The sequence below is a fragment of the Cygnus atratus genome, chromosome 5, assembly GCF_013377495.2.
Source record: "Cygnus atratus isolate AKBS03 ecotype Queensland, Australia chromosome 5, CAtr_DNAZoo_HiC_assembly, whole genome shotgun sequence".
Lineage (NCBI taxonomy): Eukaryota > Metazoa > Chordata > Aves > Anseriformes > Anatidae > Cygnus > Cygnus atratus.
The window spans coordinates 49,164,280-49,278,487 of NC_066366.1; the positions used below are offsets into that span (position 1 = coordinate 49,164,280).

The 114,208-nt window shown below is 44.2% G+C and overlaps 3 protein-coding genes and 1 long non-coding RNA gene across 10 annotated transcripts in view; 2 read left to right on the top strand and 2 right to left on the bottom strand.

Annotated features, from left to right (window-relative positions):
• The first annotated feature begins 1,042 nt into the window (after positions 1-1,042).
• RIN3 (Ras and Rab interactor 3) lies at positions 1,043-70,363 on the top strand. The gene is given in 11 exon segments (XM_035539785.2): positions 1,043-2,537; positions 21,235-21,421; positions 25,158-25,272; positions 42,731-42,803; positions 45,688-45,779; positions 50,616-50,938; positions 50,941-52,102; positions 54,511-54,819; positions 63,526-63,657; positions 66,925-67,088; positions 69,066-70,363. Coding segments are annotated over 11 exon segments (2,913 nt in total). The 5' UTR covers positions 1,043-2,490; the 3' UTR covers positions 69,375-70,363.
• On the bottom strand, positions 49,721-51,100 carry LOC118244667 (uncharacterized). The gene is made up of 2 exons (XR_004777619.2): positions 50,956-51,100; positions 49,721-50,011 (listed from the first exon to the last, which is right to left on the bottom strand). It is a non-coding gene; the product is annotated as an uncharacterized LOC118244667 (long non-coding RNA).
• A 5,585-nt stretch (positions 70,364-75,948) lies between the features above and the next one.
• Positions 75,949-101,848, bottom strand: LGMN (legumain). Of its 5 annotated transcripts, none has more exons than XM_050711103.1 (16): positions 101,686-101,713; positions 100,066-100,153; positions 98,713-99,106; positions 96,170-96,351; positions 88,375-88,472; positions 87,416-87,497; positions 86,279-86,364; positions 84,353-84,428; positions 83,895-83,957; positions 82,925-82,991; positions 81,112-81,230; positions 80,343-80,432; positions 79,512-79,709; positions 78,658-78,828; positions 77,467-77,534; positions 75,949-76,703 (listed from the first exon to the last, which is right to left on the bottom strand). In XM_050711103.1, the coding sequence occupies exons 4-16, from the start codon at positions 96,305-96,307 to the stop codon at positions 76,664-76,666; spliced, it is 1,296 nt and encodes a 431-aa protein (XP_050567060.1). In that variant the 5' UTR covers positions 96,308-96,351; positions 98,713-99,106; positions 100,066-100,153; positions 101,686-101,713; the 3' UTR covers positions 75,949-76,663. The 5 variants fall into 5 exon arrangements, with proteins under 5 accessions (XP_050567060.1, XP_035395681.1, XP_050567061.1 ...); XM_035539788.2 differs by having other exon boundaries at positions 100,005-100,153; positions 101,686-101,712; XM_050711104.1 differs by having other exon boundaries at positions 99,984-100,153; positions 101,686-101,709.
• Positions 101,849-113,132: 11,284 nt separating this feature from the next.
• GOLGA5 (golgin A5) overlaps positions 113,133-114,208 on the top strand; it is a 17,694-nt gene continuing 16,618 nt past the window's right edge. Inside the window, exons 1-2 of one of the 3 annotated variants that reach the window (XM_035539669.2) lie at positions 113,133-113,251; positions 113,758-114,208. The exon at positions 113,758-114,208 is cut by the window's right edge and continues 165 nt beyond it. In XM_035539669.2, the coding sequence (XP_035395562.1) occupies positions 113,809-114,208 (400 nt within the window). In that variant the 5' untranslated portion in view covers positions 113,133-113,251; positions 113,758-113,808. The remainder of the gene's footprint in view (positions 113,252-113,757) is intronic. The other 2 variants (XM_035539670.2, XM_050711015.1) reach the window with 2 other exon arrangements.

Genomic DNA, 114,208 nt, shown 5'->3' on the forward strand with positions numbered 1-114,208 from the left:
AACTAACTTCTGAAAATTGAAATCTGAATGTAGAAAGTACCCATTCTTTTAATCCCCCACACATTTGACCTCATGACCCATCGTGATCTGTTATGTAATAGGCTCTATGAAAGGGACATCATGTATGGGTTGGTGACACAATAGGCATGACAATTCCTACAGGAATATACCATATTATTGATGCGGTCGTGTCCTACTGTGTGGAAAGTGGAACTGCTGTATAACCTGTGAATGTGCTGAAAGCACTTTATTAAAACCAAAGTGCTTGTTGCACTTAGGGCCTTCCATCATAAACCATTTTTAAACCTTCCCAACTCAGCTGCATAAAAATAATAATAGGAAAAGAAAAGGGCTGCAGAATGGTGTGGTTTAAGATGGATAGGGTGAATCAGTCCTAGAAAAGCCAAGAATACCCCCCCTGCCCCTACCACAGACTGAAATTGTAGCAATTTTTAGGCTGAAAATTAGCTTCATAAGTACATTGCATCTAAATATCCCAAATTATTGAAAAATTCAATTCTTTCTCTAAAACCTGTTTGGCTTGAACGAATCACAGAGAAGTGGTGTTTTGTGGTGTCTGAGCATTACATTGTCAATTAGCTTTTGTGTAATTGTATACTTCCACAGCCTGATCACACAACACAATGTCAGACTCCAAACCGGAGTCTGCCGGATCTCTGGCTTAAGAAAAACACTCAGCAAAGCTCTGACAAAGTCTCTTACATAAAAACTTGTCTTCATTTTCATACTTTGAATATTCTACAGAAATGCTTAAGTGTATTGCAAAGATACTAAATATTTTGCAGGGGGAAAAAAAAAAGAGACTTTGAAAATAACTTTTGCCCAATATCTTTAACACAAGTAATTTCAAAACTTTAAACTTCTGAAAGTGTACATTCTTTAAATTGCAAATTGTGTGAAAGATTTCACAAGAAACAAAAAAATGAGCTCCCAAATCGAGTGAAACTGAAACACAACAACAATTCTGGATTTTTCATATTCTGTCATTTTCTTTTTTTTTTTCCTGTGTGTTTTTAATAGTTCTTGCCCAACAACATCTTGGAAATGCCTAACACTTGCTGAAAACTGGTATTCTGCTGCAAAATCTTAGCTCTTTTCCATCATGCAGCCTTCCAGTCAGGCTTTTGGACTTTCTAAGAGAAACCCTTCTAAAAGCTAGAAGATACACCTTCTAACGCCAACGGGTTTGATTGAAAAACCCTTGAGAAGAGTTCATCTTGAGATGCACAGGTGCGTCTTGATGATAGTAATGGTCCCTCGGACTCCCCCTAGCTCAGTGCCAGCAGAACTGGCTCTGTGCTGTACACTGAGGTCTAGTCGCCCTCAGACTGATATGCTGACAGCTGCCTGGCATTTCCATTTCCAGTGTGGGCTGCATGGCACAGCCTGCTTGCTGGACAATATCTTCAAAAGCTGAGAAATTCCTTTTGAAAATAAAAGGAGCAAAAAGGTCTCCCTCTCCGTTCCATGAATTGCTTTTCTCGGCCTCTGCTTCATATTTCTGCTGTATTCTTTTCCATAATGCATTCTCCCAGCATCCAGTATTTCCTGAATGACAGAGCTGCCAAATAGGAGTGCCACCAGCCCCGTCTGACAGCACATCTGTCAGTCCCCAGCCTCCACAGCTGGTCTATATTTAGTTGGGTTTCCAGTACGGCACACACCACTCAACCACTTCAGTAACTCCAGGTCAAATGTGCTCCGAGGCTGTCTGGAGCTTCACGGCATGGATAGCTACTCGTTTACCAGCAGTCTTACAGCCTTACCATTACCTTTTGCTTTAACTAGGAACTTTTTTGCATAACTGTCCTCTGTCTGTGTTAGACATTTCACTTTCTCAGGTCCTGTGTAAATATAAAGGTTTCCAAGCTCCATCTGGTTCCAGTTACTCAAGCAATAGAAATACACATGCTTCAGGAATTTGCAGACGGTGACTTACTGCCTTGCTGCTTATAAAATCCTTTACAAAGTTCACCATGCTCTGTTGCCTACTGACATACCTGTAGTCTGTAAAACAATTTCCTGCAAATTTACTTACGTTAGAGAAACAAACTGGAAGCTGACAGTCTCGGGCCCTTCTCTCTAATAAGGCTAACCTGCCTTCACTACTAAATATGGCTTTATAATACACACGCGCACGCACACACACACACACCCTTGACCACCAAAGACTGCCTCTTCCTGAAATCCCCCGTTCATATAAATACAGGAAGTAGAAATAAGAGAGGCTAAAATCAGACCTTCTTGGCAGTTTGCTTTCATTTCAGTGCTTGTTTAGTTGTCTGCCCTCCGATACTACCGAGCCTGAAGCTGGTTTCACACATCCTCCCCCTGCAGTCCCTTGAAATATCATCTTCAGTACAAACCTAAGGATGTGGAGGTTCTGCTCAGCGATGGCAAGGAATTGCTTTCTTTACCAAGGAACTCTAAAGCCACTGTGAAACAGAAAGTATCTTAAAGTTTGCTGTAATGATGAAAACATCAGCCGGAGACGAGGGAGCCAGGGATGACTCAGGGTAAGTCCTGAAACTTAAGTCACTGTTTTTAGTAACTATGTCGTTTTGCTTTTCCCTCTTAACAAAGAGCTCTCAACTGCATTTGCAAGCTGGCTGGGGGGTTTTCAGCTACACAATCGCAATGGTGTGGCACGATCATGCTGTAAGTTACAGTATTTCCTTTAGCTAACACGTTCCTGCTGAAAACAGACTGTGATACCTTTATTTAACTAGAGTCTCAGCTATTTAGGGAAGAATAAGCACAAATTCCAAGCTGCAATTTAGGGGAAAGGACAGAATAAGGGAGTTCTGTGCTGTTTGGAAACGTGACAAATCCTTCCTGGGAGGCTTGCTTTGTTTCTACTGAAATGCTGAGAATTGGATAAGGGCTCGTCCCTACAAGCTGGTGCTCACTCCAGCCCTACCTAGCGAAGGTGCACACGAACCATGTCCGCAGACTCCCAGGAGACTTCAGACGTACTTTCGGTAAGGAAACGACTCCAGGCTTTCCTTGCTCCTGGCAAACAGACACGGCACCTTGCAGGTTCATGCTCCAAGAAAACGCAGTGGGAGAGAAAATAGGTTTTGACTGGGAGGACAGTCAGCTGCCGGGGCTCCAGGATCAGGCTGGAATCTGCCCAAGGCTCAGTTATATCATAAAGCCGATGCTGAAGCTGAGCGTTTCTGTTTCCTGTTGAAAACAATCAGGGGAAAATGACACAGCTGCTGGAACTTCCAGTCACCCCCTTGGAAAAACATACAATACCAGATATTAAGAGCGCTTTTTATCTGCCTGACACACTTAGAAAGACTTTTTTCCCACGAATGAAAGCTCCTAGCCGTGTCCATGGTGGGTGCGGTAAAAGAAGCTGTATAGGTGAGTGGATACGGTGTACTTGCATTTTCAGTCACCAAGTGTGCTGCAACTCAGTCTCCTTCAGCTTGCAGCACACAGTCAAAAAGGGGGTAGAAAAGCCGCTGACAGGCAGCTATAGCTCCACCATAGCACTGTCCCAAATGTGCAAATGGAGTGCAGGGGATGGAGGGAAAACCCTGCATTGCAACTGTCACTGCTTTTGCCTTCAGATATTTACTGAGTCACAAGGAACAACGTTACGCCTGGTCCAAGGTACAATTACTCAGTTCAACTTAGTGCCAAACACTAAGGGACAAGGATCGCATAGCCATAAGAAAAAAAAAAAAAGAAAAAAAAAAAAGAAAAAAAAAAAAAGGAAAGAACCAAATCCCAGCTGACTGACAAGAGGAACTTAGTAGATAGCAATCCAAGGAACAGGTACTTTGCAGATACTCCCTGCATTTATGATAGTTAAGATGCCACATACTGAGAAACTGAAAGATTTATACTGTTTATCTCTTTCTTAACTTGGTTGAAAGGAGCCACACACTTACAAAGATTTGCTTTCAGTTTAGTGTTGCAGGAGAAAATAAGCCACAAACCCTAGATTTGGGCTGTAAATAAGTGGTTGAAGGAATATCGAAGCATGAACGGGCATAACGCATGTGTTCTTCATAAATCTGTGAGCATCTGAATAATTTAATAACATACTTTTATTTCATTAACTGATTGTCTTTATTTACAGTCTATCTCCCACTCTTAAATAAGGACTTAAGTAATTAAAAATGTGTTTCAACTTTGTTTGCATGTCAGAATATCGCTGAAGATCCTAAAAAATTACACTTCAGCGAGCATACCTTGTGGCCTCCAACACGGTACGGAATTAGAAATGTGACTAACTGACTAAATGTGACTTTTTGGTTATGTTCACGTGGAACTAGGCACATATTTTGTAAAGTATTTGTAGATAAAATTGGTAGCTTTCGAAAGAGATGGTAACAGAGGTAAACTGATGATGGGACAATTTGGACACAATTTAAAATTCTGTGCACAAAAATTGCATGAGCAATTGCTGAGATTGTACCTTTGTCCACCTGGGTCTTAATTATTTAATTAATTAATAATTTATTTTGAAAATTGTGGGTTATTAAATGGGAAAACTTCCTTACATGCACAGAAACTATGGTAGTGCTAATTATCATAGGAGTACCCTGGCAACTTGGAAAGTGTCTGTGTGTCTAGTCCTTGCAGTGACCGAAGGGTCTACTTTGCACGTAGCAAATCACTAAGGAGGTTGTGCTTACTTACACCTTTGAAACGGCAGGAAGATGCTGGGAAGAAATCTGCATCCAAAACCAATAGCTCCTCAGAGACAGATGTGGGGAGAAGGCTAACTAAGGGCTGGATAGAAATCAGTCTAATCAGATTCTTCCAAAACGGGTTGGAGAGGAACAAGGAAATAATAACCAGTTATCCAAGCTAGAGTCAGGCTAACTCAGCTAGGAGCGTTAATAAGTGATGAGATCACAAAACATCTGGAGAAATGTGAGCTGATTGAGCCTGGTGACCACAGTTTCATGAAATGGTATATGCCTTCATTCCAACATCTGGGAAATGTATGGAGGAGATGATGAGAAGAGCAGACGGGGAGCCGAGACAGACATAATCAGCAATATGTAAATATTAAATAGTCATTGAGGACAGTGGCTGGTGCAGGCAGTTGGGATGGGTTACAGCGGTTCTCACTTCTGGGGCACCAGGCTAGCTAATGAAGTGATGGCCGTACATCTTTTTGGAGCCACGTCTTTTTGGCACAAAACCCACCATCACAATTGACATTGATTTCATGCAGCGAATGTAGAAAGAAGAGGCCAAGAACTGGAGGAGTCTGGGAACCGTACGACTCTCATGGGCTCACAGATCTTAGCTTCAGAGGGGACTGATTTGATTATCTAATCTGATCTCCTGTGTAGAGAATGCCAGAGAACAACTCTGGTAAGCACCCCGTCAAACCCATCCTTTATGCTTGAATGGGAGCTTTCAAATCCTTGTTGGCCAAAAAAGCTCTCATATCGAATGGCTCTCCTGCCCAGGTTACACACCTCCCTCTGCGGTAGGGTAAGTCTAACACGAACATTTTCAGGTTTGAACTGAGAAAACAATTTTAAAGAAAAATACAACTCTCTTTGAGAGCTGTCCTATGAGAAGAACTATAATCTAAGCTGGTTTGAATTGGTGAGCAAGTTGTGTTGGCCTCAGAAGGTCTTGGGCACAATGCAGAGTGCTGCTGAACAAAACCCTCAGCCCAGTACATGTGGGGAGCTGTGCTGAAGTGGGGAAGGGACAGTTCAGGCAGCTGGAAACAAACCAGTGTTATCAAATCCCTCTGATGTCTGTCAAACTCTGATAAAGGGGAAGATTTTCCTTTCCCACAGGATGGTGCTTCTCAGGAAGGAAATAACTGCATTGCACCAGGATCAGGATATTACTGTAAAGATACAAAGAAAGAGGTGCTCTCTAAAGAGGCTTGGTGCACTCACAGAGTGGACTTTTATCTCCTGAAATTCAATTAAGAGAAAAGCGTGTTCACAACCACACTGACTCATCGTGTGATCGCCAGCCTCAGTGGGTGCTTTGAGCACTTTGTGCAGTGGTGCTGGTGCTAGCACGGAAGGCCACTGGCCCTTCGATAGCTCGGGTGCAGACCACACTCAAAAAGTTGCCCTTGATTAGGGAGCTCCTCGTCATTGCAGACAGCCCCATGCCAGCGTTCATAGGAATGGAGGCATGAACGTAAGCCGTAAGCAATCTTCTGTTCATCTCCTCTCCACTACAGTTTCAGCTAAAGATAGTTTCTCACTTCCTGTCCTAAATGGCTACGTGCTCTCTTGATTTTCCAACCTAGAGGCAGTATAGGCTGAAATACACACACGTGTGTGTGAATGCGGCTGTCTCACTCCGTGTGTACAGCTATACACGCTCAATGGTGTGTCCTGGAGAGTGGCTGTGAGGATTGCTTGCTGCAGCTTTGGCTTGGCTCCATCCCCTGCCACACCACGTGCACGTAGTTCACATATCTCAGAGAGGATCTATTTTGTAGTATTTTTCCTACTAAAAATATAGTAGGACTATATTTTTACTCATCCGTGATTAAATATAGATGGTTTCTCAGAGATCAGCAGCATAGGTTTGTGAGACTCAGAAAGATCTCTAAATTGACCTGAAAAACTGACATTAAATACCTAAAACCAGTCTATTAGAAAAAGAAGCTGCAGCAAGGTTAAATTCCCAGAGCTTTAAGTGCTTGTCTGCTTTGATTGCTAAAGAGCACAGAAACCTAAGTGAGCTAGTGAAACTAGGACAACATACTGTCCATCGCAGACCTTTAACCATTATAATTTTGGAAGGGAGTAGGCTTTTTTGCATTTGGGAATAGAAATAAATAGTTCTTTGGGGGGGTCATTAGAAAGCAAAGGCAGCTGTTTGGAATGACTGACCGAATTCTGGTCACAAGAATTGTGACAGAATCCACAGATGGATCTGTGAGCAGAGGGTAAGGATGGTCATCAAAAGCCCTGCGATGTCCCTGAAGACTAGCCACACTTTCCCAACTGCAGTTTGAAGCATTCATACTACCAAAGAAAATTTTAGATTTGCATTTAGGATAGTTATGGATCAAAACAGAAAACAAGAATGGACGAAGTCTGTTTTACTGCAGAAGAGTATCTTTAAGGCCTCTTCTGGCCTTAAAAAAACAGTGGAACCTTAAACCTTAAAAAAAACCAGTGGAAGCAGTTAATGAAAAGCCATGCTAAAAAGGCACTTAAGCAGCAATTCTTGGAGAGAAAGCACTGTTCTAAGGGGTGGTCCACAATCCACCATGTGTCCTAGATTACTTCCCACTTTTCAGATTATTTTTCTTTCTGTGGTGCTGAATGGGTATTTCATCATAGGTAACTAAAGTGGAATCTCCACGGTAAATCTTCATCTAGGGCCAGGTTTGCACTAGGAGTAGGATCGAGACTGAATCACTCGTTTGCCTTTAATTCAACTTCTGTCCACCCCACCCACCCCTTACACACGTGCCTCGTACGGTTCAAAGGAGCTCCTGTGACCTCTCACAGCTGGGTACGGTCCCTAGAGAGTCACTTCTCTTGTCACCAAGCACGAAATCCACCTGCCTCCTCCTCCTCCAGCTTCTCCACCCCTGGGGCTCTGGCTGGCTGGCCATTCACAGCAGAGCTAAACCCCAAAGCAGTGGGACTGTGAATGGGTTTCTCCCCAGGGGCACTGCAGCCACATCCATCTGCCTCAGCTGCATTTGGATTACTGAACCAGTCCGAGGCAGGGACCCTAACCAGTAATGAACGTGCTGGTGCTTATCCGTACAGAGGACTGGGGATGCTATTGCAATACAGATAAGTAAATAAGGACACCCCTAAATAAATGGTGCTTATTTTCAATAATCATCCAAAAAGGCAAGACCTGCTTACTGATCTTACCCTATCTGTACCACAGTTGTCCCAGGTATGAATTATAACTGAGTAATAGCACTATATCATCAGAGCAATGTAAGAATTGATTAGTTGAAATTTGTTAGGAGTTTTTAAGGTGGCCAAAGGCAAGATGATGCTGATGTTTAGGAGAAAGGCTTGAAAAAACATTCTTCTATTTGGAGGAGGTCCTTTTATCAGTTTCTCAAGGCTGCAAAGTCTATAGTAGAAATCCTGCTGGTCACCTAATTCTGTCTGGCTTAGGAGAAATAATTTGCTCCTACAGGAGGTTCAGTGTGAGGATGGAGAGAACGAAACTCTGGCAGTCTTTGGTTTTCCCAGTTACATTCGCCCAAACTTTAATGGGGTTGTGTGTGGAGAAGGAGGTGATTTTCTTTGCCCTGGTGAATATTTGTGGTCATTATCTCTGAGCTGGAGGGGGCTGGAGTGCTTGTTGTGTATTTTATAATGCTAAAGACCTTCAAACATTAGTATTTGTGCAGGGATATATGAGAAAAATTCTTTCTTAAAACTTGGGCACGGGTAATACATAAGAGATTTAATAAAGGTGCTTTCTTCTCCAGCGTTCACTGAATGAGAGGAGGCAATGCCCTTACAGCCCTAGTGGGAATGGCTTGGGTCACTGACTCTTATCAGAGCTGTAGGACTTGCTCAAAGCTGGGTAAAATTACTGGAATTACTAGCCATGGACTGTAGGGGTCATAACACTGCATTAATGGAGTGAAACCAATAGGGGCTGCCCTTGAATTTGAAGAGCAAATGCTCTGGAAGGTGTGTATATTATTGAGTCCTGTCCTGCATACCCACCAGTCAAACGAAGGTGGGCAGCACTTCCAGGAGAGCCAGCCAGCAGGGGAATACTCTGAAAATCTTGTCGACGGGGCAGGGCGCATCTATACTGCAAAGCAGGGCGTGTAAGGGTGCTGGGCACGCCCAGGCTCCAGCATTGGTCTAGGTGGCTTAAAGAAAAGCAGCAGTGAGAAGACAGCTGACCAGGGGCAGGCCTCCTGGGGGACTAACCACCAGAAAGGGTGCACAGCATTTGCAGGGGTTAAAACCTGGCTGTCAAACCTCTGCTAAGCTCCTATGCAGGGTAGAGATGTGTGAGGGTGGCAACCCATCTTCTGCAGAGGGACAGTGGAGGCTGGTACACAAGGTTGCTTATGCACATGCTGTATTTTCTGCCAAGACTCTTGGCACCCCACTCGCTCCCTGCAGCACTCTGGTATCGACAAGCTGCTTGAACAGTGTAGGAACACGTGTACAACCCCAACCTCCCCCTGACTGAAGCAATCCCCAGGCGTGCACGTGGCCGAGTTGGAGGTTTTTGCTGGTGTCAGTCCGGAGTAACTCCAACAGAGAGAAACTGAGACAGAAATCCCTTCCAGGCTCTTGGGTTCTTGCTTCTCAGACGGACAAGGCAAGCTTTCAGCTGGTGTTTTTTAGCTGTGAAGTTTGTGTGTGTATATGTGTGTTTAAATGCATGATAAAACAGCGCTGCAGAGCAGCTGTGGTCAAGCAAGCAGAGTTATTTAAGCTGTGCAAATATAATAGAGCAACAGGCGTCACCCAATATGGTAAATATCGTAGCCGCAAGCCTTTCCTTTGTCCATTTTGTGCCTCTCTGAGCTATCTAAACTAATTCTACCCACTTCCAGAAATGGGATCTCTAAATCAATGTATCTTGCCAGAGTGGGAATGCTAAGGTAATGCTTCCCTCGAGGTTTCAGCTGTGAGAGGTTTGGAGTGCTTAGCTCCTCTTTGCCTGCACCCAAAATAGTATAAATCTTTTTGCAAGTGAAGATAATTACTTGAGCAGCAAAGGATTAGCAGATGTGAGCACTGCATAGCTGGTTATGCTAGTCACATTTTCCTAAATAGATATTCTATTAGATGCACACGAGCCAGGGAGTGCTGAAGAACGCAGCTCTTTTCAAACAGATGAATATATACATGCATATCAGTGTGCCTTTCCCAGACTTTCCATCACCTTTCTGCTAAACAGGGAATATGTTTATGGTCAAGTTAAGAATTTCTGCTTTCTGCATTATCAATACCTTTAAAAGGGACAAGGCTTTTTCACTCATCTTAATGACATTGTATGATTAATATAAAGCCCTGGTACGTATAAAGAGAGGATCACTGGATGTTTCACGAATGTGAAGCCTCCTGGCAACCAGCTGAAGACACGTATTTACTACAGCCACTGTAGGAAGAGAAATTGAAGCACAAGCTCATGGAGCTGAATTGGTTATAGTCACTCCATAACCCTTCGATCCTTGCAATGCATTTATTCCCTGCCCTTGCTCTCAACCATCCTTTAAGTTTGGGGTAAGGCCAGAAACAGAATCCAGTCCCCAGAAAGCCTTTTCTTTTCAGTGGATGAGTTTTCTGCTGGATTAGGGTGCCGAACCAGCTTCCTTAGTGGTTACACAGCCTCTAGATCTGAGGCAAGAGAAGCAGCAAAAGCAAAGAGGGGGGAGCATGTGCAAGTGCGGTCAGGGGACTGCCCTTTCAGCAGTATCCTTGCCATTGCCCTGGATTAAGAGGAGCATGAAACCATGCCCTAGAAAGTTGTTTTCTGAGCTGGACTGCAGTCCTGGCTCAGATCTGGTCCTGCAAGGGCTGGGGCTGCTGGCATTTGCTCTCTGCAATTTGTCTGTGGGACAACACTGTTTCAGGTGGGGTTGAAAGACCTGTCTTACTACTTGAAATAATTCCCTGACTATGTTAATTAGTACTTTCCATTTGCTTTTGCAAGGCTAACGAATTGTTTGGGAATTTCAAGTGTTTTGTTGAAACCAACTAAATACGTTCAGCCCTTTGGATGCTGGGGAAACCTTGCCAAATGTAGGGAGTCCTCACAGCTCAGGTGCACTTCTCCTGTGGCCCTCTGGAGAAAGCCAGTTTTATGAAGCCTCTGTCTTGTAAAAGCGGCTGCTGGGCAGAACTGGAAGCAGTTGCTGCCCCTTATGAACTCAGTTAAGTTGTGTGCTGCTTGGGAAACTTCACCAAGGAAACAGAGACGGAAAAATAGCAGAGTCTGGAGACTGGCAGCCCTGCTGGCTACCTGCAATGCTGTTCTGCAAATTGCTAGCAGACTTGTAGGCAAAAGAAGGTTGTCCCACATATTTGGCTAATTGACAGCCCGGAACCTGGCTCAACCTTTCATCTTGCCTGCCAAGAATTTATTCTCTCTTCTCTCTTTCCTTTGTTTTCCCTTGAGTTCTCTCCAAGAAATCTGTCACTCATGATACCCCACACAAAAAAACAGAAACCAGGCAAAGCTCAGAGCTTCTCCTGCTGAATCAGCAGACAGAAGGGAGGTTGGCTTTGGGTCACTTTCCTTTCTGTCCAGAGGACAAACATGTAACACGGGGCATTTTGGTGTAATTTTGTACTGAGTTCCCATCCTAATTCTTTCTCTGGCAAGTTACTTTAGACTGGAGCTCGTTGGTAACCTTTTCAAGCCAAAATCTAAAGTGACAGCATTACCTTCCCAGCCAGGATGGGGCCTTAGGGCTGGGAAACTGTGGTGGAGTTTGCCTGAGGGGCTCTGTGAAGAGCAGCCTGTCAGAGAGATGGGTGGTAGGGGCTGCATGGTAGGTCCCTGGACCTGGGATTCTGGCATCTCCCGTTGCAATTGGGCCTAGCTATCTAGATCTAGCCTGGTTCATCCTGCCTGACATTAGGAGCTAAATTGTTGTGTCCGATTTAGGAACCTGTGCACCCATGAGCATCTGTGGCCTTACTGGAGGAGAAGAAGCAGCTCCAGGGAGTAATTCAGGGTGCCTGGTGCCAGTGGGGTGAATCCCTTTCAAATGTCTGTTTGTGCCTCGCTGAGCTGAGCAGGGAGCCGGGCCAGAGAGCTGTGTCTAACACAAGGCCTTCTTGTGCCCTCTCACCCCCTCAGTCAGATTGCCTCAGGTCAGAGATGCAATGGCGGCCGGGAGGGCAGGGGAGAGGGGAGGAGAGGAGGGGAGGGGAGGGGAGGGTGGGTGCAGCAGTGGTGTTTTGGGGAGGACATAACCACGGCAACGCTGTTATGGATTGTCTTCAGCTGCTGTGAAGCCGCAGCCTTTGGGTCATGGTTTATTTATATCACAGCCCTGGTGGCCAAGTGACTGTAAGCACTGTTAGATGAACAAGCGGGGGTTTAGCTGGGGCTGTGGGAGCTGACAGACTTACCTTGCTGCTTGGCAGGTTTTGCAGTCACACGCTGAGCTCCCAGCTGCCGCAGGGACAGCTCGAGGTGTCTGACACGTCTCCAGAACCAGCCCTTCGGCCCCAGGCTGTCCAAGCAGCACAGGATGGTGAGGGCCATGCCCACTGGCAGGGCAGGTCACTCAGCTTAGCCCTGCAAGCCAGAACACCTATCTCATCCTTGCACAGGGGGACCAGCACTCTTCACCACCTTTCCATTACCCTGAAATCCCCCAACAAGCCATTTTCTTCTTTGTCTTCTTCCCCTGGGAAAGCAAATCCCTAACTTCACATCACTGTGAATGCAGGCAGGGATCCTGTCAGATCCCTGATAAGCAAGAAATAAGCACACTTCTCCAATGCCTAATCAAAATTAAATATGTGGAATCTGAAACTGCTGGAGTAAGGATAAACGATGAGAAAGAGCAAGTTCATAAAGTTAGATTTGTTGTTTTTTTTTTTACTAACAGCACCATGTGTTGAAATGCATTCACACTGAAATTGGAACAAAATCTTACCCAAAATATGAAAATTTGTGTTTAAGTAAGTTTGAAGATCAGTGACTGAATGACTGGTTTGAAGACCCTTAACCCAATGGGAGGGGCACCAGCCTTGAAACGCTGAAGGCCCATTTCTGCTCCTTGAGATATCACAGGACAAAAGTTCAATGGATTTATTTCCCTTAGTGAAAAGAACATTTCTATTTGCAAATCAAGACAGATAAACTTTTACAGGTCTTTCTTAGAAGAGGGGAAGACTGCTTAGCTTCATGCAAGTCTGTGTGGTTAGTGCCTTGTATCTCATGTATCTCGTATGTCTACACTAAATTCATTCACAAGGTGAGGAAAGACATTGCATTTATAACTATTTTTTAAATTTTATAACATCTTAATAACTCTTAAAGGAGTTTTTGCTCTGACACGTTATACAACTTTGACTCATTTTTAATATATAGGATTTGAAACATTAAGGTTCTATTTAAGCAAAATTGCAATATATTCTTAATTAAGTTTGAATTTGGGAATTTCTCCTTTATTTTTCATTTCTCTTTCCCCTCTTTGTTAAGTGAACACAATTTAGAGAAAATATTCCCAGGGTTCTCATTCCTCTCTTCCTTCCTGGCCTGATGAGCTGAGAAAGGGCGAGGTGAAACCTCCAATAACCCTGGCCCTTCAGTCAAAACAAGGTACTCTGTGCTTCCAGCACGTCACATATTTTTGAAAGGCACAGAACAAATTCATCTGTCTTCTGTCCAGCTGGTGGCTCTGCTGGGCCCTTCTAGTGCTCTGACGCCACAGGGAGAGAAAGGTTGCTGACTTTCTTTTGTTCTTACAGCCTAGGAAATTGTTCCTTTTCTTCCAAACATTTGTTTCTGGTTCCTGCACCTCAAAAACCTTTCCAGAGAAGTTAAAATAGAATTGACCATCAAATACTTTTGCAGCTTTTTCTTAAGGAAAGTTTGTTTTCTTTGGCTTCTCCAGTCTTGGCAGAAATGACTTCTGGCTAGTCCTGCATTTCAGAAGCTCTCTTATTTGCAGTGAAAGGGCCTTGCAGAAGTACAAATTATTCTTCATTGCATGCACACAGAGAAAAATCTTCAGTTTTGCTGATATGCTGAAATTCCTGAGAGAATAATTTGGGTTTGAAACAGGCAAAGGTCAAATGACCTAAGAGCTCTGATTATGAATATGGGGGAGAAAGACTTATCTTTAATACAGCCGCTGTCTGTTGAACAGTAAGAGCAGTAAACCTTGCAAAGGGGTAATTTGCTAAGGCTGGAATGTATGTTTTGACTGAGGAAAAAGAGAAAGACAGTTGATAAGATATTTTGAGTCAAATTGTGGAGTGCAAAAACTTGTATGTGCAAGGTTAAATAAAGATAACAGTAGCATTTGTGAGTTAAGTACAAGCTAAGTCACATTGCACCAATAGAATGTGTTCGCTCAAGCTCACTGTGGTGCTCACATGCATTAGTATCTGCATTAATTTCTACATTAATAATTGCAGAAAACAGGTGGACTGAGGAAAACAACTTGGACAGGGTTTTGAAAGAAGGCCTCTTCCTTCAGGGAATTTTTGATGTTTGTTCTTATCTTTTTTTCTGCCCGGGTCGTGGCTGTCAGTGATGGACTGCTGGTTTGTTAGTAGAGCTGACCTGGGTGTTAGCAGCAATGTGAATTAGTTTGCATTTTGTTTGGTTTTCTTGTGCACGTGCAATTCCTTATAATATACATGTAAATGGAGAGGCAGACCTAATGAACCTAGGAAGCGTAGTGAAACTAGTAACTTAATGAGCATTTAGGTACACCTTCCTTCTCCTTGAAAGGACTCCTGCAATTCACGTTGGCTGACAGGACCAAACCAGAGGCTTTGACAGGAGTTTTGCCACTGCTTCGTTGTGGTTGCTCATTACTTGATAGTTTGATACATCAATTACTGATCTTCCAGCTGTACAGCTAGTGGTTGTACCGATCCCCGCATGGAGTATAATAGTACTTTCTCATACTTTGTGATTTCTTGTGGCTTCTGTGACCAGGAAGGTGAGTGCCTGGTGATTTAACAGCAGATGAGCTCTCAGACAGGGTGATGACTTGGCCAACAGCTATGAACATATACAGGTGGGGTCCAGCTGGGGAGAGGTGGATACCTGCAGTCTGTGCATACAACCCCCTGCTAGTGTTCACAGAGGGGGGCACTTTGGAAATCCCTGGTGTGTAACAAAAAGCTCACCAAAGTGAGCCTTCAACTGCAGGGTGCAAACCTTCACTGCTGAAGCTGAGGGTGTCTGTATCAGAAAGTGAAGTGGTGAACAGAGATGTTTGGTGAGCTGTGAGGTGCAGGGGATACTGGAGGAACGGACAGTATGTAAGGGACCATTGGTTTGCCTCACTGCTCACCTTTTGGCAGCTGGAACAGCTGCTGCCTTGGCTATTAATCATGGTGATTTACAGGCTGAGAGGAGAGGCTGGGAAATGCAGGGCATCAACTGTAGATCAAAGACCAAACAGATGGAAGGTGGACATAAAAGCTAGAGTGGAAACAAGGAGAGCAGTGAGCAAGAGGAAGTGCTCTGCCAACCACAGGTTGTCCGCAGACCACGGTTTGAGAAGCACTACTTCCTGAGCTATGCATACATTACTGAGCCAGACCAGTAACACAAGCCTCCTGCAAGGTAAGAAGGACTACTGAACAGCCAAACCTGCTTCGTGGGACACACTGAGCCTGTCATTGCCACTTCCATTATCCAGTTTTTCCATACATCTCAGAACTTTGCAATGCAGGAACCTTCTTGCTTAACTACCTACATCTTTTCCCTGACATTTTGCCTGCCCGCCAAGAAACTTATTTTTTATTTCTAATTGAAGGGTGCCAATCAGCTGGGTGTGATCTCTGAAGACCTCAAGAACTTTCTTCTCTCACTGCTTTTTGGCTTTTTCATTGTTTGTTGTTGTTTGTTTGTTTTGTTTGTTTTTCTGTTTGTTGGTTTGATTTCTGTCTGCTCTCTTGGCTCTATTATGAAAAAACCTTTCAGTGAAGTCCAAATTTACTATGTGGCATCAACTTTTGATGGATAATGTTAGTTATTTTGCTACGGGTTTTTCCATGAGTCACTTTTCTGCCCTCCCATTTTCTTAATACTCTGTTTTATGATTAAATGACTCAAGAAGTTTACAGATGATGGAGCTCTCTCAGTAGGTGTCTGGGGTACCAGCCTCCATTCCATCAGCTTTTGGGAGATAAAACAAAACTTAAGCAAGGTCACCTAACACAGGTCCAAAAATTAAATGAATCCCTCTCCTCCATTTTGGATTAGTTTGCTCTGAACTGATCAAAGGAGCAAATATGGACTGATTTGTGAAAATGAAGAGAAGGCATTGAGAAATGACCACGTCTAAGATGGAAGCAAAATAAGTCTTGAGGCCCTTTAGCTGTGGCACTGCCTAACTTCCCTTCCAGTAAGCTGAAAGAACAGCACATGAATTCACAAGTGTCAAAACAAAGATTTTTAATGAGTCTTTTAATGAGTCTATCTAATCAGAAGTGATATTACACCAAGAAAAACATGGGTAGTTAAGTATGTAGAATGGGTCTAGCTAAGAAAACCTTGTTGCACTTTTTTGCTGCTACTCTTCTAATTCTGATTATTCCTTCTTCAGTGGGCTAGGTTCAGAACTTCATACCCTTTTCAGCATGAAGGTGACTGTGAAAAAACAGATTCAATGATCTGCCTCTGTCACCAGTGGCAGACTGAGTCCAACTGGGTTGGTTGTGACACATGGTATAGAACAGGGCTGTGAGTTTTCTGTCAGTCTTTTTAATTGTGTGATCTCAGCACCACCATCTGACGCCTTCCATGAAGCTCCTTGCTCGCAGTTCTCTCTTTCAGCCTCAGGAATTTCGAACATTGTCCATCTACTTCCACCAGGACTGGTGTGCCAGCTTCAGGAGATTCTAGCTTTTCCTCCTTCTTCAGCTCCTTTGTGCTTTGTAAACCGTGTTGCTGCACTTGAAGGGTTTCCACACAAGTGAGCTTCAGACACAAACTGGCTTGTTCCGAATAGTATCCCTTCAGGTACCAGGTGGCTTTGGTGCAAAAACTTGCTCTTCAACCGGGACGTGGAGTTAAGGTCTCTTGTCCTTCTTCAGTTCCCCAGTAACAAGCCCACTGGCAGACATTTTAGCAGCTGTGGCGCCTGCTCTGCCGTGAATATAGGTATTCCAGAGTGCCTCTTTCCTTGAGGACAGCACAGCAAACCACTGCTCTTGCTCTCTCTTGATGCCTTCTAATATTCAAAGGAAGAAGCAGAAGCAATAGTAATGATAAGTAATAATAAAAGACTAGTTGCTAATTCTTATACCTGATTGATTTAAACAAGGAAAGGACTTCGGTCATTAGTAATCAGTGCACTGCAGAGCATTTAGTTTCTGATTTAAGGTTCAGATTTAATAACACCTGATGCATTTTCTCAGACCTGTTCTGGTGGCAGGGAGAAGCTGCAGATGTGCAGGAGTGCAGAGGCTGGTGGGGGCTGGCACGGATGGAAACTCTGACCTAGCTCATCTGTCAGTCACCGCTGCTATTGCACACAACTTCTGTGCATCTCAGCACTTAGTGTCAGCAAGTTCCTAGCAACATTTCAGAAGTCCTTTGCAAGGGTATGCCCCGGCCTGTATGAAATTTAGTGGCTTATATCTCCTTGTAGTTCTGATGATTTCTGGGAATATTCAGCTGGCAAGTGTGGCTCAGTTTTTGAAGCAGAGAAAGCATTTTGTCAGTGCACAGTCACTGTGCAGTAATCCAAATCACCATTGTCATTATTATTTCTTTCAACCAAGCAACCTGATAACTTCTGCCAAAATGGGGCAGGTGTATGCATGTAATCCCTGTGCAATTAATTAATCTGTGTTGCCAATCAATATGCGACACATAGTCCCCTGCATCCCAACTGAGTTCCATTTAGCAGAGCGATTTAGAAGTACTTTGCAGGAAGAACTTAATAGAAAATGTAAAGCTGGCAGCTCTAAGGCCAGCTTTGCAGCTTCACATCACACATAACAAAAATGAGCACCTGCCTGTACCAGTCAAAGGGTTTTGCAGGATGGTGGGAGAAGGGGGAAAGAGTTAGCCAAACGGCATGTTGTTTCTGAAAACTGTGAGCTTCAAAATCATCCAATGTGTGAATTCTGAGTAAGTGAAATAGCAAAGGCCGTCTGCTCGCCGCGACGGCCCCGCAAATCCCTTCAATTGGCAGCACAGCAAGAACCCGGGAGCTGCCTGTGCTCCCTCCTCTCTCTGCAGCTACCAGAGCTACCATGGAGCCAGATTAAATTGGTGGATTAAGCAGTCCCACAGCCTGGCATCTGGATCTTTGTGACAGCTGCACCCAGGAAAGAAGTCAAGCACTGGTGCCATAACTGCGTCAACTGGTGTGTCATGGGTCACAGCATCACAGCTGGAAGAGGTCTGTTAGGTCATTCACTCCCATTTCTTAGCCAGCACAGGATTTGGCTCATTAAAGCGTTTGCTAGTGCTTTAAATATGGTGTTCTAAGAGATTTGGGCAATGCAGTTCTCTCCCCCTTCTCTTCGGAACTTATCCATCATCTGTTATAACTCACTGTCAGGAAGCATCTAGCCTAACATTCCCCTGTTTTAATATGACCTCCTTAATGACTCCTCTCTTCTCCCTTTTATCACAGCCTCCCCTTTTGCTGGGCTGTCCTTTCCTCCCCGTGTACAGGTATTACAGCCTGCTTCCTTCTTCTTGGTTGGGTTGGCTTCTGTGGGAAGAATACCCCACACCAGGGCTCTCATCCCTGAGGGTCCCCAAAAGGCTGGGTTCCTCTCCTGCCAAAAAGCCTCATCCACTGCCTTTAATTATCTGCACTGAAAATCCCCTCACACTCAAATCACAAGATGTTTCCATTAAAACAAATCTTTTCTGACTGTTCAATTTTTATTTTGCATGTCTAAATCTGGAATGATTTTCTGGTTTTCATCTGTTCTCTAAAGCATGGATTAGGAGCCTGACACGCATCCACATGCTTTGCAAGTTCAGTTCTGTTATTTTTCCTCACCAGCCAGTTGTTCCTGGTGCCAAGCCCGCATTGCTGCTGTGAGCAGGGCTCCGTGCAGGCGCTGTGCCTGCCGGAGGGAGCAGAGGGCTGGGTGCCTCTGCCAGCATCAAGGCTGAGCTCCCCCCCCGGGGAACGCTGGGCCTGAGCTCATCCCTGGGTCCAAGCCACTCTGTATCATTTCCTTGCCTTTGCTGATACCCTCAGTTCCCTGCAGGTGTTGGGATTCGTGCATATTGGTGCTTTGCTGGCCCTTTTCTTTTCCCCTTACATTATTAATGGGTAATGGAGTTCAGCATCACTGGAGCTAGGGCAGTGCACGTCACCTCCTGGTGACACAGGAAGGCATTATCAGCACTGGCCTCCTTTTGTCCTCAGTTTCACACATCCTTGGCAAGAACAGATTCACATTTGCGTGACTAATATGTGGAGTAGCTTTTGCTAACATTGTTATGGAGTATTTCACTATAACTCACCTGTCTTTTCCTTCAGCTCATTACTTCTTTCCCATTACCAAGTATGAATGATGCCATCTAGCACACGCTTTCTTTTTGCATGGTTCCTGGGTGTTTCTTTTAGTTTCTGCTTTAAAGAAAGAAACCAGAAGGTGATAGGGGTTAACTTCCGAAAGCTGCCCTCCGCTGTTTAACTCTATGTTTGCTCAGATGATGCTGATTAAAATCATAAGTTATTGTATCAAAAAGAAATTTCCTCACCTATGTGACAAGCTGGGCTTTTAAAACAAGTGAAGAGAAAGTTAGTTCTGTTTGCTTTTTTAAGCACAGTTCTCTCATTCTTTTTGCCTTTGCCATGACATTGAAAATGAATTGATTAAAATCATGAATCTGTGGGCTAATATTCTGAATCAGCAATTGGGATTGCAGAGGAACTTACATTTTCTAAGGAAGCTGTCTCTATAGGGTTGCAAAAGAAAAAAAAAAACTACTAAAAATAAAATCTCACTTGGTTTTGGGATTTCAAAGGCTATTTTTATAAATACTAAATTTCGGGATAAGCATGCTGTGTTAGATTAGGCCTTTAAAGGGGCTCTCTTTTAGTAGTTTAAGTCTGACCTTGTTTGAAATGTACTACTTTAAGATCCATATCTTTCTTTTTTTTTTTTTTTAAAAAAAAAAAAAAAAGGAAAATGAAAAGACTTGAAATAACAGTAAATCAAAAGCAAGAGTCCTGCTTTTTCCAGCTCTGATGTCTAAGCGGCAAAACTGAGACAGAAGAACATATTACTTTGTGCGTGTTCTCCTACATTTTCTTTACTTTTAAAATCAATTAATCAGATGAAAGATGAGCACATATCTGTGCATCTATAGCCTTGTCCAGTAGAGCTCTTAAGACCAGAACTGTCAGCAGTCCCACTGGCTGCAGCGTTAAGCACCTGTATAAATGCCTTGTTGAATCAGTGCCGGAGCTGGAAACCGGCATTTGATACCATTCTGCCATTAGACTGCGGGGACTAAAAATGAACAGAATTAGCTCTTTGTCTGTCTGATCAGGACACAAATCTAAAGCAGAGCATACCCCAGATCTTTAGGATTCCCAACAGCATAATTTCAATATACTTACACCTTGTCCATAGCTGAGAATAAGGTCAGACTGGGTGTTGCTAATGTGGTACCACAGGATGGCCCCTCTCATCACTCAGCATGGCCCATGCATCTGTTTTTATTTACTTAAAACAAACAAACCTTCCAAAGGGTTCGCTGTGTTTGTGTCCTCTGCGTCTTGACCTGCAGGACTCGCTGGGTCGCACCGAGCAACCGAGCGCAGTCTGCAGGGCTGGGCCCGGAATTACTCCGATACCTCTTCTGTAGGGGACAAATTTCTGCTGAATGCATCCTAACACCCCCTCCTCTGAGCCCTGTGCCCTGCGACTGGCAGCGCAGGTGGTGGACTTCCCCAGGGGCAGCCGCAGGCCCCGCGGGGCGCAGGGGCAGGGACGTGTCCATCGCTGCAACCGCCAGCCGCCGCCTCCAGCGCAGGCCCGTGGTGCAGCCGCGGAGCGCTCACCGCTATTTTTAGTCAGCGAGATGTCTTGGTCTGCCTTTCTGCAGGCTGCCTAAGGGCAGCCTCGCTGGGTGCACAGCGGGGCTGCCAAAAAGTGAGAGCAGCTGATGTGCCTCTGGCTACTGCTGGCAGACTGCCCCCGAGGGGCTCCGAGAGCGGGGCGAGGCACCACACGGTGCCTCTTCACTGCTCCTGCTGATCTGCCTTGCCTGAGCACTGGTAGCCTTGCTCAGGCAAGGTAGGTAGAGGAGCTGAAACCAACAGCCCGCAGCAAAAAACACCTTGCAAGCCTGTGGTCTGAAAGCCAGGCGTGTATTATTAGCATGAGGCCATGTTCCTCGGGACGGGTCTTACCTGTCTGTTGGGGCCTGTGTGCCCACTCTGCCTCTGTCGTAGCACGGCATCTTTGGTCTGATGCCCGTCAAGGAGCTCTCCTCGTGCATAAGTGCCCTGTGTGTGCATGTCTGCATGCGTGTTTGAAGTCCTCACTCCCCCAGATTTCCACCTGCCGTTCTGCTTTTACAAGGGACTCCTTTGCTGTGTTTCAGCCCCAGCAGCGATACCAGTGAAGACGGGAAAGAGACGCATCTTTGTCAGGCCACTGCCCTGCGAAACTGCCTCTCACTTCCAGGAATCAGCATCCTTGATAAACTCATCAAGACCTGTCCCGTCTGGCTTCAGCTGAACATGAACCAGGAAAGGGCTGGGGCAATACTTGGCAAAGAAGCAGCAGGGGTAAGTCCAAAGTGGTTTTTGGTTCAGAGAACCACATTTCCTGTCCCTGGTAGAGCTGTTTAGGGGAGCAGTGTTTCTTTTCATGTGGAAGCAAAAATATTTAGCAACTTACACTCTCTGTTTCCACTGCCACTTGGTGCTTTAGCCACACACAGTGGCACAAGACAAACTTAATGGCTTTGGGGAGCAAGAAATTTTGTCTGCTTTTATTTACTTAGCATATAGTTTCATGGGGATGCCATCCCATTCACCACAAAATCAGGAACCTGTGCCTGGCTTTTCCTGGACTCATGCTTCTCTGCAGACACCCTCTCATCCAGCCTCCTGCAATATTTTTCCTACAGCTTTGCTTACATTTTATTTCAAGCAAGAGATTTTTTAAATGAATAGTATAAAAATAATAATAATAATAATAATAAAAAAAAGCAAACATACATAAATGAAACAACCTTACTTTGCAAGAGAGAAATCTTTCCAGTCAAGGCTGTATCTGGATTGAGGAAGGCCATACAAGATCTGGAGATTTTTAGAGGGGACGTTGGCCTGGTGCAGCATGGGTACAAAGAAGTGGTGTTCTGTTTTTCCTTAGTAACCTCTGTCCCTTTGCTAGGCACAAGGATTAACTCTGGAGGGAGTACACGAGCACTACGGTTGCTCAGATGTAGCCTGAACTCAGGGAACTGGAGAGGAGCATGAAGAACCTCCTTGTTTCTCGATGGCTCAAGTTTGAAGCCATCAGGATTATAGGAGGTTTTCATGGGGCGTAGTAGATGAGAGCATCAGCAAATGAGCAGAGCAGAGAGACTTTTCTTAGATCTTAGGCTAGGCTGAGGAATTGCAATGGAAGAGTTTGTATGTTGACTGTTCAAATTTGGAGCAATACAAAAAATCCCTGAAGAAAAGGCTTTGAAATTCTGGAAGTAGCTGGGAGTAGTTTCTATTGCAGTAACTAATATTTGGTCCCCATAAGCTGAACATTTGAAAATAGCAGACTTCTGGAAAGCTTGCTTCAGAAAACCAGCTCTGTGGGAAAGGCAGCTCCCCATTGTCAAATGGACCGAGCTGATGGCAGAGCACAGCGGGAACTCACTCGCTGCTGATCTGAGGAGGTGTGGGCCTGCCCCTTGGTTGAGTCAGGGTAAAATCTGTCACAGGGCTAACAGCTGGCACTGCTGAATGACCCCAGTGGTGGGATTGCCTGACCAACATGGGCTGCCCGCAGTGCAGGGCCTGCTCCTGAGCGAGGCAGAGGGACCCCGGAGGCGCTGATGGGCGGAGAGACCCCACAGCATTGCAGGGCCCTGCACCTCACCCTAAGCCAGACTTGTCAAATCAGACGGGCAAATTATGCTCTAGAAATCTTTGTCCTTCTGTACCCACTGAAGAGGGAGACCTGAGTGACTCTGACAGAGCCATGTACGGCCCTGACCTCCCAGGCTAGGAGCCACTCCCTGCAGGCAGGGCTGTTCCCCACCTCTGAACAGCTTTGGGGGTGAATCTTGCCCCGGTTCCTCCTCCTCGCACCTTCCTCCAGCACGGCTCTGTGCAGGGAGGAAACAAACTGGCAGGTCAGAGGTGTCCCACAGTGGGGACCAGCAGTGGGCTGCGCCTGCTGATGCCGTGGGTGCTGTGTGGGCTCTGCCGCCCACCTCCCAGAACACAGCTGAGGCCTTTCCCACCGCCAGTGAAAATGGGAGACTGGTTGGCATGCCGGTACTGACCCGGGCAGCAGGGCTGGGTACAGCTCAGAAATCCCACCTCCCTCTCATCTGAGCATCTGTGGTCCAATTTTAGCCTTTGGAGCCATGGCAACTAGGCGCGTTGATCAGAAAACAGAAGTGATTCATTTCCAGGTTTCACTTCTCTCCTTGTTTTAATTTCAAATGAAACACTTGACTGATGCGATGTGAGATAGTGCTATCAAAGACCCAAGGTAGCAGCAGCAGCAGCCTCTGGACGGACCATTCTGTCACACGGGTTGTAAGACCAGAAGAAGGGAGCGCCTCTACGGCTCGTACTTGCAGATACTCTCTTATGTGGAAGGCGGGGACTGCACTGCATTAGAAATAACCATGTTTCCGTCATGAACCTATGTGCCATGAATTTTTCTCTGCATTGTCAGTGGACCTGAGCCAACAGGAGCTGGATTTCTTTTGAATGGCAGAGGCCAAGACCTCATTGTGTGAGGTTGTGAAGCTGCTGCAAGGCTGTGTGTTTAGCATGGTTGCTTCAAAGTGCCTTGAGATGCCCTTATGACTGCGAGTCATGCGGAGAAAAGTCCTGGCTTTGAGACAAGCTGTTTTTAAATTCCTCTCTCAAGGAATTAATGGTTTCTTGTTAGATTTTCACTGCATTATAATTGATTAATCATTTTATCAACTCACACTTCTTTCTAATATTAATATCCAGACTCTAGAATTAGCCAATTTTTTTAGTTCCATTTTTATGAAAATACTTTGACTCTCTTCTGCTATAAGCTGCTATCAAAGAACAGATAAGAGTGCAGATTACTTTGTCTTTGTATCTCCAGCTTCAAGGTACAAGCTAAAAATATACTTGACAATGAGCTCTAATTAGAAACACGGTTGGGAGCTCACACAATGCAAAGAACAAGATACTCTTATTTTTCTTTCTCTTTTTCCATTATCCTTTTCCTTCTCCTTCTCCTTCTCCTTCTCCTTCTCCTTCTCTCTCCTTTTCCTTTCTCCTTTCTTCTTTCTTTCCTTTTTTTTATTTTAAATACGTATTTCACTGGTCCTGTTGGGATGCTTCCATCCAGAGGCACCTAGGGGATGGGGCTGGCAGGAATCTTATGAAATGGAACAGGGACAAATGCAAAGTGCTGCCCTGGGAAGGCAGAGCCTCCAGCTTCAATCCAGGCTGGCACTGCCCAGCTGGGGCAGCCCTGTGAGAAAGGCCCTGGGGGTGCTGAGCACAGGACAGAGTGCTTCTGGCAGTAATGAGTGTCAGTGGCATCCTGGTCTGTATGAACAGGAGCATGGCCAGGAGATGCAGGGAAGTGGTCATCTGCCTTGACTCAGCACTTGTTAGACCCTGTCAAGACACTGTGCCCTGGTCTGGACTTCCCAGTACGCAAAAGACATTGACAAACTGGAGCATGTTCAGCAGCAGGTCAGGGACCGGAGCGCATCCTGTGAGGAGAGGCTGTGGAATGAGATTTGTTTGACCAGGAGGAAAGAAAGCTTTCGGGAGACCCCGAAGTACCTAAAGGGAGTCATAGAGACTTCTGGACCTGTGATAAAACTCCACTATGAGTCACTGTGGTCACCAGAACCTTTGGCCTTATGTTCTATGTATGGACACTTGAATCCTTTCCCTCTCAATGTACCAGTGATTCTCTTGCTTTAGACATTGAGACATTCTGGGGTGAGTTCTCCGTGGGTTAGGGCACTTATGTGAGGAGCATCACTTGGCAAATTGGGAGTGATGCTTTATACTGTTCTGTTAGTGAAACAATTTGCCTTAGGCTTAAGTGGGACATCAGTGATGCATAGAAATCTTGCTGGTTCTTTGGCAGGTCTGAATTTCACCTGAATAAAATGTCCCTTCAGTCATTATTTTTGTCATGTAAAGTTTGACCAAGTGGAATGAAGCTAAAATAAGAACATTTAAAGGCAGATTGAACTGATAAGGGACTTCATTTTCAATGACCTAAAATAAACTTCAGAAACTCATGTAACGTAGCTAAGCTCTTGATTCCTTTCTCCTTTTTCAGATGTTCTTGGTTAGGAAAGAGGGTAATGTGAACAACATGGTCCTTGCAGTCCGCCTGCCAGTCCAAAATGAGGTTCCTGATGTGCTGGAGTACACCATTAAAGAAGAAAAATCAAGTGAGTTCTTTACATTTTTTTTCTCTTGCTCTGGTATTGTACAGAATCCTCTTGTGATTACCATGTGATTACCAGCATTTATGTAATCTCACTTGCAATGCTCAGGTTCCTCTTGTGAGGGGCAACAGATCTTGATTCTATGGTGTAGTTCAGTTAATATTTCCTGCAGCTGCTTTACCTCAGCTCCCCTGCGGTTCTGCACCTTTTCTTATCATTTACAGATGCGCAACAGAAAAATAAAACACCCCCAGATGAGCAGGCCAGTGCTTTGATCAAATGAGAGGAGCTGCTTTTCACCAGGTGGAAGTCCTGGGCAAAGTGCAAGGCTCTGACAGACTAACCCTTGTTAACTCAGCAACTCTGTCTCTATTTCTGCCACTGAATTGTTGACTGCGAGCTGTCTGACATTAATTACATTCCCTTTGCACACATCTCATACGGTTCTACTGGACAGCTGGTTACTCATAAACTGTTTGACAATTCTCAGTGCCTCTCTGCCTCTGGGATGCAGCTGGGTCTTGGGCTTGGTTGTATCAGTGCTGCTCCCAGACAGCCAAGCCTGCTGCAAGCAAGCGAGGATGAGCCTAGTTCACAGTCAGGCACATCTGCTGCAGCCCTTGGTATAAATGGATGTGCAATGCATGTGATTTCCACTTTCCAAGTAATATTTGCAAATGTGGGAATTTTAGTATAGTCATACAAACATGCACTTGGAAGAGTTCGTCAGAATGTCTTCATATTGATCATTTATATGAAAACAACCAAATCCTCCGCCACTCTGCTCCAAAGCCGTCCCCCTGGGGTGTATGTTTTACTCTCTTCTAAAACACTGGCACTTCCGCTGGTCAGTGCTGTGGTTTATTTGTTCCCCCTTGCTACTTGCCCAAATTGTTTTTTTCCTTCCCATATACATTTCTTTACGTGCCTCTGCATCACAAACAGGTGTTAAAGCCAGAGGGACAGCTGAATCTCCTGAACTGCTCTAACATCAAGCAGAGGCCAGGGGCTGGCACAGTGTTGCTCCTGCAAAGAGCACAGCTGTCTGCCTCCTGGAAAGCTTTCTCTCTCATCTCTGTGCACCTCGGAACATGCGCTTGTGGAGACAGCACATGCGTCAGTGCTCCTGAACGAGGGCAGGGGGAGCAAAGCTTTTGCCACAACTTCAGGTGCCCAGATTAAGAATGCAGGGGTAACGGTTAGCTGCAGGATGTGGAAACTTTTTTTTTTATTCAGTTATTTGAAGTTGAGCTAGGGCTTAGGTTTTACATTGCGGAGAATTACTTTTTCTTTGGGGATAAAAGTTGAAAAATTGAATCCTGCCATCCTAAAAATGTCATTTATAGAAGTATTACTGCTTCACTTGTATCCTATGCCATAAAATTTGATTTCTTTGAGGACAAGCAAAATGAAGTGTAGTATAAAAATTTCACTGTGAGTTAGCTTAGCTAGAAAGCCTTTTATGTCATGGTTTTGGAACTTATTTGCTTACTACTTCTAACTTAACACTAACTTAACATGAAGGACATGTTCAAAGACACAGCTCTGATAGGAACAAGAGTAAAATCAGTTTCCACTGCTTTCATACGAGTTACAAAGTAAGTGGAACAGCGTAATTAAAAATTAGCTCTCATTCTAAGAGCAGGAGAGCTGCCACTACATATGCAGCAATCGCTGCAGCCATGAGGCTGGTGCATTCCTGTGGTGGATATTCACATTATTTTTAGCTTGAGTTCAGTCACTGTTGAGCTGTAGAAAGCATCGTTTCTCCATACTGCACCATTTTGACAGGAATGCACTGGGCAAGCAAATGATCGTGCTTTTGCTTCCTTTCTCATTTAGTGTAAGTAGTTTGGCTTTTGAGTTTAGAGGAAACAGAATGGATTCTTGTTTGTAAAGCCAAAGGACTATATTTGGTGCGAGGGGAGTTTACATCTGTGGTGTCTCAGAGTAACCTAATACATTAGCTTCGATTTTTTGTTTCTGCACAACTCCAAACCCTTTCTAAAGTTTCTTAGGAAATAAAATTGTATGCTTTCAGAATGCTTTAAAAGAGTTACAACTAGAATCTGAGCTTTCCTGCTAAAGACACTGCTACGTTTGGATGGCCTTAGCTTAATAAAGTGCACTTCAATCTTCCGTGTTACTGCATAACACTGCGTAAGGGTAGGAGACCTCTGAGAGTGCGCAGTGAGTAACTGCAGACCAAAGATGTTATCTCACTTTGTAATGCATGTTTATTGCAAACAAAGTGTTACACCTCCTAATAATGTGTAAAATACGCCAGCTGTATAGCATGAAACCACTGTAGACTGGCAGAGATTTTCCAGGCATCTAGTCTTCAGCTTCAGAAAATTAAGGACTCTTTAGTTCTTCCATGCTTCCTCAAAGGAGGTTTCAGCCTCCCACTGAACATCACAAGGAGGGAGATAAACCCTCCTGATAGCTACCTACTCTTTGAGTCTGTATGAAGTGCAGCAGAGCTGGTGCTCTCCCAGTGTTCAGAAGGAGTAGTTGTAATTCCCCTGCCATTCAAGAATCCCCTTTTCCAGCTGTACTGGGGACAAGTGGCTTTGATTTTGCTGCCTGGCTCCTAATATTTTCTCTCTGAGTTGACACATAAGCAAGGATCTGTGTAATCTACCCCATGGAGAACTACTTACCCCATTTTGACAGCTGACCCCTTATAGAGGGGATGAAGAGGTGGGAACAGGTTCTTCTCCCTGTTATGTCAGTGCAGCCCATTAGACTCCGAGACTTGATTGTTCTCAGCAGGACACAGTCAGGTGTAAAGTGAAAGCTGAATTTGCCTTGACATACATAACTCAGACTTTACAAAGATTCTCCCTTCCAGTTAAAATTCAAGTTGCAACCCATCTCAGCTTGCTATTTTAGAGCACCTTGCCAGCTGCTTCTTGTTCTCCATATGAGGACTCAGCGCAATCTCAGCATCAGAGTTGACACAAAGGAGCATGCTCTGTGCTCAGAGGGAGATGCTCAGTGATATGATGGTCCTGTGCCATCTCTACAGTGGTGCCTGTCCCTCATTTTTAGTATATGCAGCTTTAAACAGCAAGTTTTACTCCTCAGCTTTTTGTAAAATTCCACTCTCCTGCCATCTTACTTTCCATATGATATCTGAAGAGGTTTTCCCCAGTATAGTGACGATGGTACAGAGGTTGCAACCCAGCCTCCGGGGTCCATATATAGATGGCCATTCACTGAAGCACAAAAAGGGAAGTTTCCTAGCCAAATAATGGTGCATCATTGTTTTGCTCTTTCCTTTCCCCATATCAGATCTGCCTTGTTGATATTTGATGAAATATTTAGGGAAGTATATTTTTTTTTTGAGGGGAAACACGGATTTAATTGTGATTTGTTTATTTTTTATGGAAATCCCCAAAGAGTCCACTAGGTAGGAGGGTCAAGAAATCAATCTTTCCATTTTTTCCTAGGGAGTTTTCACCTGTTTCATGAAGTAGCCCTCAAAATCATAAAATAAGAGAATAAAGAGACTGGATTTTAAACATTTCCTTCTTGTTCTTCATCTTTGGTTGTCCTTCCTTCAGAGACAGGAAGGCCAAAGCCTGGTCCCAGCAGCAGGTGTGGTAGTGACCCAAGAGCAGATGCCATGTGGTTCTTCAGAAGATCAAGAAACCCAACTACATTCCAAGTCTAGGATCTCTATGGTTTTGCTTCTTGTCCTGAAGGATCCCTTACTTCTTACTCAGATGCACCATAGCACAGTGGAAATCTTCCAGAAAGAAGTCATGTTACAACATTTCTTCCATTTAGAGACACAACTTTGGGAGATACCTCTCAAGCTCTGCTAAAATCTCAACCACTTTGGGTGCTTTCAGTTCTGAGAGTCATGCCACACTTCTGCTTCACACCAAAACAGAGCCTTAGCCTCACGTACCTCAAGATCTGAGCACCATTTCCTTAGATTCTTACCTTCAACTGTAATTTCATTTTTTCAAATTCCCGTGTCAGCTAATGGGTCATAACCTCAGGTCTTGATTCTCCTTCCCCTTTACGTGTATACGGCCAGAAATGATGCCACATATCAGTGACATTGCAGCAGTATTAAAAAGAAACGAATCAGATGTGGGTTGACCGTATACTTCTGAGGAGCCCTGCCTATATGCTTTAGTGTATAACATGTAGTATTTGTTTTCTCAGCTCTTCTGTACCAAAAAAAAAGAGGATGTGATTCCTTTCCAGATATGTAAAATGAAGGTAAATAGAAGAAGTATCTGCAGTTGCACAGAATAGAGGAGAGCTTATTATTATCATGTTTTATAGAAATAATTATGGAATTAATTTGCCAAGTCATTACTGCATAGTGAATGCTAGACGATAAAGTGAGGTGACACAGTGTGAAAATCAGACTACTTCTCTGCTAAAGAAATTCTTTTCAGAGGTGTGAAGCTACATGCAGAGACGAGCCACACAGACTGACTCCACATGGGTTCCTCCAAGCTATTTCCTTCTGAAACCTTCTCTGAATTCCCAGTGTGGTGCTTCACTGAGAGGGATGCTGGACTCTGAGATACCCAAATATGATGAACTTAAATTATCTGAAGCATAAACTAGCAAGAATTAACCCTCCAGGTTCCCAGGTCTCCTCCTGTAGTCCTGACACAGCTTCAAGCCTAACCAGCTGTGGAAGAGATGCAAAACTGGAGCCTGGGTATTTAAGGCTGAAATTAAACAGCTATTCTTCATTTTTCAGGCTTCACCCCTATTGGCACAGAGTACTGAAAACGCCTTGTTGAATCTGCTCTTAAAAATATCCTGTGCAGTAACATCTCTCCCTCTGGGAGCTCAGTCATTATAGATAGACAGAGGAGGCAGGTGCTGGACCTGTCATGATGGTGACCCTGAGCTACAAACACTATTTTCCCTTGAAGTCTGTATGAGCACATTTCCCCTTGCATTTGTGAGCTTTCTGTTCCCAGTGTGGCTTCAGTGCCACCTTCATCCATCCCTTGCTCATCACACTGTACTCCAAGTGACTCATTATTTTCCTTTTATTTCTCCCTTCCCACCATCACGGCTTAGCTGCTTCATCTCTTTGAACTGGTTTTATCGCTGCTGCTGTATTTCCCGCTGATCTCAGCAGGACTCAGCTTCGCCATCCAGCAGGGTTGTTCACAGGACAGTCGCCCACCCACTCCTGCAGGAAAACCCTGCAGTGGAACCTAAAATCTCCACGGGGCTATTTGGGCATAGCAGAAGGTTTGTATTCTGCAGTGTCCATGTCCATGTCCATGGCATTGCCTTTCTCAGAGCCTTCTCGCTTGCTGGCAGCCAGTGACTTGTCCTCAAAACATTCTCTTCCCCCAGGGGAAGTTCCCACTGAGGTGGGGGTGACGCAGTGAGCAAATGACTTGGCCTGAAGCAGTTTTTCACTCATAAAAGTGCTGACGTGGCAGAACGCCTTATTTGGCCTTTCTTAATTTTAGATTCAGCTGAGGAAGTGCAGGCTGGATCCAATGCAAAATGCTTGAGGCAGACAGCTGAGATTTAGCAAACTGGAGTAAAATGAGTCAAATAAAACACACAGCACTGGTTTACCTGCCCAGTTAATTCTCTACCTGCTTTGACCAAAGGAAATCTGTTTTATGTGAAAGTTCATGAGAAGCTGACCGCTTTGTGCATCCACCACCTGCCGAGTCCTGGCCATCAAGACAGCGACAAGTCACATGAGGTCTAGAGGTAGCAGGCCCTGCTGGGGTGCCAAAACAGCAACGTAGGCAAGCAAAGGTGTTCCTGTGCACATGAGATTTTAAGAAGTGTGAAATCAATCAGAAAAAAAGGAGGAAAAAATGTAAGGGCTAAGCTTTCAAAATCTACTTTCTTGCCTTAATAGACACAATTAGTTGCAGTCCCTAATGCCATGAAAACCAGCCTAACCCTCAACAGACAGCCCTGTCCATCACTGCAAAGCTACTTCAGCCACTTCTACATTTCCATTCCTCCTTGCCAAGCACAGATGGGAAACTTTTTGATAATTAGACCAAAGCCATTTGCACAGGATTAAAAGGGCATATACAGTTGTTCTGACTGGCCTGTATAGGTAACAGATAGTAATTAAGCAATAGTAATAAGGCAGCAGTATGTTTACAAAGGGTCATTAGAGTAACGTGGGGATGGACTTTGCACATCTCTGCAGGCTTAGCTCTAAACAAAGCTGCTGGAAGCCCAGTGAGCACGCCTGGCACGACGGCAGAGCTTAGACGCAAGGGATGCAAACTCCTCCCGTGTCCCAGTGTGGGTTGGCAGGTCCACATATGTGTGAGGGCACCCACGGGGTGACGCTGGGCAAGGCATGGAGGAGGAGGCAAACTGACTAGAAACAGCTCGGCAGATGCTCTTCGTTGGGCCAGACCCCTTCGGATGCTGGTAACGGACTTGCCTATTGCTCTTTGTTGGCGCCCTGGCCGCTGTGGCCAGACGTGGCCCACTATGGCAGATTTCCCTATTTTATTTTGTTACCATTTCTTTTAATACATGTTGTTGAGGCTGGATTAGCAGCTTTAGAGCCCAAAGTCCTCGTTGCTTACATGGCATAGGATGATCAGCAGTGTCTTCTCACACAATCTCCAATAAAGTACTGCTCAGATGAGGTCATGGGAAAAGATGGGAGGACATCTCAGTCACTGCAGCTTACTCACAGTCTAGCTTCTCCTTGAGAGTAGAAGGTTGTGTATATGATCTTTGTGATATCAATATATCTGTGGGAATGTTGGCAGCTTTCGCAACAGCCTCATCAGTTTTGCAAGTCTTTTTGTTAACACCCTGTCTGCTGGCATCAGGAAGCAGAGTGAAGATACGAAGAATTATTTTTTTTCTTTTTTTTCTTCAGAAAGAAAGCAAGCTTGTAATCCTCACAACTGCAGAGTAAAACTAAAAAATGTAGCCGTAAAATTTTCTGTAGACTCAGAAAACAGCGTATATGGGAAAATAACCTATAAGAAAACAACCCAATTTTAAAAATTCATTTTAATAGCATTTAATTTTGATCCCTTCTGAATTGACATGAACATGGAAAAGATGGAAATCTCTGGTACTGAGTGAGGTCAGAATCTCCAGATCTTTCACTTGTTACGTAAAGCAAACGAACTGAAGTATGTGCTTATATTCCTGACGCTGACTTCTAAGATGAAGCCATTTATTTGTGTAGCACCTTCAGATTTTCACTGGAAGTAGAGATGTAGGTTTTCCAGGCATGGCTGGATGAAACCTTGAGCAACTTGGTCTGACCTCCTGGCTGACCCTGCTTTGAGCAGAGGGTTGGGCTTGGGCTAGAGGCCTCCTGGGATCCCTGCCAGCCTGATGGTCCCACGAGAGGGAACTGAGCAGTGACACTGAGTCAGTCCACAGGCGAGCTGAGGGCGGATGGCACGTCTCAGAAGGAAGAGCAGCAAAAGCCGTTCCCACCCTCTAAGACCCATTTGCTGGGAGAAATATCACTAATATTTACAGGGGGTGGTGGAGCAGGATGGGCGTGAAAGAGAATAAATAAATATTTCCTAGGTTAGTGTACCTCCGGTGACAGCCACAACACATAACCTTCCTTTCTTTGGTAGATACCTTGTGTCTGGGGGAAAGGAGAGAATGTGCTCTGCCTACCCGATCACTGCGCATTTCCAGTTGTATTAGCCGATATGATATATCTCAACGTGCTTGAAAAGGTCCAATAATGCCCTGCAGATGAAGTTTAATGCCCCTTGGCATATTGCAGGCTGAGGCAGACTCCATCATGTGGCCTTAATAGCACTGAAAGGCGTCTGGGCTGTTTTGTGCAGGTGCTAAAGGGACTTTTCAGTCGGAGCAGGAAAATATGAGAAGTAAGCGTTCATCCTGTCCCCTTTGCAAGTGGAGCCTCTGGAGACAACCTCCGGCTCATCACAGAGCAGGCAGAAAGGTCCGTCAGAAAGCACATGCAGTTACTTCTGTTCCCACTGGTTCTTCAAAGGGTCACTTTAGCCGAAGTGGCCGGCCTCCTTGAATGGAAACCCTGCAGCTTTCAACACCGGAAAGAAGAATTCTTCGTACTGTAAACTCGGGCATGAAAAGCATGGTAGGGCTATTTATAGCCCTGATTTCCTCTGAATAGATGAGAGGCTAAACCTGACATTATGGGCTGAAAAGATAAAGTTATTTATATTTTTGATGCCCCATGCTGCTATTCAGTGATAAAGCAGACAAAGAGGGAACTGCCATGGCAACCACTTCATGAACCACCCTGCAGACTTGTCTACAGGCCAGAAAGTTCACTTAGCATCTCAAACTTCAGGTTTACTGTAGAACGTGATTTTAGTGTGTATATATATACAGAGAGAGAGAGAGAAAGCAAAAACATTAGTAGTCTCAGTAACTAGTAGCTAGGGTACCGCAGTCACGACCTCAAGCAGATGGAAACGGGTGGGGGCACAGATCATAGGAGGGGCATGGGCCAGGTTTCAGATGAGTTCAGGCTGTAACCCTGTGTCAACACCACTGTCACAAGAAGCGCTGTCATCGTCCCTCATCTGCCAGGTACATGTGTCTGTGCCCTCGTGCCCCTCTGCCACTGTAGTGCTCTGCCCTGTGTGGCTTGCGGCCATCAAGGAGCACAGGCGTGGGGGGCAGGAATGGGGCAATGCTTCGTTAGCCAGTGGTGCTGCCATGTGCTGGGCTGTGTGAAATAAACCTAGAGGGAAGAAGGAATCGATATTGGGGTGTAATCCCAACGACGTCAGTGACATCACACCCGTTTCATAGACTGAAAGCTGAGGCACGGGTTGCTGAAGGTGTCCACCACCAGCCCTGAGCAAGCCCAGCTCTGGGGTCAGTGCCGTTATTTACAAGGCTGCAGAGAGGTCCTTTGCCTGCCAAGCAGTCAGCGTTGTAACCCTGCCTTGCTCAGCACTGCTCAGACTTCTGTGCTTTCTGTGTACCCTGACAGGCAACTCTGCTGCCATAGCAGGAGGCAAGCCAATTTTTCCAGCTTACTTCAGAGGGATGTTTCCCTTTATTACTATTTGATGGAGTGTGTGATTGAGGCAAAGTAAGAAACTATTGTCAGCTCTGGACCTGACTAACTGGAAAAAAGCAGAAATGTGCCGGAGAAAATAATAACAGAGTTATCAAAGCCTGTGGGAGAAAAGCTCCCTCCTCTCTTCTCTGACCAAAAATGGCTGATTTCCCTAATTCTATCACAATTAATGAAATCGTACATTTCAGCAGCAGAACTTGTCCAAGACTTTTTTTTTTTCAAGGATTAGTTGTTCAATGAATAATAAAAGTTTGTGTATTTTTAGCAGTGGAAGCTGGAAAGGCTGAAGACATAGTTCACCTTACGCTTCAGATTTTAAGCAGTTTAATTGCACATAAGGAGGCCTTGGGGCATGCAGGCTAGTATCCTATTTTCCCTATAGTAAATGAAATTACTTCTGTTCAGCAAGGTAGGCGCCTTGCCATTACGGAGAGTACACTGCCGAGTGCTACCTTGTCAAGCAGTTCCTGTTGCTGCCGATGGTTTGTCTGCAGTACAGCTCTGAAGACGTAGAGCTACCCTACTTATTTTCAGATTGTCCTCGCTCAGACACAGATAACAATCTGCCTGCATCACCCAGTGTGCAACATGGGCTAATTTCCCCTGTTTATGTGTTGTTTCTTGATAACGAGAAAAGTCTACCATCACTTACACAGCTTCTCAGGATGAAAAACCTAACGTCAAAGTGAGTCCGCCCCACGGCGCGGCATCACCAGGCAGCTCGGCCCCAGGCCTGGCCCCCAGCTCAGGGCATGAGGTTTTGTCCTTGCCTTCTGCTGGATCTCACGTGTATCTGCAGCCTAGACATCCTTCTTGAGGTTAGTCAGCCTGCTCATGGCAAGGACGAGCTCTCTGTTAACCCCATCATTATTAACCCTGAAAATTGATTCAGTTTCAAGGAGTTCCCACTGGGGAGACCACTCTGAAGTAGGAGCCCAGAGTCTTGGTTTGGTAAGAACCATGACCCAGGCCTTGGGGGATATTGTAAAACATGGTATGAGGACACATTTTATAACCTGTTGTGCAAGTTCATAATTTCTCTTCTAAATGCAAGCATGCACAAGGAAAGCAGAAAGTCTCACCAAGACTCCCTTGCTTGAGCTAAGTTCCATGTCTCATTGACACACTGCTGATTTTAAACGTAAAACACTTGTGCAGCTGCTTTTTCAAGATGTAACACCGCCAGGTTTCTGTGTGGTTTGCAAGTTGTTTTGGAAACATTCTGGTTACTTGTAGCAGTCGGGTTTTTTTTTTAAAAAAAAAAAAAAGCGCTCATCCTGAAAAGTTACCTCCCCTCCCTCCATGCAAACATTTTCATTTTTAGCCTTTAAACTAATAGGATTGTAGGGAAAGAAGCTCTCAGTCTTGTTAGCTTTGTTAATCCTCACTTTTTTTGCCTTGTTTTGCACTTCCAAGAGGCATAATGCAAAATCTGTGTGTAATCAGAGCTAGAGAATATGCATGCTGTTCTAGAATAATATTGGTTTACCCTACTCTGCTTGGTACCTTGAACATTAACTCAAAATTAGCTTATCCGTTTTAAAAGAGCAACTCTAAATCTGTACCCACAATACCATTGCCCTTGTCTGAGTAGCTAAACTGGAACAAATTATAAATATTTTTTTGCCCTTGAACAGTGTTTGCTATATGAAGATGTTAAAGAAGAATTTAGGCTTACAAATGCGGTAAATAAGAGGTTCTCAAAGTACTATGAGAGCAGTAAGGACCTCTTACTTTGACCTTTGAGTAGGATCCTCAAAGTCAGTGAGAATACAGTCTATCCTACTGAATAGTTTAATCAGAAGACCATCTTCAGCCAATTGGGCAACTGGGCAAGATCACTGCCCTTGGAAGCAGACATATCACTTTTTACATCTATTGCCTGCCCTGCTGCCTCTGACGTTTCAGAGTGGGCTAGTCCCTTTCTTCACTCACCTTTGCAAAGTGTGGTCTTTCACCCCCTTCCTGGAAGTCTCTCACACAGAATGTGGTTCTGGGTACCAGATGACTTCCCTTAAAAAGTTTAGAAAACTTCCTTTTTCTATATGATTAACCTCAGCTCTACAGTATTACATGATGCACCTCAGAGCCAGAGAAATATACTTTTTTCTCCAAAGTTAACAGGAAAACAAATGGTGCTTGGTAAAATATGTACACTTCATATGTTTTTCCCAGAAGGGTCAATTCTCAGGATTATCTATACAGCCTAGAAATCGCTGCTAGGAACTAAAGCCCCAGAATTACAAATAACAGCATCCTTTCTTGTTACACAGGCCCTTTGTATATCTGAAAGCTTTACTTAACTCACAAGGTTTTACCAAGGATATTTGCCATCTGAGAGCAAGTACCTATGCTCAGTTTGACTTCTCAGCCCCAAGCCCTGGCAATGTGAATCACCACGCTGGGCGGCGTAAATCTTGTACCACCATTGTAGTGTATAGGTGGATGCTGAGTTACCCATGAAGATGTGACTTCTCCGGGAGTGAACCCACAAAGCTCAACTGCTTACAGCAAGGACCACTCCGATGAAATGTGTCACCCTACTCCCCTTGGTGTCCTTGGAAGCCCCCTCAGTCCTCAGCATTTCAGAGAGGCCACGTTTTCCCCCCAGTCCCTGCTGTATGAGAGCAAGAAAACAGACCCTGTAAGGCTACGTCTGAAACTCCAGGTAACCGCATGTTGCTGTCTGGTAGTGGGAAGAAGTCCTGGATTTTTCCAGCCTCTGGCTGAAGGAACATTGCAAACCAGGTATAGGATTTCCACAGACTTCAAGATGTTTATTTGAGTTCTGCAAAAGAAACACAGGGTGAGGATCTGACAAGGAAGACAAGAGCTTTGAATCTCAACAACCATTAGCCAGATAGATTGTGCTCTGCTCTTAAGCCCTGAAATGACGGGTAGTGCCCATGGGTCTGCCAGGACTGTTCATACGGATAGTTGCAAAGAAAGCACTGAGGAGCTGTGACACTTTCCTTCTGGCAGGGTTAGCTGTGCTTGAAGTACCCTTGAGAGCTTGAAGTGCCCTCTCAGCGCCTGATGAAATACTATTCACAATAAGGAGGAAATAGAGCAGCGAAATGACTGTAACGCATTTCTGCTCAAGCATCCTGCAGCAGAGGCAATGAGTCCAGGCAGCAGCAAGAATTTGTGCTGAACTAAAGGCATGGAGTTTTAGTGTGCACCGAGGTGCTGCCCATCTGCTTGGGTGAACGTGGGTGAAGCAAAGCACAGTGGGGTGGCTGAGACCCCCGTGGCTGTGAGATGTGAGGACGGTCTTTTTTTCTTAGCTCACTGTGCACAGGGAATCCGTGCACTTTGCAAAGTGTCTCCTCTACTCCACTCTGCTCTGGTATGACAGGACTGCAAAGGCATGTATTTTGCACCTTCTTTTTTTTTGCACTGCATATTCATAATTTCATTCTGCCTAATACAATTACACCCTGTGAAGAACGTAGTTTAAAGGCAGATTTCTCTTACAGTCTAGACCCAAGCTCATTAACACTTTATCACTTTCATAATTCATTAGTTTCAATTTCCCAGGAACTGCCACCAGCAGTGATTTTTTCGTCATTGCCAGAAAGATTAAACTCCGTAGGAAACCATAAAATTGTAATCCTGTGAGAAAGCATGAGTTGGATGCACAACAGAAGACTGTCAGAGGTCCAAAATAGGGAAGTTTCTGGTTTCTGCTCTTTCTTGTTGAGGAAAAAACAATAATAAAGGAAAGAAACAACCATCAGCTTCATGAAAGAGTCACTAGAAAAGACAAGAAAGACATAATAGTCCTGGGTTGCCTAAGACAGCCTAGAACTGTGCAACAAAAAGGAAACTACATCTTAGACATCAAATGGAAGAAGCAGAAACAGCTGATTACAGGAAAAAAAACGTGAAGGCCTTGAGAAAAGAGAACAGATAAACACTGACAGTGTTTTACGGGAACACAGCACGGGTCATACAGTGCCATTGAAAAAGTCTTTGAAAGGTAATAGAAGAAGCAATGTCAGGGACAGATATGGGAGCTTGCACACAGAGCTCTTGCAGACATGAAGACACCATGAACACTATAACGACTTCTGCCAACATAATCTAATCTTCCCTCTCTCTAGCTAAAGCTCTTTCTCTTAATACCACCAGCAGCCTAGTGCATGAAGAGGAGCCAGCAGGACTTTGCATGTGCTCAGGGAACAGGAGCAATGATGTGAAGGGTAATGTCACCCCCTGACATACCTCAGGAGAGCACGACAGGTATTAGAGCTGGGCCTGCGCAACTGCTCCTGCCACCGGCTGTGTTCACACCTTCCCTTGGAGGCGTAGGAGCATCGGCACCTGGAAGCAGAGCAGTCAGTAACCTCTGCCTCAGAGCCATCCCACGTTTGTGGTGAGTGAAGGGCTGAAGGTAGCAGAACAAGCAGCAAAGCCGGCCGGTGCTGTTTGCTGCCAAAGGTCAGAGCAAGCAATGTCATGGCAACTGAGGTATCGAGCGAGAGACATATCAAGGAGAGAAATGCCCAGGAGAGGTCTGGTTAAAGGACTGTGGAGTTATCATCTTAAATCTTAAAAAGTGGAATCACTCCCATGACAGCAAATCTCATAGCTTGCCAGAATCTGGAAAGATACAAGCACATCTCAAGCACATCGAGGCTGGACCTCTGAGGATGGTTGTGTCCTCAGTAGTCCCATGTAAACACAACTGCTGTAGAATAAGAAATTCACATATTTGAATTCAGATGTCTCCAAAGGATTACACAAATATCAAAAACAGTGAATGGGACTAACAGCTCCGTTAGAGAAGAAGAAGTTGAGGTAATTGGGTCCCATGAGCCTGTATAAGCAGCAAGAAGACGGGAATTGGGGTGGTTTGTCCATGTGACCAGAACAACAGGACTTGCAAATGCAAATCTGCAGGGAAAAATCAAAAAGGAAGGGAAGGCAGAATGCCCAGGGACCGTATGACTCAAAAACATCAGCATCCAGATAGAGAAATGATGGGGAGTTCAAAAGAGAGAAGGAAACTAGAGGACAGATTCCAGTCAGTGCCCAGAGATGACATTCTTCAGAGCATGTTGGTGAAGTGAAAGGGAAAATGAAATGATGATAAATATATATAGCAGTGGGTAATCTGGCTATGTCCTGCTCTCTTACCAACTAGTAAAAGGGCAGAAAACAGAGCACAGTCAACAGAGAACCACTAGCACATGTTACTAAAGTTTCCATCACCCCTAAAAAGTCACAATTAATTCTGGTATCTTTGTTTCAAGCTGCTTAAAGCTGGCCATTGATCTCCACATTTCCCCTTTTGTTTCCTGAAGGTGACATCTTTTCTGTGAGCTTCTAAATATTAGGCAAAACTCAATATGCTGTGACAACGTCTGGCTCACAGAACCCAGCCTATTCTTGCTCTTCTTTTTCATTATATTCTTGTCATCCTGTTGCTGTTCTGGTGAGAGGTGAAGATTTGGTTGCACTTCAGGTACCCTGGGTGTAGTTTGTGAACCCAAGAAGGGTGGATTTTGCCTCTGCAGTTTTCAGCAGGTTTGCACCAGCCTGGCAGAAAAGTGCCTGCTTGTAGCTTTAGCAAAAGTCTTGAGTTCCTATGTGTGACAATGATGTGATCCCTCCCTGAGCAGCAGTGCTCACGTCAGTGAAACGTCCCCAGCTGATCCCAGCACATCCACAGGCGGAGAAGAGCACCTCTCCCCACATGCCTCCTCCAAGCAGGGTGCCTTGAGCTGTAATGGCACTGGGCAAGAGAGGCTATGTCCCCAGCAGTCAGCAGAGCCCTTTTAGCCGTACAAACTTTCTATTTTCTGCACCTTTCCAAGAAGAAGAAACACACAGCAGGACCCACGCTGCACGTTTCTCCAGTGGTCTCCACAAGCGACTGACAGCCGTTCCCACCAAAGGTGCTCCCATTCTGAACCATCACCTGCCTCCCGGCAGCAAAGTCATCAGGAAGCACTGCTTGCAGTGATGCTTGCTGGGGTCACACAGCAGCTGACAGTGGGGGAAAAAAAGCAAGTTAAGGAAAAAGTCTTGCTGTTTCTGTGTGTGCTGCAGCAGGGAGGCTGCCCCCACACCAGTCCTCGCGATGCTGTGACCCTGTCACTGTTCAGAACCAATTTGGGGCAGAGTACTGGTCCTGATGGTGGTGGTGTCTTGAGTAATGAGACATCTAAAGCAGCGTTTTTCTGTTCTTACCTGTTCCAGGCCACCCCAAAATGTCCCACCAGCTCTGTGCGTCTCTGTACGATGAATTCTTTGGCACCTAGACTGCTTTAGCTGTATAATGCCTGATGATTTGTGGTGTTCTGTGCAATTTAGTTATATATGGGAGGAAGTGTAACTGTACAGTGACAAGACTCTTCTATGTGGATACTCCTCTCCTGACACTGAGGTGCTTGGACTAATCCTTTGTTAAAATTCCAGCTCCCAAATGGCAGTTTCCTGGCACAGAAACAATCATTAGTCCAAATCTGAGCAATCTGCTTGGGTTTGTAAACATCTACAGGTGCAGCGTGCTCTCTTACATCCACCTGCAACTTGGGATGCCAAAGCGAACATGTGGTTCTTCACAGAAAAATGTCCTTAAAGCCGGTGTCTGCACAAAGGGCTGTATTTAATTGCTGAGGATTTGAGGGAGTTCAGAGACTCTTGGGCTTTGCTTAATTCTCTGAAACAGCACTGTTTTTGTTGTTGTTGTTGTTTGTCTTTATTTCAGTTTCCTGTGTCAGAGCTGCAAAGCAGATGGATTTCAAACTGTTGGAATTGCTCATGGTAGATGTTTAATGAAAATCCCTGACCAAAACATGATTCTTATTAAGCAAAAAGAAAAAAAAAAAAAACTTGCTGGATATGTTTTTTTCCCAGTTATGAGAGAAATGTAAGGAAAAGGGATTGTTTCGCTCGAACTGTGTTTTAAAATCCACATTGCAGCATGGTGTGAGTGTGCATGCTGAGGGTGACCTGTTTGTGCTGATCCAACACACGCTGATGGTAAGAGCAACTTCTGAGAACCGTGCAGTCTTTGCCTCTTTAAAAAAATGCCGACATTGGTGTATTGAGCCCAAAATAGCAACCTGCAGGGCCTGGGCTAGGACGAAGGGAGAAGTAAAAGGAGGAAATGCCTTGTTTGGGGAATGAACTGTGACGCTGAACAGAAGGGACAAGGCTTGAGCATTTCCTTCCCATGCGAATTTCTGCTCGTGGGCCAAGGAGAGCCAGTGTCTCTCTACCCACCCGTGGATGGAGCCAGGGGAGCCAGGAGCTGCCCAAATACCTCCCTCCTGCAGACACTGAAGGCCTTGCTTTATAGGGGAAGCAATAACCAGGCAGGGCAAAGAGCTGGAGAGGTTTCACAGGGCTGTGAATCATGGAGACCGAGGAAGCTGAATCACCACAGCTGAGCTCGGTGCCACCAGCTGAGCTGTGCATGGCCCAGGACACAGAGCTGAGGGCGGTGCAGAGCGGCTGCTGGCACCGGTACATGGGTCTGAGCCGGTGCTGCTCCCTGAGGGCTCCGGATCTCAGCCCAGCAGCAAGCAGGCGGCTTTGAGAAACCACCACAGATTTCCTTAAGTCTGTAAGTTTCTGCTTGCAATTGTGTCCTGGGTACACACATGCACAGACAATTTGTGCAAATGTAAAGCAGAAGCAAAGATGGACGCTTCTCTCCCGCAGATCCATCACCTTCTCCCTGCGTTGGGTTCTTGGCCAATGTGAAATTTCCTCCACCAGCCAGGGATTTTTTTCTAGCTTAGCAGCCAAAATCTCCATAATAATGTGAGATTTGGGCTGCACAATGCCATAGCATGCTGTTATAAAGGAGGTCATCTTGAAGAGCTCTGCGTCATGCCGTAGATTGCATTTTGCCACTTAAAGGCAAGTGCTCTTGCCATATAACACAAAGGGAAGGGAAGGACAGGGGAGCTAGGAATAGGCTGTGCTCACACTGTCTGCATGACCCAGGGCAGAGCCCACACACATCAAATGAAACAGTAATTTCCATTTCTGAACTTGAAAGCACTTTGTCCATCCAGCCCAAAACAGATTACGGAGTTGTAAGGACAGCCCCATATAGACCGCAGATTTGCAGTTCCTTAGAGATAGATGGACTTGTAATGAACCGTTTCGCTGTGACCTGTTTTTTTTCCTTCCCTTTGTTTCCATTACTGTCACAACATTCTGACGTCTTGAGCTAACTTTTCAGTAAACCACGCTATGTCTTTTCTCTAGTGTTTCCCTGAAGAATCTCAGTGTGCTTGGCCGTCTGAAGCCAATTCCTTATGCCTCTTCATATTATTCCTTGCAAAGACTGGGCAATCACAGAATACAAGACGTGACCGAAACCCAGCCAGCTTTTCATACCATACATCTTAAAGCAAAGAGTTGCTGACTGTCTTTTTTGTTTTTCATCAGTTCTGTACCTGGAAGGATCTGTCCTTGTATTCGAGGATATCTTCAAACTGGTTGCCTTCTACTGCGTCAGTAGGTGAGTTGGATTCATTGCTTCCACAGAGGGGTCGCTTCCTTCCTGGGGTGGCTGTCCCTTCTGGACTGCCTTTGCCCACAAGCCTTTTCCACGTCGCAGCCATGGCTGTCCCTGAGTTTGCTGGAAGCTCTGTGTGAGGAAGGGCCGTAGGGCTACACCCACAAAAGGCCAAGACACAGTACAGGGGCTAGCAGGGTACAGGAGCATAAGGTTCCTGGATTAACCATCTCTTACTAAAAGCACCTTTAAACATCTACACACATCTGGCAGCAACTTGACAAGGCTGCTGGCAGACTGTTGCCCATGAGAGACTCAGAGCATTTAGTCACTCTCAAGGAGAGCTGTCCTGAAAAAAAATAACTCTGTTATTTAGCCAGAAAATAAAGTGATAAAGAGCAGACATTCCATGTTTGCACAGTGTAAATATACCAAATGTAGTTGGCAAAGAGATGGGGAAGACCTGTGAGGTCTTCTTCATTAGAGCGAGGTTTGCTCACCAGCTGTTGAATCCCGCTATGTAATTACACCTGCGTGCCTGCAGTCTCCTCTGATCTGTGCGATTGTGCCAAGCACATCGCAGCAACACCTACACACCCTGCTTAGCCTGTCCCTGCTTTAGCAGGCCTGGTTTTGAGCTGGATGTAAACTTCTGGCCTCATTATATAGACTTAGATTACTCTTAAGGAGGTTATTTCCATTTAAGAGAGGAGAGCAGACTCGGGATATGTTTACAGAGCAGACTTGCTTAGCTCACATGGCTGGAGCAATCTATCTATGGTATGACACAGTGTGCTGCAGCTTACCCAGAAAGATACACGCACTATTTTGGGGGCTGCTTCTGCTGCCAGCTGAGTTCAACACTGCTGGAGCAGGACTCCTACCCGCACCCAAGGGACTCAGCCCCATCGATAAAAAGTCATTTAGCCATCTAGATATGCATAGGCCCTATGGAATAGGCATGAATTACCCTGAACTCCACATAAAAGACTTTTGTCCTACCAAAGGAGCATGCAAGAATACTGGGCATTTCCAGGCAATTGGCTTGTGGCAGGGAAAATTCTGCTCGCTTCTGCTTTCCTGCAGAAAGGATCGTGGTTTGAGAATGAGCCCCAGAAAATAGAAGAAGAAAAGCTTTTCTATTAGTTCCTGTTATATCTTGTTACTTCTGAATGTCAAATATACATTCAGATGGTTGAGGTGATTTCTTAGTTTGCTGTCAAAAGATAAGGTAAGTAGGCAGTCATTTTCCTGACAGAGTCAGGTAATAAAAAGGCTGCTTAGGCACGGACCTGATATCTCCTGGCAGCTTGTAGAAGCAATCTGTGATAATGAGCAGAGAGGCCTGTTCTCAGGGCTGTAGTAAATAGTAATCTATAAATAGCTGGAAACAGTTTATCAGGCCTCACAAGCTCTTTCCAAAAGAAAGTTTGGCCTCTTCTACCATGATGGGTAAATTACCTTACATCACAAAAATCACCTGTAGATAACAGGTGACTTAGTGGCTTATCTGCAAGCTGCCTGCCCCATAAATAAAATCACATTTTTTTTCTATTAATGTAATGTTTTCATGTTTCTTGACTTTAGACATATTTTTCTACACACACAAAATAAACGGACACAAATGACTCAAGCATGTAACAATAACAAAGAAAGGAGAAGGCCTGTGGGCACCCCCTTCCTTTTTTAAACCTGGTATCTGCCATGACAAAAGCTCCTGTGGTCAAATCTGTTAATGTCAAATAATGAGACATCAGAGGGTTCAGAAAAAATGCAAAGAACCCATGGCATACGTGGTACATCGGTGAAACATGTATCTGTTAATAAGGCATAAATACACCTCCTGCCTTCCTTCATCTCTCCGCAGAGGGGTCCTCCCCAGGCATGCAGTCCTGTTTTTTTGCTGCGTGTGCTCACGTAGCAGAGACTACCTGCTCACATCGCCAGCTTTTTCTAAATAATTTCCTGAAGCTTGCAGAACATTTTTATGTGCTAAAACTTTTTAAAGTGGAAATTGCCCCTGCCCCGTTCCTTTTAGAGGCTATGATTGCCAGCTTTTCTATCCTTGCTAGAACAAGGATTGAGGTAGGAAGTGGTTTAGCAAATTGTCACCGGGCAAGAGGCAAACCTAAGCAGTTGACTGCCAGCCCAAGAGCTCCATTAAATTATTTCAGACATAGGGTGTGCTTCAGTGAAGCCCAGCTACCATCCTCTGAAAAACTGCATCTTTTTTTCAGGGAAAATACAGCATCTGTTAAGAAACCAGTCACAAATCTGAGAGCAGAGAGCTCTGTGTGTTTTCTCAGCAGCACACAGCACCTCACCACTGTCTGACCTTCACCTCGGGGTCTCTCCTGCTCAGAGGGGTCTTTCCCAACCCCACCATGTCTCACTGTGTTCCTGTGCCTCACACTTACACTGACTGCTGAAAGAGGAAGCAGGGTGAGGAGAGAGAGGTATACAGGAAAAAAAAAAAAAAAAAAAAGGACTGCAAATCTCCTCCAGTCCAGAAAGAATGGCTTTTCTAATGATACTTCATTTTGTAATTACCTTCACTTTTCATGGGAAGGTATTTTGAACCCTGCAGTCTCCCCTGATGTGACATTACTGCTGTTTTCAGAGGGGGAAGCCAAGGCACCGTGATTAAGCCAGCGGCAAGGCATGAAGCATCACCGCAGGAGCCGGTGATCTCTTATGAAATCATAGCAAGCCAGGCTGGCACAATATGCACGATTCCTTGCTGGCCTCAGGCAACTTTCAGTACTTTTCAGAACGGGGCTGAAATTGTAAGCCAATTCAATCACTAAACCAACAGTGAATTATAGAGTTCCTAGCAATTGTGGGGTTTATTCTTTCATTAGTTTTTCACTGTGTTTCTTTTGTACAGAGATTTGCTGCCCTTCACCCTGAAGCTACCACAAGCAATATTAGAAGCCAACAGCTTTCAAGATCTTGAAATTATCTCTAGTCTGGGGATAGGTAAGTCCCTCAAAGCACTCAGGGTTTCTCTGAGGCTTGTAAGAACCGCAGTGCCTTCCACAGACATAATGCAACTGGTGAACAGATGAGCTCTTGTCTCCAGAAGAGATGAGGAAGCCTGAATGTAGGAGAGAAAATATTTGTTATCTTTAGGTTCATGGAAGCGCACTGAAAAAAAGCCCACACCACCCCTTTGGACTTAAACCTCCACTGGACTTCCATGCAGGGCATGGTACCTACATTTTCACCGTATAAGCTGGGGCAAAAATTTCAATAGCTGAAGCATGGCACAGCCTCTCAGGATAGCTTACACACATTCAAAGTAGCTGACATCAGAGGTATATGAAAAGAGGAAAACATCTTTGTAATTTCCCCTTCTGATAAGTTGGGGCAATCCTGATGGAAATGTGATATTTTTGTATTTTGGTATATTGGTATGTTTTGGTATCCTGTTGCTGGATTTCTAGCTGGTAGAAAAGTGTCCCAGTGTGTTCTCTTGCCTCACACTGATAAGATACAGAAAAAAAAATATGTTATTTTTAGTGACAGCACCAAATGAGCAAATTTTAGATCATAAGTATAAAGTTACAGAGTTGGAAAATGCAGTTCTGTTAACTAAAAGTACTCTCTTTCCTTCCTATATCTTCCCATTAAATGCACTCCACTTGAGATGACTACTGCAGATAGCAAGTACCTTTCATGTTCCTTTGCTTTTCAGTTTTCATTCAGCTGTTGAAAGCAGTGAAACAATGCTGGAAGCTGAAGAGTTTGCTCACTTAGAGATACTCAGAAGAACACCTTGGGGCTTTTGGGATCTATTTTTGGATCTTCTGCATTAGACCTCCCAGAAGGGATGGGCAAACCCCTCTGGTTTCAGTTCAACCAGCTTCATTGAATTTGACCAGCAGATTTGCCTCTTAACACTCTCAGGATCCTCTATTTTGAATATGTTCCAATTCTTGAATATGGGTGTCCAACAAGCAACTTGAGATAACAAGTTGCAAACTTATTATCAAGTTCATTATAACAAGTGTAAACTTTTGGATTAAAACATAAGAAATGCATCATGATTCTCCAGCCTTCTCTCTAATCTGAACCAGCAGAGAAGGCTGCGATTCAGGGAAGTCTCCAGCAACTTCTGAAAGGATTAACCAAAGCACAAGCACCAAAGCAGCGTTGGTTGTATACTTCTCTCCCGTACAATGGTGGTCATAAAAGTAGGGATGTCTAGAGGTTTGTTTGCCACAGGACATTGCATGCCAGGGAATCTTCTGACAACTGAGAAAAAATGCTATTGTGTAGAGATTTTCTGGGAAATTATGCTAGCTTCTTGGAGTGTTGTGCTGTCTCAGTGAGGTCAAAGTGGATGAAGTAATGAGTGGTGGTGTTCGCTGCTTCCTGGAACAAAATCTCATGGGTACAAACAATATGCGCTGCCCGTTGCGGCACTCCTAAAGGAACCCCAGTGTTGTTTGAAATTCTAGTATGTTGATTTTTATTTATTTCCAAGTGATGTGAGTTTTGTGGAGGGCAAAGAGGGAAGGGATGAAAATAAGAAGTAAATCTGCAAGTTGGATTTTTCCACAAAGGGTCTGGTTGTAAAACATATGTCAAAGCGGATATACTGCAGGGCCTGTAGTCCTGACCTCACTGGTACAAAAGGTGTCTTAGCAGCAGAATTAGTGTGACTGCAGTGCACAGAGAGCACATATCTCCTTCACACAAGTGCCAAAGCCTCGAAGAACTTCTTAATCATCCCTCCCAGAGTGTAAGGTAAGAACCAGGACAGCAATGGGAGAAGACCAGACTGCCCCTTCCTGTTGCACAAGACAGCGTGGCTGGCCTGGGAAACACCCTTTATGAAGCAGCTGTGTAGCCCTTGGGAAGACTGCCACTGCTTCATCTGGTCCTTCGCAGACTGCGTGGAGCATTGCATTTTTGTCACAGTGTTTTATCCTTGCCTACTACTGAGAAAAATAACCAACTTCCCTTTTGTAGATTGGTTTACTCACCATTTCCTCAGCCCATGAGATTCTGCAGCATTATATTCTGACTTCCACTTCTCTGCATTTGCTGATGCCCAAAGGATTTAGAGCAAAGGAAATCATGACCTAAACAGTCTCGGACATGGGGGGCTTGGTAACATGGTACCTACCGTATGTGCTGTTGCATCTGCATGTCTACTCCTGATTTCTGTTGTCAAGAGTGCTGCTGTTCCTGGCAACACTTTTATTTTAAGCTTCTTTATTCTCCTCCCTCTCATGGTAGGGAATCAGAGAATAAAGCTGTGCTAACCTCAGCCTCCCGAAGAAAACACGGTGACATGCTCATAAAGTCAAATTAGCCATGGATACTAGCCTAGGTAGCAAAGGGCTAAATCGACAATTTCATCCTGATAGGAATGGAAGGGAAGAGCCGGTGTGTAACACTACCTTCTTGCATCCTTAGACTACCAGATTCTTTATAAGAGATGCCATTATCATCTCCATTTTTCAGCACGGGGAAACTGAGCCATGGGCAGTCTGCTGCCTTCAGGGACAGAGTCAGAGCAAGTACAGCATGCTTTTAGGAGAGCACAAGATACAGAAGGTGTCCAATGGTTTGACTTTAAACATCTGGACTTCAGAAGGTTTTTCAAAATTTGCATTTTTTGAGCAAGGAAAGGGGAGTGGACACAGAGTAACTGACTTGCTAGTGTGGTACAGAAAGATGGCTGCTGGGTTACAGTGGATAAACTGACCCAAATAAAATTAAAGGCCCTTCACCACCCTAACATGACAGTCGTGCAGGAGCCTTTCTGCTCCAAGTCTGGCACTGCACATGACCTTCCACTCTTTTAGTGACTTGTGGCCACATTCTTCACTTGGCTGTGAGTGCCCTATCTCTCTCTGTAATGGCAGATGCAGTCATTTAATTCACTCATGCATGTAGCCTGCTCTCTAGGTATTCCATATAAATGCCTCGTCAGAGGGAGCAGAGGCAGCTAGGAGCCAGCTGCCCACCCTGCCCTGCCTGCACGCCTGCTGGCCATGCCCCAGGGGTGACATTGCTGGCAGAGGGAGGCACTGGGGGGGAAGGCAGAGGCTACATAGGGCAGGTCGTGGTGGAAGCAGAAAGAAGATGGCTTTGCCAGCAACTGTGTGGAGTTGGCTGCAAGCAGGAAGCCACCAAAAGTCACGTCTGCACTGGGGAATACATCTAGGAGAAGTGGTCTGTCTTTGGGGATGTAGTGGAGAGATTTTATCTGAACGTGTTTCACTCCACAGTTCAGTGCTGGCTTTAGTGAAAGAGTTTCTTTGCTCTATTTCAGGCCCTGCTGTAGCCTTCCTACCTAAGAGTCCCTCCAGGCTTTTCTGGGTGCTGGTTTTTAGGGGGAGGCACAAGGCTGTGGCCAGCCCAGCCCTGCATCCTCATCCCTGTGGTGGGCTGGGGGCTGCGCTGGTGCAGCCGACAGGAGAGGGGAGCCCTGGCCAGGCTCGGCTGAAGGCAGAGGCCTGTACTGCGGCCTGGGCTGTGTGCTGGGCACTGCGGCCATCCCATGTGCATTCCTTCCCAGGCTTGGCAAGTGAGGTTTTTGCAGCTAGGCAGCTGCAGGCTTGGCACTGGGCATGCTGGAACAGTTTAATACAGTTATCTGCAACTCTGTGTTAGCAGGATTTCCCATCTTCCCCTTGTTCCTAAATCCATAGGCAGCTATGCAGTCCTCACCCAGGGAATACCCTCAGAGGATTTTACCTCTTTCCTTGGTCAGAAGGCAAAGAGGTTGCAGGATCCTCTATTTCCTGATATTTCCAGTAGTGGACCCTGAATTAGCAGCTGTAGGAGTGATTAAACGCAATCAAACCAGTAAGGTAAGCAGTTTTGAAAACACACCTCTGAGGAAAGGAGAAGAGGTTAAAAATATACTGAAACTGCTCAGAATACATAAAAACACTTCATAATTTTTAAAACAATTTATTGAAAGACAAATTCCAATAATATATTTGTGACACATAAAATGACTTCTTGCATCTGAATCACCTTCTTTTTCCAGTCACAGCTGATGGCACTGACATACTTAACTATTCTGTAGTCCTTCCGTGTAAAACCCTCCTGTGTACACAGTCCTGTTCACCATCTTTCCTCCTTCACACCTGCAGGCAGGCAGTCTCAAGGCAAGGTGCAAAACAGAGCCTGGGCACGGCTCTGGATAATGGTCATCCAGAGCTGTATAAGTTAATGATAAATTTGATCTGTGGAAGTAATACAAAGTCATATATTTCTGGAGTGGTTGTATTGCAAAGCAGGATCAGACCCCACCACATGAGCTCACTGCAGGGTGGAGTCTTCATCTGATGACTCTGATGCTCCCGGCACATACTGGGTCAGGCTGCACATCCCCACATCCCAGCCCCACACCTTCCCATGGTCAGCAAAAAGGAGACAGCACTTGTCTGGGGTCTTCACCCACCTTTGCATTTTGAGGGCAGTGATCACTGAACAAGCCCCAGAACATTTTTCTCAAACATTCATATTTGCTACTTGTCCCTTCCTGCTCATACTGCACAGGCTGCACAGCATTAATATCTCTCACTAGAGGAGCATTCTAAAATTGGCAAGAAATAGTTTTCTGATGAATCTTCTGAGATTTTCCCCTGGTTTCATGCATCTCATGCACATAAAACAAGCAACCCTTTCTTCACACTGTTTTGTGCAGAGGTGTGAAAGATGTGTGCCATTTCTTTTAACAAAAAGTAGGACTTCCACATACAGTTAGCAGCTAAAATTCTCTCAGGGAGTTTTTACATTCTTCTTCTTTTTTAACTTTTTTTTTCTTTTTTTTTTTTTTTTTGACAGACTTCTGGGATTCCTCCTTAAACCGTGGAACAAGAGGAGAGGGGTTATCCCACCCTGCAAGAGACTCTGCTTTCAGCACTGCCCATGCAGACAGTTTAAGATCTACCCAGTGTTTTGCAAGTAGCACAAACCACTGCTCATGTGAAATTGAGCTGTCAATAGGAAATGACAGGCTGTGGTTCGTGAATCCTATTTTTATAGAAGAGTGCAGTAATCCTTTTCCTCCAGATGTACCTCCTCCTAAAGGCCGCACTGTGAGCGTCGATCTGCCCCCTGACACCACGCTCGCTGAAAGGAGGTCTCCCCGCCGCCCCCCCCCACCGCCCCTTCTCACACTCACGGTCAGAAGTCTTCTCTGAAGCTCCCGCGGGATCCGATGACGGCCTGTGAAGAAAACCAGCTGCTTCTTCAGCCACTAGGAAAGAGCATCAAGGAAATGAAAATTGAGGGCGGTGACGGTGAAGAAGAAGAAGGGAAGCAGAGCGGCTCACTCAAGGAGTCCCCGGCAGCGAGCCCCAAGAAGGGTTCCCAGCCCTCCGTCCCCCCGCGGAGACGGCTCTGTGAGAGGACCTCAGAGGAGAGCTGCTTGGGTAAGCCTGGAAGTTGTGAAACACTGAAAGGGGAACAGGGAGAAGGAAAACAAGACGCGAGTACAGAGAGCAGAGATAAAAGGCTGCTGTGCAGAAAGGCTGTAGAAATGCCTGGGGAGGTTCCTGAAAGGGCTGTGTCACAGTTTCAGGAGACAAAGCCTGAACCTGCAGAGAAGAAGGAGCACATGCCTGATATACAAAGTAATGACATTAAGAATAGAAAGTCACCTCCTATCCCTCCACCGAGAAGGAAGAGGCTCTCCCAAGTACCGAGGGTCCCCGGCTTCTGCCAGTCAAAGCAAAGAACGGTGGTGGAGCTGGCTGTGTCTGCAGTGCAGGTTCAATGCACGAGCGGCTCAGCACCTGTGCCAGGTGGTGCAGCTTGCACAAACACTGAGACTGAACCGGGACGTGGCCGCAAGTCTGTGATCTCAGCTGAACTGAAAGGTTCACACTTGTCTTTGGAAGGCCTGGGAGGCAGTGCTGTAGCTCAGGCGTCAGCGTCCGAGCCTGACTCCTACTCCACCAGCAGCACCGAGGATGACTTGGACATGCTGAGTAGCTCATCTGGTAAGAAGACACGCTCCATGATATTGGACAAGGCCAAGAACAGGCTGTCCTTTGTCAGCCTGTCCAATGTCTTCACAGTCTTTTTGTCGAATGATAGAAAGCTGCAGAAGAAGATAGTGGAGCTGGCACAGGACAAGGATTCGTACTTTGGCAACCTCGTGCGGGACTACAGAGTGTACAGTTTGGAGATGATGGCAAAGCAGAGCTCCAGCACAGAGATGCTACAAGAAATACGGATGATGATGACACAGCTAAAGAGTTACTTAGTGCAGAGCACTGAGTTGAAATCTCTGATAGACCCAGCCACCTACACCGAGGAACAGTTAGGTAGGTGTTTGTGCTTTACTCATCCTTGGGAAGGATTTGGGAAAGTGAGGAGGGAGACAGAGCTGTGCAGACACAAGTTCTGCTTTACAGAAATTACAATCCATCTCCCAAAAGCTGAGGGGTTTAAATTGAAGTCTACTCTGTGGTTGCCAACATTTGGGGGAGCATCTCTAAAAACCAGGAGTCCAATGAGGGGGAAAATACCATTCTGAATGTTTTAAGGGGACGAGTTTAAGCAGAAGTGTATGTTTGTGTGTGTGAGAGAGATGTGTGTATGTATATATGCATAAACATGCATAAAAATATGCATACAAATATATAGGTATAGAGGCATGCACAAAGAGCTGTGTTCACTGCAAATACAAAAGGCCAAGCCCCTGCACAGCTCTGTTCCCCCTGGCTTTCCATGTCCCCTTCCCCATACTGCAGTGAGGATGGAGAGCTCCCTGCTCGTGGCAGCCAGCTGGGGGCCAGTCGCTGTCCAACAAGGAGGGACAAGACTGCAACGATTTTGAGTGCAGGTTGGAGGAATCACTTGATCCAGGTCGGTCTGCGCACCTCAGCACAGAGACATTGAAATGCTGCATGCTGCAAGACCACTGCTGGCTACACAAATGCAGCATTCACACCTCTCTGCTACAGAAATTATGTGCCTTTGGGGAGAAAAAAATAATCTTTTTGTGTGTTTGAGGGTGTTTCATTCAATCTGCTGTGAGGCATAATTTGCCATTTCTCTCCTTGCCAAAAACAAACAAACGAAAAAAAAAGACTGGCCTGGCCTAAGTTTATGTGTTCATGAGGGAATACACAAAGGGGTTCATGAGGGAATACACACTCTTTTGACTTAAAACTGGTTGCTCAGCACCTGGGAACCAATGCAGAACTACTTATAAGATCCCTAAATTGTCTCAGAGCAATCTGGGAGCTGGAAGGCCCCCAGCACAGACCATGGCCAACCACAGAAGTGGCCAGGGTGTCCAGGCAGTCCTGCAGCTCCAGTATTGGGGGGGGGCAGCTCATTGGTGACCCAGAGGTGCCCAGCTGCCAGTCTCAGCAGCCCCTGCAGACTTCTTTCTCACCCAGCAGAGGTTTGAGATGACCCTGAGGCCTTCGCAGCAGATCAGACCTGCTGCCCGCCCCTTGACGTAGCTCCGAGAGAGGAACTACAGTTTCACTTCTCACGCACCTCATATTACACCTGGGACTTTTCTCCCAACAACCCCTTTCTTGAAGGCAGAGTGGGTGTCAGCACAGAAAGTTCATTATGAGTCTTGCTTGGGGAAGGTGGAGAGGAGGCAGAAAGAAGAAGTGTCCTTGTTCTGCTTGGTAGAGCTGTGTGTGTGCAAGGATTACCGGCACACTTGGTTAGATCCTGTTCACTTGCAGTTCCTTAGCAGCACGATATGGCCCAGTCAGCCTAGGAGATGACTGCCTTCTGTAGAGGACAGGGATTCTCCTCATGAATGATTTACCATTCAAATCCCTCCTGCCTCAGGCTGATTTTCTGAGTCTTTGAAATCCTTGCACTTTGTATCCCTAAATGTCACTGCCTTCTGTTTCATGCCTCACTGACTGAGCAGATGGCTCTCTTGGCAGTGACCTTTTTGCCACAGTGCAGGGGTGACAAACGATCCCTGCAGCCCTGCTAGGTCTGCCACTGGTTTCTAGGAGGTGGACAACAGACAGAAAGGCACTTTCTGACAGTCTCTCATGGTTCCTTTTGTCTCCTGCTGAACGTTAAGCAAATGCGCAGCCCACACAAACAATTTCCTCACACGCAGGTGGCGTAAGAATTGACTTAAACATCAGTAAATTAGAGCTACTTGAGCAGGAAGGGTGAGAGGCTTCTGACCAGATGTTGGTGTCTGCCTCTGAGCTGGTGGCTACTGCATGTCAGTCAGCATGTTCAGTCAGCAGTTCAGTCAGCATGGAGAAAGGGTCACTTCGAGGATGCAGTTAATTTCATCCCAAAGTAAATATCTCAGACAGGTGAGAGAGATGTCTGAAGGGACGTGAGGTGAATCCCACCGGGACTGACTGTGAGAAGGAGCACAGTTAGCTGAGGTTCCCCCTCTCCGCCCAGAGCTGGCTTTCCTGCGGCCTGGCGGTGCCACACTGCTCGGCAGTCAGGCAGTGCTGGCAGTGCAGGCGTACTGGGGCTGCTGGCAGCAGGAGCTCTCCTACGGCTCCAGCAGCAGAGGCTGCACAGTCATGTCAGTCTGCAGCCTTTTCAGACTTCTGGTGGGTGCCAATAATAAACTGTTTACTTTTTTGTTTGCAATTTCTGTTCCCTGCTCATGGCTACGCAACAGTACCTGTATAACCACACGTTTTCGTAGGAGTTTTACTGGCACCCATACTTCAGTGTTGATTATCATGAAATTTTGTCTTCTCCCGTCTCTGTGCAGATGTGATTGCTGAGTCATCTTTGTACAAATGTGTCCTTAAACCTTTAAAAGAAGCCATCAATTCTTACTTGAAAGAAATCCACAACAAAGATGGATCTTTACAGCAGCTAAAAGAGAACCAACTTGTGATACAAAACACAACTACCACTGACCTCGGTGTCACAACCAGTGTGCCTGAAACTGTTGTGCTGGAAAAGATCCTTCACAAGTTCACAACCATGCACAAGGCCTACTCCCCAGAAAAGAAGATTGCCATCTTGCTGAAGTCTTGCAAACTCATCTATGACTCCATGGCTCAGGGAAACCCAGGTACAGCACTCCTGAAATGATATTTCATACTGGTCCTTCGCCAGGTACCGCAGGAACAGGGTTTATGTTACAGTCAGTGTGGTAATATCCAGATTGGATGTATCTGTGATGCTTGGTGTGTTTGGTATCAGCTCTTCACAGGTTGTGTTCAGATTGGGCTGGTTAGTTTCTGTGAAGTTCTCTGCACTAATAGCGGATACAAGGTGTTTCTTGGTTAACTTTAAGCTCCATAACTCCAGGAATCAGATAATGTCTGTAAGTGTGTACTTTATGGGTAATATCCATCTTGCACAAGCCTTCATGCAGCTCTCAATAAATCCCCAGAGCTCTGTCCCAGCTCGTAGCAGTTTAATGGTAACCTCTAGGCATGGGTCTTTGGGAAGGGTCTCTTGATTTGGCCTGTAGAAAGTTTTGCCTAAATTGAAGAAGTGATGCAGAATACTGGTACTGTTTGTTATTAATTCCTGATAGTCCGGTAAACTCCAAGAGCCACTACTAAGCTTCTGTGGTGTGAGGAAGTCCGTACTCCAAGTATAAGTATAACTTGGGCCTCAGGCCAACCACTAAATGCACATTAAGCCCTTGGCCTGCAGACAGGATGCATTTTTGCAGATAGACCAAAAAACCCTTCCTCCAGGAGCCCGCCTTACCCCTTTAAGAGCTTTCTTTGTGTACTGGGGAGCTGACAACGAGCAATGCATAATTTGGAGAGTAGCTAGATACTCATTTGTGATGACCTGCAGTTTTTCAAGAAGTTACCATCTCCAAAGGTTCTGCTCTGCTTTGTTCTGTACCGACAACAGCCATGGGGCGTTCACGCAGGAATTGTCCCTTGAGCTTTATCTTGGGGTCCTCCCTTGGACAGCATACAGCAAAGTTCAGCAGCTGATCTAGACACATTAACAGCAGAGCAGGAAGCCACACCGGGGCTGAGCATAAGCTGCAGGGCAGATAGGACCTTCGACTGCCTTCACCTCATATGAGAAGCTTTGGGCGCATGTAGGGCAATTTGCCGTAACTTTCTAAAAACAGCTGTGTTACTTCAAGTCTGAGAGAATATCTGATGTAGATCAAAGACTCAAACACCTCATTAAAACCCACATAGGAGACACAGTCTCCTTCCGATGGTGGTGGCACGTTATGTGTCTGTCATGCCTCAGCTGGCTCAGGGTTGGAATTTCTCTGTTGCAGGAAATGCTGTTGTGTCATTTTATGCAACAGAAATTACGGGTCAGAGAAACAATCCAAAAAACCCGAAATGTTTAAAAAGATTGGCATTCATGAAATCAGATGATTTCATTGTGGTTTGCTCTGCTAACTGAAGCACTTCATTTCAGCCATCTCAAACTGTTTTCTCATGCCGAGTGCTGCTGCAAGTGGGATGGGGCTCAAAAGCCGAATTCTGCCCTGTGCATCCAGTTCCCTGTCCAGTATACATGACCAATGTTGCACATCAGGGTCTAGTCAGAATAAAACTGGCCTGGCTTTAGGGAAATGTAGCCCTGTGAATTTAGCCCCCGAGAACAGAGAAATGCTATAGTCTAAGTCACGGCAGAGACTGCACTCAGAGTCAAATTCAGTGAGACATCCTGTAGATACGGTTAGAAATGAAATGTCTGAAACCTTCTCACCAGAATGAACTGACCCCAGATCACCAGTACTACTTTGATTTTCCACCTGGCAAAGACAAACTGTTCAGCACACTGAAATATTTTTCTGACGGGAGATTCCCAGCCGGTGCTGTGCAGAAAAAGTATGCTGTGGGTTGCTCAGACCAGATGTCATTGGGTAGGAACTCTTTCTGCTCTCTGCCCACCTCGAAAGCAGCCACCCAGGGCCCTGTTGCTTTCAGGCAGCCCCAGGGCAGTGCACTGCTCTTAGCACCGGAAGAGCAGAGGCCATGCTCTGTTTCCTGTGCAATTTGTTCTTCTTTTAGTTCCTTTTACTCACCACTGAATTAGAGAGTTCCCCCCACTTAGAAGGTCCGAGCGTGTGGAACACAAAACTAATCATTCCCTCTGCCACAGGACCAAAATCAGTCTACATCTGTTAGAAAAATTATCTGCTCCATGTCATGATAATTACTTATGTTGTCTGGTTTCATTTGAAATTCGGAAGTTCAGGCCAGGCCTTTATCCACTTTAGGCTGACAGCAGAACAACTGACCTAAGAATATGGTTTTGCATCTCAAAGAAAGCACAAATACCACCAAACCAAACATGTTTGTTTTTTTCAGACCTGCATGAAAACACAAGTTTTTCAGTGTATTGGGACCCATGTACAGGAGTTGAGGTTCAGCCAAGGTGTCCCAATAGGTACTTCAAAACTAGGGGTAGGCTCAGTGAGAAACATCTGCCCTTGCAGTAGTGCCCATCTTTGTACTGTTGCAAGAGTCACAACGTTTTGATGTCAGCCTCAACTGACTCCATGTTTAGCGTGCTGTTTTGAGAGAGGAGGATTTTTCTGCCTTGGTTGTCAGAGTTTTAACAGAAGGTTGCAATTTATATTAGGTAACAAAGTCTATCTGATAAGTTAGCTGTGACAATTTGTCTTAGATACTTAGACTATGGGCTCAATGGGTCAAATTCTCAGCTGGTATAAACTAACATTTCTCCCTCAAGTCGTACGCCATCAGTTTGTGGATCTGATTCATCAGAAGGAATCAGGAAGGCAAGTTCGCTGTCATTTTCAAAACACCTTTCTCCTAACAGACCTCTGAGTGCAACTACAAGATGTAGGTGTACACTGAGGCAGGACTCATCGACAGCTATATCTAGCTGTAGGTGGCCACAGATGGGTATCACATCTAACTTCTCATTATAGACAACAGGGACATAGTTGATAGAGTTCAGTTGATTCATCTGGTTTAGATGTAGGTGTCTGTTTTAGGGTGAGATGACTCATGGCAAACTCCACTGACGATATTGATTAGTTCATCACTGGCTATAAAAGGAGTTTAGGGGTACTGGTTCAGGTGTTCACATATACGGTGTAGGCAGCGGTATTAGTAAGTGTATCCCCCCCAAAGGGACAATTATGATAGCACTGTGGTGTCTCACTGAGCTTTTCCAAGTTCTGTGCAAACTTAAATAACTGCAGCATATGCCTCCAAGAATGCAACCTACAATTTAAAGATGTTTAACCTGCCTGCTAAAAATACTAGGGGTAGTTAGGGAGAATAATATGCGTTAAAAGAATAGAAGAAGGAGGGCTTGGATCTCCTTTGCAAACTGTCTGGCATCTTTTGCTCTGTGCACTAGAAAAAGTAAGAGGCAGGACTCAGCAGGCACTGTAAGCTTCCAGCAGTCTGGCCGCTCCAACATTTGGAGGGCATGCTCCAGTAACCACAGAGAGAGTTGGCCACATATCTCATTTATACAGAAGCATTGTAATCATACATAGAAAAAGCTGCCTATTGTTTATCTTCCAGAAATACCTTTCCTCAGACAAAATGTCAAGGGGCATTGTATAGTAGGAGTAGAATGTGAATCTCTGCCTTTCACTATATCAAAAGCACAAGTGACACTTGTGGAATGATAATGAGATGCAAATTTGGAACATGTGTGGTGTGCACCGGCAGTGGTAAGACTAGAGCTCCAAGCCCCGTGCTACCTGAGAGCTGCTGCTCTGCAGAAGAGAACTGATGGAAATGAAAAAATAGAGGAGCATGGACATCAGTTTATGAAGAAACACTAGGCGAGACAAACAAACCAAGCTTGGTCCATGTGTGAGCAGGGAAGATCAGACACAGAAATGCTCTAAGCATGAGTTGGAAGCTTGAAAGATAGGGAAACTACTTTATAAGGGGATTCAGAAAGAATGAGGAGAGGAACAATTTTCTTACTGCAACTTTTTTTTTAATTTGTGGACTAAGTTTATGAAGTTTCATTGCTGAAGTATCTTAGAACCTCACAGAGAGCTGGATTACAGTTCAAAACCAGTTCTGTACTAGAGTGACGCTGGCTAGGTGACTGGCCCTAAAATGTCCGATTTAATAATTTCCATTGCATAGTTTTGCATGGTTAAGACATAGCTTTCTTTTGGAAGAAGAAGATAGATAGAATATATATATTCCACTGCAATCTTTCTATTCCCTAGAATTTAGGATGAAGTTTGTCATCCTCTGTGGAACTGAGCAGCTTGATATGGTTGCCCTGGTGTACTTCTGTGTCGCTCTGCAGTTGGCAAAGTCATGGACATGAAGCAGTGAGCCTTCAGTGAGGTAGCCAAGCCTGTGGAAAGGAAACTGGCCTCGGTCAGCACAGTGCCAGTGCTAGAAGTTCTGGCACTGCTAGTCAGAGCAATCCCACTGCATTGCTCGCTATCACATCTCACTCCTAAGAAGGAATATAAAGCTACACATAACAGTTTTGCTTTGTTACCTTTAGGAAAATGATATTTCTATTTAATTTACTCTCAATGAAGGTTGATGGACTAGAGATTATATCTTTCTTCCGGCTAGTGCAATTGCTACATTTGAACTAAAAAGTCCATTCAAATTTTTCAAGGGGAATGAATTTCCCTGATCTGTAGAGCATATATTTTTGAAATGGATTCATTCTGTGTGCACGTTTTAACTCTCTTAATTCAACTATACCACAAATCAAACCTTTCTGAAGTAGTATGAGATGGACAAGAAACAGTAAAATGCTAGTGAGTGGAAAGATGGTCACAATCTTTTCTTATGATCTTGAACAAATCCCAGTTAACCTTCCCATACATTAGGTTTCCCAGCTATAAACTGAGGCTAAAATTCATATTTCCTGGACAGCTGTTGCTAGACGTCATTCTAGTGGCTATAAAATACTACAGCAAGATGTAGAGCATCATCACTGTCTGCTGGTTGTCAGAATACCCATGGAGAGAGAAGAAATACATGAATGTGCTACAACAGGCTGTAATTTCTTTATGGAGGCTTGGGCAGAATTCCAGTTGCTTTAAATCATGTATTTAATTAATACCCATTCCATTCAAGCGCTGCATCCCAGCCAGGAGCTGACATTGTATTTGCTTTGCTATAAACATAATAGGATGGGTTTGTGGCAGAAGAGAAGGCTTATTTTAAGCTCCTTATAGATATTTATGAAATAAATGTTTCCTGATCCTGCAGGAAAGATGGGCAAATAAAGCAAGCCAGTCATATGTGGAGTAGGACAACACCACCTTGAATGAGCAAGCTCAGTCCCAGTGCCACTGCGAGCACTGGCAGGGTCAGGGCTAGGTTTAACCCCGTCAGCTGCAGGCCTTCCTCTCTGTGAGAGACCCCAGGCCGAGACAGACACACAGGGCTGAGGAATTGGCTCTGACCCAGACTGAAAGCGGAGCTGAGGAGGCAGCAGCCTGGGGAAAGCAGCCCTGCTTGAAGCTTCTGGTCAGATATGAACTGCTGACAGCTGCTATCATCCCCGCAGAGGGGCTGAGATATGGGGTACATCAGGGCTGTCCCCACTGCCGGCTGTACGTCTCCAAGCTATTCCCTGAGCCTGCTGTGACAGCCAAGGCCAGGAGAGCACGGAGAGCTTCAGCCCTGCCCTCTCAGGCACCCAGCCCTGGCAGTCAGTGGCAGGAAACCATTGCGACACCTTCGAGGAGAAGGTGCAATGCCTGCCTAGCTGGCCCAAGGCAACACGGGAAGCCCGTGACAACACGTGGAGTCAGAGCTACATCCTGGGTGACCAGCTCTGCTTCTCTCTTGGCGGAGGTGCTTGGTGTTGGTGCTTGGCGTAGGTGCTTCTCACCTACAGCTTCTGCTGACTTCAGCTTTCGCTACAGACATAAGTATTTAAGATTCAGGCTTCATATTCCCACAAATGGATTAAAATAGAGTCTAGTAATTTATGCAGGTTATAAGCATGCAGCATATGGGGAAATAGTATTCTTTTTATTACTGAAGTCAAACATCCCTATTTTGAGTTTATTATTATTATTATTATTATTATTAATGATTAATATTAATTAATTTATAATAATAATAATAATAATAATAATAAACCTGTACGTCACATGTTTTGTATTTAAGCCTTATAAACCACTGGGACTCCAATAATATTTCTATGAAATCCTGAAGTTGATAAAGGGTTGCAGTAACAAGGGCTGGTGGGCAGAGCAGCTAAATCAGCTTATAGAAATGAGATAGGGAACAGTGAAAAATAATGGACTCAATGCCTGCTTGTAAACATAACCACTTCTCAGCCAATGAAAAAGAAATAGAGAGATTCTGTAGACGTTCTTGAAAAGTGCTCTCCAACTTCCATTTCAGTTGACACTAAAAGTTGGCGGCTGGCGACACCAAATTGTTCAGTTCCAAGTTGCAGTTTCCACTATGCATTGGCTGACAAAAAACTGTTGACTGGTTGTTTATCTCTTTCAGTTATTTACATAATAACAATAACAATAATAAGAAATAATAATAAAAAGCAGCAGATTTTTTTCCCTAGTAGATAGGAACCCATGTTGTGAACTGGCAAATTCCTTGGATGCCCTAGTAGACACAACATGGATTGGTCATGGAGAAGAAATGGTAGGAAGATAAAATTCTGCTATGGGTTCTGCACTGAAAATCCCTTGGCTTCCAGGAAATCAGGAGCACCAATTCCATGCCACTTGTCAGTAATTACTACACCAGAAAGAAAAAGTTTTTAAAGCAGGGAAAAGATGAGCCCAACAAACTCTTATGTATTTCATCTTCCTTTATAATACGTCTATACAGAATTAACTCTGTTGGCATTTGATTTACTCGGTCAAAAGAAAAACAGGGCTCTTCTCAGTGCAGTTTTTCTACTGAGCTTTCATGTCCCAGCTGAGCCGTCTTTTTTGCTACACAGTACTAAATAGCTGTGATACCAAGCTGATTCCGTTATGTTTATATATACGACAGTAATGAACAGGACCCTTCACTGAGCTGAAGCTTTCACAGAGATATAAGCCAAGACAACAACAGACTAATAAAATGTCCATCCAGATGTTAATGAAACAGTAGAGTCCTTTCATAGTTTGGGTGAAGACCAAGGGCTGTGTTGTTTAACTAAAGACAGCCATAATAGAGCAAATAGAGCCGAAAGCGTTAATCCAGCTTTCATTAGATAAATTGTCTGTGTTGTGGCACGTACATACTTTGTTAGAAACAGATTGAATTACAGATCTGAGAATCTCTCATCCTCCAACACTTTATTTTAACTGGATCAACTTTCTGTTCACTAGAATATTACTGGGTTTATTTTAAAGCCACACTTTTTTTTTTTTTAAATCAGGGTCTAAGCTCATATTTATTTGAGGCTTCAAAAGAATATCTTTCTTTGCCAGTAGAGAATCTGCGTCAGCTATGAATTACATAAAAAAAAAAAAAAAAGGAAAGCTGGCTCATGGCAAAGATTTGAAATAAGGCAGTAGGAACATTTGAGAAATAGGAATTTGTTCCCCACCATGGAAGGGCATATGCACTATGGGTCAAAAATGGCCAGGGGATAACTTCACCGCAGCTACGTCAAGAGTTGCTTTTATTCTTTGAAATGAGGCAAGGAGTTCTCAAGTGAGACACACCTGGTCAGTTCCAAAGTGGTGAAATCAACACCTCGGATGAGTAAAACTGCCCACAGTCTGAGGGAGATCATTCAGAATGAAAGCACTCTGAGTTTAGCTTAAGAAGAATTGTCAACCCCGAATGTTGGGAAGATAGGCCTGTTAAGCAACTTGGTATTACATGTTGTCCGTGATGGATTTGTGACCTGTTGACAGAAGACGAAAGCATTATACACATAGTTATGTGAAAGCATCTTTCAAATAAGGGAAGTTCTCTTTGTGTTCTTTGCAGTTTATCTGGTGAAGCTTCTGTTCGGATTTCACTTTAAGTAGTAATTATTTGTAATGATAACTATTAACAAGTATGTTTTTTTGTCCTCTGAGATCCCAAAGAGCTTTTATAGATTACAAATAAGATCACTTTGTTGACTTTGTTGTTATAAGCCTAGGAAATCTTGAGCCCATGAAGATCTGTTCCTGTAACCCCTTCTGAACATCAGCTCCAAAAACTACTCTAAGTCAGTGTGAAGGGCTCTTTGTTTTCCCAGATAGACACTATGGCTGGAAAGATATTTCCTCTTAGGTCCTAACTCTTGGGAGACTTCAGTTAGTTAGGCACATGTAGGTGAATTTTTGCCTTCTGAAGGAACATAGGCATGGAAGTCCTCAGCCCTAAAAACTCCTGTTTCAGATTCTCTTTTTTTACTCTTAAGTCCAACATACAGAGCAAACCTAAGAGAATAAATACTCCTAATGCATGCATACAGCTTTGCTGTCAATATTGCAAATCTGAATTGCACTCTTAATGGCAGTGTCAAATCAGAGGGACAAACTGGCAGGATTCAGCCTTTGAGCTCTTCAAGAATTGTCCCATGTCTGCGATCCATGAAGTTTAAGTTATTCTTTCTCTAGTTAACTAAAAATGACTGAAATAGAGCCCACTAAAAATGTTCCTTTATTATTATTATTATTATCATCATTATCATTATGGGCTTGAAACAAGTTTACCCACTTTTTAAAGTGAGCTAACTTTCTCTTTTCAGCATTTTTTCTTTGCTGGTACTTTCAATCTTTAACTCTTCAGATAACTTAAACTAAAGTCTATAAAAGACAGTTGGGTGAGAAACTGTCACTGTTGTGCTTTTGTGGTGAGTTTATTGGGACCACTCCGTGTTTCTCTTTGCCCAGGAAAGCCATATGGTGCAGATGACTTCCTCCCTGTGCTCATGTACGTGCTGGCCCGCAGCAACCTGACTGAAGTCCTTCTGAACGTGGAGTACATGATGGAGCTCATGGACCCTGCTCTGCAGCTAGGTGAAGGTAGAGTACAATGTTTGCTCCTTGGATATTCTCTTTGCAAATTATTATTTACCTTACTTTAGTGTTTGTGAAGGTAGGGCAGCAAGGCTCTGGCTAGGTTTTGTGGATAAGCTTTGGCCAAGCTTTCCAAATCCGAGGCTTTAAAATAACTGTTAAACACTTCAACTCTTTTTAGCAGTGCCGTGACCCCAGACACAAACAAGAAAAGCAGGGGCACTGCACAAATGAGATCTGAATTGCTGGATTAGTAACCTAAACAGGGACATCTAGTGTTCCTTGGCTGAAAGGCTGAGAAGTCAAAAGGTCTTTGCCTAAACCTAAACTGCTGCAATCCATTGTGCAACTTTTATTTACTCCTCTGAGAAAAGAGAGCAGCTCTTAAACTGCATTTTGTTCCTAGGGCCATACATCAGTCTCATTCCCTATATGAGTAGAGTGACCCTTTGACAGTGTTCTCTGGCTGAGTATGACAGCAAGGCAGAGAAAGGAAAGTAGGGTTAGAGAGAAATATTAATTTTGGAGGTGAATAAAGAGCTCTGCTATTGGAGGGTAAATATCCTAGGGATCTGTGGGCCTTTAGCTTCTCAAATACAGCTTGGGAAGCAAATGTTACTTGCAGTGACAGGGCTATACACTCTGACTTAGATAATTTTTCACCAAGTAGCCACTAAAACAATAAAATGGGCTTCATTTTAGAACTTGTTTTAGTAAGTACTGAGGTTGTAGAAAAGAGTCCTGAATGAACAACAACAGACCAATTTTATTTATATTAAATGAAAGTGTTAGTCTGTAGCTAGGAGCATGTCTACCCAGCATGGTGCAGAGGTGAGCAAAAGTAAGTACTAAGAGAAATAACAGTAGCATACGATTGCATTAGGGAGGGGTTTCTGCATAGGCTGATATTCCTGCTGAAAAAAAAAATATGTTAGCAGAAAAAAATGTTAGCCTAAGCACAGCATTTTGCTGACATAACTAAGCTGTTTTTGGTAACTATACTGCCCACAGGTTCTTCATTTCAAAAGGGCACACTACTGAGCTGTTTGCTGAAGTCAGCTGGATCAAGGAGCTCAGTGTATCAAAGGCAAAGCTGGGTGGAAGTTCTTTCAAATCAAAGATGCAAAGCCTATGTGAAATCTATACTCCAGTTGAAGTGGAAAAAAATCTGTAGGGAAGTTCCAGATCACACTGGCTGAATAACCACTTCAGAAAGGGTACTGGGAATAACTGCAGACACAAGGAAAGGGAAAAAATAGAATGGCTTAATGAAGACAGCTCAGAGATTGCAAATGGAAACTGTCAAAAGTCAACTTGATTTGGGACTTCCAACATTAAATGACAAAAGATTCAGGCACAGAAATAAAAGAAAAATTAAAGGAAAGCAGAAGTGAGGAAACTGTGAAAATAAGTCAGACAAATATATAAAATAATTTAAATCTGGCCTCCAAATTAAGAATTTACTTTGAACAAAATTTAATAATATCAGTGATGTTGACTACTGGAGAAAAGGCAAGTACAGGAGATGGGGAACGGATTGTGGAAGTGAAGATGCTGAAAAGGGAAAGCAAAATTAATTCTTATTAAAAATAATAATAATAGTAATGAATTCCTCTTGGGGGGGACTCTAAGATCCCGCCTGGACTCTGACCAAAGGGAAGCACCAGGTCACCAGTCTGACCATGGGCACCCCTGAGTCTGCCAGAGCAGGAGAAATACTAAAAGAGAGATGAGGAAGGGCAGTAGCTATATGTAAGAAAGGGTAAGTGGCACCTGTGGGCTTGCTAGCCTGTTCTCAGATGTGCTTTATGGGAGATGGTGGGGGAAAGAAAACAAAACAAAACAAAAAAAAGAGCGTGCCATGTTTTCAGCGTGTGCAGTCCTTATATACCTGTGGGTTGTTCTTCACTGAATCCACCCTAGTACGGAAAGACAAGTGACGGTGTCTTTGTCTCTCTTAGGCTGATATATAATGGTGCTCCAAAAACACTGCTCAGCCAAAATGCTGGCAGCCACCACTTACGCAACCAGCTGCAGACTGAAGCTCGGCAAAGCCCGAGCGCTGCCAGCCCCGCGGCGGGCGGGCAGGGGCTTTGGGTGATGTGGGGGCGCCATCTAGAGGCAGCCGCAGCTCTTATGAAGCGCTAAAAGCTGAGAAATTGCCAGCTCACGGGCAATTTCCAGCTCTCCCTGTGCTGCCGGCAGCCGACGTGAGGGCAGAAGCAGCAGGAGGCTGCAGCGAGGCCTGGCCCGGCATGGGGCTCGCTGGTGCCACACGGGCACCGCCGCGGCCTGACCCCTCGCCTCACTGGGACGGGCGGCCTCGGTCCCACAGGAGGACAGGGAACGCCTCACGCAGCTCTCCGACTGCCTCCTTCCTTTGTTCAGAGGAGACATGGGTCTCTGTCCTCCTGTCAGGGCTCATCTTCAGCCCTGTTGATGAAGCATGTTCTTATCACGGCCCAGCTCCTTCTCTGGCTGCTGCAGTTGGTATTTATTCACCCCTTTCAGCCAATACCATGGCAGTCAGGAATTTTTTTGAGGAAAATGGACTGGCTGCAGGCTTTTAGTGCTCCATCACCTGTTTCTCTGGTTGACCAAGATTTATCCCATTTAACTTTAAAGAACCCAGGATTTTTTCTCTGTCAGACATCTGGGTTCCCCTTCCAGTCAATAGAAATGGAGGGAGTGGAGGGTGACTTGTCCTTGCAGGTCTGAGACCTCCTTCAATGGTTCTGACCCCACAGGGAACCTGGGCTCTAAACATTTCAGCAAGGTGGATGAGGTCAGGGGATGAATGCAGGCCTTGTGCTTTTCCTGCAGAGCACACTGTGATTATTACTATGTCCTTGCATTATGCAGACTGCCCAGGGGCCCACATTACAGACCTACTGCATTGGCCCTGTTGAACACCTCAAAAAGATGGACATGCCCCAGAGAATAAACCATCTGTGGTCAAAGGTGGCTGGTTGGGTTTGCTTGTCAAAGCTGCTTTTGTAGTAGCTTACCTTTGGTCTGTGGTGCCCCCTAGGGCATCTACAACCTCAGGAGCCTGGGCAGCTGACATTGCTGTGAAGCAGAACGGGATGGAGGACACAATGATCATTAGGTTTAGTTTCTTGCACTGCCACCAGAACCCCCTGCACTGCCTGCAGGCATGGGCAGTGCAAGGATTAGACAGTGCCTCTGTATGGGCACAGGCAGGTAGGAGGGAAGGGGAAACGAATGGCCCATGCAGGTGTGATGCTCATCCAAGACCTTCTCCTTTTGCAGGCTCCTATTATTTAACCACCACCTATGGGGCCCTGGAGCACATCAAGAACTATGACAAAATCACCGTAACCCGGCAGCTGAGCATGGAGGTGCAGGACTCCATTCACCGCTGGGAGCGGCGGAGGACACTGAACAAGGCCCGGGCTTCCCGCTCATCAGTGCAGGTAGCTGGTGTGACTTCCCAGGGAAAAGGCCTGGGAGACGAATGTGCTCTATCCGTACTTAATCATTTTAAATATGATAACTATTTAAAGATTAAATCAACACAAATCACTATTAAAAGAGTACATACTGTGCAAGATTTCCAAATCTTAAACAAGCAAACCTCATTTGAACTACATATTACATACAGAATGCATATTGAAGTCTTGAAGTACTCTCAACTAAATCATTTTAAATATGGCTGTAAAGTGATTTCATTACTCATTCTCAAGGAGTGTCTGTGAGGATCTTCATATGTGGAGAACTGCAATGGGGAGGGCCATCTTCTCCATGGCCCTTAGGGCCTGGGGAAGTCAGGGGCTAAGCTGAGGAGATGTGAGCAGCATAAAGCTGTGAAAGGACCAGGGCCATCCCAAGCGCTGGTCAGACAAGCACCTTCCAAAACCTGTCTGCTCCTGCTCAGCAGTGGAGCAGACCCAGCACGGGCTGGTTAGCTGAAGAGGTGTTAACTGTCAAGCCCACGCTGTGCGTAGCCCAGTGAAGATGTCCCCATGCACCAATCGTACAGGTGCCTCTGGTCCTCCAGCCATGGTGGGGCTGGAGGCAGGAAAAAGCAGACGGGGTGCCCTGACAGCCCATGTCCTGTGATCAAATTTTCACCCACACGGAGGCAGCAAAGTCCACGTCTCAGGTTCTGCAAAGCCTTCACAGGGCAAAAGCGAGCAGTGTCAACACTGGTGAAAGCCCGTTGAAAGAATCCTGAGTGGGAGACATGGTCCAAATATCTGTGCAGCAGCACAGGGTTTAATATGTTTTCACACTGCAGTCAGAACAGTTCCTGATGATCTCAGAACATACGAATGGTGGATGGGACACACAACTATCCGTCCATCCCTAAGTGCTGCTCTGACAGTAGCTCATAGCTACATAGCATGGAGCGTAATAGCTGGACAAGCAAATGCCACATTTCCCCCACAATGTTTCCACAGCTTCCAGTAGCACAAGGGCTGTTTTTGCTTCCTCTGAATGATGGGAAATATCACAGACATACGAGCCCACCCTGGCAAGAGTAGCTAGCTTGCGGGCATGTTTACCATGCCTCCACATGCCCCACTGGCTGCCTTACTCATCGACAATAATACTTTATAAACACAGTTTGGAAGCCCATAGTCTAAATATTTGGCAAATGTGTAGGATTTAAACAGTCTGAGAGTCCGCAGCTTTCTCACTTCTTCTGGGGAACCTGAGCATTTTCTAACAGAAAGGGCTGGGAATTTTTTGAACTTCACAGATACAAATTAAATACACAGGTCCCTCCCTGGCCAAAGGTACTGTAGATTTCTGCTCCTCATAAGTTCAACAGGAGGAAAGTCATGCTGGCAGTTGTTACTGCCTGAAACAGGATACAAGTAAATCAGCCTCCTTCAGAAGAAGCACAACAACTTCTGCTGTTTCCTCACTGATGAAAGGAGGTTCGGAGGACATTCTCTCAGGGTGCTGCTTAGGTGACGGTGGAATTACAAGGGTCACCACAACACCAATCCTTTCCTGTTTCTGTGAAATGGTGGGTTTTTAGGCCAGGTCTCTGAGGTTTTTGGCTTGTTATCCTGGTCTGTTATTTCTTTGCATCCTGTTTCTTCAGAAGCTGTAGAGAGATGGGAAAAGGAACTGTTGCAAACTGCACATTAAACATACTCACAAAAATCAGAAAAAAAAAATCTTCATTTATTTTGACCTTTAATCATATGTCTTTGTGGGACTAATTATTTGGTTAAGTGCTTGCTAGTTTAAGTATTCACTGATTCAGAGCTTGTTCTTCAGAGGAGAAAAAAAAAAAAAGAGGCATTGGAGAATGACTGGAGGATATTTGGGAGTGTTTATGAGTTCTAGGAAGCTAGAGATTTGGGGCTGAGTATTGTCTCCTTTGGTCCTAAAGTCGTTGTGTTAACTGCAAGATCTACCCTCATATTCCTCTTCAGGATTTCATCTCCATCGCCTTTCTGGAGATCGGTGCTCAGTCAAGGACACTTGCCTCCCGGAGCGACACCACAGCTGAGCAGCTGAGCCAGCAGTGTGCTGAAAAGTTTGAAGTCACCCATCCCAAGGACTATGGACTTTTTGTTTATGTTGATGACCAGTGGCTGCAGCTGGACAAAGAAGCCCTCCCTCACCATATCAAAGCCTCACTGCTGAAGAGTGAAACCAAGAAAGATTTCCATTTTATTTATAAACCAATAGACCATAAAAAACCACCAGTTCCAATTGTCAAAGACTCTTACTTCTCCTAAGGGCTGTGCTGCTCTTTTGTTGAGTTTTCTGCCATCCTGGAAGGGCTGGATAGTTTATTTCATGAGATCCTTTGGTATCTGCAGATCTTAGAAGGTCTCTGGTGCTTGGCCTTCGACACGGGGTAGATACGCTAGTTGTAGATGCTGTCTGAATACAGAGCATTTCTCAGTGAAGTTCATTTGCAGAAACAAAAGGAGCATTCAGGAGAACATTCATGCTGTGGAAAACTTGAAGTATCAAACCTCAGAACCTCCCACTGGCAACCAGTCGTTGTCACAGAATGTAAATGGACAGAGAAGAATGAATCCAGAGGTCTTGTGGAAGAGCGGACATTTACCCCCAAATAAATTATGGCAGGTGTGAACCACCTCCGTGCACAAGGCCTGTGAAAGGTCTGCACACGCCTCGATGCTGTTTGGAGGTAAGACTGCATGTACGCCACGTAACGTCTGTTCACCCCGTTTGAATAAACTGAGTCTTGGCTGATGTATTCGGTGGCGTAGGCTTGCCACCTGTAGCAGAACTCCATCTCTGATTTGCCATCTGCAACGTAATTGCCTTTAAAATCCACATCGTTATAGACCATGCAAGAGGATCCTGCACATTCACTAAGAAAATATTTTCCGCCATCTATTTGTCACTAAAATCAGGTGGCTTAGGCATTTTCAGCAATGTGTTTTTTTAAAGATTGAAAGTCTTCACCATAAATTTTACATGTACAGCAGTTTTAATCACATTGGTTGCACAATAGTGTTTGGTTAATTGTGTATTTATTTCCATGTGTGATATGGTGCAATTGTTTTAAAATAAACATTTGTAAAGAACTTAATAATTCTCCCAGTGTAGCAAACTAGATTAAAATCTCGAAGTCAAAAAGCAAGAATAAAATATTGGTCCCTTTTTACCCAGCTGTTAGTTTCTCTAGTGTTTTCATATCTGCAAATCCCACGAGGTTATTACTTTAATAAAATCAGGCAGTTGCAGACAGAACTTGCTAATTCTCCTCTCTACCTCTGCTTTCAGTCATTCGGTCACTGCAAACTTAAATTTCCCTGCAACCTAAATTCCCGCAAAATAAACTGAAGCAGTGCAAAAATTCATTTCATGAACTCTGAAAACAGCTTTTCAGGATTGGATAATGGCAGTGGAAGCCTCAATTGTGAGACAGATCCTTGTCTTCTGGGTGCCTTCCTTCAGGCAAGACTCCGGCTACCAATGCAAGAGACTGGCTTTGTATGCGGGAGGAAAGCAGCCTCCACTGCAGCGAGGCAAACATGGGATCAGGCCTAGCAAAGCTCTGATGAGAAAGAAGGGAATGCTTTATCGTGGGCTTGGCTCAAAGCGGCTGTTGTTTCCTCCCATCCACAAACAGAATTAGAGCAAGCTGCGCCAAGTTGCCTGAGGTCCCTGCCTTACGCCTGAACCTCCAAAGGGAAAATGGCATCACGTGCAGCTGATCATGTGCTCGGTCTCTGGGGCTGGAAGCGTCCACGTCTACGTGCGCTAGCAGTAGCACGCACTGGCCAAACGTGCACCAAGATGCTGGACCAGCACTGTGCATCTGCCAGCCGGGGCTGCGTGCCCACGTCATTGGGAAGGAATGACAACCAGGAATGAGGAACAGTGAACAGCAGCAGTCTTGGTTTCCAGGCCACCACATGCAGAACTTGCAGGGTGTTACACCAGCACGGAGCTGACTCCACACTCACAGTTCTCTGGTTATTTCTACTCGTGTGCAGCTGTCAGCACCCCCCAGTGCCTCTGGGCTGCCCACCTGCAGGGGGCTGTTGCTGAACCCCGCGTGCTGCCATCGGCCTCTGGTGGGGCAGCCTGCTGCTGCCTGGAGCCACTTACAGCCCCCTTTTTTCTTTTGCACCCACTCTCCCAAAGGTGACCACCGCTACCTCTCGCCTCCTTTCTCACCCAACCAGGGCTGGGACGAGCTGCCTGACCACCTCCAGCCCCCTTGGTAGAACTCCAAGCCACGTCCCCACCTCACTTCTAACCACCTGCCCATGGGTATCGCACCGGGCCGGGTCCATGTGTGGTGCGTCTGAGGGATTCATCCTGCCGCAGAGGTCCTGTACCGAGCAGCAGTCCCCTGGTGTCACAAACAACTGCGCGTTCACCCAGCGAGTGGAACACAAGCTCACACGGTGAGGTGTGAGCGATAACATTGACCTAGAGCGAGGTCTGGTTTTCACAGGGCACAGCCAGGCACAAAACCCATGCAAAGATTTGCATGCAAAGCCTGAGGATGTGCAAATCAGCCAGGACAGAATGAGTTATAGCAAATCATTAATTACGCTGTGCCTTTCTCGCTGTCCTCTGCTACAAGTTATTTAAGTCCTGGGAGCAAAGATGTACACTTCTGCCAAAGAGCTTGGCCTGATCAGGTTATCTTTATACTGCAACATTCACAGTTAATGAGCCTAAAATAATCTGATGGGGATGAGGCTAAAGTAGAAACATGCAAGGAAGGAAGCTAGGACTGATCTGCTGAGGATTTCTGGGGAACAACTGGACTTTCCGCCAGACAGTCAAGCAACAGAGTTGTGCAGTGAGGAGCTCCGGCACCTGGCGGTGCCCTGGGAAGGCTGAGTCAGCTGCTGGCCCTGGGGCAAGGGGACATCACCGGTTACATGGCTGGCCAGTGGAGCATGAGGGAACCCTGCCAGTGCTAAAATATACCAAAATCTAGTCGCAGAATCAGACCAGGAGGTCACAGCTTTCAAAACGCAAGGAGTGCCAGATGAATTGGTGTGGAGGAAGAAAAAAGAAAAGAGAAAAACCAGGCTTATAAAGAGGCTTTCAAATTGCACATGCAAAACTTTCATTACAGGTGTTACAGCTGCAAAGAGCTGATTTGGTTTGCAAAGGTTTCCATGGATCCTCCCCCCGTTCCCTGAACTCAGGGGATCAGTTGCTTTAACATGAGTTACTGCCTGGCAGTGAGCTGCCTGGAAGGAACGCCCCTGCTGGGCTCAGAGGGGCTCTCAGAGGCCCCCAGCCTGGTTGATCACACTGTGCAAACCACCTGCAAAGACTTTGCTAAGCACGCACCCCCGCGGTGGAGAGACCTGTCTCCTCCAGAGCCCTGCCACAGCCGTCCCTTGTCAGGGGACGCAAGCTGGGAGATGACCGGAGTGGCGAGATCCTGGAGGACCAGCAGCTCCGGACAGAGATCGCTGCCACTGCTGGGCTCACAGCTCCGTGGTGGGAACCGGGCTCTGCTTGCACAGGAGTCAGGCAGAAGTAGCTCGTCTGGACAAACTTGCTGCTGTTTTGGTGACTGTGGGAATGACCCGAGTCCCTATCAGCAGGTCCCTGCCCCGGATGGTGGCTCCTGGGCTCCTGCACCACTTCCAGCTGGTGTCTGATATTTCAGCTGGTGGGAAAAAAAAACGTCAAATGTGGGAATGAAATGAGCACTTTTAAATACTCTGTGGGATTTTGTCCATTTGCTTTCAGTCCTCGTGCTGCAGACCAGGTGAAGAGGAAGCCGTGCAGACTGGTGATCTGCAGCTTCCCCTGGTTAGTCAAGATGGTCACCCCATGACTCACGCCCTGGCCCTCACATGAGCCATCAGCAGACAAGTGTTTCAGGAGACTTTGACCAAGAAGGATTGTGTAATCTGGCCAAGGCCTCCTCAAACACACATTTCCACAGGAAGGTTGTGCAACGATCGCCCCTTTACGTACGAGCAAATGATCCTGGTGTGAGAAAGGAAGAGAGAGACCTGCTGAACCCAGAAACCTCTGTAAAGAAAAAAACAAACATTAAAAGCCCAAGTGGCCACTGTGTGCACAGAGCTGGCTTAAAGCCACTTTGTGCCCAGGGAAACAATCTGTCAATAATTCACTGAAATAATTACACTGGCAGGTCATGTATGACCTGAAATACAAGCCATCAAAACCAGAGGCAGTTTTCCTGCTGAATTCAGTAGCTTTGGCCATCAGCACACACCAGCCACCAAGCTGTACTTTGAAACCCAGGACAGACTGTATTTTCATCAGCTCCTGGGGAGATTCAGGCTGGAGGCCTCCAGCCCAAGCCCTGCCAAAAGCAGGGCTCCCCGGGGTGCTCAGGGCCTTGTCCTCTTTGTGCTGCAGGGGTTGGAGGCCCTGGAGGCCGCACAGCCCCTCAGGGGCCCTGCTCCAGCACTACCACCACTGCTCTGTGAAAAACGTTCTCCTCAGCCGCTCTGAAGACCCCGACTGCCCCACCAGACCCCTCCTGGGTGGGTGCTGTCACAGCAGGACACGGGCTTGCGTGGCAGTGATGTGGTATTTCTGTTGTCCCCTGTCTCTTTTGGGGTATCGCGTCCCGAGTAAGGAGGCAGCATCAGTCAGAACTGCCCGTGTGCCCAGGCGTGGCGTGCTGCTGAGTGAGGAGGTCGCCCTGTGAACACGGGAGGCTCCTTTCCCTTCCCTGCTCCCCGAGGCCTTTTCACGGGGGGCAGAGGCCGCACAGGCACAGCCATCCGGTGCTCACCTTAGGCCGTCCTCCCAAGGGAAGACACGGCGTGGTTTGGGCAAAGCTAAAATACTACTAAGCTGCTGGAATCCGTAAAATAAGCCATCATCTCCAACTCCACGTGGACTGCCGCTTGCTTTAGCATTAATGGGAAAATAGGGGCAGTTACATGAGCTCTCAAAACCTGCATCTGTGTAAATCTGTACCACGTCTTAATAGCATAGAATACACCTGCTGATGCCCTCCAGGTCCTCGCCAAGGAAAGGCTGTGACTGCTGTGTGGTTTGGCACAGAACGACTGGGAAAAGGGCCCTGGACTCTGCCTCTAGCATCTAAAAACGAGGAGGGAAGAGCTGGCTGATGCAGAAGGCACTCTTCCCAGAGCCAGGGCTAAGCACAACCATTCTGCTCAGGAAAAGTTTTTTTCTGGACAACACGGCTTTAACGTCAGCCTGTTCTGGTTAGTGATGACAACTTGCTGGGAATTCAGCAGTTTTACTTATTTTGCACGAGCTGTTGCAGCGCAGCGTTCTAGGAATTGCAGCCTGAGCAACCGCGGGCCTGAAGGAAGAGCGAGGGTGTCTGTGCTTGCACAACGCACCACAAGCTGCTCTGCGGGAGAGGGACCTTGCACAAGCCTCCGATCATTTTCTCATCGGGTTCTACCATCATCCCAAAATAAACAACCGGCCACAAAGGTATTAAGCCAGTGTGATGCTATCTGGAGACCTTAAAATAAATGTATTGATCAGTGCAGGTGGAAGTTGTTTGGTTGTTTGTTTTCTATTCTGCGGAGTTGTTTTCCTGTGTGACTGCAAAGGCAGCGGGTATCTGGGTACAAGCTGGCAATTCAGCAGCACCTTAATGCTTTCTGTGGTGTGCAGACAAGAACCTGCTGAGTCTACGAGGCTGCAGCAGGATCTTCAGGTTGCCTCTTTCATTTCAGAGTATCCCTAAGGGAAGGGGTAGCAATGCCACGGGGGGCAAAGTTTAGAAAGGTGAACGTCTGGAAATCAGTTTTGTGGGAGGAAAATGGAGAGAAGAAAATCCCTCACTTCCACATTTCAGCTTTGCATCCTGACAGCTCCAAGGGTCTGCAGGAGATGATACCAAGTGCCTAAGAAGCCGGCTGGATTTTCTAGGGTAGAGAACAACTCTAATGCAAAGACGTGCAAAACCTCGCAGGTTTAATATTTAAACATGGCTCTAAACGAGTCATTTTTCCTGTTCTTTCAAAGTGACTGGGGACTGTTGGTACACTCTTTTGTGATAGCAGCCAGACGGGACACAGCTGTCCCGTGTGGCCAACCCTTCTTCCTGCTTTCAGGGGAACACTTGCAGCACATTTGGGCACTCAAGAATTTAATAACCTACTATTTTTAGATCTCCGTCTGTTTTAAGTTTTACAACTGAAAAGAAACAAGCTACTCAAAAAAGGCAAATATCTGAACTTTCAATGACCCTCAAGGCATAAATTTTAATTTCTTGGTTCAGTAAAGCTGAATGATTTTTACCCCGTCCCATCCATTTTGACATTAACTGTGCTCTTGTTCACTTACTCAGTAGACAGCTGGAAGTGCCAATACTCTTGGCTTTATCTGGCTCTTCTTTATATAAATGTAACTTCAGCTTCACCTCTTCTCCCCCTCAGCTCCTCTAAGTGGTGCTACCCACAATTCTCACCATATATACTGGTGAGAATTATATAAACCAGCAAATACTGGCTTAGTTTTACCCAAAGCCTGTTCTTTTTCCGTGAAGATGAGGTAATTTTGTGTATTTTAACACACTCTGGAAAGATCCCTGAAGTATTTCTGCATCCTGTCTCCACATATAAAAAAGTATAGACAGAACTATTTTGAAGTACCTCATAATTTCTAATTTGTTCCCCTGCTTGCTACACACAGAGTCACCTCTAAGGAGTGCTGCCTTCAAATGTGGTTTGGGATTTCTGTTTTTAATTGTGTTTTGTTTTGTTTGTATGATTTGTCTGAAAAAAGCTTTACAAGGGCTAAATAACCTTTTAGTGCAGTGTCACGAAAAGAAATACCTCTTGTTCATTTTCAGGAAATAAGATGTCCAACACTATTGCCCTGTAGGTTGATGAAACTGCCAACTTTATTTTTATTCACAGACAATTCCTGAACTGTATGAGGTTTGTGTGTAAATACATTTAATTATAGCATACTGGCACTCTATTTACAGCATTAGATACTTGTGGTTTTTCTTTGGGAAACAATGCTTTCTACCCAAAAAGGTTCTTGCTATTCACAGTTGAACTGTGCTGTTAACATTTGATAGTTCTTGAATGCAATACACTTCTTTAAACTGTTAAGGAGTTAAAGCTTAGAGAACAAACTTTGGTTTCTTCACTCAAACTGTAAATTAGTCACTGTAATGAATTCATTAACATCATCAAAAAAAAAAAAAAGGTAATGCTTAGCAATAGTATACTTTGTTTTCCAAAACTTGAGTCAATGTTTAAATTTCGCATGGATTTCAAATCACTGTTGGTGGCTTGTAGTGTTCATCCAGAGATTCTTAGAGCATCACACTTCAAAACAAATCATCCATCTTGAAGCTCCGCGTGGTCTGACAAAAAAGGCTCTGCCAAACCGCCGGGCTGGTGGCAGGTGGGGATGCGGGGGAGAGTGCTGACAAGTGCTGTACTGCGTGTGGCCTCAGCTCCCAGCACAGCTCCAGGACAGTGGCTGACTCTCTTCGTGGTACATGCATGTGAAGCCTGGATTATTACAGTTATGAAAAGTTACCACTTGCAGTAAGGGTTGCACTGCAAGGCTGCTGTTTCCGTCAATATCCACGGCACACTTGATCCATGGCCAAGCTTATTCTGCAACAGAGAACAATAACAATGAGAATCTTTTCAGGCTCTCTCCTCTCAAACTGTTTCCCAAACTGACTGGCAAAGCAGCTCCTCGCTTTCTGGGTCGCACGTTCACTCTGCGCCTAAACTACCAGTCCTCCCTCCCATTCCCTACCCCTCTGATTTCCTCCCTCCCTTTTCTTCTGCTTGCGTGACTCACAAGGTTCCCATCCCCTCACACGAACTACACCCTCCCAAATCGGAATTTCAACACCATGCTTCCCTTGCCACTACCCCAGCACTTCAGCCTGGACCCTTATTTTCCTGTTTTCCTGCTACAGGATGAGGACCCAGAAGTGCTGTGGTCTTCACAGTCAACAGCTGAGGGGGCAGAGGAGAAAATACAGCAATTCCCAACTCATTTTCAGTGTGACATTGTACAGAAGTTACAGGGCAACACCCATATCCTGTACAACCCATCAGCCATGCTATTTTGAAGTTATGCCATACAGTGGGATCCTCTGACTGGCTTTAATTTCACCTGCGGGTTTCCAACAAGGAAATTAAAGGCTTATTGGGGAACTGGGTGCTTATGAGTGGGAGGGAATAACAATGACGTGTTTTCCAAAATTAGCATTCATAGCTTTAGAGTCAGAACTTTATTAACAGAATGGTCAACAGAGGAGAGAATACACGAGAAGCCTGCAGCGTTACGCTTCATCATCCTATTAGCTTCTGCATTTTTATAGCCACAGACAAAACTACGCAGAATACCTGGGAACCTCCTTACCTGTCAATGGGGTATCCTCCTTCACAGACGTTGACCAAGGCGTACAGCTGTCTCAGGGCATACTCATACTGAAATAAACGTCGTTAATGATTTCCAGGATGACGAGCAGTTATTGTTTATGCAAACTAAGTTGTGGAAGTACTTTAGAGATGCTATTAACATTCAAGGCACTTATTTGCAAGTCTTGATAATCTAGTACTAGACTAAATAGATTCTTCTTCTGTGTACTTCGTTCTTTGAACTTCATTAGGTAAATTCAGCTGTTGCTACACATTACCCCTTTGGGAAGGCCCACCTATCTAACCAATTGCACTCAAAAAAACCCAACAAAAACCCACCAAAGAACCCAATCAAACAACTGCCCCCTCCAAAACACTAAAGAGGAACTAAAAGTTTAACAGAGCTATGTGACCTCCTAGTAGCCTTGCTGATTAGAAGTTCCAGCTGAGAGATTGCTTCTGCTTTTGATTTGCAAATAGTACTTACATCTTGTTCAACTGGCAGCTAATTCCATTGTTTTCTGCTAAAATCAATCTTTTTTGCTGTTGATTCATCCTACCCGTCTGCTTAGGTTACCTTGCCTGACATTGGGATTGGGTTTTCTGGAATGGAAACTGACCTCTGTTATTCTTGGCTAAACAGTGCCTAGCACAACAAGATTTGGTCCTCAGCTCGGATCCCAGGAAGAATAGACGGTAATAAAAGCCCTAAAACAGAAGTTGCTCTTGGGAGTTCAACCCCAAGATATCATGGATATCTTGATAGTATCAGTGAGGCTACTGCAAGGAACTCTGCAACGTGCAATCAGAATAGAGAAATCTGAATGTACTGTGAATTCAGAGTGGTGGTGCTATGTTTCTGTTTTACTAGTAGCGATGCTTTAAGCAGAAATACAACATGACTTACATAATATTGGGATTTCTGGGGAAGGAGCTCCTGAAGGGATACCCTTAACTATTAGAAAGTATTTTTGTTTGCTTTTTACTAAAGGTATTTTTAGTAATCTTCATCTACAAGCATGGTGGAAGTGGTTTCCTGCTTCCAAAAACAAGTCATCCTTTCTCCAGAACTAAGCTGTAAGACTGCCCCCAAGCTAGCTTTTTAATAAAAACTGATTTTGCAGACCTGCTTATGACTACCGTGCTTGTTTTACCAGTATGTGTATCAGGTTATATCTAACACTTGACTTACCAAGGGAGAGTGCCAGTTGAAGCAATGAGCTTTGAAGTGGTTCACCGCTGACTGGTAGCAGTCATAATTGCTGATGGTCAATCTGTCTGACAGAATTTGGTTGGTCTGTTCCCTTGATCCTGTTATTAGGGTAATGATCTTCCGCATGGATTCCTTGATAAATTCTTTAGCCTGAATATAAAACAAGAAGAACTTTAAAACATGCTTTTTCTGAGCCCCAATCTGAAGACTTTGAATTAAATTTCTCATTAAACTATTCTTGGCCTTCAACTCTTTGGATCTTTAAGGGATTCAGTTTTGCCTCTTATATTTGGCACAATCGTCTGGATCTGTCTCTTAACATACAAAAAAACCTACGGAGATGGAAACACTCCTGGTGCACAAAATAACTCATCCTCCTTCTGGAGTTCTGCCAGAAGACAGTACCAATACTGGCTACACTTTTGTGGGAGCTTTTGATCTGGAAGACTTCACTTTTACTGTGACAAGAGTTTCTCTAATACCAATGTGTAACTCCTCCCAGCAAGAATTTCCGTGGAAGGCGATAGGGAATTTCCTGGCAATACAAGCTGTGAGGTTGACTATTGCATTTCCTTATATCTGTCTTGATAATTACTACTTAATATGCCTCAGGGAACAGATCCCTGAATTTTAAGGAAGAATAAACCATCAAACAGAGGTTACCAGTCTGAAGAGTAATTTTGTTACAAATTGCAAAAACTGGAAAAAATCCCACTGGTTCTGGGGTGCGACTTCTGGCATTGCTTATTATTGACATAAATCTGACCTTACATGCAGTGTAGTGGGGTTTTTTGTTGTTTGCTTTTCACTTAGTTTTGGTTTTCTTTACTTACCTCCAGGTGTGTTTTCATCTCTGCAGCAATCTTCTTAGCCTCATACATGTCATTGGTAGCCATCAGCTTCCGTTTCATGATAGCAAGAGGCACATCAGGACTAGGTGTCAGGTCGTAGTGTTCTACAGGTGGCAGTGAAATGGGGGCAGCTTTCTTCCCCATGCCCTGAAACTGCATCACTTTCATAGAGGAGATACTCTGAAAGTTAGAAAATAAACAAATAAACCGTCGAGCAGCTCCAGTAAGTAGTGCATCTTGGCTTTGCTGTGCAAAGCTAAATCTCTAAACTTGTTTTATTAGAAAAAATAAAGAAGTTCATAGGGTTGTAAATTTTTTTTTTCCTCCTTTTTCCAATATCAAGGCTGCCAAATATCTAGGAACTTTTATTTCCAAATCTCTAAAGGGAAAAATATTGTCACGTTAAATAACCTGATATTTTGACAAATATTTAAAGTATTTCTATAAACACGCTGAATAAACCGGACTATTATAAATGATGTATCACCTCTTAGCTCCTCCCGTTCAAGGGAACAACATGCTTTATAAACATTACATGAATATTCACAATATGCCTGGAAGGGGCTACCACACTTCTTACACTTGATTGATGTGAAGAGTTAAATCACAGGCAGAGCTTGGAGGACAACTTGTATCCTGTATTTCCTTTAGCATCAGTATCATCAGCTCTTAGATGCTAAGGGATTTTTTTTGTGTGTGATGAACAGTTTCATTTCCTAAATCAACAGATTACATTGTTTTTAAAGGGACAAATGTGTAAGGCAGAAAAGGTTCTAAAATACATCTGACCAGGAAGCCCACTCACATACATACCTTGTTTCCATACTGCATCACATGGCTGGTGTTGGTACGTTTCTTCACTAGCTGAAACTGCTTGTGGAGCGTTTCTTTTCTTAGATCCTCCTGCATGAAGAAACTTCCATGTAATCAGAACTACTTAAATTCACCTATTATAAAAATGTGAGGAAACCTGGAAAAGGTCTTGGGTGCCAGCTTGTAGAAGGAAGTATAGGGCATGAGCTATACAACCTTTGAAAGACATAGAAGTAAAAATGGAAATGAAAATTGGACAGGATACTCCCAAATTGCTTTTAGTGACCACCTAATCTCCCAGCAAATGTGCAAGAAGGGAGGGGGCTCACATAAGAATCCCAGACTCGTTTCAATATTGCTGTTTTCCATGATGCTAGCAAGTGGGTTAGCTACAGTTCGGTATTTAAGGAGCTCTGATGAAGAGGTAAAACTTACTGAACTGCCCAATTTGTTTAACAAATTTGGATACATTGTCTCAGATTAGTAAATTAAGATGATGTAAACTTGAAACTAGAAGGTAGATAGTTTCTAATCTTACTAATAATATATTTAAATAAATTTAGTTGCCCAAATAAAGATTATATGGTTCTGAATAGTAGACAAATACTTTTATCAACTCCATTTGTTGTTTTCAGTCTCACATGAAAACAAAGATTTTCATAAATCCTTTAAAAGAACTTAAGAACTTTTTTTTTCTTTTTTTTTTTTTTTTTCCTAAGCTTAGTGATATTCATGCATGGAAATGCAGAAACTTTATCTACTAACTTACCATATCTGAATCTTCCATCCAATTCACGCTGTACCAGTCACCAAGATAAGTCTGCCTTTCATCATCATAGTAACATGCATAAGAAGACTCCCTGGGATTGGCAGCAGTTGTTGCATAAACTGTAAGACCGATGGAAAGTAGGTTTTGTTTTTGTTTTGTTTTTAAAACACCCCACCCCCTCCATGATTTATGATATACTAAATATATAATATATACACACGATATATTTGCCTAAGGATTTTGGTTGTCAATCATTTACTTCTAAATAACAGGAAGGAAAGAAGCCTATAAGCCATTTTGTTCATCAGTGTCAGTGCTGTTTAAGAGCTCCTTCCTTGCTGCCAACCGTGCGGTTTGGGGCATTTAAACAAGAATAAGCGCTTCTGGGGGGAAAAAACTGTTAAAAACTACTACGCAAAGAACTGCCGGACAATGAACACTGACAGTCTATATATTCACTTTCTTAATTACAAGGATGAGAATTTGTTTCCAAGCTTAGAATAAATCCTATAAATCATTTCTTATTCCAGAAAATTCTTTTTCTAAGAAATATTCTCTCCAGGGTAACACTCTACACTGAGGGAAAAGCTAAACGAACCTCTACAAGATCTGACCCAAACACAGTGTTTCCAGTCTTCTCTTACACAACAGAAATATTTTAAACACTTCCTTGTAGATATTAATACAAAAGCCACTGTGGCTTTTTGCCGAAGTCAACTCGTAGCATATTTGCATGACTGAAGAAAAGTCCAAGTTTCAGAATGAAAAAAGTTGTGCATGTTCCTCCTATAGCTAAAGTGTTGTTTCCACTTGGGAAGTATCTACAGTTTAATAGCCAAAAAGAGTCTCAAATCCTGTCCGTGCTGTAAAGTGCTCTTTCTTAGCATCTTTTCAAATGCTTACTAAGTAATCAGTTAAACTTTGCAGGTCACAACCGAAGGCCGGCAAAGACAGCCTCCTTTTGTAATACATAAATTGTTAATTTTCCACCTTTGTAAATCAGTAGTAGAGCTAGTAATAAAACCAGTCACCAGACTGGAAATTCCTAACAGAATAAACTTTGAAATATGCTGATTCACTGAGCGTTTTTGAAGAATCTCAGCTATGAACCATTCTGCATGAACTTTCTGTAAATCCCTGACAGGGTGTAAGTCCAGGTGGCTGTTGCCAGACTGCTCCAGGGCCAAAGACCCAGGAAGCTGAGGACAGGCACATGCTTGGGTCTTCCCTGGAATCAGAGCTTCAAAACCACGAGAAAGCCAGAGCATCTGGTCTCTCAGACACGAAGCAGAGCTTGAAAAAGTTGTGACTCCTCATGCTAATGAAGGCTTAGCTCCCGGCTCTACAGCAGAGAGATTAGAAACCCTGAAAAATCAGTGTTCCATTTCCTGTATTACTGCCCAAATCAGGGTAGCAAACTGCTTGGCAACCACGTACCATGGCTGCCTTTGCTACTTAACGGAACCATCAGCAGGAACTTCATCCCTGCTGTTAAATAACGCCGAAGCTGAGAAATGTCAGTATAAACCAGGTGCTACCTGTTAAGGACAACCATGTAGTTTCTGAAAAGAAGTACTTTTTCAACTTCTCATTTGCAAGAAACCGAAAGCCTAGATGGTCTTCCTAGGACTCTGTTAGTTCTTTAAAATGAACTTCTCATAAATGGAAAACATTAATTTCTCTAACTCTTGTGCATCCCTGCTAAAGCTATACATGCAAGCGCCTACAACCTCTCCTTGATACAGTATCTGTTTAGGTCTTGCCTAAGACAGGCTGAGAAATCTAAGTCCATTTAAGTTAACTGATTGCTCACCATTGATATGATCAGCCAAATGATTCATCATAGATCCAGACTCACATGCTTCAATGTAAAACACCATCTATAAAACAGATCAGAGACCTTAAGAAATTCCATGAGCAAATGGAGGAAAGTCCTTCAGTGTTTTTCAACTGTAGTTAGATGGCCTGCCCTGATATCCCTGAAACAAAAGCTATCCATAATGCTATAAAAACAAAACATGAAAGTAAATAGATCCATTTTTCTTTTTTGGGAACTAAACTATACAGAAAAGGGAAAACAATCACAATGAAAAGATGCAATCCGTCTCCATAGAATCCATAGGAATCTAATGACCAATGTGCAAAGCACAAATCAAAAACATGGTCAACCTTTAGGCCCAGCAATGTACCACTATTAAATGTACTATTTCTGGAGCCAATGGCCGCTTATGTGGTCCTAAATACAGCCAGCCATAGTAGACACATTACCACAGAAAGTTGCTTAAAAAAGGCTACCAAATTTTCTAAATATTAGTTTTTCTGCTTAAAACAACTTGTGATGAAATGAACACACAGGATTTTCTAAGAAAAGGTACAGTCTCTTCAGCTACATTAGTAACTGTAAGAAAAACATGAGGCATATCAAACTTCCTGTAGCAAGAGCACAGTCTGAAGCAAACAAAGCACAGGAAGGACAAGTCAGGTATGCATTATGAGGGTGCGGTAGTTATAGATGTTGTTTCTCCACTGTTGGTCAGAACATATACGTTATCGAAAGTCTGGCCTACGGCTGTGCTGCATCAATTGCAAATAGCATCAGTGAACTAAAAGTGAAAAGGAAAAAACTGGAGAGGATCAGTCCTGTAAGTTCAAAATCCTAATCCAAGTTTAATTGCGTGGTACCAGATTCCCCGTGCTTTACGTGACACTGGAACTGAAGACAAACCATGCTCCTCCATGCCAGCTGCTCTTTTAATCACACAACTTCTGATATGCTTCTTTACCTTTTGGTATTTCCTGTGATGATACATGTACCAAATAGTCTTATTCAAGTCCTTCACGTGAAGCTGTAAAATAAGAAGGCCTGTATTAAAACCACTGATGTTCAGCACACACAATTCATTTAATAGTAATAACTACTAACTGTTGTGAATACATTTATTCCTTCCCCTTAATTATATCCACAGTTTTGTACTTCTGAAACACAACATTCTAGTATTTACCACTAGAAAAGAAGCGTAATGGTGCCAAATGATGTATGTATTGCACTAAATAGCCAAGGCATAACCATGTGAAACAGAAACTGGGATAATGAGGAGAATATTGCTCCTTTTTTGCCCCCCAATTCCCAATATTACAGTGCATTGAATGTTTAATGTTTTAGATGAAGTATTTAAGCATGTCACTTGAAAGATTTTTTTTTTTTATGACAAATTCCACAGTACTCCCCCAAAATGCTTACATCATCATCAGGAAAAGCTAGAAGTCCTGGAGCTCCATGGTCAGTGAAATAAACAAATACATGATCCTTGGAACCACTGTAAAGAGAAAATTGCAAACAAATTTTTCTGACCACTCCAACCTAATTTTTACCACCATAAACACTGTCTGCTTATCAATGCCAAGGCATGTCAAAAATTGAAAATAATGCAGCTGAAACACCTCATGCTCTTGGTAGTAATTTTTCTTCCTAAAACATACTACTTTGCGGGCTTATGAGAAGAAGTGAGTATCTGGAGGAGGAATAAAAACGGGGGTAATACGGCTAGTCCCCCAAGCATGGGGGATCAGTCAATTACACCTCATGTTTCAAACTGAAAACTGATTGCTGATCGGGCAGAGGCTGGTACTTGGCAAGTCTACAGCTGTTTTTAATGCTTGTCTGAGGAATCTGTTTTACTGTGGGCATTTTAGTAAAAATTGAATCATTTTATAACTAAGTTATGGTAAGGCACCAGTAACGTGATAAACCATAAAAACTTTTGATAAGATCCTTATGTGTATTTACGTTCTACCTTGCTGTGATCTGTATGGCCTTACATAGCCAGCTCAGCATTGACCTATGTCTCTGCGAAGAACTGATCTATAAACAGACTCACCCATTACACCAGACTGGTATTTGTACTACCTGGCTCTGCAGATGGCTGAGCACTGCATGCTCACAGGTATAGATGCCCTAAGGTCTGCATGGCACACTGTTTGCAGCAGAATTTTATTGCAGTCTAAATCAAATAGATCATGTTTGTGATACTAAGGTCTTGCGCTCTAACAGCCAGATCTGCAAAGGGATTTTTCTTATAAATCACCTGGAAGATTCTCTAGAAGGCTTTCAGGCAGAGGAAAACAGTTCTTGCCCCACCCAAGAGCAGAAGTCAGGGCACTGACTGAAATTCACACAACAGAGCCTAGCAAAGAAAGGACTGGGAGGCATTTTTCTCTCTCTCCCTCTTGACCGTAAGTGCAAAATATTGGGCCAAGGTGAAATGTAAATAACTAAGACTTTAGTAACTGGGTTCAAGTTGTCTTCCTGAGTAGCTAAGAGTCTTTGGCCTTCTGCATATCCACTCCTTTATTTGACTTATAATTTCAAGGTTTTACAGGCGAGGTGTGCTCTGAAGTATTTTTTTTTAATTAGGCTAAAGAATGCTTTATATTTGCTGCTTGGCTCATTGCAGATACTAGAAAAGAACAATCTGGTAACTGTACAGTGATTTATTAACTTTTTACCTATGTGACTTGCATAGATTATTTTCTATCTCAGCTCTTCATGAGGAAGTTTAAACAATTGAGAGCAATAACTTACTCAACTCTTGCCCTGCTCCTTCACTGTTTTTTTTGTCCCCAGTGCCAGGGCAGGACTCTTCTATTTTGGTTCATTGCTTTGTCTCTAAATTGAACTGTTGGATGAAATAGGCACTTATGGAATTTTACTTACTTAGGCTAATTCTTCCAAATGGTCAAATTTATATTTTAAAGTTTTTACAGGAACTAGTATATATAGAAAAATATAACACGATATAACTGTCTGCTAGCAGTACTGTCAGAAATATGCCACACCTTAGAAAATAGGCAACATACTTTTACATCTCACGTTCGTCATCTAAATGACAAATACTTTAATATAGCTGACACTGTCCTCAAGATTTTTTTATACCTTCATTTATACTGGACTCCATACCAACCAAATATCAGCAGTTGCTTGTTGGTGCTAGATAGTTTCAGAACCCAGAACCACTGTATCTCTAATATGAATGACCTGGAATTGCCACCAATAGTCTTGCCACATTCTCGAGTTGTAAAAGGCTCTCATTTACCCTCTTCTTTTGCAGAATTCAGTGCCAATGTACAACTACACATGCAATTATTTTCTAAATGAAACTTCTCTTACCTTTTCAATACTTTTCCTGATCCCACGCCTTTCATTGCTTCAGCATCCCCTCTAAGAACAGCAAGAAAGTTCTTTGGAGTAACATCCTAAGAATTTACAAGGATTTAAATTAAATGTGATCATAAAAACAACAACACAATCTTCATTTAGAAATATGGTTTCTGAAAGTCAGAACCCATGCACGGATAGCAAGTTTAGCTGGCCTTGATGCTCAGGAACAGTACTTCTTCAGTTTCCTGTATTGCTCATATTGGAAGTAATTCCTGTTCCAATACTTCAGCACTTAAAAAAAATAAAAATAAAAATAAAAAGTACATGCCAAGCTGAAAAAGTGCTTTTGTATTAGAATGAAGATTTACTAATTCTGTATAGTTATCATTGGAAATCCACATTTTTGTTCCTACTTAAATTTCTGGGGATAAAAAGAAGTCTTACTGCCACTATGCAACTCAATGGTTGTAGTTTCTCAAGATTTTTGTTCTGGTGGTGAAGCCAAATAAAAAGCTCCTGCCTTGCCCCACTTTCACCTCTCTCTTCATCCCTACATCCAGATCCCTACCATTACATTACGCTGGCAAAAGAATTTCTGGATCTAGTCTTTTAACTGTATTACTGGTATGGTCTGGAATAATAAAAAAAAAAAATCCCTGAAGAAATAATTTTGATTTTAGTTTCACTGACACAGTTTCCCATCTTGAACTTAACACACCACCCTCACCCTTAACTGTTGGGTTGCATGCACAGACCCTTCCTTTCAATCTATCACCACTAGCACATTAGGCACTGATGACTCACTCAGATTCTGAATCATGAAATCACCAAGTGATTGCATTACTCTTCTGACTTAATGAAACAATTCGTCTTACAGAGTTGTTCTTCAGATTGAGCTATAACAATTTTGAATGAAAGACAATGTAAGGATTTGCTTTTACGACCACTGCTTCACTTCCAAACATCTAGTGTTTACATTCATCTAATGATCACTGAACTTTATGCCAAATCATGCATGTGAGTAAGCTGGGGGTTTTACACTATGTGCATTTTAGTGCACATTTAGGCACAGTCTAAAAGGATTTATCCAGAGCACTGGCTAACACTGAACCTTAGCTTCCCTGGGGAATAGTGTTTCATTCCTACCTCCTTTGTATAGTCCTTGGGCACTCCAGCGTACACATCTGTGCCATTAGGTCTATTAATGACAATGCCTTTTGTGGGATTCCTGAAAGTTTAAAGGGACATAAACATGAAGAATTAGTAATGCGCTACACAGCAGCCACAAAACAACTAGAAAAACCTTTAAACTGTCCTGCCTGGCAAGGTTACCTTAGGCAGTACGAGTACTAGTACCATGTGTTGTTAAGTCAACGCAGAATAAAAAGACCTTTTCACTTCAGTCAGTTAATAATGCTCAGCCTCAGTGTCCTTACCCTCACAGTACCTTCAAGTATCCTGCCTCAGATTGTGTAGATTAATTTGAGAATACAGGCAGGTGGTCTGTTATACTATTATTTCCCTGCTTTCACTCTTGTCTTTAATGCCCTTTATTCTCTGCTCCCCCTGCTGCTGTGCATGTGAAATCTGCCGATTTCTGCTGGTTTGTCTCAGCATTAGAGGCTGTATAAGTGAACAGTTTTACATGAAAAGCAATTACACACTCTAGACAGTGACCAAGGACGTGACATATACACTTCCTTGTTCAATCTGCTTTCTGGGGATTAATCAATCTGATAACATCTTTTCAATAAAAGCCTGTGAGTCATATGTTGAGCTTCCCTATGTTTGTGTTTTTAGGTTATCTGTTGAAAACTGTTATGCCTGGAAGCTAAGATCAATTGCTCTCATAACAATGAAGAACTGACAAGGAGCTCTGGAGTCCTCAGTACCAAAACAGATGCTGAGCTGTGGATAAAGGCTTAGAAAGCTCAAGAGCACGTTCCAAAGCAGACTTACTGTGCTAACGGATAAAATGTCTCTATGCATATCTCAGGCAGTTTTAAAAGCTGTTCCTACAAAACTACTACAAATTTAAAAATATTGGTGACTATGGCATATTTGTAGCAGGCATAGTTCGTTACCAGTTCATGTTCAACACTTACTCGTCATTATCTGCAATGTCATCATACATCATGACAATGATCTGTTCATCTGGAATTCCATTTCGGTGTACGATCTGGTACGCATGGCACACGTCTGCCTGGAAGTAAGCAGGTTTTCATTACTAGTTTTAATGGAGACTTTAATGGACCTTTGAGAGCAGAAGAAAAATAGCTTTGCCAACCTAAGATCAAGCTATTGTCCAAAAGGAACTCCATCCTAGTATTTTAATTTCAAATTTAAGAGATTGAGGGTTGTTAGTGGGCTGAAATGCAGAGATTCAATCCAAAACTCCATGTCTTTCTCTAACTAGCAATAGCTGTATTAATAACAAAGACTATGATTAAAATCTCTCCATCTACCTATTTCAAATTCCTATTTAAACAGAATCCAGAAGTTAACTGATACTTGTTATAAATAACAACATTTAACAAAAGGTTCTCAGCAATGTTCTGAATTCTGCAAGGAAATCTAAATGAAAACGTTGTGCACTGACAGACAGATTCAAAGCAGAGGAAGGAGTTGGATTTCCACCAATTTCAATTAGTTCTGCACCAAGCCTGCATGAATAAGCATTAAAGACTGTCCTTGGCTTAAACAAGTACAGTTTACCAATCTCAACTCTGCAAAGATTTGGTTTTCGTTTGTTGGTTTCTTTTGTTTGTTTTTAATTTTGTTTTACTACAAAACAAAACTTTGTTATTAATTTTAGTTAAGGAAAAATTCCTTTTTAATTATGTATTTCTCATAAAGTGACACTACAGCAAGTTCAGGGCAAGAAAACAGATTTCAGTGGAAACCAGAATTGCAGGCTTTCTATTCAGGCTATTTTTCTGACCTGTACAGGATATGAATAAGCACATTTTCTTTATAGAACCGTCTTCTGATGGCACAGAAACAACAATACTCATTAAAGCACTATTACAGTAAAGTATGAACCTCTACCAGAATGTTAAATTCATAGTGCCCTCAGCAGATAATAATTTTTTATTATTATTTTTGACTTGCAGCCTGTGAATGACTGAACAGGTTATCAGCAATCACACTTAAACTCCTGAACTACAACCCACCACATGTAAGAAAACCTGTGCAGATTTAATAGAAGAAATCTCACCTAACAAATAAAACTCCAAATGTAGGCAAGAAGCAAGCTTTAAAACTTACTTCTGCAGAACTAGTCTAGTTTGCTAATTCATACACCAAACTAAAGTGGCTTATGTGGACCTCCTAAACTTTAATTGGCTTAGGCGCGTTAGCGATTTCCACTAGTTTAACTAAAAAGATGCTGTAAAATCCTACCACTTTAAAATCCTTCATCTCCCAAGTGTGGCTGAAAAACAGCGGGCAGTTGTGCAAGACTCTGGGAAGGGCGAGGCACATTCACTATTAAGGAACTCTCCCACAGCAAAATCTCTTTACGCAACTAACGCTGAACGTTAAACTATCCTTCCTAAAGCAGTTCCATATCCTACTACACGAGTCAGGCTAGGCTCTCTCCCACCTGTCCCAGGCAATCTGCACTGTTTAGAGTTCCCCATTTCCTTGTACAGCACTATGGCAGCTGCTGCGTCGACAAGGCAAAGGCAGAGGTTAAACCCATGCGATACAAAACACTGGAGCGCAGATTTGACTACACACGTATTTGATTTTCAGAAGCAAGTTGGGCAAAAGTAGTAGAAAACATTCATCTGGGCTTCTCTACACAGACTGATGAGTAGACAGATCATGGATCTCCTCTCACCCTTGAGACAGTACTCTGCTTCTGTTAGGCTGACAGAAACAGCTACAGGCTGGCAACACAAGGAGATGCTTAGGCTTATTATAGTGGCAAAATACTAACATATTCAACTAGCAAGTGTCTGTGCTCCCGTAGATACGTGGCTGGCCCACAGAAACTTCGGAAGTGCTCTAAATTAATACCCAAGTACCCAAAATTAGTTCAGCTTTATAAATGAATGTTAACAGCTTTTTTTGGTCTCCTTTTCCTTCTGATTCATTGACTGTTTGCTCACTATGTCTTGTCTCACTCAAATCTTGGTGGTAAATTTAAATGGGCCATATTCCCTACTGTGGATGGAAACAGATCAATTTGATCAATTCCCAACAACCTTAATTTATGCCTGCTTGGGGTTTGTCCCAACCTTTTAAGGCTTCTGCTAAGAGAATTGTGCCTCCTGGTAATGCTATGGTACTACCAGCATAGGCTAGAGTAGCAAAAATACATTTTGCTGCTAGAATTCCTTTGGCTTAGCTAGAATAGTTTAGAGCAAACGACTTTTCGTGTGTAAAGTTAGCTGACCAGACAAGCCACCTTTGATGCCGGTCATATGCTTGTCCTGTTTCCTCCCACACACAGAAAAAAATAATCTCTATAAAACCAGAATAGAAACAGCCTGCTGCTAGAGTAGGGAGGCATATGTGAATCTAACTATTTCCTGTTGATCAGTAAGTGCCTATCAAATATTGCTGTTTAAGCCTTGTTTCTTCCAGAAATATTTGTGGCATGGCTATACATGTATAACACCATAAAAGAGACAGCTAACATTGTTCCAGGTCTCTAGCTGGTGTTATTCTTGTTGACTTTCTACATGACATGAATGCTATGAACATTTACTGTATAAAATCATCACCAAATGCAAGTCATGCTTTTGTGGTCATGATTCGGTGTGGGTAGCAGCTGCCCTGTTATCAAGAGCAGAGAAGAAGAAGAGGGAGAAGGTATATATAGCTGTACAGCTGCTCCTGCACAACCCAGCCCAGGTGCCAGGCGTAATGGAAACTGTTAGTGGAATAGTTCAGATCTTTTATTCCCAAGTTCCTCTAAACCTGTTGCTACACCAGCAAATTACTATGGAAGATCTATGCTTAAATTCACTTCAGTAATTAACTCTTAGATCTTGAAATCATGGGGATCGGAGGTGGAATTCCCCTATTTTCCTGGAATGGGCATTTGGAGAAAACTCTAAAAGAACACAACAGCAACAAAAAGGCAACCATCCTCACTCTCCTCTGTCATAAAGCTGTTTAAACATTTGAGTGACACAGCTTTTGAGCCGAATTTTTTTTGTTTGTTTGTTTTTTTGACAGGTCTGAGAATGTTGTCAAAACGCTTCTTGATCTCCAGCAGGCTCGATGCCATGACCACATCCCTAAGGAGCCTGTCCCAGTGCCCGACCACCCTCTGGGTGCAGAACCTTTCCCTAGCACCCAGCCTGACCCTCCCCTGTCCCAGCTCCATGCCGTTGCCTCAGGTCCTGTCGCTGTCCCCAGAGAGCAGAGCTCAGCACCTGCCCCTCCGCTCCCCTCGTGAGGGAGCTGCAGGCTGCCATGAGGCCTCCCCTCGGCCTGCTCTGCTCTGGGCTGGAAATGTCAGCCATGCTTCATTCCTGTCCTTAACCATCAGTCAATCAGCCAAAACCCACAACTGTATTAAGGATTTAGGAAAGCTTTTCCCATAGCTTCACTTACAATTTGATAAGCACAGTAAGGAAAAGCCAATTGAAGCTGAGTAGCCAAGGCATCCTTTATGTCCATTAACTGAATGACTGGAGAATTTATACAGACCGTCCTGAACAAAGTAACTGCTCTGGTTCATAGTGTCCAAAACTTTGTCTAAGTACAATCCCTGACCCATAAAGCTCACTAAGTGCACGACTAAAAACAATGACCAGAAATAAAACCATGTACGCAAATTTAGAAGTTTCTATTTTCAGCATTTTAATTTTGCCAGATTTTTTTAAGCTATGTTTCCTCCTTGAGTATGTGCTCTGCCTTTAGCAGGACTGCATTTCACAGCAGGCTTCTCCATTGACACTGTTCATTTTTGCCTTTTGGGGTATCCAGACAGAATTGGTCTGTCTCTCCTCTTGATCTATTTGTAAAACCAACTTTGGGTTGGAGTTAGCTGGTACAATCACAGCAGTAAGAACAAGGAGCACTGTTTTTGTCTAATCAAAAATACTAAAGATATGGGTAAAAACACTGAAGAACAGAGAATCACCAAGCATAAGGCTATACATAGGCTAGCTCTGTAATAACAGGGAGCCTACCACATTAGGCTGTATATTATACAAAACATTTAACATTTGTGTTAAGAACTTGATCAGATAACTGTAGAAGACAAGTTTTGATCATCCTGATGTGGAAACAGTCCCAATTCAGGCATCAAAACAGAAAACAAGTGCCCTGCAAGGTGTGAATCTGAAGCATAGATAAGTGCAAACAGTGGCTTTTTTCCTTATCTTGCCTACACTTGAGGTTTGCACCACTGACAGCGGATTCCGACCACTGACAGATAAGTCTTAGAAGGAGTTTCAGATTCCTTGAGGTTACAGGTGCAAACTAATTTTCTGCAGGGTCTGCGCAGTCTTTACAAATTTACTGCTCCTGGAGTCTGTACAGTGTTCAACGATGGACTACTTTCCCAACAAATTTTCATGTATGAAATTAGAGACATTTTTGAAAGTGAACCTTCTCCCCCTCCTTTTATGGTTGCATAGTCAGACGAACACATCCTGTCACCAGGTAACTACTGCGGAAGGTAGCAGAGTACGTTTTGACTGTGCTGTGTGCAGACAGCATGCAAAACAACTGGAGCTCTCAAAACATTAAGTGTAACACATACATGCAGTGTTATGTATTAACTGTACACCGAACAGCTGAACTGAGCAATTGAAACCCAGACATGTGTCAGCTGAGGTTTCAGCTTACAAAGGGATATTATGAGTGCTTAGTGGCATTTAGGAAATAGTGTCCAGTCTGGTAACAAGTAACAGTCACACTGAGTATCTACTTACAGGAAGATTCACACCTACAAATTCTTTTGTATGCAGGCTAGATCAGAGAGGTTCTGAGGAAGAAAGGCAAGGGCAGGAGGAAAGTGAATTAGAATACAATGTATTTTCTTCTGCAATTTTTCCTTTGGAAAGTAGAAGAATTACAAAGAATCAAGCAAAGAAATCAGCAATTCTGAAGCACTGCTTAGTTTTCTGTTAGTACACCTATTACTCTACTGAAAATTATTATTCTACCGAAACTTGTATGTTCACTGTAGCACAACTTTCGTGACGAATGAAGTACAGGACTGGAAGTTCAAGTCTGATTTGTGGTTCCACTGAACATGTCATTTAAACACAGTGCTTCTGCTTCCCTAGCTGGAAAGTAGGGACTACTAACACATGCAAAGACCTTAGTGATCAGTCTGCATAACATTTCTAAAAGTCTGTAATAACTCCTGAGTTCTCTGCAGTACCTTTCCTCCTCTGTCCAACTCTCCTCAAAAGTACCTATTGTTCAGCCAGTTTTGCAGGGAAAAAGTTTTCCTAAATTTCTGATACCTGAGACACCCTTTTCCGGCTTACGCTTTGTAGCACGCACACAGTTCCGTGACTAGCTGCTGGGCCTGTCACCGAGTATGCCCTCCTACCGTGGCTGCTCACTCCTGCCCAGCCCCTAAGCTTGGCCAAAAGAGGCAGCTAGACAAGACAGCACAGGCTTCTGACGCGCTGCACCTCCTGGGAATTAATTCTTTTGTAAGAAGCTAGGCACACTGACTTGCCCGGAACAGATCGGTAGGAGCTCAATCCCATTGTGAAGGATCCTTCACGCTGACTCTTATTTTATGGCTCTGATTTCATAACTTTGACGGGATTCTTAATGGTGTTCTAACTTTTGTTCCAAACGCTAATACTATACCTGAAACAAGATGTAGAGGTTAAAATACAGACGTTTCTAGGATTTAAATATTACAGATATTTTGCATTGCTAGTCAATGTTGTCTCCAGAAATGAAAGTGCTCAAAGAAACCCCATTCTCAATTTTCTAACCCTGAAAAGTATTTACTTAACTATCAGCAAGTGACCACACTCAAAAGTTAATTTGCTGGTGTGAAATTCTGACTTAGCACTGGACACAAACACTTAAGCGTACATCTTGTGTCCTTCATAACTTTCTTATACCTGGCAGATGTACTTGCTATTGAAGGCCCACCCGCAGAACTATTAAAACCTGGGCCACTGCAGAAAAGGAATTCTCGTGAACCACAGCTTCCAAAAAGTGATTTTATTTAAGAATAAATGTTACAGCATTAACTCCTCCTAGTGGAAAGGAGCCAATGAGACTGGTTATAGAGCAATGCAACAACCAAAGCACAACTCAGAATAATTACACTTAGCCACGCCAGGAGGGGCAGCGATAAGTACAACACTAGTGTTTTTGCAATTGTTTTCTGTTGAGATTTTAGCTTTAAAAATATCTTCCTTCAGATTTCATTTGAAATAGGAATAGTCTATGATAAGGCCAATAATATATCACCTATGGTTATCAGGTAATGGTTACAGCGCAAGGAGCTGCCAAAATCCCTAAAGCCAGTTTGTCCAAGCATTACGCTAGCATTTGCAAGTAACAGGTTCTTCTTCAAGCACAAGAACGTTGTCAGTCTGGTTCACCAAGCTTTAAGCTCATTACTGCACAGAAAGTACCAAACCAACTGTGAGTGGAGAAGGAGGAGAGGCATAAGTATAAAACCCAGCATGCACAACAAACACAAGGTAGGTTTCTTTCTCTCTTAATCCACAGAAATGAAGAAGATAAGGTCTCACTATATTTTTAATGCAGCTGCCTGTAGAATAATCATTACTTAGCAAGTTTCAAGAGTTCAGCAGGTCAGTTCGATATATGTACCCAGACCATTTACTACAGCCTAACTTCTAAAATACTGGTTTTGTACACTAGTGTGTCAGTCTCTGTTCCACCTTAACTAACAATAGTCTAGGAAAATATTTTTCTAACATTTAGAAACATACAAATGTATGCTTTAAGTCAGAATTAAATGGACTGTGTTCACCATGAAAGCAAGATGTTCCCGTCTAACAAAGACCATGTTTAAGTGTAGATGAAATCTGTTTAAGGGATTGCCCAAGAATTCCCCAAAGGAAAAAAACTGCGGTAGTCTCCTGACTGCTGATTATAAGCCTTGAACTTAATCAGAGTTAAGTCACAGTCCTGTCCATCCTGACACTCGCAATCAGACCATAATTCCACAACACGGGCTTTGACAGCAGTGTCAATTTTCAGAGTTCCTGTTTCCTTCTCTCCTCTTTCCACCCTGCACCCCAGTGCACTGTGCCCTTGTTGTGGCAGCACAAGTCTGTAGCCATGAACTGCTTGCCTTAGAACACAGTGAGCAAACTGATTCAGGCTAAAAAGAACCCTCGTCCTTCACCCCACAAAAACATACTGTAGATATACAGCCTTAGCCAAGACTTTTGCTGGCAGAGAAGAAAGGGAGATATTTCATAATGTTAGGATATAAGAAATCAAATGGACAGAAACATGCATGTCTCTCAAAAATGAGGTTTAATTCTAGACATCACTTATTCACCTGCAAGTTGGGGTCCGATGCTCTAGCATGGTAATGGAATATTTAGCCTAAATGATACAGGTCTCCCAAGATACAGAAGTATGACTACAGGAAGAATATACCTCCTACTGCTAATGACAACTTTTCAAAAGATGAAAGGCTGGACAAAGTTGTAAGCAAATAAATTCAGATAGTAGAAGGAAAAGCAGAGGGTAATTCTTGGGATGAGAATGACAAGAAAAGAGCAGGCTGTGCATGAATCTTGTTGCTGTTCTTTTAGAATACTTCACACACTCCTGGAAGTCCAGAAGTGGAAGCACTTGCCCAAATGACGTAAGGGCTGAGCTAACCTAGGTAGCTACCATCTCCCTGCACATCCCAGGGCAGGCATTTTCTGGAGCGTGGCAGAGTCGGCATGTGGGACCAGTGGTCCTTACCTGGTGTCGATAGTTGTACCAGCCGTTCGAACCTGCAACAATCACCACCCAGTGCTTGCCTCCATCTTCAGGTTCTTCCAGGGGGAACGTGCTGATGCCCAGAGCACAGCCCAGCAACACAACCACTTCCAAAATCATCTCTCTTCTTTATTTATTCCGCAAATGGGAGGAAGAAAAAATCCCTAGTGAAGAAGTTTGAGAGAAATAGATCAGAGGACATCAGTCAAAAAAACAAACCCAAATCAAACAGCAGCAGTAGCACAACTAGATGCCCTTCTTGTGTGTGCGTGTGTTTTAAGGACAATTCAACCCACAGTATAATTTCTGGTCAGATCTTTCCTTAGCACCAAGCTGCTACTAGTTACAAGACTTTTCTGTCAGCGTTCAAATCTAACTGAAAGCAGTTCTGAACAGTACAACCAAGTCTTTCAGCTCCCTCTGGTTGTTTTGTTCTATAGTAGCTGCCAGTGACTAAAATCTCTAACACAGAACAAGTACCACTATCAAGCATTTCACAGATGAAACTTTTTCAGGGTAATACTGTTCTCTTGGTCTTTTCTGCTTGGATAATTTACTGGTTTCTACTGACTGGCAACGAGCCCAGTATCATCAAGTCAAATCCCTGGTGATGTGGGCACAATGATGCACAGACATGGAGAACTGCTCGGGAGTGCGAGGTCAGAGGGCCACAAAAGCTCTCTGTGCCCACAGCACCAGCAAGGGTGGGGACAGCCCTTAGTGCTGTTTTGCACAAGATACAGCCCTCGCTGCTGAGGCTGGGGGGAAGTGCAGGCTGTGAGAGCCTCATGCTATTTGTGCAACCTGTTATGCTGGTGGAGAGCAAATGTGAACGGGTACCACATGAAAGAGCAGTATTCTCATCTCTTTTGCACAATGGTTAAGCGTACGCACAAGCTGCACAGTGACAGAGTAAGGTCTGAGCCTGTGAACCCAAATTGAGAAAACCAGAGCCAGAGAAGAGTTTCGAGTCCAGGCAGAAATGGCACTTTCAGCTTTCTTAAGAGGACTACAGGTAGTGTCCCTACTAGTCAGCTGCCTGAGCACCTTGATCGTCTGATTAAGTCTGGTATAAAACCAAACCATCTGACCATAGCTAACAAAAAGTTTGCTTTTTTGGTCGGGGGTGAGTAGGAGTAGGGTTATGTTTACCTGTCACACAGTCTGCTGCATCCAACGTGCCATCCTAAAGCAAAGTCCCTCCTCCAAGAACTGCAAGCTCTTGGCTGGGATTTGATACTGGTCTGGTTACAAAACCAGATTCTGGAGGTTGATCACTGCTCATATGCACATAAGAGGTTTTTGTAAGGGTGGAACAGTCTACTTAGCGTGGCTTTTTCTGGAACAAAAACTGGGAACTCCCCAAACGTACTGTGTGATCAGAAAGCATAACGCCAAAGCTGCCACTATGCCAAATAACTAAACAGTATCGAAGTCAGTATTGGTTCACCACACTACGCAATATCAGTTCCACACAGCCAGAAACATCCATGTGCAGCCCCTCAAACGGGGCTGAAACAGAGAAGTACCCAGCCTGCTCCCAAAGCAGCTGCGTATGGTGAAGGCTGCTCACGTAACGTGTAGTATGGCTCCTTCTACGACTGGATCTTCTCGTCACCAAGAGAAGCAATGTAGGTAGTAACAGGAAAGAAACATTATAAATATTTTTGAACTTTTTGTTTTCCTTTTTAATGGAGCTAGCACAAAGTGAAGGAAGTCATGTTAGCACACTGTTTATTCTACAGGAAGAGCTATTACCACACCAGTGAACTCCAGAACAGAGAAGGAAAAACAGAACCAAATGTTAAGTGCTGTGACAACGCTACTTCCCAAAACTCATTTGAATCTAGTACACTTATCTTTCTGGAATAAACCACTGCTGGCACTGTCTGCAAGCACGAGATTTGGGAGCAAGAACAATACTTGATAACTTACCAATACAGGGTTTGCTGAATTATTAGCTACTTCAGCAGTTAGATGTACATGAAGGAATGAGCAGTAATTTCCTGCAATTTGATAGACAACTGCAATCTCTCATGTTGAGCTGCAGTTGTAAGTTCTTGTCATGGTGCTGCCATAGAATTTGTATGCCAAGTCTGCCTTGTCACTTCTTCAGACGGCTCAGATAACACACTAACAACTGCCTTGAAGATGGGCTTTGCCTACAACATCCAGAAAAAACCACCACCTATTCCATTGCCTGTATCACGGCTGAGAGTCATACCAAGTTGTTCAAAAGTTTTGTCAAGTGCCAAAACGTGCCACGGACTAACAAACCTATTCCTCCCCAACATTCAGTTTCAGGGATACCTAACTCCTGAAATATTAGACAAGAAAAGGAAAATCAATGTATTTTAGACCGTACACATAGAGATCTTAACTGAGTTTGACACGCTGGAATATAAAGCCAAGTTTCATGTGAACAGATCCCTCAAAGCTCAGCATTTGTTTCACACAAAGAAATCTCTTCCATGTTAATTAAAGCATAACTTGTCACTTCTCCAGCTAAAATTGTTCGTACTTACAGGAGAAGCACAAAGAGGAAACAACCAGTTCGAGTGATCACTGAAGGGCTGGAGATCCTGCCACGTGAGGCTTAGTTCTTGGAGATGCAAACCACAAATTCAAATTCAGTGGGTGCCAGGAGAAGCCGCGGCGCTGCCAGCCGCTCGCTGGGCAGCACGGTGCGAGGGCAGAGCCTGGCAGAGAGGCACCCGGCGCACAGGGATGGCCGCTGCTGGCTGGCAGCTGCTGGCACGCCACGCAACGGAGTAGCTTCAGAGAAAACACGTTACTGAGGGCCGTGGGCTGAACTGGAAACAGTTTGGGTGTCTCAGCCGACGGATTCACAGCCTGGACCACGCTAACGCAGAGCTCTTGTCGCCAGGACCCCAGGTGAGCAGGACACGGGCGCTCCAGCTGCCAGCCCCGCGGCACAGAGGAATGAATGAAGACTGAATATTGAACAAAGACTAAGCTACCAACCCGCTCAGGCAACCCCTCCACAAGGAACTGAACAGCCTCCCACGCGGCACAAGGATATGCAGATCCTCACATTTCTCACCTCTGCCGACACAACGTTGGGAATGGTACAGAAGTGACGGGAAAACAAGTGCCAAGCAATGTTTGTGCTGTGTTATTAGAAAGCCATCCGTGTTTTGTCATGGATTATTTAGGATAGAAAACACTCCTCTCTTACAGTCTCTAATGATGTAATCCCACTTATCTTTTTCCTTTACTATAATTAAATCATATTAACAATAGAAAGGGGGAAAAAAAAGAGCCTAGACACATCGCAGTGCATTAATAAGACACAATTAACAAATGCTCTGTTCCCCAAGGTTTCTCGAGCAGCTTTTAAGATAGGCTTAACCATTAAACACACGTGCAGTGGGAATAGGTCTTTCATTTCTCGTTTCCAAACACTAGAGAAAAATAAATACATATTTCTGCTTGGCTTAAAGAAAGCCTTTGATTGCTCAGGCAGTCAATTTAAAAAGATTGCGTTCTGGGTTGTGTTGAAAGAGTACTTGACCCACAGTTGAGAAGAGAAAGTTCCCGTCACATGCTATGTCTTCAGGTTGTATTAGAAGAGAAACCAGCTCGGCTGACCAGCTTACCACAGGCACGTAAATAGCCTTTTTTTTTTTTTTTGAAAGCAAGGAATAAAATATCTGTCACAAGCCATCCTAAACGCATGCAAAGCAGGAATCTTACTACACAAAACAAACGTGATCAGAACTGAATCAATCGTGATCAACCGATCAAACATTGCAGAACTGAAAATTCACAAGACCATTTTAGAGCTTTGGCTGACCCTCCAGAAATAGGAAAGGATTTCATCAGCTCTTCCTCGCCTTCCTAGTGGAAGAGTTAACCTTGCTTTGGAGACCATGTCAGGAGAAAGGCACATCTCGCAGACATGGCGGGTTCAGCATCCGATCCACGCACACAGGACCACAGCACCTACAAGCACAGTTTGCACGGCCCCGGTAAGGAGCGTGACCAGAGTAATTCACTCACCTCTTAAAACCTGCACGTGCTCCCTGAGGTCCCTTAGCCATTTTGCATGGCATTGCTAGCACACTTCCCTGACTTACTATCAGAGGGATGCTTAGCAGCGCCTCTGGAAGCAGCCAGGTCTGCTAGAATAATTCTTCGGGCCAGCAGCCTGCTCCCTCTGCGTCCCCAGCCTTTCCTTTGCAAAGCACTCCACTAAGATCAAAAGTCTCAGAGCAGCAAGATACCAGGTCATGCTACAGAAAGTACTCGTGTTGATCAAAGTATTTTCCACTGGTGTTTAGAGAGATGTTGACACCTCAGTAGCTTAAACTCCAAATAGCTCAAGCACAGCCTCTAGGAGCTGCATAAACAGAAGCCGTATGCACGTTTTCCCTTCATATGAATTAACAACAATCTTGGAGAAAAAGAACAGCCTTAGCTAATCAGCTGATCACTCCAGTTCTTGGAAATCTTTTTTTTTTTTTTTTTTCTTTCAGCTGCTGTTCTTATGACCTTTAGTTTTCAAAACGTTTTTATGACCTTTTAGTTTTCAGACTCAAGGCACAATTCCTTTTCCCAGCTAGTGTTTGCACACCGCCAGTCCCCGCGACATTTAGGTGCTGATTTCTGCAAACCACGCGACTCGTGGTAGCCCTCCTCACAAGGACCTGCTGCCTGCAGAGCTCCATCAGCAATATTCTACCTACTTGTGCTGTCCGGCCCGCAGGCTGAAGTGCCAGAACCGCCTCAGCCCCTGCAGAGTTAGTCTGATTTTCTCCGTACACTTGCGGAGGAAGGAGAAGTCTTTATGACCGCAGCCTCCGATCAGCTACGTTTTGAAGGAGACGGAGATTAGGGTCTCTGTTGCAATACAATTATTTACAGAGACTACAAGTAAATGAATCAGCTTAATTGATTAGGACTAATGCATGTAGCGGCTAATATAGCTTCAGAAGATGTATGAGCCATTTGTAATGCAAAAGCAAGGAATTCATTACCACGTTAACTCAGAACAACTTAGAACATTTCAAACGCTAAATCAAGGCACCCGAAAGCAACTTTAAACTCATCCCGCTGCTTGCAGGCTCCTTTCCCTCAGCAGCAGAGAGGCGGCACCATTTCCCAGAGGGAAAAAATAGAAAAAAAAATAAAAAGAGGCATAGTGCGAGGACGCTTGCTGTGACGGTGACAGCCTGCCGGACCCGTTCCCGGCGTTATTTCGAGCACTTCGGGACAGAACCGAGCAGCTCTGCCTGATGCGGCAGCTCCCCACACGCCTCCCAGCCCCCCGGCGCGCTGCCCCGCGCTAATTACGGGGGTAATTAGTTCCCTCATCGGGAGCCATTAACCCCCCCACGGCGTAACAAGGACCCCCAAGCCCCACTCTTGCTCCCCCCGCCCGATGCCTGGGGCCGGGGCCGGGGCCGGGGCCGGGGCCGGGGCCCGTGCCGCCGCCAGCCCCGGCCCCCTCCCGGCCCGGCCCGGCCCGCCCTTACCGCGCTGCCTGCGGGCCGCGGGCGCTGTGATTGCGGCGGGCGCGGCGCGGGGCGCACCGAGGCCACCGCGGGCCGCGGCGGGCGGGCGGGGGCTGGCCCCGGCCAATGGCGGCCGGGCGGGGGAGAGGCCGCGACGCCCCCGCCCCGCCGCACTACGCGCCCCGGCATGCCCGGCGCTCCCCCGAGCATCAAGGGCAGCGGGGCTTGGCGCGCAAGGCATGCTGGGAGTTGTAGTCCGCGCGGCGCCGGGGCGCCCCGGCGTGGGCCGTGCTTATCGCCGAAGTCGTGGAAGAGGACGAAAGGGCAGGGCTCGACCCGAGGTGTTTCAGCAGAGCTAGCCGGCCGAGCCGCCCCCCTGGCTCTGGTGAGGTGCACGAATCTGCAGGCGGCACCACACACAGATGCGGGGCTCTGGTCCGGTGGCTCCCTGTTTTCTCTCTTGTCTTCCAAAAAAGCTGAGAAACTCTGCTGTAAAGTCATCTCTGTTTTTAATGAAAGAGAAGCAAAAATCATTTTGGGGAAGAAAAAAAAAAGAAAAAAAAAAGCCCGCATGCTATTTGCCCCATTAACCACACAGAGAGGAGCACACCTGCTTCCGTCACACTGAGTATCAGTTTGAAAAAAACAGGTTTATGATTTGTGAGCAGCCAACCACATTTTTGAATGTCTGCAGAAAGTCATAGTTCTGCTCCGAATTTGCCATTTGTCTCATCTGCACCACCTCAGCTTTGGTTAGGTTCATAAATTTGAAAGGTCAGTATGCGTTAATCATCAGTATTTTGCAGAAGCGCACAGTCCTGACACCATCATGCTGTTAAAATTCAGGCTGGTTCAGAGATGGCCTCTTTGACTTGACACAGACCGTCGTGCTGGTTATCCAGCAGGAAGAAATCAAACCCTAAACCTTCCTTTCCCCTCAGTCTGATTTAGGCTTAGAGACAGGTTATGCTTGTGCTTTGAGCACTAGCCACCAGCCCTAAAAGCCATCTAGTATTGCTTAATAACATCGCTGACTCGCCTTCCAAGTCCAAAGGTGTTTTTCATGCTGTGTGCCACTGCTGAGCTGTGTGGATACACCTTGTGTCATCTTTCTCTTCTGAAAAGGATGATGATGTCGTTGCCAAATAACTGTCTATGGATTCTACACTCACTAAACATCAACAGGATGTTCTTCACTTTGAAAAATAACAGGTGGGAAGATCCCTACATGAACCTGCATCTCAGTTAAACTTATCAGACACACATTCTAAAGACACTCAGATTTTTACCACCGAGTGTGATTTTTTCTCTGACGGTGTTGAAAAGAAAGTTCACAAGCCTTCTCGAATCAGCTGGGAAGCCTGTGTAGAGGAGGGATGGATGCTGTTGCTGGGCACGTAGGCTGAAGTAAGCTGAGAGAATGCCAAGGTACAGCCGCAGGGAGTCTGAAGAAGTGGTTAGGTCTCCTACAGCAGGAATCCAGCCTGACCCATGCTACCATTGCTGCCATGGAAGAGAAGAAATGAAAGAAATAATGGTTTGTTGATCACACAAACACAGATTGTATTGCTATATAAACGAACATACGTGTAATCTTTTCAAAAAGAGAAAAACGTATGGAGGTGAAAACATCATGTGTTTATGAAACATTTTGCTGCTTGCTCTGACAGCTCTAGAAAGCAAAAGTAGCCTTCACCCATATGTCTCATAACAAAACTTTGACTCTCTTGAATGCATTTCCACCATCCCGCCAAAGCCACACAACACAAAGGAGAACTAAGATGCTAGCAAACTCTGAAAGTGTTGACCAAATGAGAACAAAAAAACCCCATGTGTGAAACTTAAAAACTTGCAGATAAGGTGGGTTCTTTCTTAACATTCAGAGTTTAACCAGCTGAGGACGGAAAGTCCTACAGACCACAAGGCTGCTGTAAAGTCAGGGTGGGAGTTTGGCTCTGATTCTGTTTTGCTAAGTGCTCTGACAGGATTCTCGCTCCTACATCCTACATTTTTGACAGAAGACTGTTCTTAAATAGCTGGCAGGGTAATAATAGTAGTTACAGTAAAGCACAGCTTTCCCCAAAAGAGGTTTTCCAGATTTCAAGCAGATGTCTGGAGGTGTTTTAACACATGTATTTATGGTAACATGCCGCTAACTTTACAGCTGACAAATATTGGACCAAAAAGTCATTGGTTTTGCTTTTAATCTGCTGAAAAATATACTTATAAAAATGTACAAGAAACATTCTGGACTGCACGTTTTATTTCTCCTTTAATAACATCTGAATAGATCAAGACTGTTTTTTTTTTGTTGTTGTTGTTTTTTGTTTGTTTTATAAATCAAGGACATTTTTAGGTGGGAGGAAAAGGTCTGTACTCAATGAACCGAGCGTGCATAGGTCATATATCAGTAAGCCACATGCGCGGGTTACACACCAGTAGAGTACATGAATGTGAGTCAGGTGACTGTTAGATTAAAAACCAGCCAGTGAACCAAAACACGCCTGAAAGACTCCACTTCATAAATTCTTTATGGATTTTTTTTTAAGGAAAGTTTTCTACTTCTTGGAAAAATTGACACCAAACATTCTTGAGCATTTCAAAGAGAAAAATAGAAGGAATCCATGAACATGTCCCATGTGGGTGAAACTGGAGAATAAAAGACAGAAAAGGATTTTACTCATTAAAAGAAGATTAAGTTATTTGATTTGGCCACAAAGTTTAAGATTTCAGGGGACCAAAACCGCAATAGCTGTGTTGGAACTAGAGCTGGTCAGAACACTGTTATTGTGATATCCAGATGCTTATTCAGCCATTCAGCTGCAGATTTGCTCATACAGTCACTTGTTGCAGGACATTTTAGCCTTTAAATTGCTTTGCCTTATAAATCCCTTTATATGTTTGCATAATAATTACCAACGCAATGTCTTGAGTAGGTGAGATAAAATGCAATCTCACCTCTTCCCTCTTTTCTGTAATGTTTAGAAGGATTTTCCTCAGCCACTCTGTACACAAGCAGTATGTATGGTCAGCCACCCCAGCCCTGACATGACAGCACACTGCTTCTACAAGATCATCGAGTTCTATTAAACAATGGATTCTTAATCCAATTTGAAATGATTGCTTAACATTAGTCCTAGATTGCAGATATTCAAGCAATTGTAGGCTTCCCTCATCTATTTTTAGAATATTTTAAGGACTTCTAATTCTTTGTATGTGCCTTAACTTGCTAACTGTTAGCAAAACAAAATAAGAAATTGTATTCTGAAAAAAAAAATGCCTAGTATGTAAGATAAAGAGTGGGAGAGATTTCTGGTTAATGAAACAATGTGCTGAGCTTGGTCTTTCAAAATCTTCACCAACACTGAGATTAGATTTGACAGCCTGGTAATGATGCATGACTAGCTGGCTTGTAAATGCAAACATCAGGCATGGTTATCCCAAGTGTCTGAAAAGAGGGAAAACTTACTGCGTTTTAGCAAAACTGGTAGATTGACAAGGGGCTGATCTTAGTTATCAAAAATTAAAAGAAAAAAAAAGGTTTGTATTCATTTTGGGAGGAAAATGAGAGGAGACTTACATGAAGTGACCTTAATTCTGAAAGAAATTTAATGGCAGGCATATCATCATGGAGATAAACTGAGATTAAGCAAGTCTGAGAGCCAGAGGGGTACAAGAGTTTAGTTCACTTACATCACTGTGGGAACATATACAAGTACATTTTGAGAGGGAGTGAGGGGAAGCCTTATCCCTACAGCTCCACACGTGCTTTCTTCAACTGTCCTGACAGATCTAACTAAATTTGCCAGCGTTCAAGATACTGGGTGCCTGTGTTTTCCTTGGAAATAAGTAGCCAGGTGGAGGGGAAAGGCTTGAGACAGCATCAGAGGAAAACAGCGAACACAATGCACTTAGCGGGTCCTAGTGAGGTTTTGTGTATATTGTGTCAATAAATAATTACATGCACTGTTGTGTGGAAAGGAACTAATAGAGGTTTCAGAAAGACCATTTACAAGAAATGGTTGAAAGATCTGGGGCAACATAGTACAGACAAGCAAAGATCCAGGAGAGCCACTCTGACATGCTCCAGACAAGAGGAAAAAAAAAATGCTTTAACATCTCCAGAAAACAGAACAAGAAATATGTCTTAAAGTCTGTGCTGGGAAGGAGGGAGTGATGTTCACTCTGTGAGCCTTTGTGTCCATTCTGTTCCAGTTCCTAGCAAAAATAAATAAGCACAGTGTACCGAAGCATGCCAGTAGTCTAAGTCACTGGTTTCTGCCTAATTGCAGAATGCGACTGCACAGCTCTGGCTCTCAGTGGAAGCCTAACAACACAACTGAAACGCACCACATCATTGTCTTAATGGTGGAAGTAGAAATTTGAGGGGAAAAAAAAAAAAAAAAGGAGGGGGTGTTTACTTCTATCCTGACCTGTATCAAGGGCAAGAGAATAGGAAAACCTATAGAAACGTATGTTGAAGGCAGAAATTAGAGACATCTTGTTTGAGGGTCTGCCTAAACATACCACCCCGTTTTATATTTGTATCTGGGAAAGCCTAAATAAGTGTGACAGAAAGCCTCGGTGTAGGACAGTGAGGTCAGTCCATAGGCATACAGAACAGCATCAGCTTCAGACCAGGAGAGGCTTCTTTGAACGTCTCTTGCACAGACAGTTGAGAAAAGGCTCAATGGAAAATCTGTATGCACTCAGCTGAGGATTTAGTTTTTATCCTACAGAAAGCATGAAAACTACTTCTGTCCCTTTGTGCATCTTTTCTGCAGATAATTGCGTTTCTACCTCTGTAGCCAGGTGTTAAGTGGGTTGTTTGCAATAAACTAGCACTTAGGATAGAATGAAGTAGGTGTGAGGTGATAGCCTCAAATATCCACCTGACCAGGAAATTCAAGGGAAGGACAATGTGTACCAGACAAAGCAAGCATGGGGGAGGGAAAAGGGAAAGAAGTCTAAAGGTTAAAGGATTGCAAACATATCCTTGGAGACAGCAGGCTTACAAATAAAGAGTGTGACTACACAATGGGAAACAGATTTTAAAAAATTGTGGAATATGATAATGGCCAGCAGTAAGCTCAATGCTGTTATTTATTGCAAATACATAGTTCTAGTTCAGCCATCTTCTTATAAAATATCCACTGAAGACTGTGAAAACCAATGTCAGTGATGAAGCGTATACACCCAGAATAGGATTCTCTAGGCTTGACCTATGTTGTCTTTCTTCTTCATCTCAGGCAATCGTGGGAATCCTCGTATCTGACTTCCTAAACATCAGTGCATGCGTCCCCTTGATAATGATTTTTTTCCTGAAAACCATTATTGTCTAATTATGTGGTGTGTTTGTGGTATCACTGCGGACATCTGCACTCAGATTAAAAACAGTTGAGTTACCCATTGCCTCCGTCAAGAAGAATGCTCTTTTCTCTATCTGCTGGTTAAAGTACCCTTCCCCCTGTATTAGATTCAGGCTTGCCCAGTCAGTCTGCACATGACAGCTCCAGGATTAATCCATGTAATTCACAGCAGGGACAGGGAATTGCCAAACTGGCCCAGTGAAGACCTTGGATTCAGCACCCACATCACCAGGTGCACTTGCCTTTTGTGCTGGCAGCCTGCTGAATTTCATGTCAGGCTCACAAATGGGAGTTCACAAAACTTATCACCATTTCAGCCACAAGTCATTATGAATATCTTAAGGACATTGTATTGCACTGCAGTTGTTGAGCTTTCACCCTCAGGAGTGACAGTGTGTAAGCAGAAGATAAAGGATTCTCAGTAAAAAACTCCACCTAAAGATGTGCTGTACACAAATTTGGACATCTCCAGGACAGGCAAGACCCTTTAAAGTTGTCCCCCACAGTTCTACTGCCAAAAGGGAAAAACATATCTTTACTGAGATAAAGGAAAAGGAAAAACATCTTCATTATTGAGTTAGTAATTATGAGAGGAGCCATTTGTGACAGAGGTGAACAGTAAAAGGGTTTGATTCCTTTAAATATTTTTCATAGAATCATAGAATCCCAGAATGGTTTGGGTTGGAAGGGACCATAAAGACCACCCAGTTCCACTCCCTGGCATGGGCAGGGACACCTCCCACCAGACCAGGTTGCCCAAAGCCCCATCCAGCCTGGCCTTGAGCACCTCCAGGGATGGGGCATCCACAGCTTCTCTGGGCAGCCTGTGCCAGTGCCTCACCACCCTCTCAGTGAAGAATTTCTTATTTATATCTAATCTAAATCTACCCTTTTTAGTTTAAAGCCATTCCCCCTTGTTCTATCACCGCACTGCCTGACAAAGAGTCCCTCCCCAGCTTTCCTGTACCCCCCTTTAGGTACTGGAAGGCCGCTGTAAGGTCTTGCTGGAGCCCTCTCTTCTCCCGGCTGAACAACCCCAACTCTCCCAGCCTGTCTTCACAGGAGAGGTGCTCCAGCCCTCTGATCATCTTTGTGTCCTCCTCTGGGCTCATTGTAATAAGTCCGTGTCCTTTGTGTGCTGGGGGCCCCAGACCTGGATGCAGCACTCCAAGTGAGGTAAGTCCTTTATTGAAGAATGTCTGTTTGTGAATATTTTCACAAAAATGTTTTGCTTTATCAAGCTTCAGTAAGTATCAAAAAAAAAAAAATTAAGAGAACTGTCATAAGTCTTTCATTCTTTACATCGAGTTGTGTCCTCAGTAGGGAGGATCAACTCCCATCCTTTTAGAGAATTGTTCTGAGTAACCTGAGTTTTTTTCAACAAATAATGAATTAAAATGAATGAAGAAAGGCATATGGCTGAAGGCAAATGAACTCCCAAATCCTCAAATGACATTCGACTCTCCAGAATTCATATTCCACAAGTTGCTCTTCTTTAAACATCACTTGTCACTTTGGGTCTCCTAACTTGGGCGGTTCTGTCAGTGTCCAGGAGGGCTGGCTTTGTTTCTCATTTGAAGAATAATGGGCTATCTCTGTCATTTGCATATGGAGAAAAAGGAAATAAGATAGTGAGGACACTGCAGGAAAAGATTCATCATGATTTATTACAGGAAAAGAAAGAAAGAGGAGTAACGAAAGAAAAGGAAAGTGATAACAGACAAAAAACTGAGTGTGCGCGCGTGTAACACAATTGATTTATACCGTGGGAGAAAGAATGCAAGCACAGCCCAAGTTTGTGTGCTTGGTTTTGATGCAACTGAGGACACAACAGTGGAGACAGAGCAGTCTTTCCAGAGTGCAAATGAGCAGTGGTCCGACTTGAAATACCCTACCCATGAGCCAGCTTCTGGGCATTGGCTATGTATCATTGCCTGGGTCCAATACACTGCACCCCGGCATTTTGTTTACACCCATTTACCCCCAGTTAGAGCCATTAGCTAGAGTCAAGAATTTCCATCATTTCTTGTTAAAATAGAGCTCTTTAATCCCCCCACCCCCCACTCCCCCCCAAACTCCTATCAGTTTGCTCTTTTTCCATGCTAGCTGTTGGTTTCTAGGTTTGATTTCTAATCATTTTCTTTTTATAAATCATTCAGTGATTTTGAGGAAACGAGGTATGTGTTTGGGCAAAGGGAAACAGAACCGTGTCTCTGTTTAAAAAATTTTTTAGAGTTGCTCTTGTACCTGTATGCTTAAGAAAATGTGCCAATTATTCAATAAATTAAAAAAATATATCCTTAAAGGCTTATTAATTGCAAAGACACCATCTTTCACTCTGGAAGTCAAAATCCAAGGGAGAATGTAGCTGAAAAGTATCTCCTGACCTGTGCTTATGCCTTCCCTCATCACCTGTGTCTAAAGACTTTCAGAGAGGGAATTGCGCTCCGACTGGCACAGCTCCACTAATATAACCAAGAGGAATTATGTTCAAACCAGGGCCAGGACTTTTTCTGCTGTGTTTTTGACAAGCCAGTTGCATCTGGTCAAGTTACCTTCAAAACCCAAAGCTGCATATGCTTAGCAGAAGCACGTTGAAGGTTGGTTACAAGCTCTCTGAAAAGTTCCTTAGCACTAGGCATGATCCTTCCCCCACATTCGTACATTTTGACCAGACTGAATCTGGTCTGATCAGGTGTGGTAAGGGACTTCCTCTTCAGTTCCTCCTTACTATACCTCAGTTCCCTGTCTGGAGCATGAAGATAATAAGGGCAGGTGGATGTGGCCTGCCAGATATTTTGTGGACTGACCTAAGCTGCATATGTATCCTCTCTGTAAGCAAACACAGATAAACTACGGCATGGATTTTGGCCCTCCTTGTTTTTATTTCCAAGTTTGGGAATAGATTGTTTGTGTCATTTTGGCCTTGAATGATCATCAGACATTCACAATCACATGTGAGTTTTCCATTGAGGGATTCTGTAGGGTGTTCTGAAGACCAAACAATGGAATAAAAATAGAATTAATCTGTAAATAATAAAATCTCTTAAAAAAAACCCTGCCCTTCTGTATTAGTTTAAGGGAAAATTAACTGAGCCTATTGAAATCTGAACAGATGGTATTATAACACTTGAAAACAAGGCATTAGTTGTTAGGGTTTAAAATATTACATGAAGAGAAGATACTCTACATTTTTTTTGGTTCCTTCCTACTTAAGGATAACATGACTTCTGTGGGGTCCTGAACTCTTTTTTTCTAAGTAGTGTCTGGGAAGGTGATACAGGCACATGAATTGAAATGATGATTATGTGCAGCATGCTGAATCACGTGACGTGGAAGTCAAAGGTCGTGAATTCAGTATTTCCACTCTGTTGCTTAATCAGTCATGAGGCAGGACGGATTTTCTATTAACTCATGACAGTACTAGCTCTGTGAGAATGTTCGGAATAGGCAGCAGGGCTGATATCTGCTCCTGGGGTTTAAGTCTTAATGAGGCCTAATGAAAAGCGATAATTCATATCTGTAGATGAACATTTTGGAGCCTTTGCCCTATACTGGAACTCTCCATAATCTTCCCGCACCTTGTAGGTTCCCATGTTGTCTTCATTTGAATTCTAGCTGTTGCATCAGGCTTGAGTCGAAGTTCTGTGTGGTGAAATTATCTGCATAGGGGTTAGTTGTAATGTGTCTGGTGTAGAAGATAATAAAGAAGGAGAGGGAAAATGTTGTTTTGTACTGAGAGAGGTCAATCAATTACCTTCATGGCGGGCTTGTTACTACTGGCAATGTTGGTACTGTGTGCCTTAGCAGCACTACTGAGATGTTTCAGTCAGAAGTCATCAGATTTGTAATTTGGCAGCTGGAGCTTTGTGGGCTAACAGGCAGTTTTTCCAAGGCCTTGCACTATCCTGTCCGGAAGAAATGCTGGAAAAATTATTCCTTTTAGGGCTAGATGCCTTCCTTTTAATCACAAACTACTCCATCATTTCTGTGGGCAATGTGACAAGGAATGGATGATCATGTGATGATCTTTCAAAGTTCTCTTTAAGTAATTGTTCCTGGTCTTCCACAGTCTCAGAAATGACACACGGATTTTGCCATTAAAAATAATTCATGCATATGTTCTCAGCTTTCTTATAACTTATTAATCGTACTCCCTCTGGGTGCAAAAGACACCATATATTATAGAATCATAGAATGCTTTGGGTTAGAAGGGACCTCATAAGGACAGAATATTTCTTAGAAGCTTCTCATTCTTCATCCAGGAAGATTACCAGGGTCATTTATAGGTAGAACCTGATGGGAAGACAAACCTTTGAAGAAACAAATACAGGGTGAGGGTGGGAGAAAGAACGATAACAAAAAAATCCTAACCTAATATTATGTACATTTAACAACTATCCTTACTAAGAATAAGCATTTACAGAAGAAAAGGAACAGTCATAAAGCTTGAAAGTGTTCTGGTACTGCAGGGGACACTGAGTCACAGATAATGAGGGGGAAAGACGTTGCTGTCACGAGTGTGAGGACAACTAAGGTGTGGAGGTCCCTCCAAACAACGCTAGCCAAGTGTCTTCACCCTAACACCACTGTTGAGAGGGACTCTAAATAGTAAAATGTGTATGGACAAGAATGTGAGAGGGATCTTGTGCTGTCACATAAAAATCTGACATCCACCAAAAGGTTTCACACTGAAACAATGACTGAAAATTACTGCAAAAAATGTCTCTTAGTCAGAGTAGACTTACTTGTTAAAAGTAAATAAATGTGAAATTCATGTTGTCTCAGAAATGTGCCGTATTATACATATGTTTTTAGGACGGGAGCAATTGTGAAGGGAGATCCATTCGTATTCTCCTGCATGTGACATGAGCCCTACTCTTCGGACATTTTTCTCCACCCTTTTCTTTAACTCACCTATCAGTTAATGGAAGGTGCTCTACAGCTTTCCACAAAAAGTTTTGGTTTTCTCCTTCACTCACCATCATGTGCTTAACACGCAAAACAGATGCCTCGGGCCCCACTTCCCCTTTTTGCTAATGAATACAATAACTTAGAGACAGATGAAACAACATCATGAGAGAGGTATTCTTTTCTTCTTACCCAACAATAAACACTGGGTCTGAAATTATCTAAGGTGCTTGCTGTGTACTTCAACCCCATACATACAAAGCCATAGAAGTCTCCTGTTTGTACGAAAATTTCCTTCCTCCTGAATGTGCCTTTTATATATTTAACGATAACAAATACACGTGATACAAGTATCACTCACTGCTGGAATTGTATGTTATTCCTTGTAGTTTTCATTTATAAAAGTCACTTTTTAAATGTTTTTTCTCCTTTGGTTGGAAGTGAAACTTGCCCTATAGAGCAAATCTATCTAAAGAGAGTGCTGAAGAGGTTCTTTATGCCAAATCTCTTGGCTGGAGCGTTCACAAGACCCTTTTTTGTCACGCAAACCTCCAAATCACGGGGTTTTGAAAAAGGAAATGGGCTGCTTGAATTCATTGAGGATCATGATGGGTCATCAAGAAATAGCCTGAGAAAATCCTGAGAGACATTATGAAAAGGAAGTCAGAGACTGGAAATAAACGGGTTTAGAGCTTGGATTATTTCTTTACCAGTGGAAACCCCAGGGTACTTTCTTGTAAAGGAGTCCATAAGGACGTGTGAAGCCCTCGGGTTGCCCTCAGCTCATGTCTCTGAGACCAGTCGCGATACCTTAGGTGAACTTTATCTAAAAAAAAAACAGGACAACTTCAGGCTATTTACTCGTTACCCACATCACCTTTGCTTGCACAGCATCTTTCAAGTACTTTTAGGCAACATTAGCGTTATCGTACAGGACATGTGTGTGGGAGGGATTGCTGCAAGGCGATAAGGGAGCCTGCACACGAGATAGGAGCCGTGCCCCCAGCCCCCCCCCCGCCAGGCGGAGCACGGCGGGGCTGGGGCTCCCCCTGCCCCCTCAGCGCCGCACCGCAGGCAGCCCGCGCTCCCCCGGGGGCGGGGACCGTTCCCTCAGGGCCGGTGACGTCACCCCGCGGGGGCGGGCCGTCACTGGGGGCGGGGCAAGGGCGCTCTCGTCCCGCCCCTCGGCCCGCGTGTGGGCGGGGCTTGTCAACGCCTCCTGCGCATGCGCGGAGAGGGGGGGCGGCCCGGAAGGCGGCCACGTCTACCGGAAGGGGTCGGCGGTGCCCGGGCCGCGGCCTGCTCCGGTGGGTCGGGGGCTGGGGGGGCCGTGAGGGGCCGTGAGGGGCGTCTGGTGCCGCGGGCTGCGCGGGCTGGGGGCGGGAGTGCCTCCCTCTGGGCCTCACACCGAAACCTGCAGGCCAGGCTTGTAAGGAATGGGGTTTGTCTGTGTGTGCCTGTGCCTGTGGTAAGCGTCTGGCCGCTTCTTGTCCTCCCCCCGGGTTTGGGTTCTGTCAGGTGCCAGCAGGCTTTGTTCTGTGTTGTTGCTTCGGATTGGCTGACAAGCTGGGTGCTCCCTGGCAGCTGCTGGTGCTAGGAACATGGTGCTAGGATGATGGTAAAGTCTAGGTTTTGTGCATTGTGCTCAGAAACTGATTTGTGTCCATTCGTTATCAAAACACCAAAATATGAAGCTAGCAGGACAAAAGTATTAGCATAATTACAGCCGTAACACATGAACACAGCATTTTTTCAGGTAGCTCAAACATCCTGTTTTATCAACACCTGTCTGATTTGTCTGTGTCTTTTGCAGCTCATGTTCCTGAAATTTTAATTTTGTAAAGGTCATTGACAGACATCAATCATGTCCTGGCTGGTCGATCTTGCTGGAAAGGCAGAGGATCTCCTCAACAGGGTCGATCAAGGTGCTGCGTCGGCTCTGAGCAAAAAGGACACAGCAAGCAGTGCAGTTTATGATCACAAGAATTTGGACTCTGCCAATGAGTATTCTGAACTGCGCCAGCATACGGGAGAGCTGAAGTACCAGGCGTCATCCAAAACAGCCTACATTTCCTCAGCAGCTGATAATATTAAACACCAAAAGGCTACAATCCTAGCAGGAACAGCAAATGTGAAGCCAGCACGTAGGACATCTTCGGAAGTTGCTTCTCCTGCAGAAAGCGTTTCCACACCCAGAGCTTCCTCACATTTTGTGAGGAGAAAAAAGTCTGAACCTGATGATGAGTTGCTATTTGATTTTCTCA

Bases quoted from the DNA above. Each gene is read 5' to 3' on its own strand.
- LGMN (XM_035539787.2), bottom strand. From the start codon at position 96,307: ATGATTTTGGAAGTGGTTGTGTTGCTGGGCTGTGCTCTGGGCATCAGC. The intron at 80,433-81,111 runs GTAAGTTAGTAG...TTCTTCATGCAG, and splicing joins GGATGGAAGATTCAGATATG to GAGGATCTAAGAAAAGAAAC. The intron at 76,704-77,466 runs GTAAGGAGGTTC...TCTCTGTTGCAG, and splicing joins GGAGGATACCCCATTGACAG to AATAAGCTTGGCCATGGATC.